General features: G+C 46.6%; 4 protein-coding genes and 2 pseudogenes across 11 annotated transcripts in view; 4 read left to right on the forward strand and 2 right to left on the reverse strand.

Annotated features, from left to right (window-relative positions):
* Positions 1-2680, forward strand: part of MSX1 (msh homeobox 1) — a 5212-nt gene extending 2532 nt beyond the window's left edge. The window contains exon 2 of the mRNA XM_088130515.1: positions 893-2680. Within this exon, the coding sequence (XP_087986641.1) occupies positions 893-1335 (443 nt within the window). The 3' untranslated portion in view covers positions 1336-2680. The remainder of the gene's footprint in view (positions 1-892) is intronic.
* Positions 2681-14314: 11634 nt separating this feature from the next.
* Positions 14315-19215, forward strand: LOC103066313 (85/88 kDa calcium-independent phospholipase A2 pseudogene; annotated as a pseudogene).
* Positions 19216-43492: 24277 nt separating this feature from the next.
* NECAP1 (NECAP endocytosis associated 1) lies at positions 43493-52235 on the reverse strand. 2 transcript variants are annotated; one of them, XM_088130536.1, is made up of 8 exons: positions 52072-52235; positions 50899-50999; positions 48275-48379; positions 47438-47519; positions 46164-46272; positions 45883-46069; positions 45187-45292; positions 43493-44782 (listed from the first exon to the last, which is right to left on the reverse strand). In XM_088130536.1, the coding sequence occupies exons 1-8, from the start codon at positions 52167-52169 to the stop codon at positions 44647-44649; spliced, it is 924 nt and encodes a 307-aa protein (XP_087986662.1). In that variant the 5' UTR covers positions 52170-52235; the 3' UTR covers positions 43493-44646. The 2 variants fall into 2 exon arrangements, with proteins under 2 accessions (XP_087986662.1, XP_087986663.1); XM_088130537.1 differs by having other exon boundaries at positions 43493-44787; positions 52072-52233.
* A 39-nt stretch (positions 52236-52274) lies between these two features.
* On the forward strand, positions 52275-56657 carry C3AR1 (complement C3a receptor 1). Of its 4 annotated transcripts, XR_015793904.1 has the most exons (3): positions 52275-55559; positions 55757-55891; positions 56063-56653. XR_015793904.1 is itself a non-coding variant. In XM_088130531.1 (2 exons), exons 1-2 carry the CDS (start codon positions 54498-54500, stop codon positions 55790-55792), a joined length of 1098 nt encoding a protein of 365 aa, XP_087986657.1. In that variant the 5' UTR covers positions 52275-54497; the 3' UTR covers positions 55793-56657. The 4 variants fall into 4 exon arrangements, 3 of the variants coding, with proteins under 3 accessions (XP_087986657.1, XP_007436373.1, XP_087986653.1); XM_088130531.1 differs by having other exon boundaries at positions 55757-56657; XM_007436311.3 differs by having other exon boundaries at positions 52277-52991; positions 54478-56652.
* Positions 56658-58085: 1428 nt separating this feature from the next.
* FOXJ2 (forkhead box J2) lies at positions 58086-99551 on the reverse strand. 4 transcript variants are annotated; one of them, XM_025171927.2, is made up of 11 exons: positions 99077-99551; positions 76626-76976; positions 71638-71712; positions 70893-70961; positions 69250-69390; positions 68863-69058; positions 67642-67932; positions 65734-65835; positions 65402-65602; positions 62416-62514; positions 58086-60393 (listed from the first exon to the last, which is right to left on the reverse strand). In XM_025171927.2, exons 1-11 carry the CDS (start codon positions 99371-99373, stop codon positions 60314-60316), a joined length of 1902 nt encoding a protein of 633 aa, XP_025027695.2. In that variant the 5' UTR covers positions 99374-99551; the 3' UTR covers positions 58086-60313. The 4 variants fall into 4 exon arrangements, with proteins under 4 accessions (XP_025027695.2, XP_007436374.2, XP_087986687.1 ...); XM_007436312.4 differs by having other exon boundaries at positions 68863-69061; positions 99077-99550; XM_088130561.1 differs by lacking the exon at positions 99077-99551 and adding an exon at positions 98186-98548 and having other exon boundaries at positions 68863-69061.
* A 6911-nt stretch (positions 99552-106462) lies between these two features.
* LOC148216826 (uncharacterized) lies at positions 106463-108471 on the forward strand (annotated as a pseudogene).
* Positions 108472-121524: the final 13053 nt, after the last annotated feature.

Consider the following 121524-nt stretch of genomic DNA (forward strand, 5'->3'; position numbering starts at 1 on the left):
CATTTCCCAAGGGGGTATTGGGGAAGGAGGGAGAGGGGCTTTCTTCATTTCTGAGAACTACCCTTTCTCCTTCCTCCTCTTCTGCCAGCTGCTCCCTTCCCACACAAGTGCAAAACTTCTTGGGTCTCCTGAGGCAAAGATGCTGAAAAGAGGCAGTGCAGTTTCAGCCTCGACAGTCTCAGGGCACTTCCCTTCTCTGGCAGATGGCAAAACTGAAAGCAAACCTGCTCTCTGATTTGGGCTGGACTTCCTTTTCAAGCCCATCCTGGATGCTGTAGGAAGAAGGGGATTGGGGGCTGTTGAGCCCTGCCACCTTCTCCCTCTAGGAATGAAACCTGGCAAAAAGCTGTCCTGCTACTCCGAAGAGCTTGAGCTGAAGCCGGCCCCTTCATCAATCTTTTTCCCTCTAGGAGTTTGAGGAGGGGAAATGGATCCCTCCCACCTTTTAACATCCTACCATCAGTCCTTAACCTATAAAACCATCCGGATGCTCTCTTCTCACCCACCCCCACCCCTGTCACAGGATAGACCCTAACGGCATTCAGTCTCAATGGAATTTCATTTGGATTGTGAGCCAAGGCAAGGACTGGAGAATGAACGTGGGAAGCCCCTCACCCCCCACCCCACCCCCAGAAAATGCTGCAACGTACAAGGGCAAGGCTCTGAGCCTTGGAATCGAGCTGGCCCCATTAAATTTGGAGGGATTACAATCCCTCCAACCCAAGGCCCTTTGCAGATAAACGAAGCCGGGACCAGAGCTGACCGGCGGGGGGACCTCGACATGCCGATCAGCTTCCCGGGGGGGGGGCAGGTAGAGGGGCGAGCCTTCGGAAAGGGCGGGCTGGGCTCCGGCTTAACGGCCGTGCTGTCTGTCTGCCTCCCTCCCTCGCAGGGCGCTCCAGCCCACCGGCCTGCACGCTCCGCAAGCATAAGACCAACCGCAAGCCCCGGACGCCCTTCACTACGGCACAGCTCCTGGCCCTGGAGCGCAAGTTCCGCCAGAAGCAGTACCTCTCCATCGCCGAGCGTGCCGAGTTCTCAAGCTCTCTCAGCCTCACCGAGACGCAGGTCAAGATCTGGTTCCAGAACCGGCGGGCCAAGGCCAAGCGGCTGCAGGAGGCCGAGCTGGAGAAGCTGAAGATGGCCGCGAAGCCGCTCCTGCCGCCTGCCGCCGCCGCCGCCTTCAGCCTCTCCTTCCCGCTGGGCAGCCCGGCCGTGGCCGGCGCCTCCCTCTACACCTCCGGTGGCCCCTTCCAGCGCGCCGCCTTGCCCATGACGCCCGTCGGCCTGTACGCGGCCGCGCACGTCGGGTACAGCATGTACCACCTGGCCTAGGCGCCCGCGGGAGCGGCCCGGTCCTTTTAGCTGCCCCGGCAGAGCCGGCCTGGACGGACAGCCCTTTGAAGGCGCTGCGGCTCTTGGCTGCCTCCCCGCGAGGAAGGACCGCCGCGCCCCGTGTAAAATACTGTACAGTCGAAAAAATTATTATCGTTTATATTAATAGCTATATTTGATAAATAAATTAATTTTAAACCACAGCGGGGTGACCAGGTTGGGCGCTGCCTTCCTCTCCGCGAGCCTCTGGGGTCTTCGTTTCTCTGTTGTCCCGCCGCGGTTTGGTTGCCATTCTCTCTTTGGCACGCTGGGTTAACCTCGGTCCTCTTCAGCCGGGCAGGCAAGTGGCAGGTCCGGAGTGTGTGGCCCTGCGGAGAGGAACCTTCCTTTCATGTTAGAGCAGATCCAAATGCGCCGAGCCAAATGCGCCGAGCGGGAAAGGGAAACAAGCCTGGCGCCCAAGTGGGGAACGTCGGAGCGAGTTTGCTGGTGGTGCTGCCTGGTGCCTCCCGCCTTTCTGTTTGGAAGAATTGGCAGCTCTGTTCAAAAGCGGCTTTCGCAATGTCTTCTCTGCTTTCCCTCAGATTTGAGAGCATTGGTCAAAATGGTCTCCCCTCTGGTTTAAAGAGTTGTACAAAGCCGCCTTTCCGTGCAGGATTTATACTGCACGCCCAATTGGGCAAAAGTTCATCTTTTGGGGTACAAGCTTGGAGGCAAATTCTATCGAATTCAGTAAGACCTACTCCCAAGTAAATGTACAATGTAATTTGTGCCATGTTTAATTTCCTGGGTAACATTTGCTAACAGCGACGGGGCTGACGGTTTTGTGTGATGGTGAGGTGTCAGGGGAACCCTGCAGTGGACCTAAATGTAACTGTCTCCTTCCTGTTGCTATTGACGCCGAACGACCGGTGGGGGCTTCTGACCGTGGAATCCACGGCCTGGCCCACGCAGAGAGGCAGAGTCTCTTGGCTGGTTTGGCCGCTGGAAGGAGAGGCAGGAAGCGGGGAGGAAAGAATCGCGCCGCACCCCTGAGAAAGGCCGGGTTTTGCCGCAGCGAGCCCATCCGCGCTCCCCACAGGTCAGTGCCACGGAACTCGGGGACGCGAGCGCGCGGCCGGCAGCTCTTCCCGTCTCCGTCGCTCCCGGAAAGTCGACTCACGGCCGGTCACACCTCGGGCTAACTGGCGCGTCCAACAGGCCACCGTGGGCGGGCGCGGCTCCGCGGCGCGCAGCCCTTCGAGCGCAAGGCTGGAGAGGGAAGAGGACGCCGCAGCCCCGGGCTCGGCTTCTCCGACGGCGCCCAGGCCCATTTCAGCGCCGCGGTTCCGGAGCGAGGGAGGCGCGGAAAAGCCGGAAGGGCGGATGAGTCCCGGTGCAGCTCCCGGAGAAGCCTGGCGGGCCAGAACAGGGCGGGGGGGGGGGGGGGAAGGCGCCGCTCGGGGGTGATGGGCGTTGTAGTCCTACAGCACTACGGGACGAGGGAGCTCCGAGCCAGTGGCGACACCAGACAGCCTGCGCAGGTCCGGCCGTGCACCGCACGACGGTGTTCCCAGCTGTCCTCTCACCGCCACTAGCACAGGAGTGGGAAGGGAAGGGGCGCGTCTCGTCCCGTCGCGTCGGGCTGCCTGGGCCCGGCCGGGGGCGGTCAGCCGGGCAGCGAAGTCAGGCCACGCGTTGGCCCGCGAGGCGCCGGGCTGCCTCCGAATCGCGACCAGGCGACAAAGCCCATCCCGCGTCTGCCGTAGCCTGCCTGACCCACGGCCGGCAAGGGAGCCGGGCGCCTGGGCCCGCCGGGGGAGTCTCTCTCGCCGCGGGCAAACGCTGCGCTTCGCTTCGCCCCGACTCCGGAGGCTTCCCCGCCCCAAGGAGCGGCTTTGGGAACCGGGCCGTGGCGGGGAGAAAGCCGAAGAGCCCGCTGGGCTGGTCTCGGCTCTCCTGGAGAGAGTCGGGCCAGAGCTAGTCCGGGCCCCGTTTAGAAGCAGGACCCGCCCTCGAGGGCCTGCTTTTGGGGCGACCCCCGCGGCTAGTTGTCGCCCCGCAAAGGAGGCCCTAGGAGGGACGAAGGGTTCGTTGGTAGCAGCTCTTCCGTTCCGCCGTGGAAGCGCCTCCCGAGGAGAAGGCGCCGTGCGTCCCGCGGGCGTTCCGCTTTTCCGATAGCGGGATCCAGCGCCGCCACGGCGCGCTTGAGCTTGAAGATGAGGCTCCGTCTCCTCCTCCTCCTCCTGTGCAAACGGAGAAGCGGATTTGCAGTTTCCTTGGGCTTTTTGAAAACAGCGATGTAGGTGCACCGCTGAACTGTTCAAAACCCGGCTTCTCTGCTGTTGGAAACGTGTGCTGGGTCTTTCCTCAAAGGGGGAAAAAAGATCATGCAATCTTAGATTTGTAAGGGTCTCCCAAGGGCATCCAGTCCACCCGCTGCTCAGCGCAGAGACCCAGATTCGGGCATCGTGGAGGGGAGGCTGCCTGGCTTCCACTTGAGCCCCATCCCATATCCGCGAGTGCTCCCACCCTCCCAACCCTCCGTCTGGATCCATAGCGCCCCTGTCCGACTGCTCTTACCTGTTTTAAAACGATCCCATTGGAATCTGCCTTCCCGGAGCTTAGATCCCCTGTTCCGTCTGTTGCAGTCTGGAACAAGGGCCTGACCTCCTCCTACAGGACATTCCGTCTGGTCTCTGACAAGTGCGATTCAGCTGCTTCTCTTTCAAGTCCCTGATCCTCTTCGTTGTCCAATTTCTCTGAATCCGCCTTAAAGTAGGGGGTCAAGAAGCGGACATAGGGCTCAGGCTGTGAGTCGGAAGAAAGCAGAATAAAGTGGGGTGATCATTTCCCATTTGTCGCTATAATCTAAAATTGCGGCCTTTTTGCAGCCCCAACACGGCCGGCTCATAAGCAGCTCCTACTGTGGTCAAGTCAGCTCTGCTGTTCTGCTCTCGGGACTGAGTATCAGAGGGAGTTATCCCACTTCAGTTCTGACTGGGAAGAAGCATTTCTGGCCTGGCAAGAATCTGGCCTTGCACGAACTCAGCCCCCAGGCACCAGGACTTGAGGGATGGGGCTACATCGCCATGATGACAAACAGCTCTGGCTGGCCAGTTGTCCATTGCAAATGGTCCTCGCTTAACCAGCACTCATTCAGTGACCAAACTTACAACCGTGCCTACATCCGTTGCAGAGGTCCCAGTGGTCATGTGATCTCAATCTGGGCACTCAGTGCCTGGCTCGCAATTATGGCATTGCAGCGTCCCACAGTCACGTGATCACCATTTGCAACCTTCTTTGCTGGCTTCCTACAAGCGAAGTCAGTAGGGAAGCCAGCAGGAGGTGGCAAATGGTGACCACGTGGCATTCTCACTTAATGACCGTGGTGATTTGCTTAACAACAACGGACTGCTGGAATTTCAATCACTAAGCAATGCTGTCACATGTTTACAACCATGTCTAGCTATAGAAATTTTAGTCCCAATTACCTGTAATTTGGCTACTCTCTTTTAAAGCCATCTAGTAGCCATCTCATGGCAGCAAATCCCACAGTTTAACTGTGCATCATATAATGGTTGTTCATTTGATTGGTTTTGAATCTTCCTGTATTTTGCTTTCATGGGTTCCCCAGACAAAGGTAGTAACCTTTTCCTGATCCTGTAGATTTTATATGGCCCACATGTCTCCCTTCCTCACCCTTGCTCCAAGGTTGCATGATGCTTCTGACACCAAAGGGGGGGTCAACCTCTAGGGTCGATTGTCCTGTCCCCTCATCAACTCCTATGACCCATCAGCACCAGTTGGGGCCCCAGGCAGGACTTGGTTTAGGAGAGGGCTCAGAAACACACTAGGGGTAGTGAAGATGGCACCATCATCTGAAACCATCTTGTCTGGAGTTTAACCTCACCTGGCACCACTGGTGGCAGGACCAAGTAATCTAAGACTATGATTACTAGTGCAAAAGTATTTTCCTGTTACCCAAGTTGGTCCACAGGTAGGCTGGTCAAAAAAGTCAAAATGGCAGTTTCACTTTATTCACTTTAAATTCACTTTTGAAAAGGGCTGGGCTTCAATCATGTCATGCTGACTTTTTTGACCTGCCCACCCATGGACACCCCTGCTGTTACTCCAAGCTCGATTATTTCCATTGCAGTTTGTTTCACTGATTTATTTGCCAAGGCTTTTATGCACCAAAAAATACTATATTTCAGCTGGAAACCACCAAGCCTCCCCCCACTCCTGTGCTAGGTAGCCTGGAGAGGTTACGGTTAAAGGAAAATGGGCTCCACAATCCAGCCTTCTGAGTGTCTGCTAGAGTCAGCAGCCCTCCAAAATGAGGCCGGGGCCCCTGTTTCCTCTGCCATGAGGCTGAGAGACACGAGGCATCACTCATGAGAATGGCCCTTGACTCCCAGGTCGAGATCTGGTTTGCACAGACGTTCCTGCACTCTTATGTTCAGTGAAGTAAGGTGACAATTTCGCTTGTTCTTTAACATTTAATGATGGTGTATTCAATCAGTTTCCCTGATGTGGACATTAAATTGCTGCTCTGACATTTTAATTCTACCTGAAGATATATAATCTGTGCTGGGGCTTTTCCTGTGGAGTCTGGCCTTGATGCCCAGAGCATCTCCGGCCTCCAACCTAAGCCATTGGTGACCCTCCTGGCTGCCCCAGGAGGTATGAGAGCCTGGCCAAAGGGCTCGCTGCTTTCCATCTTCCTGTTTCCACCATGGCCAGCTAAGTGCCCATTGGATGGCGACAGCCCTAACGCCCCCCTCCTCTGGCATCCAATAGTTTTGTTTAGGAATGCCATTTGGACACCCTTTCTGCCTTCCTTCCTGCCTTCCCCTGGCCACTCCCTGGCCATCTCCCAGTAGAGCTCTTAGGAACCTTGGGTTGCCTTTCAGAGCCTCTGGGGCTCCCGCCTCTTTTCTTCCCTCCTTGGCTCTGTGGGTGTTGCTCTGTGTAGGTATGCAGGTGCCCTGTCTTCTGGCTGGCAGAAGCAACCTTGGTGATGGTGGGGGGAGCAGTGGCCAGAGTCCCAGGCAGTCAGGCCTCCTCCTCTTGCATGCGCTACATTGGAATTGTTCTGAAGCCTTGGCCAATGGTTGCAGACAAAGAGGGTGGAGGGGAGTTCCTTGGAAGAGTCTTCTGGCCCTCCAAGTCAGGCCCACCAGAACGGCAGTAGCACCAGGTAACCATTTCTGCTCTCTCTTTGGGGAAAAGGCCACTTTGCCACACCGTTGGCTCCCCGCCTCAGCACAAGGCATCCTTGGCCCCTCCTTCCTCTCTTGGGCCTCTGGGGACTCCCCACTGTCTCCTGGTCTGTGAGCAGGCCAGTGGTGGTGCAGTGCGGCTGCCTCTCTTCAGGATCTTCTCCACCCTTCCTGTGGGATTCTGCTGATGCATCTGCTGAAGAGTGGAAGCTGATGTGCCCCTGAGGAACCACTTCTTGCGCTTCCTTAGGAAAGGGACTGAAACTGGCAAAGAATCAGAAAAAGCCCCATTTGGCATCACTTATCATTTTTTGGATGCTGTCGTGAGGAAAAGTAAGGCTGTTATCTCCCCGGATAGCCCTGCAGAAGTAGCCGTGCTGCCCTTGGCTGGAAGCATCGAGGGGAGCCGACTTCAAGACCCGGGAGAGGGCTAGGAAGGAACTTGGGCACCTGATGCGAATTGAGGGGAAAGGGGGTGGGGGGGAGGAGAGGGCAGCCGATCACCTGTCCTTGCCTCCAGGATCAGGGGTGGCCAGATGTGGAGGCTGGGGTGGGACAAGGTGGGATTTAGAGGGGAAGCGCGACTTTGGCTCTGGTCACCAAGGGAGACTGGGCGCCATTTAAATCCTGGGCGGAGGATAAGAGCAGAGCAAGGGGGAAGGCTGCAGTTCTCCAGGATTGAAGTAAAGAGCAGCTGAAGAGAGGAACTGGGAGAGGAAAGGAAGGGGAGGGGAGGGGAGGGAGGGAGGGAGGGAGATTGTGGCAAAAGGCAGGAGATGGATGGCCAGCTCACCACTGCTCCCAGATGGCCAGCTCACCTCTGCTCTCCTTTGCAGGTGCGAAGAAAAGAGAAACTTCAGCTTGTAGTTGCCAAGTGGGGGTGGGAAGGGCTTTATTCTTTCAAAATGCAGACATACGCGCACACACACCCCCCCCACACACACGCTAGAAGGTTCTGAAGGATGGATTTTCCCTCTGCTCTTCCCTCTTCCTCCCTTGCTCTTCACAAGTTAGCCGCCTGGGTTGCATCAGCAGGGGAGACCTGGGCGCAGGCAGAAGCATCTGGATCTGTAAAAGGGGCTGAGCGAGAAGCTCTCTTGGGCTTTTCCCTCTGGGAGAAAAACATTGAGGGGACAAAAGAAGTTCAAGCTTAGAGGCAACATTTCTCTTTCCTGTGCCTTATCAAAGAGAGATGGCTTTGATTCATGATTTATACTTGGGATTCTTTCTATATCATTGGGCAATATTCTTCTGCTGCTTTTTTGAAGAAATAAATGACTTCACGGCTTCCTTTGAAATAAGGTTCCTAAGACTTCCTTTGGTCACTTGTGGTTTCTTCTCCTCTCTGGCTGAGTCTCCAGCATCTTTCTCAGGCTACACGTGCAAATCAGCTAATCTGGGCAGGAAGTGGGTGTGATTTCTATGGCCGCTCAGAGGGGGGCCACTCAGACAAGTGCCCTCAAGACGGGCCCCCAAGCATCTCAGGACTCCTCGACTGCTGCTCGGTTTTGGCTCACCTCTTCCCACTGGAAAAATGGGCTTTTCGTTTGGGCCCGGCTGCTCTGGAATGGAGCTCCCTTCCTCCATGCGAGCAGAGCCTCATCCTCCAGTCCAAGGGCGTGCGGGGCTACACTCCTCCCCGCTCCCCTTCCCCTGCTTCCAAAAGGTAGATCATGCAAGAGACAAGCTCTTTTTGTGGCTATTTATCTGGGAAGGGCTTGGGGTTTGCACACAGCTTGGAGATCTGGGGCATGACCTGCAGATGGTCTGCCTGGCCCATTTGGGGACTCCAAAGTGCACCAAAAATCCAGACACAAGTGTACCCATTTTTAGCAGCACAATGTTTATGTTTATGTTAAAACCTGACTTTTAACATTTACATACTGCTTTTCAATCAAGGTTTCCCAGGAGGACAGCTTACCTTTTCTTACTCTTTACATAAGGGACTGGACAAACGATACCCATTTCACCCCAGCCTACCCTAAAACCCACCCAAATGGGCCAAGAGATTTGGCCCTTTCTCTCAGCTGACTCTCTTGGCAAGAGAAGAAAGGGGAGGGCCTGCCATACATTGACAGGGTGAGCTGATGCCAATAAGGTTAACGCCAAGGCTAATCAACAGCTTCGTGCGAAGGCTTCAGGTGGCAAGTGACGAGCACCCTCTGGGGTCTCTCCCACGGAGGAGATGCTCCCTCCCTCTTTGGCGTTGTGCGGCTCCATCTGCTGGCACACTGGAAGAAGAGACTCTGCGGACCTTCCTGTCTCCTGGAGCTTTCAGCGTGATTTCTGAAACAGTGGTTCAGACATTCTAAAGTCCGGTGGGGAGGGCACATTTGAAAAAAGCCACAACCTTTTCAAAGTCATTGGCAGCTTCTTGACCCAGGTTGCTTTCTAGCACTGTTCATTCGGCCAAAGAAGCCTTGCGGGTTTCTTGGCTCCTGCAGCACATCCATTTCTTGCAACCTTGATGTCATCGGAGGGCCAGCTGTGGCCCCTCAGGGCCATACATCGAAAGAAAAGGGGCGACTCAATGGCAGCGACACCCCCAATTCTCTTTAATTGAGAAAATGTGTCTGGGCAAGACTTGTTGAAAGTTGGGCTGTGAAAAGGGTTTCGGGACAAAGAGAGAAAGAGGAATGGCATCTATGAGCAGGCTCCGAGCCCCATCCAAGCTTCAGCAGGCTGCCATCCTCCAGATGATGATCTTGAGCCTCTTTCAGGGGTGTGAGGGGAGGGGGAGTCAAGATGGCAGCCACTACCCAGTGATCAAAGCCCCACTGTTTTTGCATGTGCTGCAATGCACAATGGATCATTTTTTACCTCTTCCCTGTGGACACCCGGCCTCTTTGAAAATAACAGTTTCAAGGCAATCTGTGGCTGAAGCTTTGCCAGCCTGGGACCCCAAATCTCAGGAAGCCTCACCTCTGTCCTCACCTCCTTTGGAGCCCTGGGTGGGGCTTGAAATAGTTCTAGCCAAAACTCAAGGACAAGATTTGATGCATTTTGGAATTCGGCATCCATTCAACATGGAGAAAATGGACAATTAAGGGGAGAAATGTTGCAAGTCATGCTTACTGGCTTTTATCTCCTTCCATAGCTGGATTCAGAGACAGGCAATGAAACGGTTTCAGAGCAGGCTTAGATTCCAAAAAGCCTCTCGGCAACACAGACATGGCAGGTGGGATGTGCTAAAACAGAGAAGGTGCAACTTTCAAATGAAACCTGGGATGGTCCATTCAGTGCTGTGTCTGCCTGTTCAGGAGTGTGTGTGTGTCCTGGGTTGCAAAGGGCCTGAGGGCCTAGGCTGCTACCTGGAGAGCAGGTCGAGGAGCATTATGTTCCTTGGCCAGGGTCTGTCCCATTTAGATCCTGCCTTTTCCTCCAAAATGGTGCTCGAGATCATTCCTGATCTGCATTTTGACTGACCGGAGACCCTTCTCCCTAGTCTGGAGTAAAACCTAATCTGCTTATCTTCATCTGCTCAGTGCCTGGGGTCAAGAACTATCTTAGAACTTGAAATCTCTCCTGAATTTCAGGTAGAAAGATGACCTCTGGAACGTAGAATTACCACTGAAAAGGAAGGAGAAATATGGCAGGGATTTGTAATATTGCCTGACCCCAAAATATTTTAAATGGTCCCAATCTTGTGAGGTCTGAGATGAGAGAGCCCAAGCTTTGTGAGATGTATATGAATGTTATACTCTCTTGCCCCTCGTGTCAAATTGTCTGGTGTGCCTGAAATAGTACAGTCACCAGCATTACCCAACATGTGATTTCAGACTATTTTTACAGGATTTAGTATTGGAAATTGAATTTGTATAGAATGTTGTTTCTGTAACAGATCAGTTCTATTTATCTGCATTAGAGCTATAAGTATCTATTCTATGAGTTGGATATGGATTATTTTTTCCAGTGAGTGAAGGTGGAGGACTTTTCACTTATTAGCACAATATTAGCATGGAACATTAGAAAAAAACTCACAATATTCAAGGTCTTTATATAAAAAGAGACTGTTTTTTAATAATTGATTTACAAATAACTGTCTTGGCCTCTCTGCGTGTATGGAGGGTAAATGTGCACCCAAAGAGCATCCTATATGTGTTTTTTTCTGTTTTCTTTTGATTTCAAAATCTCCCAGGGGAAGGCCTGCTTCAGAGGGATTAGTCCCCAGAGCCCCCAGCTGGCCTAACAGAGGAGGACCTCCTAGACAGTTCTGGGTCTGGGGAGGGGTCTGCCTTAACCCTTTGCTATCAGAGTCCCACAGCTGCTGACAGCAAGAGATGACTCCACACCTGCTTGTCCCAACATCTCTTTTCTTGGCAAGCTAGCCAGCCTTTAGCAATAGTGGAGGCCATTGTCTTTTACATGACCTCCTGACAAGGTAATTCATATTATTGAAATTCAAACAACATTCAGTGGAAACAAACTGAATTACCCCTGCATTCTCCATCTCTTAGGAAAATGTTATTCATCCCTGATACTCGGGCATTAATATGTTTTACAAATACATAGCTAAAAGATACCTTAAGAACATGGAAAAAGTGGGAACAACTTCTGGCCTTTGATATTACAACCTTCCTACTTATGTTTTAATACATCTAACAAATATGGTCAATAAAAAATGAGGCAATTGAAAACTTCAAGGATTTAACCTTGATGGAAACCCTGTCTTTCTTGAATATATTTTACAGAATAATCGGTTACAAATTCCAACATACTTTCAAATGAGGCATGCATAGTTACTTCCTTCTAAGCTCATGAAATTTTACTAATTATGAGCATTAACAATATTTGAACACTGGAAATATTCACATCATTGAAAAACAAGGGAACCCTCTGAATATTAGGCAGGAAACCCATGTGCAGGAACTCAGCTTGATATCTGAACTTGACAGACCAACTTGCAGCTAATTATCAGTTTTCTTTTATAGCTACTTCTGCCAGTCATTAAGAGTTGACCATATAAATAACATTATTTTACATCAGTCAATATTCTAGATGGGATTGGAGGGATTGAAATCATATTACCAGTTTTGGCAGCAGTATCCAATGAATTATGGAATCTTAACCTCATAATCTTAATGTTTCCTCTATTGTCTTTGCACCTTTTTTCTGTCTTTCTGATGGCTTCCTTTGTGTCTGTCACATTTTTTTATTATAAGATTCTTTGGCAGAAATCTCCCTGCTACTTTTTTATGGTTCCAAGATATGCACCAAGGGAGCAGCAGCAATAATAATAACAACAGCAGCAGCAACAGTAAAGGAGTTGTGGCTCGGAACAAGACTGCCTTATGGTCGTCTAATGACTTCAAGGGAGATTCACTCATATGCTGTAACTGAACAAATACCCCCTAATCGTTGCAAAGAGATAGCATATTCCAAGGCCCGTCAGAAAAGATTCTCCTGTAGAAAAGAGCCCTACCATTTCCCTTTCCTGCTCCCTCCTGTATACCATGGTTCCTGAGAGAGCAACTTGGGTCACTATTAACACACCTGATGTTAAAAAGGAAGCTTGTGCACTGGTCCCACCAAGCCAGGTTTCCCAGCTGCCTTCCTTCTCACATCACCTCCATCCTTCTAGGGATCCCAGCTAGTCGACAGGCTCAAAGACTGTGGGCTTTGCTGTGCCTGGAAAGGGACAGACCCCAACACAGGCAATTACAGTCAACTCCTGCTGCCTTCTGCTTCTGGGAATTAAGGACACTGAATATATGTGCGATCTGCATCACATACTGTATTGTTCATATACATACCTTTTTTTTTTTAAGTGGGGATATGATTTCTTTGCCTTTCACCAGAAGAGGACAGAATTTACAGGAAATTTAAATTGCTATTAAAGAGTGAAACGCACCAAACTGAATAAAAATCAACCAAGGGATATTCAAACTACTTTCCTTTAAATTCTGAATTTATAAAGCAAAAAAAAATTTTTTTCCATAAACTTCTTTTGAGAAAGAATACAGTGAACTCTGTGATGGGGGTTTTTGGCAGGGATATCTGTAACAAATTGCAAGCAGAAGGGTTTTTCTGAGCAATGGGAAGGGTTGGTGGCAAGAAATAATGGTGCCCCTTCATACTGGAATTGGAGCTGACTCCAGGGGCGGAGGCTGAAGAGAAGGGAAAGAGATTAACTCATTCATTTCCTCCGTAAAGAAAATACAGTCCATAATAAGCCCAACAGACACAGCCCCTGCGCTTTGAAGGTGGCACAGGGCCTTGAGCACAGCCTTATTCTCTCTGGGGTTCCCCCACCATCACCCCCCCTCGGAGACAACAGCCAGGGCCACCAACCGCCGCCTGCCAAGATCCATCTCAACCAAGGACAGATGAAGCAGCCTTTCTCCTCCCCCCAAGGCATTATTCTGGGCTAACCAATGGCACAGGTAATTTAAAACCTCTTCTCACCTTTCTGGATGGGCAGGGCACCCTTTCTGTCTACTTCCTGAATATCTGCCAAAAGCAAGGTTTGGGGAGGGCGCTGAATCCGGGAAAGGATGGGCTAGATCCTCAACCCATCTTGACTTTTCCTATTCAGTTCTGGGTTTTCAGCACAATCCGTGAAAAATCTGTGCTGCACATGTAGGATTACAGGCCTAATTTAAATGGTGTTTCCCATTTTTACCAGAGACTTCTTTCATGTAAACACATTGTGGGAGATTTTGTTTCCTGTGTAGCTTTAATTGCTAATAACTTGAGGTTACAAGTGAGATAATGTCCCTATTTCTCTTTTCAAATCCACCTCCTTCATCCTGAATTTGGTATCAGCTTTCATGTTTCCTCCTTCTAACAAAACTAGAGTAAAATGAACATGCACTCTGCCTATTGCACAATTCTCATCTTATAAAAAAGTGTTTTAAAAGGTATTCAAATAAACCTACTTGATCCACACATAATAAGGAAGTACATAATCATTGATGAAGATAGACCAGACCAGGAAATCAACTCCACAGGAAGACTAAAGCTATTTTTATTGAGATTGGCTAGAATAACAGAATCTTGCAAGTCTGATTGTGCTGAACTTCTTCCTCTTCCTGCTTATAGTTCAATGAGCTCTGTCTGAGCCACTTCTGAATGATATCTGGCTGTTGTGGACTTAAAATAGGTTTTATGCCTTGTCGCCTTGGCAATGATGCCGGCATAACTCCAACAAGGTCATCTTCCTGAATCTCTACACATCCAGACCCTGACAGGATCTGCATTCCATTTCCTGCCTGGCTCAGGGTAGAGTTACTTAACTGAGGATAATTCACATATTGAGGATACTTCACCCTGTATTGATGGGTCACCTCTCCCAGTGGCTTCATGTAGATGTTAAATGGTAGGGGGAGAGGACCTAGCCTTGAGGGCACCTCCCCACCCACCACCAGTGGCTGGAACTGTCCATTCAGGAAGCAGGAGGACCACTGTAGGACAGAGCCCTCCACTCCCAACTCTCAGTGGGGTCAGGAGAACCATGCTTCCTGTTAGCAAAGGCTCCTGATAGCAGCACTCCCTCCATCTCTGTCCTGCCAAAGGTCACTGACAAAATAGCCAATGTGCATACCATCCCACCCCAGACCTGAATATGACTAAGGAGGAGAGATTCTCCATTCATCCAGCGATTTCAAGGGAAGGTTGGAGACTGGTTAGTAATAGAGCTCCACTATTCCAAATCACATTCCAGATTGTAGGCCCAATTTTGGAATAACCTGGGAAGGACTAGAAATAATGATCTGGCTCTGTGTATCCCTAATAATGAAAACAAATACTTTGAAATAGCTTTTCAAATAACAGCTATGGACATCTCTCCAACGGTGAGAATTCATGTCGTTCTCCACTGCTGGGTTGAAGACTTCCCCACTCCCACCCCCAACAGAACAGCTCTCTTGGCCAATTTCAGCAGATGCTACGGCAGAGACGAAAAACTGCTTTTTATCTGCCTGAAAGGACACAACTTAGGTGTTCTCGTGGGCCCTAAGCAGGGCTCAATCGTGTCCATATTGGGATTTCCACCACCCAAGCTCTAGCCCTCTGCCAGCTGCTAAGGAATCCAAAGGGCCCTCTGAGGGCCCTCAGAGCCAAATGGTCAAGAGCCAATAACAGCTGGAGCTTCCAGTCTGCTGCCAAGTCTTTGATCAAAAGCTTATAGTGCCTGCCAGAGATGTCTGCCACATACCAGTTCTCTGTCGATATGTACAGCTTCATCTGGGGAATCTTCTGCTTGGATCTGTCACCCACAAAATGAAAAAAGGGCTTTCCTGTGTATCTGCAACACTCTGGATAAATGTGTTATCTTGTTGGGCTGAATCACGAAGATACACCTGTGAGTTAAGGGTCAGTATGTTACTAGCAATCATTTTTCTTTTCTTATTAAGATTCATTCTTTGCCATTATGATGGAAATAATGTGGCAATGCCCAGTGAAATCTCACAAATTAGAGGAATAGCGGAATAAATGATTCAGCAGTTGGGAACATGGTCTAGTACCACATACCTCCTTCTGCATGATTAGAAAAGGAACCCGTTAGGCAGAAGTAGGGGAAACAGAATTGAAAATTGTATAACTATCACAGATCCAAGGATTAAGCCATTTTTGGTACTGAAAGTTGATGGCCACTAGCAAAATCGAAAAGTAGCTTATTACTGATAAAGCTGACTTGACTTTACTGAATCCTCTGAGGGTGGCAGATCGTGATTGGCAGAGGGGCGATCATGTGAGGCAATTGGGACTTCGATGGCTGGTGTGGGTCTTCCAGGCTGTGTGGCCATGTTCTGGAAGTTTTGTTTCCTAACGTTTCACCAGCATCTGTGACCGGCATCTTCAGAGAGCAGGAGCACAGACAGGAGCAGTTCTCTCTGTGCCCAGGATGATATGACCCTGTATTTATAGAGATCTGAGGGGGGGGATTGGGCATGTGTGGTGGGGGGGTTAGGGGGGATGTGGGGGGGTGTGGGGTTTGGGTTAACGAGTGGCTGCTTGTTTTGGTGTCAGAATATGTGTGTATCTTCCTGGGGATTAGGCAGGGTTTTTTCTTCTATTGAGTTGTTAACGAGTGGCTGCTGGGGGTGATTAGTATGTTCATTGTGTGAACTGCTCACACGTCCTGGTGGTTGAGCTGAGTTCGTTGACCTTTTGCAGGCTGTATTTTTCAGGATTGGTAGCCTGGTTTTGTTGATTTTTAGACTCTCCTCTTTTTTATTGAAGCTGTGCTGGTGTTTCTGAATCTCAATGGCTTCCCGGTATAGCCTGGTATAGTGGCTGTTGGTGTTGTCCAGTATCTCTGTGTTTTCAAATAGGATTTTGTGTCCAGTGTGCTTGACAGCATGTTCAACTACTGCAGATTTTTCTGGTTGCTGTAGTCTGCAGTGTTTTTCATGTTCTTTTATCCTGGTCTGGATGCTGCGTTTTGTGGTCCCGATGTATACTTGCCCACAGCTGCATGGTATGCAGTATACTCCTGCGGCAGTGAGGGGATCCCTTTTGTCTTTTGCTGATTTTAGCACTTGTTGTATTTTTCTGGTGGGTCTGAAGATTGTTTGGAAATTGTGTTTTTCCATCAGTTTTCCCATGCGGTCTGTGACCCCTTTGATGTAGGGCAGAAATACTTTGTTGGTGGGTGGCTGTTTTTCTTCTTCAGTCGCATGTTGTTTTCTTGGTTTGATGGCTCTTTTTATTTCATTCTTGGAGTAGCCATTCGCTTGTAGGACCCAATTGAGGTGGTTAAGTTCAGAGTTTAGGAATTGGGTTTCACAGATCCGATTGGCCCGATCCATCAGGGTTTTGATGATGCCTCTTTTCTGGCGTGGGTGGTGGTTAGAGTTTTTGTGTAGGTACTGGTCTGTGTGGGTCGGTTTTCTGTAAACTTTGTGTCCTAATTTGAGGTCTGGATTGCGTATGACCAACGTGTCTAGAAATGGAAGCTATACCAGGAAGCCATTGAGATTCACAAACACCAGCACAGCTTCAATAAAAAAGAGGAGAGTCTAAAAATCAACAAAACCTGGCTACCAATCCTGAAAAATACAGCCTGCAAAAGGTCAATGAACTCAGCTCAACCACCAGGACGTGTGAGCAGTTCACACAATGAACATACTAATCACCCCCAGCAGCCACTCGTTAACAACTCAATAGAAGAAAAAACCCTGCCTAATCCCCAGGAAGATACACACATATTCTGACACCAAAACAAGCAGCCACTCGTTAACCCAACCCCCCCCCCCCACCCTAACTCCCCCCCCCCAGATCTCTATAAATACCCACAACAGGATCACATCATCCTGGGCACAGAGAGAACTGCTCCTGTCTATGCTCCTGCTCTCTGAAGATGCCAGTCACAGATGCTGGCGAAATGTTAGGAAACAAAACTTCCAGAACACGGCCACACAGCCCAGAAGACCCACACCAGCCATTGTATTCCGGCTGTGAAAGCCTTCGACAATACAATTGGGACTTCGTTGGCAGAACTAGTAGCTAGGTAGAAGACTGTTGAAAGAAAACTGTTTAAGACATATTTTAGAGGCATGCAGTTCCTTGAATGAGTTGTCCATACTCTGAACAATGTCACCCACTTTTCTCAAATCCTTCCCGGATAAAGGAGGTATCTCTAGAAGGGTAGAACCAGGTTAAACAAGGAGATAGGACAGTTCTGTAAGAAAACACTTCAGCTGAATCCTGGGACTGTCTGCTCATTAACCCTCCAAATCAAACTTCTGCCTTCTGGGTTTTTCAGGTTGATAGTGAAGCAAATGCAGCTGAATATTTTGACCTGTACAAAAAACAGCTGCATCTCTTCTATGGGAGCTATCATGATCCTTTGCCTCGGGAAACTTTGCAGCACCTGATGGGTTGTTTTGGAAGTCCCCCCCCCCCCTGTTGGCCATTAGCACACCAAGCTGTAGAGACTGGACTTCTGGGCAGCTTCTGGCACAATCTCATTCTGAGCTGCATAAATAGCAACAGTTCTGACAATGAATGCACCCCACTTCACTTAGCCTGCCAAAAAGGTGACCTTGAATGTCTGAAGGAGCTGAGGGAGGAGCGCCATGCCCATCTTGATCTTACAGACAAAAACAGAGAAACTGTCTTCCACTATGCTGTTCAAGGGAAAAACCCAAAGGTTATGGAGCTCCTGGGCAAGAAATCAACTGCTGCTTTGAACCATCTGAATAATGAAGGGCAGATCCCATTGCATCTGGCCGGCCAGCTGGGCAAAGAAGATGCAGTCTTCTCTCTTCTTAAGGTTCATGCCAAGTGCAGCAACTTGGGAGCACTGAGCTATTCCATCCACACTGCTATGAAGCATTCTCAGAAAAGGTGTGCAGAAACCCTTCTTGATAAAGAAATCAACCAGATTCAGTTTCTGGACCGGCAATATGGTGCTACACCCCACTGTTGGGCCAGAAGGGCAGAGATGACCCAGTTGCTTATTGAGTTTGGCTGTGAAGTGGACACCCTCAGGGCAACAGGAGAATCAGCCCTTCACATTGCTGTGTGGCGTGGGCATTTTGATTGCTCAATGGTTTTTGACACATGGAGCTATACCCAACACTAAAGGATGGCAATACACCACTTCCTCTCACCATGCAGCAAGACCACACAGAAATGATCAAGGCCCTTATTGTGTTTGGAGCAGATCTGGATATCCCGAATGATTTAGAGGAGACACCTGGGTTGGTGGCAACCAGGACAAGCAAAGGTGCCAACCGGAAGGTTCTTTTAGATCTGCTGAATGTTATAGGGATTGAACGCTGCCATCTACCTGGCATATCTACCTCATTGTTATCCATTTCCACCTTCCCAGAAAGACCACCCGCCCCACGGAGTTCTGGCCTAGAATTCCAAGACATCATCCATATTTCAACAACTCTTGGCAACTTGCTGAAGAAACCAGATGTGGTGGACTCTGCCCCTGAGAAGAGCGGAAACCAGGACTGCCTCCTGAGCTGGATGGTGGGGGTGTCCAGGGCATTGTGCTTATCCAGTTTCTCATTGCTACAGAGAAAGCTGCAGGGCATCCCTTCAGAGAATTCTTTGACTGGCTGACAGGGACAAGTAGAGGGGGAGTTCTGGCCCTGTCTATTGTACATGAGAAGCCCATGGACTACATGCACCGTACATATTTTCGCGTGAAAAGTGAGGTCTTTCGAGGGTCATGGCCCTATGAATCCAAGCGTCTTGAGAATTTCCGGAAGGAGTTTGGAGAGCATACCAAAATGACAGATATCAAGAATCCCAAAGTCATGTTCACAGCAACACTATGTGACCGACAACCTGTTGAGTTCCACTTGTTCAGGAATTACAGTCCGCCAGAAGGAAGAAACAAATCCCGTTTCAGGATAATAGGCTCATTTCAACCAATGACCAAGTCAGAAGATCAACTGGTATGGCTGCTTCAGTGGAGCTGCTCCAACGAATTTTCGGCCCATAGGTTGGCTGCTAGCCAACAACCCCACTTTGGATGCCATAACTGAGAACAATGAATACAATAAATCTTTAATCCAGAAAGGTCAAGGTGACAAGGTGGAGAAGTTGGGAGTTGTTGTCTCTCTTGGAACTGGCAGAGCACCAAAACTCCCTGTGAGTTCTGTGTCCCTCTAACTCTTGGGAATTGGCCAAAACTGTCTAAGAACTAGGTAAACTGGTGGTGGACTGTTGCACAGATGCAGATGGACCATGGTCATGCAGCAGCCTAGTGTGAATGCTGTGATGAGTTGTATGTATATACTCGCAGAAGTAGTACTTAAAAGTTTGGATTTATTAGCAGATTAATTATGAAGACCAACATAAGCCATATGTCTGTTACTTTATCTTAAGCCTCTCATTGTCAGGAAGCCAATGAAAAATCCTGGCAACTAATATATGTATTAATGAACAGTATATCTTCGTGAAATGCTGTTATTCCAAATTTTTATAGTTCCTTTTTCCATTCTGGATTTGGATACTCTGTTTGGAAAACCCTTATATAAGAGAGATGCTATCTGAGGATCTCCAACCACTAGGTAACACCATCCACATTGACTTCTACTGAAATAACACGTCAGCCAAAATTAATATCCAGTGTAATAATTTTAAAATGGCTGTATGCTAATTTCTGTTTGTTGCCTTCCTAAGAACTCTTGAGTTACACCGGAGGTTGAAGTTCCTTAGAGAGCATCCAGGTAAGAAGGGATTTTATGCTTTCAAAAACAGGAGATCAGCCATGACATGTTTGTTTGGTACAGCAGATCACACAAAATCTATGACAGCCTAACCCAGCCAGAATCTCGTCCTGCATTTCCTCTAATACTGTGACTTTGTGACATCAAGATAAGCCGTTGTTCCTCTTCTTTTCCCCACCTGCTTTCTGTAGCATATTTTCTGATGGAGAGATTTGAAAACTTTCCCAGAATTTCCACATGTTTCTGGTCTGACAAAGTCAGTGCTGGGTGCAGATTCCTTTCAAGCCACGTTCGTGTTCTCTTTCCAACATGTGTACCTCTTTTGCTCTCCCCATCATGTTCCTCACCGATGGAGTTGCTCAGCACTTGTCAGGATAAGACACTAATGATCCGGGCTGTCTCCTCTTCAGCAACGGAGCAGACCCTGGATGAGGATGAGATGCCCTCTCCAGGAGAGTGCTGAAGAGAACTCCAAACCCACAAGTCATCTCCAAAACACAGCCATCCATCTTACCTTCTCCCCTGCTATTCTTTGAACATTCAGCTTGAAGAGGAATGCATAATTTACCGATAAAAACCTTCATTATGTAACAATCTTTCCAACAAACGTAGCAGTATTGCATATTTTCATACATTAATGCCAGGCCCATCAGCATAATCCATAAATAGCTTCCACATGTTTTTGAAGAAATCTCCCCTGTTCTGTATTTTATTAATCACACTCCCAAGAGGTGAAATTTGAGTAAAGTGAGCTATCCATCCTGCCTCTGCTGAGAGAGTCCCATCTTCCCAGTCTGAAAAATTCCTCTTTCTACCATTCATCTGATCCACATCTCAGCTGCCTCCCTTGAAGATCAGATGGACTCGCAGCAACCAAAGGGTTTGGAGGGGACGTGAAGGCAGCATTCCTAGGCCACACATTTACGAACACCTTTCCATTTAAGACATGTGCAAACACAGCCATCCCAACTGTACATGGCTTCACCACGACAAATAGGCTGCTTTCAGACCTGACCCATGAATTTTCCATAGAACTCAACACAGGCTGTGTAAAATATTAAAACCTGCATTTTTCAGTCATGCCTTTACTGCATTATAAGAGGAAACCAGATCTTTTCTCACTGACTTTCAATGTAATTTCCCCCCAGTTTGCAATTCCCCTGTGGTCATTAAGTGTGAAAGGCATTAGTATCAACATTTATAAAAAGAACTTTATTTAGGTGAGGGTTGCATTTGATTTTTCCCACCAGTAATATGAAAAGAGAACTGTAAAATCATAATTCAGCACCAAGGGACAGAAAGCCCTGGTGTTTCGATTTTGACATAAAGCCAAGGGCTTGCTGGCCACTCTGGGAGGTCAGCCTCTTTCTTCTCCTCAGTCCCTTTGCCAGAACCCCGGGAAGCAGTAGCAGCCACAAGCGATGCAGGTCGGGAGGAAGACTTGCCTGTCCCATCCTCTCCTGGAGGGTCTCTGCCTTGATCTGACTGGGGGAAGGGGGCTTGCACAGCTGCTTTTCATGAAGAAGGAACCCTCCATCAAGGAGCCTCCACACCTCGGGTGGCTTTGTGCATGGGTCTGCTGCCTCTTATCCCCAAAACAGAATGGGCGAGAGCAAGAGGAGCACAATATGGATTGAGGAAATCAGTGAAACACATCCTGCTTCACTCATCTCACATTAAGCAGGATGTGCTCAGAAAAAACACACACAATCTAATGAAAACCTTCTCGATCTTTAAATAATCACTCACTTTGCTTTGAGTGTGATCTGGTCTGAAGCAGACCACCAAAATTTTTTAAAGACCTTTGAACAGAACACGTTCACATCTTCAAGCACAATAAAGCCAAAGACGCAGAGGTTTTCAGCTAGTAGCACCTAGGCAGTCTCAGAAGTTTCATTTGAAAGGGCTCTAGAAAATTGTGGGGAACTGAAGGCAATTTGCTGGCGCAGGGCCTTTTCACCCGGTGGAGACAGGGCCCTCTGCCCAGGGCCCTGCCAGAGCTGGCTTGAACTGGCTCACAAGAGCCAGCCGGGCAATGTTCTGGAATTTTGTGAGCTGGCTGAGAGCAGAGCTGAGCCACAACAGCTGGCGCACCAAGCAGCTGTTTGGCAGCTAGCAGCGTGGCGCAGCGGTGGCAATGGAGCTGGCAGTGTCGGTGAGGCCTGGAGGCACTGGAAAAGTATGTGGTTTTTCTTTTTGGAGAGCTGATTGTTTAACATTTACCAGCAGACCACTGCCTCCACCCATCCCTGAGTTGGCACAAAACTTTCTCTCCCATCTGCCTCTGGGGCACCTATTCCAAGCCACTCCTTCTAGGCCAGGGCTGGCTTTTCTCTCACTCTGCCATTGCCAGCACCACCACCCCCCGCCCACTGCAAGGGCTCCTCTCCTTCTCATGACCGTCCACTTGGGCACCTCCAGTGCAGGTAAGACCAAGAGCCCTGCATGGGGAGGGGGGGCAAGGGGGGCAACTAGCTAGCTGTTAACAGTACATTCTCATTCATGGTCCAAGAGACCACTTTAATGCCGTACTACAGAAACTAGGAGCTTATTGTGTGCCATGAAAAAGTGTAAGACATGAAAAATTTGTCTTCAGATCATACCTAGAATAGGAGACTGGGGCAACTGAAGAATTTGTAACAGATCCGAAACTAAGGAGCAGGTCTTGTGACTTAAATTTGTTGACTGAATCTTTGATCAAAGTTCAATTGTTCCAAGCATCAGAAACAGGAAAGACCTGCAATGTTGAGTAAGAGAGGTTGCCTCACCCCTAGAAAAAAAACCTGACCTCTGCTGAGCAGCTTAAGTTGCTCACCCACAAGTGAAAGTTATGGGACACACTCTTTGATCTTGGCCATCATCCCAATAAACACTGATGGAAAAGAAGGAGGCCAGAAATGTCTGTGGCCCTAACAAGGAAACCAGCAGCAGGCAAAACATTTGGAAACAGGACAGAGTATATGCAAAAGCAAAAGAAAGTAATTCCATTTTTTTCCCAGTTAGATGCCAGATTTGCTAGTACAAACAACTGGCAAACTAAAGGGCATCTTTCTGTGTTTCGGTGGGCATTGGCTGGAAACATCACACAACAGCAAAGAATCTTGAAGAAACATTCTGTCCAGGGCAACTCCTTCTCTGCCCTGCTGCTCGAGGGTGTTTGAGCCAACTCTAAAAGGTTGGGGCCTGATTGCCGTGTTTGGCAGCGGGGCTGGGTTGGGGCTCAGTCTGAGCCAGGGCCATCGCAGGCCTTGATGGGTCCTTTCCCTCCTTCTGGCCCTTCCCATCCAGGCAGGGAAGGTGAGCCCCCCAGGCTGGCTGCTCGGTGGATGGCTCCCCTAGGGCTGGCCTGCCCCTTTTCAGAACTGAATCCTCTTTGTTCATATCTGTTCTCTTCTTTGCTTGCCTAGATGCTTGCCCTCATACCCCCACCCCTGGCTCCTTCCTTTGACATGAAAGCAAACCCTTCCTTTCTTCTCCCCCCTGCCAACCTTTATCAAACCATCATCAATTTGATGCTTAAAGCAATGGGGGTAACTTGTTTCTTCATTCCTGTCTTCCACATGAAAACTTTGTAGCAAGGAAGGACTGATGGCTCAGCTCCACAAGAGCAAAATGTCATTCATGGAAGCATCCTGGTTTCATTCCAGTGTGCCTACATTACAAATGGAAGATTCAGAAAGAAGGAAGGGAAGCTTTGCAGTACAGTGGGCAGGTTTGGGAAGCCGAAACAGAGCAGGAGATGGGAAGGTTGAATGCAGGGATGGACTTCCAGAAGGGGTGGGAAAAAATGGGGCAAGGAACTTTCATGGACTTAACAGGCCATCCTTGGATCAACCATAAGATAATGTTTTTGGAAGGGCACCTACCACCAGTGGAGACAAAACATCCCAGGGCTACATAGCTGCCTGGGCCAGAACAGGGTCTCTCTCTGGGTCAAAGGGAGCCCTGCAGACCCTTCACTCAGAAGGGCTTCAGGCAGTCATCGGCCGAGGTTCAAAGCCAGAAGAGGGACCGCATTTGCAAGAGAGAGAAGCAAAGCGGCAAGTGGGGATCTGCTCCAAGGAATTTTTAAAATGTATAGTTACGATGAACATATTACACGGATCACTGTCTTTTATTGTTTTCGCATTTTGTCTCCCTCGCTCTCTGAATCTTGTTCCTCCCTGCCACACAGCCTGAGGCGGGCCAAGTCTTCCCCGCTGTTGGCGCTGCAGCTGAGGGGCCACTCTCGGGCCTCCTGGAAGGGCTCATTAAGAGCTGAAAAGGCTGCCTTTAAATCCTGTTCAAAAGGCAGAGAATTGGGACCAGACGCAATCCCAAGAGAATGCCTTATGGAGCCCGTCAGATTAATTTGGGCACAATGAGGGAATCATATCTTTCCAGTTAAATAGCATTTAAAAGGCCAGTAAGCCATTCACTAAATCATGATGCTTTATATTCAAAGCATGGAGTGTGTGTATGTCACAAAAGAGTATCCCAATTTTCTCAATCCAGTTGTCCAGTCTGGGTTTCTCTAGGATCCTTCATATCTTTGCAACTTCCTTTGCACACACTATTGTCAGATGGTTTGAAAGCTTTCCTACCCTTGTGTCATCTCCTGGGTTCACCTCATGCTGCTTTTGATGATGAACCATAGCGGGAGAAACCTGTGACACCCCAAAAACCTTCACTTTGCCAAAGTAGTCCTGTTCAAAACCCAAGCCTTTGTCTTGTTTTAGGGCAAAAGAACGTATAGGACTTTTCCCTTTGACCTCCTTTCCTTCCTTTTGCACCTTCCCCTTTCAATGTTACTGGAAAAGCAGGGCCAGACACTGGATTGTCAGGAGAAGTGAGAAGCAGATGCCAGATGCGGAACCAGGAAGCTGGTACCTGACTATAAGCAGATGCTTGCTTGTGCAAGCAAATATGTTAGAAAGACAAAAGAAAAGGCTAAGAGCTCATTCCATATATGGAAAAGAAAGGGGAAGATCTAACAAGAAGGGGAATTATGGCATTGTGACTCCCAAAGAAGCCTAAAAGAGGAAGATACCTGCAGAATGAGGAGGCAAACAAGCCATGCTTGGTCTCTCAGGACAGCCCTTCCACTCCACCTGCCCCTGCCCTCAAGAGACTGAGGAACTATGAAGGGACTTGGCAACAGATACTGGGATCTCCATCTCAGAATTCAGAAAGGAAACCACCCCACTGTTATAGATCTTTCACTCCCCTTTCTCCCTTCCTTCAATCAGAACACGGAGCTTTGTAATCATCTACCAAACTTCAAAGGCTCAATTTTGGAACTTCTTAACCAAGTACAGGTAGTTCTTGACTTACTTACTTCAACTTCTGGGAGTTGAAGTCCACACATCTTAAAGTTGCCAAGGTTGAGAAACAATGGAGTAGACAGTCATCCTTGAGGGCAGAAAACCAGTAGGAGGCTACCAGTCCCTTGGTACCAATAATAAATCCAGAGGACAGGAAACTGGGGTCCCCAGTCAGAAGATCATGGGGTATGGCAAAAAAAAAAAAAAGAAGTCAAGTTGGCAGCCACAGTTGTGCCATCAAAGCTGTACCTGTCTCAGAAGATAATCAATAGTTAGAGATTTGCTAAGGGGCAGAAAACTGATGGGTCCCAGTAGAGAGCAGAAAAGCCCAGGGAGGTGTTTGCGTACAGACAAAAGAAGGGTGACATATTTGCCTTAGCCCAGTTGGGCACAGCTCCTGCCATCCCAAGCACCTTTGGAACCTGAGAGCACAAGGAGCAGCAGCCATGATGGGCCCTGCCCCTACACCAGTGGCGACCCCCGTGGGTGCAGCTGGAGAGGACTTGCTCTGGCTGTTTGTTTCCTGTCTTGACTTTGGGTTCTATCTTTTAGATGAGTTTTTTTTTTCTGGCCAACCTTGTCTGGCTTCAGAAGCTTAAGCAGGCCTGGGCTTTAGATGGGAGAATTCCAGGACCGTAGGCGAAACTTTCATACTGTTGCCAAGCAAACTCTCTGGAGGTGTCCAGGAAATCACCAGGAGCCAGGCTTGATCTTAGAGAGATTTCAAATGACCTCACAGTTAGTCAACAACCCCTTCCAGAAGAGGCAGTGGAGGAGAGAACAGAAATTACACCCAACACGAGACAAGTGCTACTGGGAACACAGATGTTGAGGCAAGTGAAAAGGCTCAATGGAGTGAATCCAGTAATAAATATCTGCAAAGCTTTGGTGCTGCTAGGAAGTCTTTGGGAAGGGACAGAAAGAAAACTACAGTAAGATCTGCGTTGCTCGAGGCACATTGCAAAGCTAGAAAAGCGTCTTTATGAACAAAGTTCACATACAGCAACTGCTAAAACCTTTCCTGCTGGTCATAATATGATAAAGGCCCACATATGGACGGACTGGAACTCCAAAGGAAAAAGTATCCAGACTCATAATTGGAGGAGCTTATGAGATGTCCCAGGCAGAAAAGATGGGCAAATACTTTCCAAGAAGTGTATGATATTCCTGGTCAGGGCAAGTTCCAGACATTTCTAAGCCCCACCAGATAAATCCTAAATAAAGGGGGCAAAGAAAATGTAAATGGTATCAGGTGCTCAGCATGAGGAAAGTTTTATCACTAATGTAAAAAGAGAATCTATTTTCTGAAGTCTGGATAGCAAGGAATAAGAGGCTATGAAAGCCACGGAGATACAGGAGGAAGAGGAGAAAGGTGGCACCAGTTTATTGTTCATGCCATCTGTGGCAAGGGCAAACAAGAAACAAAAATAAATCACTGTGGATTTGAAAACAGACAAAATTAAGAAAATCATTCTGTTAAATATAGCCATAAGAGCTCTTAACAGAAATCCATTGTAGGAGGAGAACTGTGTTTAGTCTCTGGTGGCAAAAGACCAGGAGGAGCCCAGTAGCCCCAGCAGCCCACTAGCAAATTTTATTCAAAGGCAGAAGCTTTCATGACCTGCAGCTCCCTTCCTCAAATGCACGAAGGGGCTCCTTACACTAGTCTGGCCATTTAGGGTGCCTGTCAAGCAGCTGAAGCCCCAGGTGCATAAAAATCCCTTTGCACATACAGAGTTGATCCTGCTCCTAGAAAGGAAGAGGCTGTGTTTTGGGGGAGACCGCAGGTAGATCGCTGGGGGAACAGAGAGACACGAGAAGCAAGGAACTGTGTGCCACAAGAAGAAAAAGACAACAAAAACAATTCTCCTCCAGCCCATTTACAGTGGAATCTCTAGGAATAAGGTATTTCCAGATAGCCACTAGCAGTGTCTATTTTCAGAGTTGTTTTTCTCTCCAGGGAGAGGGAAATGCTTGAACTCACAGCTGCATTAGAATCCATGGACTTGATTTGTCTGTGCTGCTAAGTCTTTGTTTCAGGACCACACTGGAAAAGGCTGTTCAATGTCAGCTCATTTCATCCATGTATATTTTCAATATTTTGGTTTTACAATTTTTTGTGAGTTCCTATAGGTAACTGATTACTAAATTGGGGCATCTCCCATTTTACAAAGCCCCCAATAGCCCCTTGTGGTCTGTTGGAAGTCTTATATTTACTTTTATATATTCTGTTGGAACTTTCTTTGCAGTTGCTGGATCCCTAGATCAGAACAACTCTTTAATTTATTTGTTCCAACATTGATAATCTGAATTTTAATATTTATAGGTAAAAGATTATTTCTACAATTTTATTTTTAAATCATATTTAATTTTATTTATACCCTATGAGATTGATTCATCTCCATGGAGATTAAAAACTAATACTCATAGTCACACATCTTGATCCTATAGGCTGCACTATAGGAATTATCTTATTTTACTTTGGCTAGTAGCTGCCAGAAAGTTAACAATGCATTGTGGGAGAAGATGCCAAGTGAGGAGTTCTCTAGAAGATAAGTGGGAACTACCGAGCCCCTAATCCAAGGGGCAGTAGGCAGAGGTAGAGGCAGGGTGTGAAGACCAGAGGGTTCTGGAAGAGGAGATTTGAGACCTCCAGTGGGTTAGTTTTGCCATTTCAGTACTATTTAGGACTCTGGATTCTTTTGCTGTATGGGTCTTTACCTGTTCCAAGTGGACCCTAACACTGGACTAAAGCCCTTTGCCCTCAGGGCTTCTCTGATTGTTTGGTGCTGCTTCTCCCTTCAAAGCCTTCTGTTGACCTGGCTCTGAGCACTCAACTGTTGTGAAAGAAAATTCACATCCTCAGCTGCTGCCACCATGTGTTCAATTTTCAAACAGCTGTCAGCTTAATTGGCTTCTGGCTGAGCTGTTTCAATGGTCCTAAAGCCCATTAAGAAACCAAAACCAACACAGACTTATTTTCCAGAGCCTCCTCTCATTGGGTTTTCAATCCCCAGCAATTATATAAATGTGGGTGCAAAGCTTGTCTGCTAATACAACTTGCCCTTAATTGATTGACATGTGGACTGAGCATTTCATCCTCATTCCCAGCTGAAGCTGTCCTCGTCACAGAACTGCAGGGAAGGTCAGATGTGTCTCCAGAGATTTTAGTGGGGTGAACCAAGAGGATTTACTGGTGCCTGTTCTTTCATATTTATGATCTCATCCAAACATTAGCCCAAGTAAAACACCCTTCAGTGACTATTATTTGGATGTCTGCAGCTGATCTGACTGTTTCTTTCTCTCAGCTGGGACGTTCACATCTTCTGGACCCCTTCAGGCTTTATTATAGGCAAGACAGTAAGGACAGAAGGGCTACAAGTGGAGCCAAGACAGAAAAGAAAACCAGATCAAGATGGATACTCAGACAGATAGGTCCTGAACACCAGGAATTCCGGAGTCATCTGTTTTGGAAACAAGCAAAGCATAGATGAGAGATCTTCATATAAAACTTGCAGCAAAACAGGAAAAGGAATAGAACAAGCAGAAAGCACAACTGGAAGGAAAAATAAGAGAATTACAACAGATTCATAGGACCAATCTAAAGAGGCAAGTGATGAAAGAATTGCAAAAAACTAAACAACTACTACATCTACTTGAAACAGAAAAACTACAAAAGAAAATAGAATTTGCTAAACAAAATCATTCTGAGTATGTGAACACACCTGGGAAATTTTTGGCATACTAGTTTAGAAAAGAGAAAGACAGACAGGCAATATCGGCAATAAAGAATTGAAATAAATTGCTATACACGAGATTGAAAATTACAGAACTCGCAGAATTTTTTTATACTAAGGCTCATTTTGATAAAGCAGGCCTGAATAAGCATATTGAGGATCTTGCACTCAATGAATTTAATGAACAACATACACAAATATTAAGTGAGCCTATAACTATTCAAGAAATCAAAGAAGCAGTAAAACAAATTAAGCTTGGGAAGGTGCCAGGCCAAATGAACTTATAGATCATGAAGTGGAGGGTGAACTACTAGAACTACTAGAACCACTGACAATGAAATCACAAAGACAATACCACAAACATGGGAAGAAACCTATATAACTGATTCATAAAGAAGGGAACAATGTGGAGAAACCACAGTCATATAAACCAATCTCCTTATTGAATGTTGGTTACAAATTTTTTACTACATTAACTAAAGGTTTAAAGAAGCGTCTTCCAGATATAATACATTCAGATCAAGCAGGTTATATTCCCAAGAGGAACATTAAGGACAACATCAGATTTATAATAAATGCAATAGTATATATTAATTAATAGAGGGGGGAAAAAAGAGCAATTTTTTTTTAGACACAGAAAAAGCCTTTGACAATTTGGAATGGAATCCTGGAGAAGACTTTAAAACTTGGGTCAAAAGCATAAATCAATGGCAAATGGCAAAGATCATGGAATTTTTCAGTTTGTAAAGATACTAGACAAGGATGTCCACTTTTCACGTCCACTATTTGTGATTGCCTTAGAAGTATTAGCAAATAAGATTTGAAAAGATAAACAAATATCAGGCATCAAAATTCAAGGAGAGGAATATAAATTAAAATGCTATGCAGATTGTGTAGGATTAACCATTATGCAACCACAAAGTACAGTTTGACAGCTGATGAAAACAAAGGTTTAGTGAATTCTCAGAATATAAAATTAATATACAAAGATAATAGTGAGATACTAATCCCAAGAAAAAGAATGCTTTATGCAGGAAGTGTTGGGTTGCCAGACAAGAAAAGATCTAATGAAATGTTTAGGACTGTATTTTATAGGCAATAACAAAGATACTGTATATTTCAAAATAATTACACCAAATTATGGAGAGAAATTTTAAGAAAGATTTTGAAAGGTGGAAAAATTTTAAACTCCCCTGGTTAGGATCAGTTGTGACCATTAAAATGAATAAATTACCTAAGATAATTTGTTTTTTCATATGGTGCCAATTTCAATCCCAGAAAAAAGAATTGCAAGACTGGCAAAGAACAAGTAATATATTTATTTAGAAAGGAAAAAAAACTCAAAGTAAAATAAACATTTTTACAAAATTCAAGACTCAGAGGTGGACTTGCTCTTCCAAATTCTAAGTTATATTACCATGCAAGTTGTTTGTCGTGGATAATGATAAAATCCCTGAAAAGCAGAATGTCAGTATTAGAAGGTTTTGGCCTGGCTTATGGACTTCCCAGATATTTATGGTATAAGAAGACAAACATTTAAAAGGACATATTATAAGACAGAGGTTGATAAAAACATGGAAGTCCATAAAAACAATAATAAGTCCAGCCATGTTGCCTTTGGCCAAATTGCTTTTGAGATTGCCCTAAAATGCTTTTTATCCTGGAAACAATTACTGCAAGAAAGGTGTAACTTCGTGGGTGTCACGGTGCAGCTAGACTCTAGAAAGAGATGAAGGACACAGCAGGAATGATCTGGTGAAGGTCCAAATCTACCATGGTTTGAATTGAAATCTCAGGTTTTTTTCTACTAGGAATTGTTCCAGAACAATTCTACCAGGAAGAAATAAATGCATACAAATTATCATAATCAATTAAGATTACTGCTGACAGCTGCCAGGGCAAATTTGGCTCAGTGTGGGAAGAGAGAGATTGGGAAACCCAAACACAGCAATGACAAAATTAACAGTATAGCTTCAGAACAGAAGTTTGACTAAATTTAAGCAAGAATGTTTTCTCTATACTTCATATGTAACACAATAAGGGAAACTCAGACCCTCGGAGTACATTTTTTAAGGGGGAAATAATCAATGTGAAGAAAGTAATTGGAACATGTGGATGCAATCATCCGTTGCGTACAATGGGGGGGAATTTAAAACTATGTAGTTCCCTAATATTGTTTTTCCTATTGTTTATTTTATTATTTTCCTTGGCAGCACTGCTGCTTCTGGGGGTCTGGGCCAGCCCTCCTCTCTGGGGTCTCCCAAGCGGCCATCCTCCTGCAGGGGCTTCCTGCGGATGGTCCCCATGGCCAGGGCCAAGCTGGCTCTTTCTGCCTTGCAGCTGCTGCTCCCGGCCAGTGCACAGAAGCCCGGGGGGACCAGCGGAGGCTGCAGCTGCGGGCCCCCCCAGACCCCCCAAGTCCCCCCCAGCCCAGGCCAAAAAGGTAGTTAGTAGGCACAAAAGTTCCCTCAGACCTGGTTCTGGAAATATTGGGTTCATTTTCTCTGTTAAAAGATGAATACCGTTTGCTCATTGCCACCCACTTGCAGTTTTCACTGACATTTTAATTTGGATCAGCAGCATTTTCAGCTTCAAATTTACCTGATTTATTAGAATGGATCATTAAATCTTATGAGAGAAAAAAGCCCACGATAACATCTGTTATCAATAAATCAATTTAATAGGCAAATTTTAAAGAATGAATGGTATAAGAAATTGGAGGTTCCTCTTTTGTCTGAACTATGGGAATTTGTTTAATCTCAGTGTCAAAAATTTCAGTAGATCTTAGATTAGGGTTTATTCAACAAAAAATAATATTTCAAACTCACTGGATCCATTGTGTTTATATAGAAAAGAAATAAGTGAATTGCCATTTTTTTTGGAGATGCAATTAAAACATCATTTTGTTGGAGATTCATTAAAACATGTCCTAAAGTTATTATGCTCTGGGGAGAGTAATTACATCTATTAATTTGACTCTAAGACAACATTTAATATTTTTGGACATCCATAATCTTTTGAACCACATACCGATTACATGGAAATTGATGGCTGATCAACAGAATGGATTCTCTATGCCTCTCTTATTGCAAAAGACTAGCCCTTCAATGTGGGAAAGATAAATTTATAGCTCCAATTACTCAGTGGATTGAAGACTTGATGTTACTCACTGTTGCTCACAGACATAGGTTACATATGGATGATCACAATGAAATATGGTTGTCCTTCATTGAAACCATTGCATGAAACTTCATGCGTGCATGTATATGCATGAAAAGTCTTCGTATTGCTTTCTTTTTCTCTTTTTTATATTGTTTTTTTTTCTCTGTGTTTAGTTTTATTAAACAAATAAAGCAAAACATTAGAAAGTACTGGGTTCAAAATTATCAGTTTCAGATGATTCTTCATTTTATAGACTGGTTTGAATCTTCATAGCTTAAGGCTGGATGCAAACAGGACTTGAGCAAATGTTTGGGCTCCACCAGCACCGCCCGGGGCTCTCACTGCAGACCTTCCACAGTGGTTAAGGGCTGTGAGTTCTAGTCCATTAGAAAAAAGGGAGGGAATGTGAGAAATCAGTGTGACCAGTTTGCACGAAGTGTTGCAGATGACATCACTTGGACTGGTGACAACGTAAACACTATGATATAAGCTAAGTGGAAGTAATTTTGATTTCTAGTTACCCAGTTAAAATTTTAATGTTTAAAATAAACAGGTTTGGTTGAATAAAGAGTAGAAAACATTATTAAGGGTGCAAAAGATTTTCACTATGCATTAAAATGCATACATTTATACTGAATTATACTACATAGCTGTAGATGCTACTTGCCATCTGTACGCTGAATTTGTACTCCTTCCAGATCAACCCAAATCAGTCTAGCTCGCTTCTAGGACTGTAATATAGGCCTTGAGGAAGCAGATGGAAAACGTTTCCGTGCAAAGAAAGCCCCTGCTCTTTAGGCTGAGGATTTTAAAAAGGAGAGAGAGTGGAAAGGGGCTCTGCTAATCAAGAAGTACAGTTTGAATCAGCTGAAGGTGGTTATTCAAGTAATTTGGTCCATATTCATAAAAGGCAGGGATGAGATCGTATCAGATTGAAACACTGATCATCCCTTACCAGTGCGCTGAATAGCGAAGATATTTAGTTTAAAAATAATAAATGTGTTTTTAACAGGCAGTTTAAAACACCTGGAAGCCATACATATGCCTGCTCCAGATTCATGGTTTTAAAACCGAATTTGCACTTTAAATAGGCTTTAGAAATACATCAGTGTCCCAAAATCAGGGTTAAAGCAAAACTGGGAAAGGTCCAGATAGTATTATGCGGAAGTGCCTGGAGCTGTGCGCTGGCTTCAAGTAGTTCACTTAAACATTTTGTTTCCTCACCTATCTGGATGGACCTCATCTAACATGGATGTTGCTGATTGAGTTTCTCCAAGGAGAAACGTTCTGCCCACATCAGAAGGACCCTGTAAACCTGACCCTTAGCATGTCCCCTCTCCAGAGCCATTCCTACATTGACTCTGATGTAAAGAGCTTCCCAAGCTCATCTAAGGACAGGGGTGCAAGAAGAAACCTGGAGCACAGACAGCTTTTCCATGATTGAACAGGCATAAACAAGTCAAAGGAAGTCCCAGCAGGAGAACGGTAACAGCAGAATTGAGGCGGCCACCAAATGAAGAAAGACCCTGCATATTTCTGTGCCCTGATGTTCTCCACTGACATACAGGATGTCTTCATAGAAAATAGCAGTCAGCCCCATGAGGTAGACCAGACCAGGAAATCAGCTCCACAGGAAGAATAAAACTACTTTTATTGGCTAGAATAACAGAATTTTGCAAGTCTGCTTATGCTGGACTCTTCTTCCTCCTCATAGCTGAGTGAATCAGGTGCTGTTGCCTGAGCTGCTTCCGAATGTCATCTTGCTCTGGACTTAAAAGATGCTTCAGCCCCTTTGGCTAAGGAACGGTTCCTGCAGATCTCCAAGGTCCTCTTCCTGACTCTCTACAGTACCAAAATGTCTAGAAGCCTCCAAATGTGGAAAGCAGAGTCTTTCAGACATACAAAGAGAAAACGTATTCACAGAATAAAAGCTTGACCTTTGTGTTCATACTGCCAATGGTCAAAATAATCCACAGCAGCATGTGGCCAAATGATATCAAACAAAAATAAGAGAGACCACAAGATCGTAACTTAGGGCTAAGGTATCTGTAACAGCTCTAAATCCGCTACAAGCTCTTGGGGAGTTCAGCCCCCCAAAGTGACTCCCCGGAGCAGAGTCGGGCGATCAGCCAATGCCCCGCCACCAGGGATGGCTTGGGCTGGCACCTGCCCCTTCACATCATCCCAGAAGAGAGAGCCACCACGAGGTTATCCGGCAGCTGCGGGGTGGGCAGGGGGGAGCCCCTGGCTCCAGAAATGGACCTTGAGGAGCTGGGAGGCCTTGGCTGACCAAGGGCCTGCCCCTGGGTCTCTGGGGGCAGCAGCAACCAGAAGGCGGAGGTTTAAGATTCCCCTGGATCTCCACCTCCTCCCAGCTGCAACCTGATGTCATTTTTTACTTATTTGTGTTAGAATCCAAGGGCCTGCCCAATACAAAAATCAGAAAACAAGGTAAAGATAAGTAATGAACGGTGCTGAATTGATCACCCTTTGACCACGAAGACAAACTAAAAGGAGTTTCTGAAATGAGACGGGACTGAACATTGCCTTCCCAGCACCTGCCCCCCCCCCCACTCCCTAGCCCTTCTCCTTGCCTGCAGCTGAGCTCTGCCTCCCCTGGGTACCTGAGTGGGCACAGGCCCTCATGGTGTGGCATGGCCATGTTCTCCAACCCAATGGCTTTAAGTCACTGGAGCTTTAAGTCCTCCTCGGCAGCTTCAGCACCTAACAGGATAACCTGAAGTGCATTGCTGAGCCTTTTAAGGAGCCAAGAACAACACCCTCTTTGCTTTTAAGCTATAGAGTCTGCTGAGTCACAATGACAGGTAAGACAAGAAGACATTTCCAACCCTCCAGTGCCACATTCAGTCCAGAGGCTTCCTTGTCTTCCAGATCACCATCCTCAGCTTCAGATGCTCTTTACAGAACCGTGAGTCTTGGGAGGAACAATCGCCTTAGTTTAGGGCCTGGAAAATGCGGAGTCCATGTAAGCATTTTCAGAGCGCTTCGGCTGGGCCCTTTTCAGCTTCTGGACATGGCACACTTCAAACCCAGGAGCAGGTGTGACCTAGACCTAGGCCCTGGGGAGGGGGGTTGCCATCTGCAGGATATTACAGGCAGAACAAGGAGGACTTGCGAAGGGCTGCTGGGTCTGTTTCCCAAGGAGTCAAAGGCACCCCTGGACCAGAACGCAGGGAGCAATCTGGTTTTGTTTAAAGCGCAGCTCTGGGCTTGGGCCAATGGCATCAATGAAAGCCATTGTCTTGCGTGGTCCAAAGTTATTTGCCCCTAAGAAATAATTATCTATTTCTCTATCCACCCATGCACCCACCCATCTGTTCCCCAAGGGGCATCACTAAGCTGTACTGCGCACAAGGAGGCCTGGATCCTAGAAAGTTGTGGTCAGACAATGCAAATCTCATTTGATTAATACCCACTTTCTGTTTTCTTATTGTGTTATTAAATTTTACAACCTGCTTTTCATGGATAAAAAATCCCAAGAATTAGGAAACAAATATTTAATGCTGTTTAACTGAATCTGTCACTTCTCTCCCTCCTTAGCAACACAACAAGAATTACAAATGATTGCAAGATCTGTTCACATTTACTCAAGTTCTCACAAAGGTTGCTATCTTGCAAAAATGTTTCAGTGTCTTCTCCTGCCACACGTTTTCCCTCCAGCTCCTCGCCCACTTATGTTTGGCAAGAGTTGGGGTCCAGATATGGGGCTGAGTAGGAAAGGAATTATATGCCTGCCTGCAAAGGGGCTATGCCTCTTGGAGTCTCCTTCAAGGGCCTGGCAGGGGACAGTGGCCTCTGGGGAGGAGTCGAGAAAGTCAAGATGGCAGCCACAACCATGTGACCAAAGCCCCACATGGGTGGGGCTGCTGTCTTGACTTGACCTGTGCAGCCCCCTGGGCTGTCCTCTGGATCTGGGAGAAGCCCAGAAAGCCCCTGAATGTTGGAAGCCAACATGGAGCAAAATCCACCCCTCCTGCCCTGGTTCCTATTCCCGTCCCTACCAGGGACACTCAGAACACTTGATTAACCTTCCCCTTTGGTTCAACAGATCTACGGCTTTGAATGGGGGAATGTGGTCCTGAAAAGCAGCACAACCCTTCCCCAAAAATGCCTTTGCATTTTGCTTTTCTTTCTTCCTCCCCCCACCACCTCGTAAGAAATGGCAGCTTTTTTCTTCATAAATAGAAGTGCAGTGACATTGAGTCTTTTCAATGCTTAAAGATGTAAAAGTCTGCAATGTTTTTTCTTTCCTGAAAAGAAGTTTAAATGCAAGTGAGAAGACATCAGGGTAGGTGCGGTAGAAGCCACTTTGGGGGTGTTTTTAAGGGAAACAGGGAGGCCTAATTAATGAAAAATGGCATAACCTAGGGAGCGGTTGGGGTTTTGTAAGGAGATCAGTGAGTGCCTCAAGAAACCATGTTGCCCCTTAACCTACTGAAGTGTTGGGGCATGCAACCCATGGACAAAGCGGGGCTGTGTATTTGCACAATAAAAGCTTTGGCTGCAGGCTCTCTGACATCCCGGGAACAAAGCTACTAGAAGCTTTCAGGAGAATCTGCACTGAACTGTTCCACTCCTGAGCTCCTTCCTTGGACAGAAATCAAAACAGGAGAAAGAGCAAGGAGCCGGGAGGAAGCAGGGAAGACAGCAAGCTTAGATGGGAAGTAACTTCTTCATAGTTAAATTCTGTATTGGCTTATGGTTTAGGAACACCACCATTTGCAAAGTAAACCCTGTGCTATCGTAGGGTTAAGGCAGGAAGAAGGGAGCCTGCTGGTCCACCAACAGACTTCTGAGCCTCACTAAAGCAGCAGGCGCATTGAGTGGAGCCCTCCCAGGCTTCTATTAGACAATAAATAGAGCACCAGGATCCAGAGAGTGTACTTGTTGAGACTGAATTCCTTCAATTCCAGCTCCTCTGGAATTTCTTACACCAAGTCCACTGCTGTGTGGGGCCTGTTGCACTGCAGCGCCTTGCGCCCAAGGTCAGCCATTTGGGTTGCCAGCTTTGCTGGGCCAGAGGAACAACACAGGTCTCCTTGTTGACATGTGACTCCAATGGGAAAAGTTCAGGTGGGACTCACAACCATAACATCTATGTTATAGTAGATATATAATACCATCAGTCATCTTCAAAAAAACAGCAAGGAATCATGTGGGCTGTAGTCTACATTGCTCGAAGAAACGGACTACTGCCATAAAGTTGCAATACACATTTTAGCACTTAAGGGACGCAGTGGCGTAAGGGCTTAATGACGCGGGAGTTGCCAATCAGAAATGATTGGCTCCCCTGCGGTTCGAGCCCGGCTCCGCGGAACAGGATGAGCTCCTGTCCCTTGTCCTAGCTCTTGCTTACCCAGCAATTCGAAAGCTATTCCATCTGCGAGTAGATAAATGGGTACTCCCGTTTAGATGGGAGGAACCGGCGGTGCTGCGCAAGAGGCAAATACCGGTGCTGGTCGAACTCCGAATGCAGTCGGCATGAGCGGCAAGGAAGATCTACGGAGGAGGAAAAGCCCGGATGACCCCCTAGCGACCCCTGCCGGTCACATAACGTAATTAATTGTAGAATTGTAATTGTTGATATGTACTTTGTGAGCTGCCCAGAGTTCCCCATTGGGGGGAGATGGGCGGACAATGAATGAATGAATGAATAAATAAATAAATAAGTAAGTAAGTAAGTAAGAAAGACCAAAATACCCTCTAGAAACAACAGGAACCCAATCCAGTAGGGGGAGAAAGTGGACATGCCGAAGAAACAAGGTCAAAGCCAAGCAAAATCTGGAGAGTGGAAATCCTTCCAAATCATGGCGGGCTGGGGAAGAGAACCAGAGCTGCGTAATAAGAGTGCCTTGAGAGCACTCCAGAAGGAGCATTTCTGTCCTATGGAGCATCTCATCCCTCCCACTGTACAATGTGCAAAGAGGCACTTCATACAATTGGTCTGATGCAACCCCAGGAAGTTCTCTGATTCTGCAAAATCTATCGACCAAAAAAATAGGTTGACTATTTTTGATAGGTTGATAGGTTGATAGGTTGACCCCCACCCCCCCCCCGGAATAACACCTCTCGCCACACAGCAACAGCGTCTCTTTTTCATGGGATGAGTCCTCTGTCTTTCCCTGCAGCAGCTCGCCAAGCCCTTCTTGCTTTTCTAAGGATCACCCCTAAGTCTGTGCCAACCCAGGTCCGTCCCCAGCGTCTTTCCTACAGTCTCCCAACCTTTCCTGCAGTCACTCCAGCACCCTAAAAGGTCCGCTGCTAAACTGTCAGACCACCAGGGGGCACCATTTGACTGGTTCCAGGCAAAGAGTGCCTAGAACACACGGCGTTTCTGCTGCTGAAAGCTTCAAGCAAAATTGCGATGGGCTTTTCACACAATCGCACGCATTCCAAGCCCGCTGTTCAGCTTGCTAAATGATGAGTGCCTGGTACTAGAATGCTACACAATATCTCACTATTAAATGTATTCCTCAAATATTTCAGCACTATGAAAGGTTTAAAAAGAAACAAGTGATAAACTGGAGGAAGGTGCTGAGCTAGAAGTGAAGCTACCAAAATCACCCTCCATTAAAAGGGTGGCAAGAGATTTCACTCCTTCACAACACGTTGGGCTTTCTGCATGAAGAACAAAGAGAAGCCACATTACAAAATATGGAGGAATTAAAAAATGGCTTTCTGTACCCTAGAAGCCAAAATGGCCTGGAAACAGCCTGGCCTGTGTTCCCTGAAGTAAAAATGCCACCAGCTGGCCCCCCAGCCTTTATCTAGCATCACTAGATGCGTAGACTAAGCCAATCGGCATTATAAAATGCACTGAGCAATTTAAAAGTAGCCACAGAAAACATTATGGAGGCTCTGCCTATGACAAATGGTATTTTTTTGACAAGTTTCCCTTCTTCCCCACAGCCCATCACCTCTCTGCCACCCCTCTGCTCGGGGCGGACACCATGGCAGAACAGGGGCAGGCCAGGGCTCCTTTGATGGGAGCAGGACTTCAAGCCCAGGCGAATCCATTCAAGCTTGTTAAAGCGGCTAGCGAGGACGAGGCAGCGAGGCGGGCCTGGCGCATGCCCAGTGCCCTTCCTCCCACCTGGAGCGCTGCGAGTCCTGCTTTCTGGCGCAGGAGAAGGGGACCTCGATGGGAAGAAGGGGTCCGAAGCAGCGTATTAGAAGCTGAGCCAGTTCATAACACAATCAGCACAGGATGATGCTCGTTTAACTACAAAAAGCAAGCTCTGCTTTTTTAAAAAATGCAAATTCCTCAATTTTCTGGCTGGAAAAGAGAAGCAATTCTACAATTTTGCTGCCATTATGCAAAGCAAGCAAGATGTAATCTAGTCCATAGATGACGCTAAGACAGGTTACTTGCTTCACATTTCCTCTTTCCCTTTCCCAGCACAGATCATTTCTCAGGACAACTAAGACCAGCTTTCTGTTCCAAAACCAGGCCTAAAACTAGGCTGAAATGGATGAAGGAAGTCGTTTCTGCAAGGGGCCTTGATCACCCTTGCAAGGTCCTCTGTCAGATCTCAGATCCTGGCAATCGGCACACTTCATGGGCCAATTGGTCTGGTCAGCACACTTCGGTTGCAATTTCTGGGTAATGGTGAGTCACCAAACCCATGACTCTTTCCTCCGTCCTCCTACAGAGCACAGCTGCATCCTCTCTGCCCTTGAGGGGGCCTTCTACCACTCTTTCTTTTTTCCCCCTCAACATTCAGAGCCTGGTTTATTTGCAAGAGCCCAAAAACTGCAGAACTTTCCTACCGCTTTTGGTGCTGGCTGTTACTCTCATTCACTGTGTTTTTTCTTTCATCCGTCTTTCTTAGGAAGAGTGGCTTCCGCATCAGTTTCCATTCTAGTGTCTCCTTTCTTTGAAGTGAACCTTTCATCCTTTCCGATTTACTTAAGCATGGCCTTTCAATACGTTCTCTAAAAAATTATTTAAGGACTGGTAAAATAGCAGAGGCTCAGGGGAGGTCAAAATAAGCAACACAACAGTCATGGCTCACAATCAAAGCTCTGCCCCTTTTGACACATACATGGACATTGCACATGTTACAAAGGCTTCGGTCGTGACCCCGTAACCACCACTGATCTCCCCTGCAGATGCCACCGCACTACAAGCTTGCATTTGCTGTGAGGATATGCCCAGTTGTTTTGTTTATTAAATTTACATGCCCCCCATCTCCCCCAGAGGGTGGTTTTAAGACAGGAAGACAGGCCTGCCACAAGCACTGCAGCTCCTTCTTTCTCAACATCTATTTGCTTCTTAGAGCATCACCATCTCTTCCCGCTCCCTTTTCACGCTCTCAGGTTAGCCAGATATAAGCTCTTGATATATAGGAGAATTTGTAGCCTTACTTGGAAATTAAGCAATGTCCAGGTTGGTTAGTACTAGGCTGGGAAACTACCAGGGAATACCAGGACTACAACTAGTCAAGTAAAAAATTATCCTGGAGAAAGGCAATTGTCTATTATATACTCTTGCCAAAAATGCTGTATGGAGATTTCATCACCCTTGTTCAACCCCTTAAACCCTCCTACCAAATTCCTGTTAATGCTCCCTACAGTCCTGCATTTTTCCTCCAGGCACTGATCCGCTGATATGCTCTCCTAAGGCTTGGGAAAATCTCTCCCCCCACCCTAAAAGTGGACAGTAGTGCAGGGCATTGAGTGATAGTCACTAAATTCAGGTAGAGGCATCTTTTCCGACCATCAGGTTGGTGAAGGGGATTACATATAATGTGAACTCATTATTTTTCAATATATTTAAAACTCACTCTTCTTCCTCCAAATCACAGGATCAAAAGGAAAACCTGAGAAGAACTAATTCAGAGATGAGACCTAGGAAAATTTAGGTTTTGTCCTGGGTCATGAACCTGGGCAAAGTGTAGCTTTAATATAAATGTCATTTAAATTTAATTCAAATTATATTAAATTAATAAAAACACAGCTCATATTATTACCTTGCAAGTAACTAATATTTTTTTCCATCTAATACAGCCTGATGGCAACCTGTGGAGAGGACCTGGTCAGGGTTGCATCCAACTCTGTGGTCTCTAGGTTGAGCACCAAATAGAAAAAGTTTCGGTTTTGATTTTCAGACAAGCAGCCTTACATAGACTCTTTCAACATAATGGTCTGAGTTGCTTTATGTTTCAGTGGAACAATACATGAAATGCCTCAAATTGCCAAGAGTATGATTTAAAAAAAATCCAGGAGAAACAATGGAAGAGTAGTTTAAGCACACTTCCCCCACACCCCACTTGCCTACACAAAAGTGCTAGAGAAGCCCAATAAAAGTGCAAAATGTAGCATGTTTTATACTGATTACCTCAATAACTCCTGCCTTGATCACCACTAGACTAGACTACCGCAATGCACTCTATGTAGGGCTGCCTTTGAAACAACCTAGAAGCAGAAGCTGGTACAAAATACAGCCACCAGACATTGGGACTGCCCTACCAGCACAGTACAGAATTACAGTATACTGAAACTGCCGCATTAGCGGCTGGGGGCTTCTGGTCCCCATTCAAAGTGCTGATCATTCCGTCTCATGTCTCACCGGTGCAGTGTATCAAGCACTGCCTTGCCAGAACTGAATCTGCTCATCCAGCCTGGTCACTGAGGGGGTCTGGATGTTCCCTCTGCTGTGAGCAGGTCTGCAGTGTGTGGTGAGACGGCAGGCGTTGCCTGTCATGGCTGTCACTTATGGACTACTCCTCGCCCAGAAGACATGCAACTTCTACCTTGTTGCAGTTCCAGGAACAGGTTAAAACTGTTTTCTTTCAATGTGTTCCCAGGAGACCAGCTGTGGCGTGTTTAGGGGATTTATCTTTGCTTTTTGTGATTATTGTTTGGTTTAGAGATGACTCTGGCTTTCTTATTACGATTTTGGTTTTCGTTTTGTGGATGCCGTATGCCACCTAGAATCCCTTGGGATTGCAGTGGACTGTAGAACGAATGAAGGAATGAATGGGCTGAGCACAATTCATCAACAGTGGCAAAAAATGCCCACATGCAGCCTAGTAGATGGAAACTTCTCTCTCGCCCCTAATGGATAAACAGCCTCCAATTTGGCCTTTAGCAACCCACCAGCCGCAGCCAGCAATGCAGCAGCACGTTTGCAGGGTGATGTTGAGCTTTTGTGCTTGAGGAAGAATGCGCCAACAAAAGCTCAAACTAAGCCATGCACCTCTTGGGCTTTACCAACTTACAGCCTGAACAGTTCAGCAGCATTAACAGTCCTTCTGGAAAGCACCCTGGACGTAGCACTCACCCTTGCACCTGCCTGTACCAGCCTGCAAGAGACAAGACACAGGGACACTCACAAGGCACCAAATGGGAACTCCAGCTTCCCCAGAGCAAAGATTTTTTTAAAAAGTCTTAACTTTGCCTATCAGCCATCAAGCAACAGAGAGCAGCCTTTGAGGAATGCAGAAGCAAACCCTCCCGTCTCTGCTTCCTCACCCCCTTGCCTAGTTGGGTCTTGCTCCTGTCATTTTGCTGACTAGGCTGGAGAAAATAAAATAAAAACCAAGCCAGTCACAGGACTTATGGGCTTGGCTGGCTGCATTATGCTCTACCCTCCCTACTGCAAAGGGCAACTGCTTCTCCCTGTTCCGCAACTATACGGAGAAACTGCCAGGGGAGTCAAGGGAGACAAGCCAGGCAGCGTCCATGTGGTGTGTTGACTTGGCTGGCCAGCTGCCTGTTCCTACAGGCCTCTTTTATCTTCCTCAGTCGACCAACGCATTAACTGAAACCGCCTGGCCCAATTCTGGAACCTGCTGGATTCCGGTTCGCCCTGAGAAGACACTGCCATCACATCTCCCCCAGATGAAACAGGGAGGTTACAGACATGCACTAGCACTGCTTCATTTAATACACAGCTTTTCCCAATTTTAATTCTCGTTTTATTTGCTGTTATTGAACCAGTACATCTTATACTTTATATACATATAGATGAATATTACTTCTGTTCGTGACAATACATATTATTTAGATAATACTAGCTGTAAGAAAACACGCACACAGAGGGACAACCTCCTGATTAGTCAACTTGGGAGTTATGTAATTGTATGAGGTATGAACATGAGGTTATGGAAATGATTAGATACTGACAGAGAAGATTCAGCCAGATTCTGAAACTCTCAGCCAAACTTACAGGGCACTGCAGGGTGAAAGGAATGTGAAATGAGGGTGCCCAACCTGTCACCTTCCAGCTAAGCTGGGCTACAACTCCCAGTTGTAACTGGAATTGTGGCCTTCCAGGAGCTGCAGCCCAGCGTAACTAGCTGCTGGCTGTGGGTGACAGAGAAAAGTTCAGTAATTGGAGGGGTTACAAATAGCCTTACTAAGTAGGCACCCATTTTTATTTTTCAAAAGTGCATTTAATTCCGTACTGTTTCCTCTTGATAACTAATGGAGCAGTTATCTGCTCCCCTGCAAAGGAGATCAAGAGATGACTGGGACCTGAAAAGAGACAAAACATGAAGGGACTACCTGGATGTGCCTTACTCACTTAAAACTACCCACGGTAGAAGCACCAAACCACGGAGTCACTGAGGACACGTACAGGCTAGAGCCAATATTACAGCATATTTATTACTGCCCACGGGTGTCACGAGCCCACTGGGAAACATACGAATCTAGAGCGCAACAATAAAACAGTCTTGTGACTAGAGGGTCAAGCAAAGCAGGCATTTTAGAGCCATTCTAGCTCGCCTACGGCAAGGGAAACCCACACAAGTCCTAAAAAGAGAGATTGGAGGCAGACAAGGCAGGTGGGCGGACAGAAGAGACACTGTCAAAAATGACTTCACGATTCAGTAATATTTGCCAGGGACAGATTATCAGGCTCTAAATCATACTGGCCAGAAAGTTCTATTCAGAAGTCAAACCTTTCTTGGCAGGGGGCAGAGATGAAATGTCCTGCTCCTTCGATCAATGAGTGGACAGCACTCCTTCTCATGGGGATAAATCATCTGCTAAGTGCACGCAAGCCAACCTATCTCAAGTGCAGGAGTTACAACTAACTGGATTCAGAAGTGAGCACCCTGGTGGAGGCAGAAGAATCCTAGAAGATTTGCTGCTGCAATCTATAAAAGATGGGAGCAGGAGAGTCTCTTGCATGCTACCACTACTTCCAATTTTGGAGGTCTTACTAGAACTGAGCTGGGGAGAAGAGAGCCATGGAAATTGCAGGTGCTCACCAAATACAAAACAGAAATCAGATCCAGAGGTCCTGACTACTGATTTGGAGGAAGGGAGAAATAACATTTGAGGAAAAACTGGATTAGGACTACCATAAAGGCACTCCAACCAACAACCAGTCCCACAGAGAGCAGAGATCTCCAGGACTTCTACAGAAGCAGCTTTGGCCTTCCATCCACATGCAAAAATCTAGTGCCCTGCCAGGACACAGAGCTCCCTGGGCCACTAGACCAGCTGCCACAGCTAAGGCCAGGACTGCTCTCAGAGGTCCACAGAAGAGAAAGGAAACTAAGCCTGGCTGGAAAGCAGCGTCTGGCCACCCTCCCAATCCTTAGGGGCAAACCAGAAGCAGGAGCCTGGATTTGAGCTGTCCTTCCTCGCTAAAAAAAAGCTACCAGAGGGCAGAATTCTGAACCAGTTCCCAACAGGCTTTTGCCATTCTGCTGCATGAGATAAAATGCTATGGGTGTCAATGCAATGAGAACACCAACAATAACAGGAGGATTGTGTGGAAATTAGGATTTGACTAAAGAGCCAAGGATGTCAGGTAACTCCCATGCCAAGTGGGCCCATCAGCCTTGGTCACTGGTCCATTTCCATTTCCTCCATTCCACTTCTTCAGAACTGAACCCAGTTCGACGGCTGAGGAGACTGGCTGGGAACTGCGCTGGGGACAAAGTGGGAAAGGATTAGGATAAAGACAAGGTCAAGTCGCTGGCACAAATCTTTGATGCCCGAGGAGTTGCCCACCCCAAGAGAAACCTCTCCCATCTTTTCAACAAAATCGTCAAGCAAAAATCCCAGTGGTGAAATAGGGAAAGGAGAAACGGGCTGCTCCAAGGCTATGGGAAGGGCTTAGCAGAGAGCAGACAGCTGCACTCCTGACTCCTGCCTTTTAAGGAAGAAAGTCTGTTTACCTGGACAAATGAAACAGATTAATCTCAGTCAAGCTGCCTCTTAAGAGGCTGTGTAACTGAGCCAGGGCATCGATCACCCTTTGTTGTCTATTTATACATTATGTCTGTATGTTCCTTAGTAATGTATCCATCTAACAGCCTCCCCTTACCTGGGTGCAGTACTGAAGTCTCCCCAAAGGTCTGCAGTGGTTGGAACTATGGCAGGTGTGGGCCCCTTGGAAGCAGGAGATGGCAAATCAAAGTCTAGTAGGACATCTGGAGGTCAAAGGAGGCATTTCTTCATTAGGAATATTCAGAGAGGTTCTACTACAGCTTTCCCTCTGGATACCCATCAGGATGCACACCTGCTTTCCTTAACATTGACAGATGCATGCTACCAACCCAGAGTCCAAATTTAATCCTTGCCAAGAGCAACAGAGATGAGCAACGTGGGCACACCTGAAGCTCCCAGGCTGCACAGCCCCACCCAAACCTTGCCCATGGCTCCCCCAACTATGCCACCAAAGTACTTTGTTTGGACTGTGGCCTCCCACATGGACGCCTGGAAAAGAAGTCCTGGGAGGGGAAAGGCAGGTGCAGGCTTCCCTCCCTTCTGAGCCAATCAGCAAGGCAGCCTTTCCTCCTACTTGCCTCCCAGCAGCCCTGAAAGTTACATACAAACATCGTCCTCATCATGAGAGAGGAACGGGGGCTTCCTACCCCCATTTAGTAAGACTGTGGCAGGCATGAGATTCAAGCTCAAGGGCTTTTGATATGTCACTCAGGGTCTTTGTTGTAGCCTATACCAAACTTGGGTCATCCCAAGAACAGCCTGGAGCAATCCTCTTACGGGAAGTAGCCCTTACCTGTGTTGCCAGCACTGCCGGATTTCAGCACGGGGGGTGGAGTTACGTGGTTAGCGATGGCTGTTGACGGAAGAGGGGGAACAGGAGGAGAAGCCATTTTGCCCCCCGGCGGTGGCGGGAGGAGGCTGAGTCCACCTGATCCGGTGGGGCGGGGCTTGGCTGACCCACTTTTCTTGGTGGGCATATTCTGTAAAGGGGGAAGGCAGCCTTAAGAGGGGCCTCTCAGAAGCACTCCCCCAAGAACCCCAAGCAAGCCAGGAAAGGGGCCACGAGAGTCTCACCCCAATGTTCAGTTTAATGGTCTGTCCTTCCTTGAAACCAAGGTCGAGCTTGGGCCTGCTGTCCAACTCCTGGGACTCCTTGGAGATTTCTGTCTCTTGTTTCACCCACCTAGGTTCGAGAGGCGGTGAAGGAATTAAATGTTAGATGCAGAAACGGAGAAGAGTGAAAACCATGTACAGTAGAAAATAAACCAAAAATGCTGTAAAGGTAGTCGTCAACTTATAATGGCAATTGGGACTGGAATTTCCATCGCTAAGCAATGCGGTCATAAAGCGCCACAGCATCTCTTAATGACGGCAATCCCTGAAGTCCTGGTTGCTGTCATTAACTGAATTCCACGGTAAGGTGGGGCAAGTGAGGCAACTTCCTGCTGGCTTCCCACAACCAAAGTCAGTGGGGAAGCTGGCAGTAGTTGCAAGTCCCAGGCTAGCAGACAGGTAAGTGGCTGCTGCCAGGTGGGGGAGGAAGTGAGGGGCTGTGCAGGGGAGGTGTGGCAAGTCGGGGAGTGCGTGAGGGGGTGTGCAAGAGGCGCAGCACGGATTAGGGAGCGTGTGCGGTATAGGTTGGGTGTGTGAGGGTGCGCAAGAGGCATCCTCTCAGACTTACCAGAGCAACTTGCAATCTTCTCTGCTGGCTTCCCCACTGACTCTCTGGGGAAGCTGTCAAGGAAGGTTGCAAACGGTGATCATTTGATCACGGGGCACTGCAACCAGTTGTAAGCATGAATGGGTTGCCAAGCACCCAGATTGTGATCACATGACTGCGGGGATGCCGGCACTGCCAGAACTCTGAGGACTGGTCGTAACTACCATTCGTTCAGCGCTGTCGTAACTTTGAATGGTCGCTGACCAAATGGTCATAGGTTGAGGACTACCTATATATCTTATCCTCTGGCCAGTGAGAATGATTCAAAAACCTTTACCTTCTCTTTGGCCATGGGAACGTTTGGACTGTTGATGGGAGGCATGCTCACCAAAGGCTTGCTATGAGATCCTGCAATATTTACTAGTGCACCCATGCATACTTTTTTGTCTTTTAAGAAAACGAAGCTTGTGAGGCTAGAAAATGAACACCCCCATCTGGATTGAGTTGACCAGAACAAACAAAACACCCACTTCAAAGAAAGGCAAATCAATTTCTGCAGAGCTGAGAATGAACTTTCTCTCCACAGACATGTCCCTGGGTAGATGCTGCACATAAGAGCAGACCACTCTTCCCCCTCACTGATCCCTCTCCTCACCCACCAAGTGGTGGAGCAGCAAGGGAAACTCACTTGAAGTGGTCCTGCAGGGCCACGTTGAAGTCAAAGGCGTCTCCTCTGTCTCCAAAGCCAATGCCGATGAAGGCGCTGCGCCCTGGTCAAGAAAGCATGGCACAGTTAGCAGAGCCACTGGTGGGGAAAGATCCCAACTCGCCCCTGAAAACTCACTGCGACCTTTCACGAATGCAACGCAGCACCTTGTTTGTCTGGCCTTCCATCTACTCTTCAGAGGTTAAAATCTGTCTTAGGCCTCCTTATACAATAAGAGGAGGGCTAACCTCTGTCAGGGGTTACCCCAAGAAAAATAATTTCTTAGGCTCATGAGACATGGTGGTTACAACTAACCTGGTAATGGGTGGTGCCATTTTTTTGCTTTTCACATCCAATATCTGCACAATTGCCTCAAGGACCTCCTTAGCTACGCTACTGCTCTTTTAATGACTCTCTGCCTTCAGCCCTCAGAAAACTCATCAGATGCCACTGAGGCCCTCAACTGCCTTGAGCAGCCACCCCCCCCCCCCATTCCCTGCTAAGCTGGACAGAGAGGAGCTTTCACACATAATCGTTTTAAACATAAACATTTAATTCATAATTTTCCTCACCAGATTTTTGGCTCTGCCAAAGGCAAGGCAAATGTTAACATGCTTTGTTCAACTTGCTTCCAACAGGTATTTCTAGGCTACTCCTGATGGCTGAAAGCCAGTATGCTGGACCAGGCCCCTGAGGGGCAGCTGGAGGCGTGCTTGGGTCCCTGGCAACTTCCTCCTTTTCCTCCAGCAAGACCCCTGCCTTTTCTTGGGACCTCCATTCATTCACATCAGCTATGAAGAAACAATAAATTCTTCTCACCGTTTCCATCCTGAATCCGGATGACAAAATACCGGCTTGAATCATTCACTGTCTCCACTGCAATGCCAGGATATTGATCGATTGGAGCCTGGGCAAAAAGCTCCCCTAGGCAGAAACAGGAAGAGCATCACATTCAAGGCCCAAGCAGAGTCATCCCAGCAAGGAAAATGGAGTCAACACCCCAGAGCTCCTTCATACGTTTGGGAGTTTTCAGAACATGTTTGGGGGCTCTTAACAGAATGGCTGCCAGGAAGACCTGCCCATTCACAAAATGGCTGCTACGGGGAAGGTGGCCTGTGAACCGCCTGCTAACCTTTGTCCTTTTTATGGCTAGGTGAGCACAGATTGACTGGGGACACCCATTATCTTTATATCCCAAGAAAACTTCTGAGGCCTACTTTACTGACAACTTTCTTTCTTTCTTTCTTTCTTTCTTTCTTTCTTTCTTTCTTTCTTTCTTTCTTTCTTTCTCTTTCTCTCTCTCTCTCTCTCTCTCTCTCTCTCTTTCCTTTTTCTTTTCTTTTTTCTTTTCTTTTTGTTCAAAGAATTTGAAAGTAAAAAGTGAGGGAAGGTGGAGGGTCTGGTAATCACCAAGGGAAACACCTACAGGCGCCTAGTGGTGCCACACTGGGGACCCCAGTAATATATTTGTGTTTTTAAATCCAGCAGCAGTCAGCTTACTGTCAAGGATCATGAGCCATTGTGTGTGTAATACATATCCTATTTGTAAGCATGAACATATCAGTTTCAATAAAATATCAAGCACCTATTTCAGGTATAAATCATCATAATCCAACCAAATCACCATTACATCAATTTTCACTGCTACACTTTTGCTCACAAGATTTGGGTCACACATACATTCAGTTTTATGCAAGGTGTGTACATGCGAAATCTTGTATAGGGTCAGCCCACCAGCTCCCCCATTCTGCATCTTCCAATATATGCATCCAAAGAGAAGGCAACTGGCCTCTGGCACCCTATCCCTGAGCAAGCCAAGTTGGCCTGTTATTCTGAGAGACCAAGAAAAACAAGGAGCCTCTCCTACGTGCAATGGCACTGAATGTCACAGCAACCACAGGTCTGCCTCTGTTGGTAGCTGGCCTTGCTCGATCAGAGGAGCACACAGATTGGTGGGAGAAGCATGACATGGCTGTGGAGGTACTTTCTACAGTTCACCAAGAGGTGGATGGGCACTCCCCCCCCCCCCAAGAGGCAACCCTGTTGCAGCCCTGGTTGACCTCAGGAATGAGGAAACAGCTCAGGGAACTATAAGCCCTCTCTTCAGGAACTTTTCCCACAGAGTAGTGCCACATCAATTCCCTGGTTTCAAGGCTGCTAATAGTAATAGGAAATGATGGGGGCTGGAGTGACCTGGATAAACAACTTGGAGCAAGTCTAACTAAAGAGCAGCTAGAGCCCATTTGAATGCCAAGGTCACAGCAACCTCATCAGGAAAAACTGTTTTACTGTCACCTTTGCATCTGCACCATATTGCCCCAAAATCTCAAAAGCTAAGAGAATAATATGCGGTCCATCGGCATCTGCAGAAGCTTACTGTTTTTGTCAGAATGATAAAAGCAGTGTCATGGAGCAAGCTCCTGCATGTGACCTCATTGTGACATAATAAAAAGGTATGGCTTGCATCATCACCATCATCAGGCTGCTTTTCTCATTTTGCCCCCCCTCCTCCCACCATGGGTATGGTCTGTTCAATAATTCACTGTGACCAATCAGCACAACCCTGTAGATAACTCTCAGGCAGAATTTCCCCTTCACCAGGACAACCTCTTTGCAACAAGATGCCTTTGCTTCAAAGCGGCAATAGTGATGCATTAGAAAACCTTTGCGTTTAAGAAGTCTCAATGTACCATTCCTTGGAAAGGTGCTTGAGCACTTGGTGTGATTTGAAGGTTAGTTCCTTCTCCTTGTTCTGAGTGAAGAGCAGGTAAGTGGATAAGAATGAGATGGAAAGGGTGGGGGAACAAAAGCACACTTTGGCAAAAGGCCTGGGTAGAACACAAACCAGGAATAAGCCTGGATTCAGACATAAACCAAGACTAAACCAAACCAAACTTTCAAGCTGGGGCTTACTGCAAAGAATAAACCATGCCAAGGGTGAGGTCAGGAATCCAAGCCAATCTGCTTAAACAAATCCTGACTTGAGGTTATTCGCGAACCAAGCCAGGAAGTATTCTGTATTGCCAAAAATACACTTTTAAAGTCTGAAATAAAGCTTACCATAAAACTACTGGTTATTCTACACCAAATAGCACCTTATTTCTCAGGGATAATTGCACACAAGCTCGAATTGCTTTAGCATCACTTTCCATAAGTAGAGTGAAAAACAACAGAGGTATTATGTTAGCCATGTTCTATATTCACCTACAATTTAATGGAAATTGTGATCTAAAATATCGCCAAGTAGAATACATCTAAAACAGGCAAGTTCATATCACTCATACTCATGAAGAAACTACACTGGACTGTTAGGAGTAGTGACATATGATGGATGTCATTACAGGACTTTTGTAAAAGTCCCATCAATGCATCCTATCAGATGCCAATACCTGAATAATGGTTACCTTTGGACCTCAAAACCAGCAGTCCTCCAATTGCCTCACCTGAAACTTTGTCCTCTAGCTTTACATAGGCAATTTTCCCTTTAGAGGTAACGCGGAGGCGTCCAGTCCAATCTGGCTGGTCCAGCTTCCAGTCAGAGGCCCTGCAAGGCAAACACTGGCATATTCACCAGCAAGGAACCCTTTTCCAAAACATCCAATCAGTCTTGCTCTGCCAGATTTCGTTATAATCCTGCCCCGTTGATGCAGGGGGCACAGTAACACCCCCCCCCCGTTGTTCACTCAAATCTCTGGGCACCAGCACTGCTGAAGCTACCCAGGCACAGCAAACCTACTGAGCCTCTCCTTCTCTTCCTTCCACCTGCTGCTGAGCAAACACAGAGGAGGGCGTTGGCAGGACAGGCATATCTGATACTCCATCTATGGAGCAGCCCCCACAGGTGTTATTGGGGGGACCGGCTCTCCGCCATTATGTCTGCCCATCCTGCTGGGCGCGGCAGAAGAGGCTTGCTCCGGAGTGCCAGCTGGCAGGGTCCAGGAAGAGGGCCTTTCCTGTCGCGGCGCCTGCCTTTTGGAGCGCCATTCCCCGGGCCCGAGCAACGGTTGTGTTTTATCCCGGCTGTTCTTTAGTGTTTTAATTGCGGTTAGCGCCCGAAGTCATGAATTTGAGATGGGCGGCCGTAGACGATGAAACAATGAATACGCAAACTTGAAACGGGAACCAACCCGCTGGGAGAGGCGAAGGGCCCCGATGGGGAAAAAAGCCTTTTCCTGGGAAGATGAGGGAGACCAGCTGCCCTCCCCCGGCCTGGGCCCCCCTCGACCCCTCCCGCTAAAGCCTCAGAGGGCCCTTCTCATCTGGGAGCCCCTTTCCGACCCCCCTTTTATCCAAAGGCAGAATCTGCAGCCCCGAAAGCTTCGTCCTCCGCAAAGGGACCCCCAGGCGCCTCCCGGCTCGGGAGCCCCTAACACCGCCCCAAAGGGCTCCTGCTCCGGGAAGTTCTTCTCCCGGCGGCCCGCTCGTCGCAGGAGACCCGGAGGACCCCGGGACCCCCTTCGGGACCAGCCCCTCAAGCGGCCTTTCCCACGGGGGGGGGCTGCCGCCTCCTCCTCCCAGGCGCCCAGTGGGGACGCGGCCGATCTTCGCCCGTTTCGTCGGGGCTCGGCAGAGGAAGGCCGCGGAGGGACGAGGCGCCGCAGGGCTCGGCCTCCTACCGGTAGCCGCGGTTGGAGGCCCGCGGCGGGATGCGGAAGACGCTGACCTCGGGCTTCACGCAGAGCACCGACTCGTACTCCGCCTCGGCCGCCGCCATCGCCCCCACCAGCTGAACGCGAAAGGCCCCGCGGCCGGAAGAGGTGGTGCGTTTTGCCCGCCGCTTCCGCCCCAGCGCGCAGGCGCCCGCGCCCGCGCCCGCCCCCGCCCGCAGCCGCTCCTGCCCTCTGGCATCTGCGGCTCCCTGCGGAGGCCCTCCGGCGTGGCGCTGGGGGCCGGGCTCCCTCCCCTGGGCGCCTCCGAGCGCCGCCCCCTGGCCGGAATGCCCCGGGCCGGCCTGGCGGGGCGTTCCCCGAGGGCGGGGCCTCCGCACGTGCCGGGTCCCTCCCGGAGCTCCGCGCTTCGTCCTCGGGCAGGAGGGGGGAGGGGGATTTGTGGGGCGCTCGGTGGGCCGGGGGAGCGGAGAGGTCCCCTAGGCGCCCCGAGGGAGGGGAGACCCCCGTCCCAGGCGCCGCCTTCGGAGCAGGCCTCCCGCGCCTGGACAGCGGGACTCCCCGAGGGCAGCCGGGGGAGCTCGGCGCTTTTGCTCCGAGCAAGGGTCCGCGCGGGTTCCTGCCCCCAACCGCCGCGAAGGTGCGCTGCGGCTCGGGGCCAGCGCCCGGGAGCCTCTCTTGCCCGGGGCGCTGAACTGCCGCCTGCCGGGGGCTCTGCCTCTCCCGCTGCTCAGCCTTCGCGGTGCGGAAAAAGCAGAACTGGCAGATCGGCTCCTGCTTCAAAAGTGCTTTTGGAGGCAAGCCGCAATTTCCTCTTTGGGGCTGGTTTCCCCTCTTCTCTCGCTCCTTTCCTCCTTCGGACCAGAAGGGACGGAGCACCCGGCGGCGGCGGTCAGTGGCCACCGTGCAGCCCCATCCGCGGAGCAAAGGTAGGGCCCCGGACAGGGGTCTAAGTGGGCAAGGAGAGGGTGCTCGTGGGGCCAGAAAAGGGACCAGGAGGGGACGGGGGGCTGCTGCCCCGCCTTTCGCAGCAGGCAGGAATCCATTGGGAAGCTAGGCACAGGATAATGAAATCTCTCTCTAGGCCAGGTACACCACAGCAAGGTTCAGCTCTGCCTTTACTTTCAAGCGGCAGCTAAGTTAAGCTGCTCTTCCCGTTCGGACCAAAGAGTTGCCTACGACCTGCAAGACAGGCAGGGCCCGGCTGAGAAGAGCCGGAACAAAAGGCGGGCCTGCTCCACTGACCAGCCTTGGTCACTTGCTTGCCTCCCCGCAGACCCGGAGAGGGAACCAACCCCTCCCTTCCGCTTTTGCTTTAACATTCGGAAGCCAGTGCTCCCTCTTGGCCTCTTCCACCCTTTGTCTCCAGACCACCCAGGCACAGAAGCAAAAATGGAAGAGCTCTGTAGAGCCTTAAAGGAAGGACGAGGAATGCTTTTGCAGAAAGAAAGGGCACATTTGAAGCAGGCCATTATGTCGACTAATTTGAAGTGTTTTCACTATCACACTTCCAACAAAAGATGCCACTTTAATCCAAGGGCAAGCAGCTGCTTGTGGCTGGGAGATGCCTTTTCTTGTCTTTTAACTGTCTGAGATGATCAGCAATGACACTGCGCCAAGTTACAGCTGAGCTCCCTCTCCCCCTGCCGCCACCCCCTCCCCTTTCTCAAGTTGGAGGATGGTTGTTTTAGGCACTTATCAGAGCAGTCTGGTTAATCCTCCTGATTTATATGGCCAGATCCTGGAAAATAGCATGCTGTCCATATTCAGGGATTTTCCACAGTCCAATCTTGCAGCCTTAGGCTACAAAAGGAGGTTTGGGAGCCATCAGGTCCAGAGAGCCTGGTTGGTGGCAAAAAGTTGTGGGATTTACAGACTGGAACATTAAGGAAGCTTCTGCAGTTGCAGACTGTGCAGGAGAACCTCCCAATAGTTCGGTCTCTGCCACCTTGAAATATATCTCACCACTGCTGGGTATAGAGCCATAGGTTTTTACAGTTAAAAAATAATTGAATATTCTAGTTCTAATCAGGACCAACATAGAGTTTCTTGATTAATTAAAACAATCTCCTGCAGAGGTTGATAAAACCTGTTCTAATATTCTTGGCACTTACAAATGGAGCCACCTAGCTAATGGCGTAAATCTTCTGGTTGGAAAACAAAGTAAAAATCCCCTCAGCCAGTTGCCATCGTCTGGACTGATGGGCAAGGGCATCTCTCTCTGATGGACAAGAGGAGCTGCAGGAGCCTCGTCCTCAAAGGACGGACTTGTCCAGAACCAGCCCAAGAGCATCTCCCCCATGTAATGTAGCTTGCCAAAGGCCCATCTGAGAACTGGGGAAGGCAGCATCTGTAATATCCCACATTTACCTGCAGTCCAAGAAACTTTGGAATAATAATTCAAATTTTTTTTAGGTTTCTTTTTTAAAAAGAAGATGGCTCCATTGCCAGGGAATGAGAGTTTAAATGAAAACAGTGACCCTTTCCTGTTACCTTCCACTTCTGTCAGCTCTCTGATCATCTTCTCCATCACCTTCCTCTTGGGCTTTTCTGGAAACAGCCTGGTCATTTGGGTTATTGTCCTGAAGATGACGCAAACGGTGAACACAGTTTGGTTCCTCCACCTGGCAATTGCTGACCTTGTCTGTTGCCTCTCTCTGCCTTTCTCCATTGCTCATCTGGCCCTCCATGAGTATTGGCCTTTTGGCTGGTTTTTCTGTAAGATTATCCCCTCAGCCATTATTCTGAACATGTTTGCCAGTGTCTTCCTCCTCACCGCCATCAGTATTGACAGGTGTCTCCTGGTGATGAAACCCGTCTGGTGTCAGAATCACCGCACAGTAAGGTTTGCAACCATGATCTGCAGTGGCATCTGGATCCTCGCCTTCATTATGTGTTGTCCTGCCTTCTTCTACCGGGAGACGTTGGAAGATGAATTTGGCAATATCAAGTGTGTCAACAATTGGAATATGGGGAAACATGATGAGTATGAGTGGTTGGATGATCTGTTGACCATAGAGATGATGCCCACTGAACATCCCACCCTGGCAGCTGAAGGCATCTATGAGGGTATTTTCACCAGTGGGATTCTGGATCCACGCCCTGCCTATGCCATTGTAAATTCAACCAAAAGAAATACAGCTTTGCCTTTGGGCGTATCACATCATTATGGAATCGAGAGAGAGAGAGATTTATTGATGACGGTTGTTACCCACCCTCCTTCTGGTCTCTACAAGTTTCCCAGAATCCGTCTGAGTACACCTACAGCCAGTATTTTTCAATTAGATGATCAATCTGCTAGTAATCATACAATGGAAATGAACTTCCATGATGATTTCCCTAAAACCCAACTCCCCAGTGTCCTTGTATCCATCACCATCACCAGAACTCTGTTTGGTTTTCTGCTTCCTTTTGCAGTCATGACCACTTGCTATACTCTGATTGGGCAGATGATGTTCAAAAAACGCCTTGTGGGGCCTCGCAGGAAAGCTATGCAGGTGATTCTGCTGGTGGTTGCCACTTTCTTTCTCTGTTGGGCTCCCTACCACCTCAGTGGGGTGCTGTTCCTCCTGGCTCCCCCTCAAACACCATTTCACCAGGCCCTGCTTTTGTGGGACAGCGTGTTCATCGCGCTTGCATATGCCAACAGCTGCATTAATCCTCTTCTTTATGTCTTTGTGGGACAAAATTTCAGGGAAAAGGTCCGCCAGACGGTACAAGAGATTTTTGAGGGGGCTTTTAGTGAACCCTCCTCACCAGTCTGTTCCCAGGACAGAAGCAAGACAACTACAGTTGACCATGATATGGAGACTTCAGTCGTCTAATGCAGGTCTGGGCAACCCAAACATTGTGTGAATTCTACAGTTGGGTAAGAGAGGGGATAGTAGTTTGGATTACAATCTGCACTTCTTCCAGTAACCTTTTGCATGTGTTTTAACTGGGTTATTTTAAATGGCTTATACCTCTAGTGATGAGAGAGTATTTTTCAAATATCTTTTAGATGTTTAAAAAAAGATGAGTGAACACTCACCAAGAAGATATATTTCTTCAATTGCCGATGGTCCTGCAAGAGTCCCGCCAGCTGCCTTGGAAAGAAATCCAGCTCTTATTTTTAAGCAAGCCCAGGCAACATTCAGCACAGAGGAAGATGCCTGTTCGCTTTATTCAGCTGGGAATTCAGACCCAGGACGCGAGGGTGTGCGGGAGCCAAAAGCTGTAGGAGTGAGGCCTCTACTTTTGCCCTGGGGCGCGAGAGGCCAAACGCCAACCTACAGTGCTGCAGCAATTGGACTGGACGGCCACCAACATGGAAGTTCACCTTGACCACTTCTGATGGCTCCATGCACTTCCTGCAAGATGCACTTTCCATTGAAACGCCTCAAAATCTGAGCACTTGCAGAGGAGTTACAAGAACCCGTGTTAGTATTGGCTTCAGGATTTAATATTAGGATGTGGATGGGGCAGGGAGAATAGTTTAATACTTTAGGGGTAGTTTCTTTTTGTGTACTTTTGGGACAGGCAAAGTATGCATGAAAAATAAACAACATTGAGCTCTCAAACACCGGCCTTACTTTTTTCCGTCCATTTCCTCGCAATGCCCAATCTGGCTGGAAGCCCGGTTCCCCTTCCTGCTGAGCAGGAGCAGCCATAGGATGGCGAGGGAGCTGGGGGGGCAGCCTTCCGTAACGATCCTTGGGGGGGGCAGCATTGTTGAGGAAAGAGGCGAGGGCTGAACTCTGCACGAGCTCTTTCCCCCCAAAGCAACGACCGCCAGGATGCCCTGAGACCGGCAGGGAATGGGATTTCGCTCCACTCGCCCGAGGGGCTGGTTCAGCTCGCCTTGCCTCCCTCCCGGCTATGTAGCGGGGATGCCTCTGAGGGAAGACCTCCTACCCTGGCCATCCCTGAAGGAGGTCAGACTGAGCTGAAGCCCTGAGGGGCGTGCAGAAGACTTTGCTCCCCGCAGGACTTGCGTCCCTGGGAAGTTGGCGAGGCAGAATCTGGTGCCAGAGGGGCTGACAACCCGGCGGGCCGGGGAGAAAACCCGGTGGGTGTCCCACTGAGAACCCGCCGCCCCTCCCCAACCTGTCTCGGAAGAAAACTTCCTTTTCAAGTCAGATGCGGCAAGCTGTCTGGGTTTCTTTTGCTGATGCTGACGCTTCCCTCCCCATGGAGCTTTTCCCCGAGTCCTCCGCAGCAAAACTGTCAGCTCCTCGGATTGATTCAAAGGACCTTCAGGTCTGGAGCCCCCCTGCCCAGGACATTAACAGGTGGAAGGTTGTTGTGCAGCCGGCTTGTCAGACTCCCCACTCCGGCCCTCTCCTGTTCCCCCCAAACCAAGAGCCGACCCTTCTCGGCGCTTGGAGGGAGGTGGCCTGGCCACCCCAGGGCTGCAGATATCTGGGAGGGGAACCGCTTCCAAACCATTGCTGTAAAAACGGGAGGGCCACGCGTGTGAGATGGGCAGCTACGCCCACTGAATGGTCTGCAGGGCCATCAGGAGGGGCGGAAACAGGGAGCTCCCCCAACAAAGACCCTCAGTATCCTTTGGGGCGGCTCTTAACCCAAAACGGGGAACTCCAAGCACGCCAGCTTGAATGCTTGGGAGAGAAATGAAGGGAAAGGAGAAAACTGTTCATCTCCGGGGCTGCCAACCTGATGCCCATCTTCAGGGGCACAGCGCGTCCCTCTCCAGTAACCCTCCAAGCAGCCAGCAAAGGGGATTCTGGTCCCCAAAAGCTTTAAGGGGCAATAAGATAGAAGCTTTGTAAGAAAAGGCAGCCAATTTCTCATTAAGTTCAATTCTTTCCGTGTTCTTGCCAAATGCCACAGGCTGTGCACAACCCTTCCTTTGAGCCACGACTATGACACAGAGCAGGGCGACACATTCAAAGACTGATCTGGATTCCAAGTTATATCTAAACTGTAGGCCACCTTTCAATGGAAACTAAGGTTTCTCCAGAATCTAAGGCCAATACATCTTTCCTGAAATCTGCCACAAATTAAAACGGGCACCAAAACAGTTAAACCATAAACATTCACTTTTTTAATTAAGAAAGCATGCACAAAAATAATTTTGTGAGGCCACTCCCCTCTCCTCGACATAAAGCATTGTGGACCGCACAGAGCAATGGGCAGGGGAGGGAACCTTCTCCTTGGCAGGCAGGCAGGCCGGCCGGCCAGTCGTCCATGCTGACCCCTTTCCCAGGCAGGTGGGGTCCCCCGTTTGCAGGGCACCTCTGTGGATTGAATCCTCACTCCAGGATGAGACCGTTTATTTACTCAGAGAAAAAGGGAGGATGAGACCGATTTGCACACTGACTGGCATATATTTACATATGCAAAAAGGCGCAACTGTGTGAATGAAGAGCCTAATGGATGATCTCTTGCCTCCCTGAGTGACCCTTTGCTGGACTCCTTCTCAGAAACCGCCCTGCCCGAAACCTGGAGGGGAAGTCATCCCTGCATCCTGCTCCTGGCAGCGTTCTCGTGACAGGAGGCAGAGTCAGAGCTTCCTGCAAATCCGGCTCAGGGTCTTCATTTCTGAGACCACTGGACGATGCCCCCATCCCAAATTCCCTCCCGCTCTCCCTCTGCGCTCCAATGCAACAGTGAGTTCCAAGCAATGCCACAAGAACCTTCCCACCCATCACAGCACATTCCCATGATGGTTTTGCTTCCGGCTTGGTTCTCCCCCCCACCCCCCCCCCACAAAGCAGGCTTGCAGTTGGAAGGGCATGCAGGGTAACAAGAGGTCTGGCAACAGAGAAACACTAAGAAACGGAAAACCAAGCAGTGCATTGGGGCCACCCAGCCAGAGCCAGCTCAAAATTGAATCCCAGGTGGGCACACTTCACCGCCCCCTTGCTTGGAAGGGCCTCCATACAAACGAGCATCTGCCATTCCTGATCCTCCATGAAGCAGAAGGGGGCTTCCAACTCCCTTCCCAATTACGGACTTTCGTGTCTCCTCCAGAGATGGGCACCTTGTTGCAGGCCTTCTCGCAATAGGAGAGGTTCAAATCTGCATCCCCCAAGTCCTGCCCAGCATCACGTTCCTCTTTCTTACTTTATCCATCACACAGGAAGCATCACTTGCTTAGCTATACAAGGCAGAGGAAAAAAAACCTCAGCTTCCATTTTTGCATCACAAGTCACAACATTTTTCGGCGAAATGAGGAGGAAGTAAAATTCAGAAGTTAAAAAAAAAACCTTGAAGGGGAGAAGAATACTTCTTGATTTGTCTGTCTTATCTGCATATTCAAATAAGAGCCTTGCTGCCTTCAGAGAGATGAGAAAAAAAGGGTGTGGCATAAGTCCTGAGGAATCTGGTCCAGCACTGGTATGTGGAGCAGGGGCAGACCCATTCAGCTCTTCTGATCTGCCAAGGGCTGAAGGGCAAAACGGCAGTGAGTCAAAACAAAGGAACAGCCACCACCGCCCTTCTCTCTCAGTGGTGGCAGCAGCACTCCTGCAGCCTTCGAGCTGTAAGTTGAACGAAGTCCTTGCTTTCCGTTCTGGCCTCTCTTAGTCTCTCCAAGCCCAATCCTTCCATTCTTGCCTCTGCCCCGGCCTTCCTTCGCTCACTGCTGCTCACTGGTGCAAGAAAGCGGGCAGATTTCTCCTTCACATCAGTCTAACTCCCCTCCCCCCCACGACATTTAGGAAGAACATAATTCTTACAGACTCTCAAGATCCACAGGCGCACTCACTTCAGCAGCCATCAACAGAGTCCCTGGCTACCTCAAAGGGAAAGAGAGATTGTACAATGCAAGGGATGATGAGAAAGATGCCCTCAAGAGGAAATTCTTTGGAGGTCTCCTCCAGCACCAGAAGAGTCTTCCGACTTTCATCCGCGCAAGGTGCCCAGTAAACGTGTAAAATCCGAAGCTGGCAGATGGAGCAGAAAGGGCTGTGTACAACAATTAATGATGATGATGATGATGATGATAACAATAATAATAATAATAATAATAATAATATAATAATGAAGAAGGAGAAGGAGAAGGAGAAGGAGAAGGAGAAGGAGAAGGAGAAGGAGAAGGAGAAGGAGAAAAGAAGGTAAAAACAAGGAGCGCAAGGAAGATTATCTTCGGCAGCATCTTGTGGCAGCTTCTCTGGCTGAAGTAGAGAATATATATCTATATACAGGCAAGGAAGGAGGCCGAGTGCTGGCCTGGGACCGGCATGCACAGCTTCCTTCCCCTGCAGGAAACCCTCCAGGAGGGACGGGCTACCAAGTCTTTCACTTGCTAGGTGATCAAATCCCAATTGAAATCATCAGGGATCTCCTCAGGGGCACCTTGAGGTGGCCGTGAAACCAAATGATGACCTGAATAAATTGCACAAAGAAAGAAAACAAGAAGGAAGTGGTTTATTAAGTTGATTTTTCCCTAAAAGTATATAATTATATGTCCTTGAATTATAGGTTCCCTAAATGTTTTTTTCTCTATTCCAGAATCTGGGGCAGGAAGAACATACTTTTCAGTATTAGCACTCTGAAGATTTTATTATTTTTTCTAGCTGCAAAGTTTGAAAATTTGTTCACCATTTAAAAATTGCATGTTTCTCTTTAGCACTTTCAAAGTGTTGGAGAGAATTTGCAAATCGTGAGAGGTTGGTACTGAATAATGTGTTTTCTAATGCAGGATGGATAAGGCTGCTTCCCTTGTCACTCCCTGCCTGGAGCATCCTGGGGCACACTGGTTGCCCTCTCAGCTGCACTACACTCCATTCCCTTCCTTTAAAATACCCAGCTACCCTTGCTACTGCAAAGGAATCACAACCCTGTTTCAGGAAGGGCCTGCTTCTGACCCAGCTGGCCTCCTGCATTTCTGCACTGCCCTCATACCCCTTTTTGTTCATCAGTTTTAAAAACTTCCCTCATTTTATTTTTAATATTAAACAGTGCAATTTCTCAGAATGTATTTTCCCTGCGCTTGCTTCTTTCAGTTCAATTGTACTGCTGAGTTTTAGTATTTCTCTCAGCAACACTGAGTAGCCAAAAAGATACTAACTACCCAAAGTTCAGGCATGAGCCGAAGAGACACGAAGGGACTCTGGACTGCTCTGAGTCCAGGCTCTGCTTGGGAAGAAGTGGGAAGAGAGCTCTCTCATTTCCCCAGCATAGAACTGCTGAGCCCCAAAGCAATTCAGGACATACAGCTTGGGTGGGTGGATAATAATAGTTAATAATAATGCTTGCAGATTCCTGCTTCTCTTGCACAACACCAAAAAAGAAATCACAATTTAAAAAAACAGAATTAGTGCAGCCCCTAATAAAGGAGACCTATGCCTTTCCATTTGTTGCTGCCCCACATAGGCTAAACTTGCCAACAATCAGCTGCGCTGCCAAAGACAGAACAATAGCAGGCAGGGAGTTGTATTCAGGGTGGCCAGTCCAATTCCTCTGGATGTGGCCTCATTTGAGACACACCTTCTCACCTGTCGTCTTTTCTCAATATGCTCTGAATACTTTCTGCACCCTTTAAGGCCACTGGGAATCTTGGATTTTGGGCACAAGATGCCCATGAAGGAAGGCCTCTCTTAATAGGCCACCCTTCCCCTCTCACTTACATTTGGGTCTCCTCTGGACAAGAGAGCTGGCTGGGCTGCAACTGCCCACCCTTCCCTTTCCAGAGAAGACAGCAGGCAAGGTCCCCCACTTTAAAAATGAACCTGGCTGGGGCTAAGCAAGTCATGACTTCTCCTCCACTGAATCTGATGCCAAGGGTGATGGCACCTTCTAGATATAGGGCATTTACAGCCAGAAACCCTTTACAGATCCCTTCCTTAGGCCAGAAACCCACCTCAAATACCCCTGACTGATCCTTCTCCCTTGAGCCTTGGTGAAAGCAAACAACTGAAGGAAAAAGTAAAACTGGTGCCTTAAGCTTCTGCATGAATTAAAACACCCATTTCTGCTTTAAAACTGACCCAAATGCACACAAAAAAGGGATAGCAGCTTTGGCCCCATCCACTTCAGAAGCGGCACATGGGTGTCCATCCCATTTTGATGACCTGCATGCTACAGATGAGGAGCTGAGTGCCTAACGCTGTGCCAGGAAGTATGCAACAATACAGAGAGCAGGACCTTTGTAGACATATCCCCCACAACTATAGCCAGGAGTGGCAAACACATGCCTCCCCTTCCCCCGCCATCTCTTATGGCATTTGATAGAGCCCTACATTAAATAAAAACTAATTTAATTTAAAGAATTAACATGGCTAAAAGTTCATGAGATTTGCCAATTCAAGACTGGGAATTAAGTGGAAACACCAATCTCTTGAGATTCTGCCATGGAAATTATGTACCACCTTCCCTGCTTGGGGTGCTACCGGGCTGTTCCCTTACCTGGACGATTATACCCTGGCGAGTCCTGGGTGGAAATCGGGTACATCGGAGAAGGCCCAGAGTACAGGTGGGGAGGTGCTGGCTGACCATATGAGTTCACTGGGGAGAAAAGGGAGACAGGGAGGGTCAGATCTGAAAATTGTACAAATCTTTATTAGACCCCCTTGGATTCAGATCACTGGGGTGGTTTCTATTGTGTCTCCTTACTTCTTTCCATAATGAATATCCAGTTCAGAGCAACTTTTGTAATTAGAAAAGAAAAAAAACCCATAAAAGATAAATAGATTCCATCTTTGGCAGAACGCAGCTCCAGTTCTGAACATTCTCTGGGTTGCTTGCCTCCCCCTCGGTCACTATAAGCTGGAGAGTTCCAAGGGGGAGCTCAAAAAAGGGAGCAAGGCTTTGATCACACAGCTACCATCTTGATTTTTTGAGCTCCCTCTGCAGACTCCCCTGATTGGATACTATAGCTATGGAATCAGCATACCTTTGCTATATGCCTCTTAATTTTCTCTTTTCAAATGTATACAGATGCTTTCTTCCAAGGAAGTCCACAAAAGTCACTATACTCAAACTATTTGAATTCTGTCCCCATCTTTCTCACACACCTTTCCTGCCACCTCCACACTCTGGAAGCCACCTGCCTTCAAGCAAACAATGCAGCCCTCACCTGGATGCTAGGAAAGAGGCAAAGACATAGAACAAGACCAGGAAAAAAAGGAATTAAAAAAGTGGCTTACCCCCATTTTTCTCCCATAGCCTTTATTTATTTTATTTTTTTTGTCTTTTCAACAGCTTGGAAAAATTAAAAAATACACCATGAAATATTTCTGTCTGTCTGCCTGTCATATTTATATGGCTCTCCAACTTAATCAAATTGACTCTGGGTGGCTTACAAAAAAAAATTCAACAAACAAAACCACAATATATAAACCAATAAACAATAGTACAGTAATGAAATGCAATCCAAACAGCTACCACCCCATCATCCAATCAGGGCTCCAGTATATCATGACCCAAAGGCCTGGGGAAAAGCCAGGTGCTGACAGGCCTTCTAAAGACCAGCAGGGTCAGGGCCAACTGTATCTCACCAAGAAGGTCCTTCCTTAAGCAGGAGCCGCCACCAATGCACTCCAGGTCCCCCAAGATGGCATTATTTCAGTGAAGGGACCCGGAGTGCATCCTCCCTGAGCATGTGGAGCAGAAGGTGGTCCATCAAGTAACCTATGCCATGTAGGGCTTTCAAGGTGATAAATGACACCTTGAATTACACCAGATGTCAACCGGGAGCCAGTGGAGCTCACAGAGTAGTGGTGTCACATGGTCACAGCAAGAAGGGCCTTAACTAATCATGCCACAGCATTCTGGAGGTAAGGCATGAGTGACTCTGAGCAGGGTCTCCCAATCTAGGGAGAGGTACAACTGGTGCACAAGATAAAATTGTGCAAAGGCCCACCTGGCCCCAGCTGCCAAGTGCTCCTCAAGCAGGAGCTGTGAATCCAGAAGGACCCCCAAACTGCACACTGAGTCTGAGCGGAGCAGAGCCACCCTGCTCAGAGTCAAAGATGCGAACTCTCAAATTCTGAGGGTCTGAGGGACCCAAAACCAGAGTCACTCAGTCTTGCAAAGGTTGTTCTTCCCCATTTAGGCCCCTACAGCCTCCAGGCTCTGGGACAGAACTTTGACAGCTTCATTTGGACAGCTGAGGGCAGAGATGTATAAATGGGTATCCTGATTATACTGCACCACATGCTATCAGATGACCTTCCCTGCAGCTTCATGTAAAGTACTATGACCAGGCCTGACACCCAACAGAAAGGGGTCTAAATAATCATTTTTAAATGAGATGGGGAGAGAGGGGAGAGAGGGGAGAGCCATGAAGCAAAGCAGAGGTCTGGGGCTAGACTCTTCCACCCTCCCCGAAGGAAAGAGGAGAACCACTGTAAAACAGTGGCCCCTGCCCCCAGTCACCGGAGCCACTCCAGAAGACACGCTCAATGGTACCAAAGGCAGCTGAGAGGTCAAGGAGGGCCAGGCTGGACGCATCACCCCTATCCTGAGTTTGCCAGAGGTCATCCCCCAGGGCAGCCCAAGTACCACAGCCAGGCCCAACCCCTGGCTGAAAGGGGTCAAGATGATCATTTTTAAATTTGTCAAGACCATTATTCATAGACTTGATTATTCATATAGTCAAGCTTTCTCTCCCAAACAGTTCCCAATAACTATCTCAGATGGTTGACCTCTCCCAGTTAATCCAATTCCTTGAGGAAAGGGGCAAGCTCTCCCAGGACTCTGCCTTTCTTGCTGACCTGAGCCAGACCTAGCATATCGCTTCCGATCTCCTGGAAGAACATCCCTCTCTTTTTATTTATTAAGGGTGCTAGCAAAGAACAAGTAAGATTTTTTTCCGAGGTTTCTGCAATGTGCTATCAAAGTTCTACTACTGCCACTGACAGAGTGAGGTGTGTTAAATAAGTTGCATTGAATTAACTCTGTGGATTTTCCTGCTCCTTCTTAGCAAAGCCCACTGAAGAACCTGAAATCCTCCAACACAAGCTCTGTTGCTGGCATACTCCTCCACCTGCAGAGCCAGGGGTGCCCCCAGGGCTTGGTCAAAAAAGATGGAACAGAAACAGGTGGAGCACCAATCACAGCATGGCAGCTGCCACCTTGACTTTTTTGAGCATACCCTGGGCATACCATTCTGCTGAAACCTGAAGTAGCACCCGGCACTGCTGCATCAGTTTTGGCGTGTTCAAAGAGATGGTCTGGCTACCGAGCAGGCCCAGGAAGTCCAAGAAAGCCGTGGCTTCTCTGCTCTTCCCTACAAAGGGATCAGGCCCAAGAGCTCAAGATTCGGTTCCGCTTTGCCTCGGAGGGAGAAAGAACAACTGGGCAGGCTCTGCCCCTCACTCAGCAGCAGACAGAACAGCCCCTCCTCCTTTGTTCCCTTCCATTCCTTTCCCAGAATGCCCTGCTTCAGTACCTTGGCTCATAGGCTGGTCTTGCTTGTTGCTATTCATGGCACAGGACTCAGAGATGCGGGGGGGCTGCGGGGGGCCTCCCAGGTGAGGGAGCTGCCCAGTCTGGGTGAGAAAGTGATTCAGGGAGTCACAGAGGTTGGCGATGTGGTGCTGGTCTAAGGACCAGTTCTTGCGCTCAGCCTGGCGGAGGCTCTCCATTAACTCTGCAGGGGAGAAACCAGGAATCACTGCTCCACATGCCTGCTCAAGGGCATCTCTTCTCCCCCTCTCAAGCCTGCAGAGGGCCTCTTCTTCCCCTCCAGGAGGGAGCCACCCTAAGGGGAAGACCACCCACCTGAGAGCTGGGAGTGTTCAATGCTGGACCAGTTGAGTCGATTGACCATCTTGAAACTTTCTTTCAGAGAATCAATGTTGGAGCACCAGTCAGAGGGAAATGCTAGGAAATGGAGGACACAAAACAGTGCAAATGATGTGCCACTGCCCCTTCGTTCCCAAGATCTTCTATCTGATCACTGGGCAACTTCTGGACTGTTGAGATGTGCTCCAATGTTATGGAGTGGAACCAGGGTAAAAACATAATTCAATATAACATTCCCATTTATTTTACACTAAATATAGGTAATATGATTTCTCTCCACTCATGTAGTCATTTTCCTTTCTGTCATGCTAAAAATAACAATTAGGCAGCAAATTTTGGGTGCTTCCCTCAAATCTTCAGGAGCTAGAGGAGCACCCCTGTTCTAGCCCAAGATGATGTGCTTCTCCTGGAGAACAGCCCCTCTCCTTCTTTGGGGCCAAGAGTATCTCAAAGGGTGGAAAGGCACTGGCTGGAACATAACAGCCATGAGGCTGGAAGATTTGTTCAGATAAAAACAGCTTTCTTCAAATGCGGTCTGCAGTTTTGGCCCATATTAATGAAAATGGCCTAGACTTCAAGTGACAGTATGGTTAATGTCAGGCATATTCTTTGAGAAAGGCTGAAAAATCTTTCCCTCTGGAGAAGGGCCTCTTGAGAGAAGTCCATTGCATGAACAACCACCTTACAATGCAGCCAGTAGTAGTGGAAAGAGACAGTCCTTCCAGGAGCTTGGACCCAAAGCCCTGAGAACAGAACTCAGGATCAAGGGGCTTTCCAGATGTTGTTTGAGGACACCTCCCAGCATCCCTCATCACTGACAACTCTAGTATCTCCAGCCACCGTGGCTGTTCTACAGCACCTGGAGGGCCCTGATTTAGGCTTTTATGCAAACATCAGCACTTTGAATAGAAAGCTAGCAGAGACCCAATGCAAAACTTAGAAGAATGAAGATCAGAAGGTCAAAAAAGCCCATCTAGTCCACTGGCCAACTGGAAGGGCTTGAGAAGCCCACAAGCCTGGGCTGGAGGGCACCAGCCACCTCCCAGAAGCCACTATTTCAGCCCCTCTGCTGAAGATGCAGAAGGAAGTAGAGAGGCATGACTGTTAGCAGCCACCAAAAGCCTGATCCCCCTGAACTCCTCCAGTCTCCTCACAAAATCAGGCCAGTCTGCAGCTGGGCGAAAAGGTATTTCCTTCTTACTGCTGAAGTGGGATCAGGATCACACAAGTAAACACTCTGCAGTTATTGAAGCTTCTGGACTGCTCTCAGAACAGCTATAATCCAGATCAGTAATATAGATTAATAATCATCATCTCAATTTGTCTTTATGTGAGTAGCACATCCTAGCACATCTCTGCCTAGACTGTCTGTCACAGACCTCAGTTTAATTCCCCTCTGTATTGCACTTAATTCCAATCTATATAATAGTTACACAGATGAGACAGAGATAACTGCATGTGGACAGGCACCTTTATTTTTTCCACTGCTCAGAAAACAGGACAACGCTCAAAGTAAGGGCAGATTCTAACAGGGTCCTGCAGGATGTGGTAAAAATGCCACACATTGATTGCACTATGGGGCCGCCATCTTGACTTTTTTTTACCCAGCCCTGTGGACAACCCTGGACTCTAGATTACTTCTCTGGGTTCTACAAAGAAAAATCAGGTTTGTTATCAAGTGCACACTGAGCAAGGTGCAACTGTTCTGGCTCCAGACTGTTCATCTTTTTGCCTGTATCTTTTTCACCTGTGCACGTTACATTCTTAAAGTCGCACCATAAAATGAAACTCATGAAATTATCCCTTAGCCTGGAATTGTCCTTGCCCCCCAGGAGCACAGTGGCCGAAAGGACACCCGCGTCCTTTCTCTGGGCTGGAACTCACCAAAGCTGGCATTATTGAGGGAAGCCTGCGTCTGTTGCTGCTGCTGCTGGGGGTGGGGGTGGGGGTGCTGGTGATATCCTCCATGCTGCATTGCAGAGGGGTGCAGAGACATCACGGGAGGGGGGCCATAGCCATCCCCTCCTTGCTGCTTGCTGCCCTGGGACTGGCAGCCCTCTGAGGTGGGAGTGTGGAGGGGCTGCGCAGCTCCGACGGAGGGAGGCCCCTGTGGCTGCTGGTACATGTAGTAGCCATGGTTGGAGGGCTGCATTTCCCCCAGGAGGGAGGAGAAATCTGAAGGGGAGATCAAGAGGAAAACATTCAGTACAGAAATATTCCTGTTCTCCCCACCCCTGCAATCAGCAGTCACATTTTCTTCAGACTATTTTTCTCTGCTGAAACAAAAGTTACCCTTTACAAGAGGGTACCTCTGGGGGGTGTTGGGAAAGAGACCCATTTCCTGTCTCCAACTGGTTCCGGGTCAGGGGTGTCTGCAGGGTGTGGTCAAGAGTCAAGATGGTGGCCACAATGGCGTGATCAAAGCTCTGCCTCTTTTTTATGCACGTCACACCACTAGGGCTGACATCTTGACTTTTTTGACCATACTGTGCAGTAACTCCTGTTTCTGATGCTCCATCCAACCCGGCTGTGGTGCAGCTCCTTTTTTCTCCAGGCAGCCTCTGAGGCAAGCTCTGCTTTCTGGTGAGAAAAGCAGGCGGACACTCTCAGGCTTCAGCATGAGCCTGCTCAATATGGCGCCCTGAGGGGTGTGCCCCTTTGGGCGGGGGAGCAATTTTGGAATGGGACATGTGGCTGCTGGGGGCAGAAGGGTTTGCCCTTGCCCGGAATGGGGAAGGTTCATCCATAAAAGAGCAAGGTCCCCTCCCACCCCGCCCCACCCCAGAAAGTGCTCCCTCACTGACCTTTCCCCATGGACACACTTCCCAGGAGAGTCCTGGGCAGCTGCTGCCCTTCGTCTTTATTTCCTAAAACAGCAGGTGAGGCAAAGGGGTGGCGAGAGGCACACAGAGTCCTCCTCCAAATTGCCACTTCATGCTAGCAGTCCATTTTCGTGAAAGGGGTCTGAAAGCCCCCTCCCCCATCCTGAAGTAACAGGTAACAGCAACTCAGCATTTACAGCTGGGATCAGAGTTGCTGATCATTGGTCTCAGGTGCAACTAACCCTCCTCTCTCCCTTCAGATCATACCTGCCCCACTACTCACCATGCTGGGAGGAAGAGGACTTCTCTAGCATGGATTTGTAGAGATTTCGGAAGGACCAGCTCAGATCCTGGAAGTTGATTTCAGAATAGGAGAACTTCAAGTCATTGCTGGTACTGTAGTGTGGAGGTGGAACATCGGTCCCTTCACGGCCTTGTCCGCCTGCCACGGTTGCGGCCACCTCCACTGGCCCTGTGCTCTGCTGCGGAGGGCAATCGGAGCATGAAACAGAAGGAGAGCACCCAGGGATATCCCACCATCCCACTCTAGGCACTTGACTGGGCCAAAGCTCACTTGCCCACCCACCCACATGCTTTTCGCACCACCTTCTTCCTCCTGCCTTTGACCATTCTTCGCTTCCCTTTTCCTGTCCAGCCCACCTTCACACACCTGGCCGTAATTGCCGAGAGGAGGTGTGCTTTGCAACGAGAGCTGTGGGTTGGACTCAGGGGAAAGCGATGCTTCTGGACCCAGAGAGACGGACCCCCGTGGGCTTTTGCTTGCCTCCTGGTCCGGGGAATCTTGTGACAACTAGAAAATCAAAGCAGGCGGTTAAGCCATGAGCCGGCAGAGAAGCAACATCACAACAAAACCAGATGCTTCATCTATTCAAAACCCAGGGCCAGGGGTAAGGAAGGGCACAGGCAGCCTCCAAAGGAAAGGACCTTTCCATTGCATGTGCAGCTGAGAGAAGCATTCAGGCTCCCTCCATGGTACTCAACATAATGTGCAGTTGCAGGGTACTTATTTAAAACTGCCAGCTCCAATACTGAAAGAACCTTCAAAAAGCGGCTGGTCCAATATTTAATAAATATATTTTGATTAGGGCTGCAAGTTTAAGAAAACTTAATAGATTAATCAACTAAACAAGATGACCAATCAAAGAAATCTCTTGCATTTCTTTAGCAAGAAATTGGTTTTGAAGATGCACAACTGCGTTCCGAATATACATGAAAGAAATGGGGCCCTCTACAATTTTAAAAGCACTTGTATTGAATTTATTATTTTACAGTATACAACTATATATGACTATGTGCATATGCATGCACTGACCTGACTCAACATTTACTTGCTCAAATGTTTTAAGTGATTTATCTAACAGAAAAGTTATATGAATATTCATTCATAAATTAATCTTGCTGTATTTAACTGGGTTGCAAGCCTGCTTTCCATGAGAGCCCTTTGACATGGTGAATGATTTAAAACTGTTAAAATCTAAGAGTTATTGCTATTGTAAATGCAAAAATAATAATTATACCCTCCCCCCCCAAAAAACCATAGACTTTCATGTGAAGGAAGTTGTGTCTGTTTTCCTTTGTTTCTAAAACTGTTGGATTAAGCAGCTTTCTCCAAACTGGGGATCTTTCAGATGTGGGTGGATTCCCAGAATTTCCCAGCCTGGATTCCTGAGAATTCTCTTGAACTGAATTGAGTAATAGATAAAGGTAATTGTGTAAAAGAAAATTATCTTGATGCTGTAAATGAAGCAAGTTTTCCTGCTTTCTTCTTCCACAAGGAACTCAGAACCATATGTGACTCTCAGCCATTCTCACTGCGGGTTCAAGCTCCTCCTCTCTTCCCTGCTTCATGGCTGACAAATGGAGGGAAGAAGCAATAACCATTAAGGCTGACAAGGAGAGGATCATTCTTTGAGGAAGAGGGGCTGTAATCTTGCTCCTTTCCCAAAGGAATGATGATAATGACTGAGGTTATGCCTTTTCTTGGGGAGGGGGGAGAGCACTTACATTTTACCTCTGTAATATGAGACCCACCTTCCTGGTGGTCCCCAATGAGTTCTATAAGTATCAGTAAGGTCCTTCTTCCAAGAAAGGTGGGTCCACCAATACAGCAAGACATTTTAAAAACCAAATCAGAAGGAAACATGAAAGTGAAGATCCCCAGGCTGAATTCTACTCCAAAAGCATTTTTTCCTGTCCCCTGGAGGAGCTTGGGGCACAAGCCACCCTTAGAAAAAAGGGATCCGCTTCCTCCCACATAAATGCTTTGAATCTTGGCTGAAGAGCCAAACTCACATCATCATCCGGTGCATGGCGCCTCTTCCGGGAAAGATCAGGACAGGTGTCAATTGTCCAGTAAGAACCCTAAAAAGAAAATTGGGAATGGGAATGTGCTAGCAATGTTCACACTGCAATCCGACAGCAGATCTCTTTCCTCCTACTGCAACTAGACCCTCATGCAATGTTTGCCTTTCAATGTCATAATCCTAAGCAAGTTTCAGTCTCTTGTAAACCCTCTTGGGAAGAACAAGTTGGACAGGAACAGCCGTTGTCATCAAAACTTGAAAGAGCACGACCGCCACAGAAATGCAAAGAAGGCTTGCGAGACAAAGCTCATGATCTTTCCTCCATTTGGTGCCTCTGAAGGCTATTAGCAGCAATACCGAGCTGGGGATATTAAGTCCCACTGCTTTCAATTAACTTTTCAAAATGTGCACAGGAGGAAGAGGGCAGAGCTATCTACCACAGAGGCCACTCTCACTACTACCACACTGATGAACAACCCAGCACCCAAAGCGGTGCTCCGCTCTTCCCTTCCTTGAGCCTAGCAGCCATGATTTCGCATTGCTTTGCCAGAAGCCTCTTCCACAGGCAGGACTGTCTTCTAATCAGGCCAAGAGGACAACTTCAGGCTTGTTTTCTTCTCTCAGTTGATCTACTTTTGCCTTATTTTGTCAAAAGAAGGCAAAATGCTTGAAGAATACTTCAACATTAACATTTTCAAAGAGAAAACCTGGCTTAGCCTCTTTAAAATGCTCACCTTTCCAGGGTCATCCCGGGGGCGAGGCACTTTTCGAAAGCATTTGTTCAGTGAAAGGTTGTGCCGGATGGAGTTCTAGGAAGAGACCAGGAGAAAACACTGTAGTAGCCGAGCAGCTGCTTACTGCTGCCTCAAGAGGAGTTAAGAATTATTTGATCTATCTATCTATCTATCTATCTATCTATCTATCTATCTATCTATCTATCTATCTATCTATCTATCTATCTTGTAACCACCTTGAATCATTAGAGTGGGCAATACAGGAACACTTGACAAAAGAATGAAAGAATGAACGAATGAACATACGTTGCTAAGGGTCCAGCTCAAGGCCATTTTTACAGATTCCTGCCCTGCTGGTGTTCTTCAGGACAGTCCAAGCTGAGGAATCAAGAGGATCCCAACTGCCACTAGACAGTTTCACTCTGAGAGGAAGCAAGACCTTTCCCACAATCTTTTGCCTCTCGTTTTGGATTGCCCAACCAAGTTCCAGACCCCGGTTCGTGAGATTTCCAGCTCTGACCCGTAAATTCCCATATTTCCAGTCCCCAATCAACCTGTCTTTTGACAATATTTTCTGCTCCAGACTTGCTTAATCCTCAAAATATGGTTGTGTCTGCCAGAAAACCAGGCTCCAGTTCTGACCAGCTGCTGACACTTCCATTCTGCATCAACACCCACTTAGTTCTACTGCTACAGTTCTCTAAGCCATTTGGAATTAATGCACACATCTGCCCCAGAGAGCTTCAGACTATATTAATTTTTTTCTGCTGCAGGTATTAAATGTGCTTTCAGTTAAATCAGAAATTAATGAGCTGGTGCTGGTATCCTAAACAGAGATGTAGAAATGGACTAGTTCATTTCTGAAACACACCGTTTTTCTCCCCAAATGGCCCAATCTGAGTATTTTGATTCATGCATTTTTGGAAGTGTTTTATCCAGATTTTGGAATTGGCCCAGTGTGTTCCAGATGGACTCCATTTTATATGAGCTTATATGCCACAGAGTTTCTTTGCAGGTACAGCCAATTCCTACACAGGGAGGGTAATATGAGCGTTGGGGTTCTACAAAGAATCTACTATTACTCAAACAGCAATGTTTGAGTAAGCTAGTAATGAAATAGTTATATATTCATAGGGGCCCTGGCCTTCGGCTGCTGCTGCTTAATGCCAGGTCGGTTAACAACAAGGCCCCCCTCATATGTGACTTGATCACCGAGGAGGGGGCAGACCTGGCATGCATTACTGAGACCTGGCTGGTGCCCGAGGGGGGGGTGCCCCTCTCGGAAATGTGCCCAGCTGGGTTCTTGGTGTGACACCAACCAAGATGCCAGGGCAGGGGAGGAGGGGTGGCTGTTGTGATCCGGGAATCTCTAGCGGCCTTCAGGGGCATTGCTCCACAAGTTTCTGGCTGTGAGACACTGTTTATTAGGTTGGGCGCCCATGAACAGTTGGGAGTTCTGCTATTGTACCAGCCTCCCTGCTACGTGGCAGCCTCCCTGCCTGAGCTGCTGGAGGCCATCTTGGGGCTGGTGGTGAGTTCCCCAGGCTTATGGTTCTGGGGGACTTCAATGTACCGTCCCTGGGGTGGTCCTTGGAGGCAGCTCGGGAGTTCATGGCTACCATAGCAGCCATGGGCCTGTCTCAAATTGTGCGGGACCCAACTTGAGACAGTGGTCACATGGCGGATTTGGTTTTCTTGTCGGAGCAATGGCAAAGTGATCAGAGGGGAGATCTACAGCTTTCCCCGTTGTCATGGTCAGATCACGTCCTTCTGACCCTGAGTTTCTCCTATACCACCCTCCTCTGCAGGGAGGCCAGACCTATGCGACTGGTCCGCCCCCGGCACCTGATGAACCTGTCAAGGTTTCAGAAGGAGCTGGGGGATATACCCACGGATCTGCTGCACAGTCCAGCAGAGGCCTTGGCTGCTGCCTGGAATAGGGAGGCAGCCGGGGCCTTGGACAGGATTGTGCCTATGAGACCTCTCTTGCCACATCGGCCCCAACACTCCCCGTGGTTCACGGAGGAGTTGAGGGTGCTGAAGAGGGTTAAGAGACGTCTAGAGCGCCGCTGGAGGAAAACAAAAACCGAATCCGACCGAACACAGGTTAGAGCCGCTATCAAGGCCTACCTTGTGGCAATAAGAGCGGCGAAGCGCCACTATTTTTCTGCCCTTATCACGTCCGTAGAATGCCGCCCGGCGGCCCTGTTTAGGATCACTAGGTCCCTCCTTGGTAAGGGGGATGTGGGGGTTCATTTGCAGGGCCATGCAGAGGAATTTTCAGAGCATCTGGAGGACAAAGTCACTTGGATTCGTTCCAAGTTAGACTCCGAGCGTGGGGCAGGGTCTGGGGAGATACCGGGGGACTCTTCTTACCCAGTTATCTGGGAACGGTTTGATCCTGTTGCTCCTGAGGAAGTGGACAGGATCCTGGGGACTGTGAAGGCCACCACTTGCCATCTTGACCCATGCCCCTCCTGGCTGGTGAAAGCAGCTCGGGAGGTGACATGTGGTTGGATCCAGGCGATGGTTACTACATCCTTGCAGGAGGGAGTGTTTCCAGCTGCTTTTAAGGCAGCATTGGTGCACCCACTCCTCAAGAAACCCTCCCTGGATCCTACTGTGCTGGACAATTTTCGTCCAGTCTCCCACCTCCCCTTTTTGGGGAAGGTAGCTGAGAAAGTAGTGGCATCACAACTCCAAAGGGTTCTGGAGGAAATGGATTATCTGGATCCCTTCCAGTCAGGTTTCAGGCCTGGATATGGGACAGAAACGGCATTGGTCCCATTTATGGATGTCCTCTGGCGGGAGCGGGATGGTGGAAGTGCGACCATCCTTGTTCTCCTTGATCTCTCAGTGGCTTTTGATACCGTCGACCACAGTATCCTGTTGGGACGGCTCAGGGAATTGGGGGTGGGCAGCATGGTCTCGTGCTGGTTCGCCTCCTCTCTTCAGGGCCGATCCCAATCGGTGGTGATACAGAGCGAGAGGTCCCATCCTTGGCCCCTTTGTGGGGTGCCGCAGGGCTCGGTTCTCTCTCCGCTCCTTTTCAACATCTACATGAAACCGCTGGGCGAGATCATCCGTCATCATGGGATGAGGTATCATCAGTATGCTGATGATACGCAGCTATATATCTCCATCCCTGGTGAAGTAAGTGATGCCGTGGCCACCCTTTCGCGGTGCCTGGAGGCTGTAAGGGTCTGGATGGGGAATAACAGGCTTCAGCTGAACCCTGATAAGACGGAGTGGCTGTGGGTTAATGGCTCCTCTGTATCCGGGATTTTGTCATCTTTGGTGCTGGATGGGGTGGCACTGCCCCAGACAGACCCAGTGCGTAATCTGGGGGTCCTCCTAGACTCACGGCTCCTGCTTGAAGAGCAGGTGGCAGCCGTGGCAAGGAGGGCCTTTGCACAACTTCGGGTTGTGCATCAGTTACACCCTTTCCTGGATCAGGATGCCCTTCGAACAGTCACTCACACCCTTGTTATCTCCCAGATAGACTACTGCAATGCGTTCTACATGGGGCTACCCTTGAAGAGTATCCGGAAGTTACAGCTGGTCCAGAATGCAGCCACGCGGGCTATTGTTGGAGCCCCAAGGAGGGCCCATGTAACGTCTCTGCTCCACGAGCTGCATTGGGTGCCAGTTTGCTTCCAGGTCCAATTCAAGGTGTTGGTTATCACCTTTAAAGCCCTACATGGTATGGGACCAGGTTATCTAAGGGACTGCCTCTCCCCTATGACTTCAACCCATCCCACCCGATCACACAGAGAAGGCATGCTTCGGACCCCTTCAGTGAAAGAACTTCGACTGGCGGGGTCCAGAAGGCGGGCCTTCTCTGCGGTAGCCCCTGATCTTTGGAACATTCTGCCCCCAGAGGTGTGATTGGCCCCCACACTCCTGGCCTTCCGTAAGGCTTTGAAGACCTGGTTCTGCCACCTGGCCTGGGGTGGGGAGGAATACCTCAAGCATGGGGATGGCTAGCCCCATAGAGGCCTTCTGCCTTCAGCCTCAGATTTTTCATCCTCTTGGACTCTCCTTCTCCTTTTTAGTAATGTCTTTAATTAATGTTTTATGTATTTATATATATTTATGTTTTTAATGTTTGTGAATCGCCCAGAGTTCCCCCATTGGGGGGAGATGGGCGGTTGAAAAATTTAATAAATAAATAAAATAAAATAAATATTCATGCAACAAAGTATGTTGGTAAAGAAATACATTTGGGAACACACCTGAGATAAAGGAATTCCACAACTTTCTTCAGAAGTCAATGTAAGAAACTTTTGCAGGATTAAAATAGTATTTGTGTCATTTCTGCACACCGCTGCCTCTGGGATGGGAAACTCTGCATCTGTTATGGCAGGCATTAGTCTCACTATCTCATATTTTTTGTTTGGCTTATGGCAAATTACTCCAAAGACTGGACTTCCCCAGCACAGAAATCTTTGGATCTTTGAGTGAAGACATTAATCTTCAGTTCCTGTGGAGTCAGCCCTGAACCCGTGGGACTTCAGAAAGGTGGCTAGGTCCTGGCTCTTTCCCCAGGCACTTGGGTCAGAGCGTCCCCAGTCGGTAAGACAGAGTGTGCGTTACTTCTGATCACCCCTTCATTGTTTTAGTTGGTTTTAATGCTGTGTGTTACTTTTCCTGTATGCTCATTTGACCATTTTTTGTATGCAACCCAAAGTCACATTACGGTCATACAAATGTTCTAAATAAATGTAACCCACCCACATACCCAAGAAGGACTTCAAGCATATAAAAAAGTTTTCTGGACTATTACATTCTGAAATAAAACAACTTATATGAAAAATGCTTCATATCCACCTCATACACACCCATAAGCACAATCTAAGCCATAAGCTCCTCGTGGCAGAAATCTGCCTCCTGTTACTTTGGCTCAATCAAGCATTATACATACTGGTGGCAAGTCAGAGTAATCAGGACAGGCACAGCAATGAGATCTCTACACTCAGGGTCCTCACCTTCCACCCAATGCCAGCGTTCTTGTAATAGGGAAAGTTGTCGCAAATCCAGCGGTAGATTTCGCTGAGTGTCATCTTCTTGGCAGGAGAAGAGTTGATGGCATAAGTGATCAGGGTGGCATAGCTGTACCGGGGCTTTCCATCCTGATGGACTGCGGCCTCGTCCTTGCTCAAAGTGGCATTGGGGTCCGTTGGAGAGCCAGGTGGGCACTTCCGACCAGCTCCTGGGGGGCCTGACTGAGAGGCCCCCCCTAATTTCTCAATGGTGGCTCGAAGAGTGAGCTGTGGGAGCCAATCAATGGACGTGAGACTGCTTTCCAGATCAGAAGCCATGGCGCTGGAGGACAAGATCTGTGGTGCAGACAGAAGCAGACAAAGACTGGCAGGTTGAGCTAGATGGCTCTTCAATCCTCCAAAGAGGAGGCAGGACAAAGTCAAAACAAAGGACGGTCCTGCAGCTCCAGGTCAGAAACCATTTCCAGAGCCACCAAGGATCCTGCATTTCCTTACTTACATCCAGAATCTGGAGGGGAGGGCACAAGGCACTGAGAACTTAGCCCACACTTGCCTCCTCCTTCTTCTCAATGAGGAGAGGAAGAATCCCTTCCAAAAAGGGAAACTGGACAAGAGTTGTTTCATCCATGCAACTGCCCTCAGTTTATATTGAATATATTAATATATTTTGGTGTGCCTGCCTTTTTATCCATAGAAATAACTTCTTTAAAATATACAGTGGGGCAAAAAAGTATTTAGTCAGCCACCAATTGTGCAGGTTCTCCCACTTAAAAAGATGAGAGAGGCCCGTAATTTTCATCATAGGTATACCTCAACTATGAGAGACAAAATGGGGGAAAAAATCCAGAAAATCACATTGTCTGATTTTTAAAGAATTTATTTGCAAATCATGGTGGAAAATAAGTATTTGGTCACCTACAAACAAGCAAGATGTCTGGCTCTCACAGACCTGTAACTACTTCTTTAAGAGGCTCCTCTGTCCTCCACTCGTTACCTGTAGTAATGGCACCTGTTTGACCTTGTTATCAGTATAAAAGACACCTGTCCACAACCTCAAACAGTCACACTCCAAACTCCACTATGGTCAAGACCAAAGAGCTGTTGAAGGACACCAGAAACAAAATTGTAGACCTGCACCAGGCTGGGAAGACTGAATCTGCAATAGGCAAGCAGCTTGGTGTGAAGAAATCAACTGTGGGAGCAGTAATTAGAAAATGGAAGACATACAAGACCACTGATAATCTCCCTCGATCTGGGGCTCCACACAAGATCTCACCCTGTGGGGTCAAAATGATCACAAGAACAGTGAGCAAAAATCCCAGAACCACATGGGGGGACCTAGTGAATGACCTGCAGAGAGCTGGGACCAAAGTAACAAAGGCTACCATCAGTAACACACTACGCCGCCAGGGACTCAAATCCTGCAGTGCCAGATGTGTCCCCCTGCTTAAGCCAGTACATGTCCGGGCCCGTCTGAAGTTTGCTAGAGAGCATTTGGATGATCCAGAAGAGGATTGGGAGAATGTTGTATGGTCAGATGAAACCAAAGTAGAACCTTTTGGTCTAAACTCAACTCATCGTGTTTGGAAGAGAGAGAATGCTGAGTTGCATCCAAAGAACACCATACCTGCTGTGAAGCATGGGGGTGGAAACATCATGCTTTGGGGCTGTTTTTCTGCAAAGGGACCAGGACGACTGATCCGTGTAAAGGAAAGAATGAATGGGGCCATGTATCATGAGATTTTGAGTGAACACCTCCTTCCATCAGCAAGGGCATTGAAGATGAAACGTGGCTGGGTCTTTCAGCATGACAACCATCCCAAACACACCGCTCAGGCAACGAAGGAGTGGCTTCGTAAGAAGCATTTCAAGGTCCTGGAGTGGCCTAGCCAGTCTCCAGATCTCAACCCCATGGAAAACCTTTGGAGGGAGTTGAAAGTCTGTGTTGCCCAGCAACAGCCCCAAAACATCACTCCTCTAGAGGAGATGTGCATGGAGGAATGGGCCAAAATACCAGCAACAGTGTGTGAAAACTTTGTGAAGACTTACAGAAAGCGTTTGACCTCTGTCATTGCCAACAAAGGATATATAACTAAGTATTGAGATGAACTTTTGATATTGACCAAATACTTATTTTCCACCATGATTTGCAAATAAATTCTCTAAAAATCAGACAATGTGATTTTCTGGATTTTTTCCCCCATTTTGTCTCTCATAGTTGAGGTATACCTATGATGAAAATTACAGGCCTCTCTCATCTTTTTAAGTGGGAGAACTTGCACAATTGGTGGCTGACTAAATACTTTTTTGCCCCACTATACCTGCCATGAGAACTGTGGGGACCAGTGTAGCCTTGCTCTCTTTAGAGAGGCTTTCTGCTTTATTTTGTCTTGGCCCAGCTCCACCCTTGGACATGCACAAGGTAAGTTTATTTTCCTGAAGTGAACATCAAATACCCCTGTCTTAACAGGTACCCTGGACACGCACACCCTACCCTCTGTTCCCTTTTTGGGTAAGTACAGAAACAGGGTAAGAAACAGTCAGTCAAGGGGGGACTTCGCGACTATGGCGAGAAAGGAAGGAGCCATGCTGGGGAGGAACGGGGGAGGCTCAGTTATTCCTGCCACAAGCCACCTTTTCCCCACCATGAAAGTTTCCTCTGAAGCAAGAGAGCAGCAGCCGGGCAGGGGAGCAGCTGGCAGCCCCCCGCTTGGGCCCGCAGACATGTGTTCAGCCAACACCCACAACAGACACTGGTGTCCCTTCTAGGGCTGCTGACTGAGCGCCTGAAAAGGAGGCCACGGTTTGTGGCTTCATAAACACTCATCCAGCACGCAACGTGTCAGTGCGACAAAGTAATTGGTCTAACCTGGTTCAGTGGGGTCAAAGGAGTCCCGAGAGCCACTTAAATGATGCCCAGGAGGCCAGCCTACCAAACTGGGGCTGAAGGCTTCTGTAACAATGTCAGTGTGAAAAGGTTAATACTCCATTTCCAGAGCCCTGAGGCTCCGGATGCCCACAATCTGAAACAGCCTGGAAGCAGAGAAGACTGGGGCCATTTTCCAAAACGTATATATTTTAGAAACCATTCCTTTTATGAACAAGGGTCAGGAAAACAAGCCCTTGGATGAAGGAAGGGTTCAAAGCACAGCAACAGGACACCTTCCCTGCGTCTCGGCAAGGCAGCCCTGGGCAAGCGCAGGAAGTGGCATGGTTCCCTTACAGGTGAGGGAAGGGTCCCAGCCAAAATCCCAATGCTGCACTGCAACCACAGCAGCCTTTAAGCCTGAAAAGGGGGTGCAGAGGCAGCTCTTAAAGAGGCAGGAGTGCCCAGACCTCTCTCAGAGGCTGTAAAACCAGTAGAGGCCAGAGGAGAGCCAGTCTTCCACTGCTGGGGCACCACACAGAGGTATCAATACAGGATATTTTCACGTTTTCCAGGTGCCAAAATGATTCTGAGGGGCCATCACCCTAATTTTCCAAAAGAGATTCTGTGGCTTCCGCTCCACTTCCTTCAGTGAGGTCACACCACAGGGCTTAAGTCCATTTTTACAGTTTTTCAGAACACTCATGCTTTACAATAACACGCAAAGAGAAGGAGAACAAGAATGGGCCCTTTTCCTCTGCTCTCTCTTTATCAAGGAAGACTGAGTGAAATGAGCCATCAGAAAGAGTTTGAAACTATCCAAATTGAACCTGACAATGATCTCACTTATGCTAGCATCCATCAAACATGAACATACAACAATGCTTCACACGCACACAGGCCTCTCACATGACAATATATTATAATACAGGTAAACATCACACCAAGGCATTTTTCTCCAAATGACTGATAGCAGTCATTCACCACAGATCAGCACTGCTGCTTTCCAACTCTGACTCTTCCCCAATCCATGCATTGGCACACCTTTTCCAATGTTTAACACATACGCCAGTATTATCTTTCCTGGCACACTAAAATTTACTCAGTGGTGTTCCATTATCTCTAAAAGATCAGCATCCCATCACTTCCTCTACGTGACCAGCATCTCCTCAACAAGAGAAAGAAACGAGAACAAAACCTTTCTACTGGGGGTGTCGCATAAAAACCGTAAGAGATGTACGTTATTTTGCAGTCATGACATGCAATGACACATCAGTGTTCTTGCCTGAAAATAATCTTGCAATTGTGCCTGAATAAAAAGTAAGAAGACTGGAACAGTGTGGGGCTATACTTCCACTTCTATTTCTTACACAGCAGCAGGGATTGTCAGATGAAGAATCTTTCCCTGGACAGAGGAGCAAGCACGTGAGTGGAATGAGTGGATTTGGAAACAAAAGAGACAGGTCTCTGGAACTTAGAAAATGTTTGGAGGCCCTCACAGAAGAAAAAAGACTCAGAGCCTTGAAGAAGCCTTCTTTGAATAAAGAAGATGAGAATGGAGAGGATTCAGTTGCTCCTGCAAAGAGATGAAAGGAAGCCATGGTAATTAGCCACTCTCATCCTTAGAAACAGAAACAAGTATGTGCCAGCTTGACCCACGGGTACCTCCAGGATGCTTCCTGCCAGAAGGAATTAGGGATATCACAGAACAATTTATCCAATACATCAAGTATACTTGATAGGTTCCCTTCCTCACAATATTTACACAACTTGCCCAGAGTACATCATATTCACAGTGTGCTAGCTCTCATCCACACTCAAATGATACTGCCAACAGTAGCCACATCTGGATCATTGCACTCTTTGTAGTTAGAGGGAGGGAGGATCAAGAACTTGGAGACTGAGGTGTGTCCTTCCAGGCCATGGAAAGGGAAAGGGCAATACTGCAGAGGAACAACTGCCTGTGGAAATGGTATAAGAATTCTGGTCTCTGGGACCACCATCTTCACTTCTGGATGAAGCGTTGTGCCTCATAAGGGCTAAGAAGAATTTGTTTGGCCAGAGCACATTGACTTGTTCAGGAGGGCTTTCAACTGAATCCTATGAAGGGTGGAAATGAAAATCTTAAAGAAAGGAGCTCAAGACAGATATTATGGAACAACATTGTGAGAATGTTGCTATAATGGATCTATCAAACTCCTCAGTGAAAAATCAGAAGGAACTTTGCTGCAGATGCCTTGAAATAACTCCTGCCCATTGTAATCTAAGAGCTTTTTCACTGATTTGAGAGGATTTAGAAACAGAGAAAAGAGCTTTAGAAAAATACCACAGAATTCTGGCTTAGCATATTAATTTCATCATTTATGTTTTTACTCAGAACTAAGCCTCCTTGATTACAATGAAGCATTCTCAAGAAACCCATGTCCTGTGCGAGACAGCAGAATGCATTATATTCCTTCGGATTTCAGAGAAACTTATTTTGGAATGCACCTCAGGATTTAAAAAAAAGATCTGTTAGGCCTCTCTTCCCAATGTAACTTGTTTAAAGCATGAATGCAATCTTCAATTAATTTGTTAAATAATATATTTTAACAATGCTGAGACATTTAATTAATGCAGGAGCTAAATCATAAAACCTGTAGAGTCACAGATTTGGGAAGGACCCTCCCAGCCATGGAACTCAAGTCTATGGCTCAGTGCAGGATTCGAGATTCAAGCATCCCAAATAAAGGGATCTGGCCTATGCTTGAACACATCTAGAGAAGGGGAGCCCACCACCTTTCTGGGGCTTTGGTTCCACTGTCCAGCTGCTCCTACAGTCAGGAAGTCTTTCTAACATTCAATCAGAATCTGTCTTCTTGTAACTCAAATGCATTATTCCATCTCTTGCACTCTAGAACAAGAGAATCTTCTTCTGGGTGACATCCTTTTAGGTCTCTGAAGAGCACTACCCTTCATTCTACTCTTAAGGCTAAACAGATGCAGCTTCTTGGTATCTCTTCACAGGACTTCACTTCCAGTCCCCTATCATCCTGATTGCCCTCCTCTGAATTGGTTCCAATCTTTCAAGTGTGATGACCAAAGGAGGGATCTGACCAAAGCAGAGTGAAGTGGAACAGTGATTTGTTGTGAGTTGGATACCAGACCTCTCTCAACAGTTTCTACATCAGGACCTTTTCAGGTACCCTTACCAAAGTAGAGCAAATGGTCCCAAGAGAAATAGCCTTTTCATGGGAAAGGGGTGGCACGTGTAGAACCTCCACAGGTGCCTACAACCAGGTTCTCTCAAGGTTCAGTGAAGAGCTTTTTCTTTTCCCAGGCATATTTTAACAAATATTTTATAGGTTCTACAACTTCACTGTCTGTGCTGCTTTTATTTTGGGGATCTTTATGTACTATGACTAGTCCTGATATTTCATGTTATTGTGCCATTTTCTATTATTGTTTTCATATTGTTTTATTTCTGAAACAATGTTTTCATAGATTTATATATTACCCATTCCTGGGTAATCTAGAAATACAACTAGATACATAAAATACTGTAGTCTGTTCCTACCTGCTTGAAACTAAGATCACACTTTCCTGGAACAGATGCCAAATCCTTTGCACAAATGAGCCACCCTGGTAAGGGGGAGGCAGTAGTTCAACTATTTTGAATCCCCTCTCAGTCCTCTCAAGATGAAACATATCCAATTCCTCCAACTGTTCTTCATGCAATTTAGTTTCTGGCTCCCAGATCAACCTTGTTGGACCTGTCTTGAATGTGTCCCAATTTCCCTGAAACCCTCTTAAAGTCAAGCCCAGAACTGATCAAGATGGGATCTGGCCAGAGCAGAATTACTTCCTGTCATTTGGAAATGTCATTTCTGCTGATGCTGCCTAAACTGCAATTGCCCCTTTTGCAGATATAACACACTGCTCACAATCAAGTACAGCTCTGAGGTCTTTTTCACATTTACTACTGCCAAGTCAGGCATGCCTCCATTTTATATCTGTAAATTTGACCTCTATGTCTTAAGTGAAGTAGTTTGCACTTGTCTCTGTGAGATTTTATTCTGTTGTTTTCAGCCCATATTTTCTTTTCTTTTAACGAGGCTATTGCTAATGTATCATCTATAATTTTGATAAGCGTTTCCTCCACCTCCTCACCCAAAACAAATGTTGGAAGAGTCTCTGGCCCAGGGCTGAACCTTGTGGCAGCTCACTGGAAATCCCTCTCCAGCATGAGGAGGAACCATTGATAGGAAAAAAGAGATCTATAAACTAACAGTAAACGTCACCCTGCCCTATTCTATAGAATACTGTTTAAAAGTTTTGGTCAGGAAAAAGCAACAGCACTGCTGACTAGCTGATAGCTTTATCTTTTAAATTAAGCTTACAGCTAAGTTTATACAAGCTAAATTTCTTATTTTTACAAATAAGGTCTCTTTGAAATATATTATTCCAGGATAATTATGCACACAAAAGCCCTTTTGTGACAAATTATTTCAGCATTTAACACCATATGCCCTAATGAAATGTTAGATTTGTTAATAGACCAAATTGAGGAAATAAAAGTTTCTCTCCCCATACCTCCAAAGCTAAAGAGGCTCTGACATCAACAACATGCTCCTTTGCTATGTTCTGCCTGCTTGGCTCCCTTCACAAGCCCTCCAATCATTGATGAGGAACCAAAGATTGGGGGTGGGTACAATGCAGTTCAAATCACTTCTAGTCATGCTATCTGGAGAGGCTTTTAAATGGATGGGGCAGTTTCCATCCTGCTCTGCAGAAAGCCCCTCCTCCCCCCTACTGTGCAATATGCAGTTGGTTCCTCAGGGTCAGGTAGAAACCCTCCTGAGAAGAACAAGGCCCGAGACTCATGAAAGACTTGACAGCCTCCTCCTGTCCCATCCTGTGCAGTAGCAGCGAGAGCTGAGAGGGGAGGACTGGAAGGAGGCTCAGGTCCAGACACTTGCACTGAAACCACACTGTCCAAAAGAGCCAACTGATGCCAGAATCAATTTCTGTGAGCACTCCTTCTCTGAGGCAGCCAGGAGCAAGGATGAATGGCCATGGAGCCAGCCTCAAGGGGACCTTCCTTTTGTGCCTGGCAGAACGCCGCAGGACTTGGACTGCAGGTGGGCCAACCACAAGAGTATCCCTACTGGGTGCTGAGAAACTGCTGCAACTTCTTCCTGAGACTCCTTTCATTTCCTCAGAACTGAAGATGGGGGTTGAGTGCTTAGTGGTTACCAAACCAAATGAAGCTAGACAGAAACAAGGTTGCAGTTTCTGCATACTTTGCATGCAGAAGAATTGTTCAATTAACAAGGTACATTAATTTTGCTGCACTGAATTAGACAAAATTCACATTTTTACACCTCAAAGATCCAGGGAGCTGGACAGCCCTCTGTCTGGGACACTTTCATTAGGATTCCTGCAGCTGGTGGGAGACCACAGTCTAAAAGGCTGCTTCCAAGCTTCTCAAATGGCAGAGGAAGACCAGCAGCTTCTGATCTCAGGATGAATTGTAGTAGAGAATGCTAATGCTAATTAAAAAGCTAAACAAAGAAAGAAACTGCTTTGTGGAAGTGGGCAGTCTGTAAATAATTGTATAATTAGTTAAGTGCTAACATGGACCATTATATCACAGCAGACCACCTTTAGAGGCTAGGAGCACATTTGCAACATTGAGAGCATGTATTCATTCATACGGTATCCCCATAATCATTTAATAGACTTCTGACAGAGAACAATCTAAACATAACAACACAATAAATCAGACCAATAAACAACATCAGACCAATGTAGCAGGAACACTCTCAAATGGGTGGCCATGGTGGACCTACTATGGATTGGGAGACACTCATTTCCCAGAATGCCACAACCCTCCTGTGGGACGAAGCTGGCAATCAGGGATTCCCAGGCAGGAAGACCCCAGTGGTTCAGATCCAAGCTAAAGAGGCCCTTTGGAGCAGGCATGCCACACCTGTCAGCAGCTCCTTCAAGAAGCTGCATCTCTTTCTGGGGTTACCGATAGCTCTGTAAAAGAAGCCGCTTCTTTTCCTGGGACCGCAGGGTAGCTGTGCCATCCCAAGAAAGCAGAGTGAAGGAGGCATCAACAGCACACCCACACCTACCCCTAAGCACCCCTAAGCACCACGCTGCACCATCAGCACCTCCTTAACTCAAACGTGTAGTTTTCCGGGGATCACGCAACTACCACACAATCAATCCCAGGAAAGGGATTGATCCTCTTGGTGCAGCATGTGCCCCAGCCACCTCAGAAACACCTTTCTAGCTTTGGATCTGAGCTGATGCAATCCTGGAAGACCATGGCCAAATTTCCATTGATTCAAAGAGGGGAGAAGAAAAGGCCTAGAACCGACTATGTATGTATGCACACTACTGTGCAAAAGTTTTAGGCAGGTGTGAAAAAATACTGTAAAGTAAGAATGCTTTCAAAAATATATATTGTAATTGTTTATGTTTATCAATTTACAAAATGCAAAGTGAGCAAACAGAAGAAAAACCCAAATCAGTATTTGGTGTGACTACCCTTTCCTTCAAAACAGCATCAATTCTTCTAGGTACACTTGCACACAGTTTTTGAAGGAACATGGCTGGAAGGTTGTTCCAAACATCTTGGAAAACTAACCACAGATTTCCTGTGGATGTAGGCTGCCTCAAATCCATCTGTCTCTTCATGTAATCCCAGACAGACTTGATGATATTGAGATCAGGGCTCTGTGGGGGCCTAACCATCACTTCCAGGACTCCTTGTTCTTCATGATGCTGAAGTTAGTTCTTAATGACACTGGCTGTATGTTTGGGGTTGTTGTCCTGCTGCAGAATAAATTTGGGGCCAATCACACGTCTCCCTGATGGTATGGCATGATGGATAAGTATCTGCCTGTATTTCTCAGCATTGAGGACACCATTGATCCTGACCAAATCCCCAACTCCATTTGCAGAAATGCAGCCCCAAACTTGCAAGGAACCTCAACCATGCTTCACTGTTGCCAGCAGACACTCATTATTGTATCGCTCTCCAGCCCTTCAGTGAACAAACTGCCTCCTATTACAGCCAAATATTTCAAATTTTTACTCATTAGTCCAGAGCACCTGCTGCCATTTTTCTGCACCCCAGTTCCTATGTTTTCGTGCATAGTTGAGTCGTTTAGCCTTGTTTCCACGTCGGAGGTATGGCTTTTTGGCCACAATTCTTCCATGAAGACCACTTCTGGCCAGACGTCTCCGGACAGTAGATGGGTATACCTCCATCCCACTGGTTTCCACCAGTTATGTGCTGATGGTGCTGCTGGACATCTTCCAGTGTCGAAGGGAAGTAAGCATAATATGACTTCCATCTGCTGCATTAAGTTTCCTTGGCCGACCACTGCGTCTGCAGTCCTCAACCTTGCCTGTTTCTTTGTGCTTCTTCAAAAGAGCTTGAAACCCCAGTCTGCTTTGAAATGTTTGCCTGGAAGAGACCTTGTTGATGCAGTATAACTACCTTGTGTCTTGTTGCTGTGCTCAGTCTTGCCATGATGCATGACCTGTGACATGAAACTGTCTTTCACCACCTCACCTTAGTAGAAGAGTTTGGCTGTTTCTCACCCACTTTTAAGCCTCCTACACAGCTGATCTGTTTTAGTTAATGACTGTGTTTCAACCTACATATGAAATTGATGATCATTAGCACCTGCTTGGTATAATTGGTTAATCATACACCTGACTCTAATCCTAGAGTCCCTGACTTTGTGCAAGTGTACAGATGCTGGTTTGAAGGCAAAGGGTGGTCACCAAATATTGATTTGATTTAGATTTTTCTTCTGTTTGCTCACTTTGCATTTTGTAAATTGATAAACATAAACAATTACAATATATATTTTTGAAAGCATTCTTACTTTACAGCATTTTTTTACACTTGCCTAAAACTTTTGTACAGCACTGTATGTATGTATGTATGCCTCCAATAAAGCAATCTTTCTAGCCTGGTTGGGTCTGTATGTTAATGATTTGCTTCTTATTTGCTAGTTAAAAGAATCCTTAAAAAAAGTCAGGTGGAGAAGTAACTGGGGGGACTCTGAGGGATCAGTACATTGTCTACCCTGCCTTACACTACTGGTGCCCAATGACACAGGAATGCCACCTATCCAATCTTTTTGGTGCTGCAGAAGCTTGGGGAGGTAGCTATGAGGACTCCAAGCAGTGGTCCACCATGTCCCCCTCACGTGGAGCACTCCAGCATCAATATGTTGAGCCTCAGCTTTCCTCCCAATCTTGGAATGGCAAAGATGTGTAAAGACTGTCCTCATGCTGGCAGAACTTTTGACCTGCCATGGTTTCTAATAAAACACAATTAAAACATATACAGTAAAACTGCATAAATACAAAATAAAAGCACCATATAAACTAGGTTGGTCATCAAAATCTAAAACAATACAAATTAAAATACAATTAAATATTATTAAAAAGCTTGGAAAAATAGAAAGGTCTTTACCTGGCACTGAAATTATGCTAACATGGGCACCAGTTGAGCCTCTCTGTGGAAGGTATTCCATCAATGGGGTGCCACCACAGAAAAAGCTCTCTCCCTTGTAGATACCCCTTACTCAAAGGAAGTAAGGACTTAGAGGAGGGCCTGATTCAAGATGCCAGACTTAGAAGAGGATTTCTAAGAGGACTTTAGTATCTGACTCTTTCTAAAGATGCCAATCTTAGACAAAACAGTGGGGCAAAAAAGTATTTAGTCAGCCACCAATTGTGCAAGTTCTCCCACTTAAAAAGATGAGAGAGGCCTGTAATTTTCATCATACAGTGGGGCAAAAAAGTATTTAGTCAGCCACCAATTGTGCAAGTTCTCCCACTTAAAAAGATGAGAGAGGCCTGTAATTTTCATCATAGCTATACCTCAACTATGAGAGACAAAATGGGGAAAAAAATCCAGAAAATCACATTGTCTGATTTGTAAAGAATTTATTTGCAAATCATGGTGGAAAATAAGTATTTGGTCAATATCAAAAGTTCATCTCAATACTTTGTTATATATCCTTTGTTGGCAATGACAGAGGTCAAACGTTTTCTGTAAGTCTTCACAAGGTTTTCACACATTGTTGCTGGTATTTTGGCCCATTCCTCCATTCAGATCTCCTCTAGAGCAGTGATGTTTTGGGGCTGTCGCTGGGCAACATGGACTTTCAACTCCCTCCAAAGGTTTTCCATGGGGTTGAGATCTGGAGACTGGCTAGGCCACTCCAGGACCTTGAAATGCTTCTTATGAAGCCACTCCTTCGTTGCCCGGGCGGTGTGTTTGGGATCATTGTCTTGCTGAAAGACCCAGCCACGTTTCATCTTCAATGCCCTTGCTGATGGAAGGAGGTGTTCACTCAAAATCTCACGATACATGGCCCCATTCATTCTTTCCTTTACACGGATCAGTCGTCCTGGTCCCTTTGCAGAAAAACAGCCCCAAAGCATGATGTTTCCACCCCCATGCTTCACAGTAGGTATGGTGTTCTTTGGATGCAACTCAGCATTCTCTCTCCTCCAAACACAACGAGTTGAGTTTAGACCAAAACGTTCTACTTCGGTTTCATCTGACCACATGACATTCTCCCAATCCTCTTCTGGATCATCCAGATGCTCTCTAGCAAACTTCAGACGGGCCTGGACGTGCACTGGCTTAAGCAGGGGGACACGTCTGGCACTGCAGGATTTGAGTCCCTGGCGGCGTAGTGTGATACTGATGGTAGCCTTTGTTACTTTGGTCCCAGCTCTCTGCAGGTCATTCACTAGGTCCCCCCGTGTGGTTCTGGGATTTTTGCTCACCATTCTTGTGATCATTTTGACCTCACGGGGTGAGATTTTACGTGGAGCCCGAGGTCAAGGGAGATTATCAGTGGTCTTGTATGTCTTCCATTTTCTAATTATTGCTCCCACAGTTGATTTCTTCACACCAAGCTGCTTGCCTATTGCAGATTCAGTCTTCCCAGCCTGGTGCAGGTCTACAATTTTGTTTCTGGTATCTTTCAACAGCTCTTTGGTCTTGGCCATAGTGGAGTTTGGAGTGTGACTGTTTGAGGTTGTGGACAGGTGTCTTTTATACTGATAACAAGGTCAAACAGGTGCCATTACTACAGGTAACGAGTGAAGGACAGAGGAGCCTCTTAAAGAAGTAGTTACAGGTCTGTGAGAGCCAGGCATCTTGCTTGTTTGTAGGTGACCAAATACTTATTTTCCACCATGATTTGCAAATAAATTCTTTAAAAATCAGACAATGTGATTTTCTGGATTTTTTTTTCTCATTTTGTCTCTCATAGTTGAGGTATACCTATGATGAAAATTACAGGCCTCTCTCATCTTTTTAAGTGGGAGAACTTGCACAATTGGTGGCTGACTAAATACTTTTTTGCCCCACTGTATATGTTAGAATCAGTTGGGAACAGCATGATGATAATGACTATTTTATTACTCTACAAGTATTGTGAAATAAGTATCATTACCAAACAAAGAACTGAATGTTCCCCAGAGTTACGGTTATTACATTTATTATAAGATGAAACCTTAAGCTTAAAAATAAGGAACTTCAATTGCCATATTAGAGAAGTTAATGTTACAGGTAAAGTTAAAATAATGCAACATCAGAGGGAGGAACTACAGTACTACCAAATGTAGGCAAACTTTATGTATAATCTTAATTGCAGCAGATGTACAATGCCTATAATTATACAGCAAATATGAAGATGTTTATTACCTGTTTCTCTCAACTTATTTATTTTTTAGTTGATCTTTTTTCCATATGCATTATGGATTTATGTCATTTACTTGATAATGTTAATTACTTTTCAAAATTAAAAATTACTCTGCATGGCTAATGGGAAGTGAGATTTCTTCAACGGGGAAAAAAAGGATGAGCTTCTAGCTGTACAGCCTTCTGACTCAAAGGAAGTCTAGAAGTGAGTGTTTTACAGCATGTAACTAACAGCAAATATTCTCTGAGGTTCAGTAAACATCTCCCAAGCATTTTATGTTTTTTTTAGACATTAAGGATAGCATGTTGTAGCTCTACTAACTTTTATTCTTTTAACCACAGGCCACATCTTTCTTCATTTCTCAGCCTTTTAGATAAGATCAAATATAAAAAGGGAATAAATTCAATTATTTGTCTTTTTCCCATTTAATCACAACTTTGAGGACAAAAACAAAGCAGGAAAAGGATAAAATCTAACCATATAAACTACTACTCAGTACTGGGTTAATTTTTCTAGAACAGCAATCACTCTGCAGTTTCACACTCATACATTCTGAATGCACTTCAGTCATAACTAGGTACAAGAGTGGGAAAAAAACACAAACTTTCAGTGCACTTCATTTACTCTACTATGAAGGCAAAACCGGGTTAGTATAAATGTGGATTAAATGGCTTTAAATTATGCATTCTCTTGTGTCAGTAAACTTGAGGAACTGGCTACTAGCATTTATGGATTTTTCAACATGGTCTTAATTCAAAGACAATTAGCCACCCATAAGAATGAACTCAAATTAAGTTGATTTTATTTTAGTCCTATTGACTTATGAATATCATTGCTAATTTGTTTCGTTTATTTCACTTAAAAATGACTAGCCCAAAATATCCTTCAAATTAAGAGTGGGCTAATGGGCTCCAAGCAGCCCCTCTCAGTCCTTTTTCTGTAGCCCTAGATCTTCTCTCTGCAGGATTTTATTACAGAGAGAAGCAGCACAATGTTCAGTGGGTTTGAGGCAGAACAAGTAAAACAGATGTGTTAAGCCTCTAATAAGTTTTTGTTAATACTCCCTCCTCCCATTTTTTAAGGGCCAAATAACTCTGGCCACATTACCACTCCTTACTCCAGCAATCAATGCCCTTCCTTTTGTGCCTCTGGCTGAAGAAAATGGATTAAAAAACTGCAACCTGTGACCCCCAAAAGCTTCCCTGTTCCTATTTTAAATATTAACCCAAGGAAAGCCATATTTAACTGGTGTTAACTCTGGAGTAACTAGTCATCTCTGGATTTAGTTAGACTTCCTTTAAAGCAGGATGGAGACCCTCTTTATTTTTACACGCACACACACCCATACAACAATGGAAACTGTTAGGAAGATAAAGACACTTGATAAACAACACGGGATGGATGGTCCTTCTCCCAGATGGATCCACAGTTGGTTGAACAACCACACCCAGTCTCTGGTCCCCAAGGTTCTGCCCTGGGCCTAATACTCTTCAACATCTTCATAAATGACTTAAACAAAGGAATGTGGGGACGTTCAACAAATCTGCAGGTAAAACAAACCTGGGAGGGAGGATTGCTAATACCACAGAAGAGAGGGCCAAGGCTCAAAAGGATCTTGATAGTCTTGAACACTCGACCTTTTCCAACCAAATGCAGTTCAATGACAAGGAAAGTAGGGTTCTGCATAGGAAAAACCTGATATACAGAGACAAGATAGGTGATACCTGCTTCAGTGGTCATATTTGTGAAAAGGATCTGAGTGTTGTGGTAGACCACACATTAAGCATGAGCCAGCAGTGTCCTACAGCTACCAAAAGGGTAGATCCAATCTTGGGCTGCATCAACAGAGGTATAACGTTCCATTCTATGTCACACTGATCAGACCACACCTGGAATACTATGTTCAGTTCAAGGAGAACGCTAAAGAAGTGAAAAGAGTATCAGGCTCAGCCCAAGAACAATGGTGAAACAATCCAGTTGTTCCTTTATTTGCTTACACCTTATAGACAGAATCTTGCCAGACTAAATGTATACTACAGCAACTAGTGGATATACCCTGGAAGATTCTAAGGAGTGGCTATCCTGAGCCTCTTTCACTTCTCATACTCCCCTTGTGGACTGTGTTGTCTTTTGTCTCTTTTTCCCTGCTGGAATGCACCCCTTCCTTCCTGATAGCCTTGATCTCCCACATCACTCTCCTTATTAGATACATTCCATCACAAAGAGTGAGGGAAGTATAACAAAGATTATGAGGGGCTTCATAGGCTAAATTTTATGAAGAACGGTTAAAAGAACAGTTATGTTTAGCTTAAAGAAGATAAGGTTAAGGGAGACATGATAGCAATCTTCCAATACTTGAAGGGATGTCACAGTGGAGAGGGTGGAGCAACAACCAATGGATGGAAGTCTTACAGAGTGAGATCCAAACTCAAAGTAAGGATGAAGTTCCTGAGCTACTAAGCAGTGGAACAGCCAATCTCCTGGAATTGTTGGGGTTTTCAAACAAAGGTTGGACAGCCCATTTGTCTGGCACTGTGTACAGATTCCTTCCTTGGGCAGGGGGTTGGACTGGAAGATCTCCAAGGTCCCATCCAACCTTCTAATACCATAAGTACTTTGCTATGCACTGGGCTCAGGCAGCCTGTCTGATGCAGAAAGATAGCTGTCTTCCAGATATCAGATGAGCATAGAAACAACCTTGTTATTTGTCAGATGCATGGCAGAAATTCTCAGAATTCAGGGGCTGATGTCACTGGGCCTGTTGGATGAGAGGACAGGTTTCAGGGTCTTGGCCCTGCTTAGGACCACCAGGGTCCGTCTGTCCGTCCTTCCTCCTGATCAGGACATCAGGGAAAGCTCTGAAGCCTCTGATAAAACTTTAGTTCTAGCTATAAAGAGTATTCTGTGGCATCTTGATGATTAATCAATTTATTCCTGCATCAGCTTTCCTGGAGTAGAAGCTATGCCATCATGAAGTACCATTCTGAGTTTGCTATAGGAGATCAGCATTGCTATTATTATGAAACATGTTGCCCTGTCTATTCTTAGTGACTGAACTATTTATTGAGCCCCCTCAGTATTAGCTTTCCAGGTCTGAAGCAACAGGGTGTGGAATGCAGAGAAGATGACTACGCTAACCCTTTCAAGATCAGTTATTCTGTTTTCAGCACTCCTTGTGAACTGGACACTTGCTAAGTCTACAAGACTAGAAGTAAACATAAAACAGAACTGGACTTTCAATACTTGAAAACAGTATTGATAAACTATTGGGGGGAAAGTGACAGTAGGAAGAAATGCCCATTAAGAAGTTAATGGAATCAGAAAGACAGTTCCAGCTCCACGAGGGCATACCAAGAACCACTGGATAAAAATGGGCTGGGAGGAATAAAAGAGCATAGGAAGAAAGGAGGCACAAGACTCAAGATAGTAACATAAAGAATTTGATTCATGCAATAAACAGATAAAAAGCCACTGAATTTGGGGAGGTGAAGGGAAGTGTCCTGACATCTCATCTGAGATACTAGAAGAGAACTATACTTCCTTGTTTGGAGAATCCTGATGGTAGGAAAGCATTGAAACACAATTGAATCTGAGGAAACCCACAAATACACAATTATTTGGGTCTACTGCACAGCATTTATATTTTGAAAAATCATGGCTGTTCTGATAAGTTGTATCTATAAACTGTTTAAAAACAGTGTACTTTAGTGATGAAGATATTAACATAAGGAGCATAACTTATATTATCCTTATACATCTCAAGACTGTGGACCAAAATAAATCCTCTATATGATGGATGCAGTTTTCTCCTTAAACAAAACAAAATTCTAAGACGACACATTCATAGCAGGGACAGGCAACTTGATGCTAACTAGTGTTCTAAAGTACATTTCCCAAAAGCATTTGCCCTTTGCTAGATGGCTGAAGCTGCCCAAGTTGGAAGTCAAAAGAATCTGAAGTCACCATATTGCCTGCTCCTGGTTCAAATAAATTAACAGCAGGGATGTTGTTTTCTCATTTTTTATATAAACCAATATAAGCTGTCTTACATTGGAATGGCTTCTTATACGTCTTTTAAAGTTATTATTCTTTTACTGTTTTTTATATTTATTAGCTTTCTCTGCCCAGAGACCTTTGATTTTAGACTGGATAATAACGAGAAAACAACATTCAAGCCTGATTATGATTCTCTATCTTTTATCACTAAAGAGAAGCTGTAGAGATGCAACATAAACTGATTCACATTATAACTATCTGATTTCAACACAGGACCGTTGCAAGTAACTGTTAGATAGCTAAATTGCAACAGTAAAGCATTAACTTCAAAACCTGTTCATATTTTGATTAGTTTGAAATCTAACATAACAGTTTGAATGTGGATTCCTGCTCAGAAACTATTGTTACAGAACAATGCTGAGCACAAATGCTACTGTCAATTTGCCATCATATCTACAACTATAATGAAATTTGCAGTGAAACCTCCACTGGGTGCTACCTGGCAATTCCATAGAACAGAAAGCCCTGCTTAAAAGTCTGTGGGACTGAATCCTTAACCAGCTCACAATAGGCAGCCAGCCACCAATATTCTATCAAATTAATCAGTACAAATATCAAAGGTATTACAACAGAGACCAAGAAAACAGAAACCTCATACCTCTATGTATTTCCAGCCATGAAACTATAACACCAATGCCGCTCTTCCTCCTGGAGGCCAATCACATTTGTAGCCAGCTCCTTAATGCTTCATTGCCAATGCCAAGTATAAAGATCCTGGCAAATCCACATGCAGAAAGACAAGAGATCCCTCCCTGCCAAGCTCTCTATTCTGTTCTCCAGACAGACTGAGGCTGGATCCCATCAGCATTTCTCCCACAGCCTATGCCTCTAAAGCTGTCTTGCTATATCTTGATCTCCAAAACTATTGCTCTTATGTTATTACTTTTATTTAAAAGCTTGTTTAGGATATATATCCTACACAGATTAAGAACTTCATGTTAATTTGAAAAGAGTTACCATATTTTTGAATGATATTCGAAAAGTGGGATATAAATCATGCATACTTTATGAGGCCCCAAGCCAAAGGTGCAGGCTTCACCCCAAACCAGAAGCAGCTGTTAAGTTCTGGAATGAGAACTCCAGCCTGCTTGGAAGTAGTGGAATTCTTGGTATGTAGAAACAAGCTTAGTGACTGAGGAACGACACTCTGCACATGCCCCTAGCCCTGTCCTTCACCATTCATTCCCAGTGAACTGAGAAATTGTTATCAACCCTTCTTAGCAGAATATTACTTTGCAAACCCCTAAAACAATAACTTTTTTTCTTAAATAGCCTTTCAGGTTCTATGGAATTGAACTGGCCCCTCCACTGCAGATAAAAAGATAAATACTTCCTTGAATTGAAATTGAAATGAAATCTAAAAATAAGTATTTAAGTACTCATCTTTTAAAATCCAACATAATCTTAGTGATCTTTTGTTGTTACTACAGCAATTTCTTCTATTGCCATAATTTAATAATAAACCATTTGCAGGAGTCCTAACAGACTGTATGCACAGAACTTGCTTCTGAATCAATGTAAGAATTGTACAGTTAAGACTGAAAACTGTGGGTAATTAGCACTAAGAGCTAAGGCAGATTAGTCCGGAGAACAAACATCAAACTACTAGACAAAACAATTATGAAGAATTGCATTCTGTTGCATTCACACACTGCATTAACCCATGATGTGGTTTGTTTGCTTTTGGCTTCAGGTAATATGAGAACAGAGTCCATGAATAACCCATGGTTGTAGGGCAGTCTGAATGCATGGCATGTTGTTAAAACCAGAGTTTAGACTGAGATGTGAATGGGGACTGATGGAGAGATTCATAGCCCTAATCCACATAGTGGTCTGTTTTGTTTTGGCTTAATGTTGGGGTCCCCAACATTTTGGGCTGGTGGGCACACTGTAAGGATCCCACAGAGTGCAAGGCAGGACAGGGAAAACTCTGTGCTTCTCTATCAAACCGACTTTAGCTTGTACAATGAACTATGACTAAAACCAACCATGGCCAATGGTGGGAGCAGTTTGCAAGGTGGTGAGAGCTGCTTCTTCTATCCATTCCTATTCCAGCTTTTGCCAAAGATCATTTCAAAAAGGAAAGCAATTATAAATGTTATACATATGATAAAAAAATATAACCATTTTATTAATATTCTTGTGTTTGACCCCTCCTTTATTAATACAGGGTTTCTCTTCTGCCACTTAAAGTCTTTCAACCCTGAGACCATAATGCCAGAATTTTATGAATGCTGTGCATGTCCCAGTTTCTAACAGAACAGATACAAGGATCAAACTGTTCAGTTCACAACACAGCTCCAAGCCTTACTACCGGTTCAAGCAACTAAATTCACTTACATTTCAGGTGGGTAAGGGAGGCCGGGAAGAAGAATGATACAGGAATTATACTCTGCTAGGAGCAAAATACACCCCATCACTTGTAATCAGCTTTCTGTGGCCAATTAGTCCTTCCTATTATTCTTAGCCACTTTATTTCCATTAAGAAAGGCAAAATTCATTGCTGACAGTGGCCTATAGGATGGCAAGTCATTCACAGAGATGGCATAAAGGACCTAGCTTTTCATAAGTTTACACTGACAAACATTTTCTAACTCTACCCAGAGAAACATTTACAAAAGGCGTAGGCAGAAGGGAGATTGAGATGTACTGATAAATCTTTCGGGATCCCCAAAGTTGATGAGTTAATTATGTAACAGCAGCAGCAACAAGAGTTTCTGCCATAGGCTGCTGAAATGGAAGAAAGTTGGGAAACCAGGAATAACAGGCCTGAGAAATCAGTTGGCCTCCTAAAAGAAACTCCAGATACTCTTAAGTATGGACTATACTAAACCAAAGTCAAATCACATTATGTCTTAGCACCATCTGCCTACGTTTTCTGGCCACCAACATTCCAAGGCTACAATTCTGGATATAACTCCAGCTGCAGAAAAAAACATGGCTGATTATGCCAAAAAATCCATATATTGCAAGTCTGAGTTCTCAAATAATTTTTTTAAAAAAACCCTTTCTGCCTGAATTTTCATGTGGAACCATTACCCAGTTAATGAAACGTTGTTTAGCTAAAATTGTTCCACACCAGATCTTGGTTTTCTGAAACCAGAAACAGGGTCCAATCTTGGTGGGAACATCTGGAAAGCCCCAGGGAGGCATGACCGGAGAGGGGCAGGAGGGACCTTGGATCCAAAGCCGGCTCTGCCATCATCAACATCCCCACGAGGAGGGAGACTAAGGCATAATGAGGCACACCTTTTTCCCTTCCTATGGCTTGCCCCAAGAGAAGATCTCTTCCAAAAGGAAGCAGGACAGCGAGGGGTTCCGCTGGCTGAAACACGTCCCGGGAGGGCTTCTGCCTTAGAGTATTAAGGGTGCACTTTACTAGAGCTTTACTCAGAAACAGGCGCAATTGAGGCTAAGAGGAACCCCCCCCAAATTTGCATCCGGGGCAGCAGCTCCACCCGTCGCTCGGGCATCACCCAGATCCCGCCAACCAGCCCCGAATCTGGGGCTGCCGAGGGTCGCCTGGTTCAGGCGTGTTCTCGATCCAGGGCGCCTTCGGGGTCCCTCAGCGGTCCCGCGCCGAGCAACCCTCCTTTCCGCGCCCCGGGCAGCCTCCGCGGCGCCGCCTCTTCCCCGGCCGCCGGCACCGCTCCCGCTCGAGGCGGAAGGACCGAGCCGGGTGCCGCATCTCCCGCCGAGCCCCTATCTCCCGCCGGGCCCCTCAACGGGCGGGCGCCGCTCAAGGGCATCTCGGCCGGGCAGAGCCAGGGGCACCAACGGCCCGGCAGCAGGCCCGGCCCGCGCGGGAGAGGCCGCGGGCGGCCACAGGAACCCTCCCCGGACGCAGAACCCGCCGACGGGACGGAGAGGCCCGCCCGACTCACCGGCCGCTCAGGGGGACGCCACCGCCGCTGCCCTGCGCCCGGGCCTCATGCTCCGCCCGACCGCCCGGCCTTCAGCGCACGCCGCTCCCGCCGAGCGGCCCCGCATCTCCCGCGGGCGGAGCGGCGCCGGGCCTCGCCTGGCCGGACCAGGAAGGGCGCGGCGGAGGCCTCGCGCGGGCCCCCTCCGGGCAGTCCCGCCGGCGCTCGCCAGGAAAGGCCGGCCCGCCTCGGCTCCGGGGCCTCGCAGCGGCGGGTCGCACCCTCGCAGCAGGCCCGGCCCGGCCTCGCCGCCGCCGCCGCCGCTCGGTGCGCGTTGGGCCGCGGCTCCACTGCAGGCCGCGGCTCCTCCCCGGCCGCTGCTCCGCCTCCCCGCGGGCCGCGTCACCCGCCGCCCTCCCCGCCTTAAGGAGGCTCCCTCGGCGGGCGGCATCTCCGCGGGAAGCCCGCCGTGGCCGCGGCGCCAGACGGCCCCAAGCAGGGGCTGCTCTTCCGGGGCGCCCCAGCGGCTCGTCAGGCCCTCAGGGACGAGGGCGGAGACCGTCGCGGGCCCACGTAGCGCCCGGAGGGCTGCGGGACGCCTCGGAGGCGGCCCGGAGCCCGGCGACGGCTTCGCACTGCCCGCGGGGGGACGGGAAGGAGGGGCGGGCCACGCGAAGCCCCCCACGCCCTTTGCAGCCTTTCGGACAGGCCGTGCGGGCAGGCTGAGTTTGGGGCGAGGGTCCCCGCTCTGCCCGCCGCCGAGAGACCGGCCGCCCAGGCCGCAGCGTCCCCCCAAGGCTCGGGCGGGGGCCCGACAGACCGTCGACCTCAGTGGCCGGACAGGCCGCATCCTGCCGCGCCTCCTCTCCTCCGCGATCAGCGCTGCGCGCATCCCACGCCTCGCCCGCTCACCTGCTCAGCAAACAGAAGTGACGGGTCATGCTCGCCCGTGGGGACGTGCGTCAAGCAGCCGGGAGGCATCGGCGTCTGGTCGGGACGGTGGCTGCGAGGACGTCTGTCGGAAGAAGGCTGGGGCAGCGCGGGGCGGCGTCCGGGGCTCCTCGCCCCTCGCCCTCCCTCGAACCCTGGGAGCCTTCGCAGCAGCCTTCCTCGCCGCGGGGGGCGAGTATTCCGGGCGCGCCGGCTCGGGAAGGTTAGGGCAGCTTCGCCCGCAGGTCGCCGCCGTCGCCTTGGCCTTCCAGACAGCATGAGCCCGCGCTCAGACCTCGAGGAACCCCGCCGTTGAAGAGGGTCATCTTCTCCCGCAGCAACGGCCCGCGGGGCGAGGGGCTGCCGGCGCCAAAGGCCGCTCCGCAAGGTCCACGCCTGGCTCCGGCCGAAGCGCCGACGCGTCCTTAAGCGCCGCCGCCGCCGTCTAGGGGCCGCGCGCGGGCGCTCCTCCCAGCCCCGTGTCGCGGGCAACCCGGGAACGTGTGCCGCGACGCGTCGGGCGGAGAGAGGCAGGGGAGCCCGCGCCGGCCACGCTGCCCCCTCCAGGCAGCCTCCAGGCGCGGGCCAGGAGCGTACGTGGAGGGGCCAAGCAGCCGCGCTGCAGTTGGCGTGGCGGGAGCAGAGAAGGGCGCTCCTTCCGCGGGGCTTCGGTGCCCGGGAAAAGCAGGGGGTTGACGGCAGCCGGAGACCGTGCGCTGGGCCCGAGCAGGGGAAGAAGAGCGGAGCGTCCGGCCTGGCCTCGCCCCGCGACGCGCCTCTGCGCCTCCCCCCATCGCTCCGAGGCCTCGGCGGCGAGGCTTGGTGGGGCTTGAGCCGTGGTGCCTGGCTTGGAGGGGGGCCGGGTCCCTTCGCCCGGCCCTCCTAGGAGCCGTTCCCAACCATGGCAGGGCGGACGATCCCCGGAAGGGCCTGGGCTGGCAGTTAATCTTTCAGAGGGGGGCATTAAGGATAATAAAATGGCAGAACAGCAAGAGCAGCAACTTCCAAGCGATGCCTAGGACCCGGGTTTTCATTTGTGAGAATGCTAAGACGGAAGCGTGGTTTTCCAATAATGTTTATATTTCACTGTCAGGTCCACAGCAGGGGAAGCGCATTCAGACTGGCAAGACCGGTGTCAGCCCTCCAAGGTAGACCGAACTTGGAAACCAAAGACGCACAAGCCAGTGCTACTTTTATGAGATTACCGAACAGAATCTTGCAAGTCTGAATGCCCCTACCCGCTTCTCCCCTCTGTTTCTGTGAGAACCAGGGAGGGTCTTCTTTGAGAGGCTTTCTCGCCTCACGGTTCTGCCCCTATGTCTTTACCTGACAGTTGTCTTGGTCATAGCTCTTCCTCTTGTTCCTCAAGGTCATTCCTTTTGTCTGTTACCGGCTACGAATATTTTGTTTTTTTGCTACTCCCCCACCCTGGCCTCTCAGCTGAGGAAGGGATAAGTCCCACAAAACGAGTGGTTGGTACCAGGGGTAGTGGCATAGCTCCCCCCCACCCCCGTGAGCCAGCTCTCCCTCGGCCCAAACCAAGAAACATTCCGGCCATGAGTACTGAAGGTTGGTGCATCCAAGCCTTTAAGAATTTCGTCGCTTGCCTCCATATCTGTGTACGGGTGGCAGATTTTGCTTTGTGGAATAGATTAGGGGCTGGTGACTATTCAGTGCTCCTGCAGTTTCTTGGGAATATATTGATCTTAGATATCGTACCATCACCAGCAAGGGATGTTTCTAATAAGTATATCTTCTGCAGATGCTCTGCTTGCAGTTGCTTCCATAAGGAGCTTTAAAGCCTGGTTCTGCCTTTCCTAGTTATCCTCAAAATCCTTCATAAAAAAATCCAGTGTGTCTAAATACACTGCCTACCCCTTCTGGTTGGTGCCATGTGGGCAACACCCTATTGGTTTGCAAGGTAATCTCAGGTAGATTGGAGATCTGAGCTTGCATAGGATCATGTGAGGGTAAAACGTGGCTTCGGTGATACTTGTGGCAAACAGGCCAACATGTGGAACCGCTGACTGATCCAGTCTTGACCATTGGTAGGGAATACTATATTTGGTGCAGGCATGACTGAGATGGGTCATCAGTACTAATAGTGTATACTAAATTCAACAGGAGTGTATCTGTTTGTTTAATTAGTGACGCCATCAGATTGTTCTGGATTTGACGTCCCCACGTGATGCAGCACTCACAAGGTCATAACCCTAACCAGACATGATGTGTTGAACTTAACCCTATCACCGAGAAAGGTGTGATGGTCAACCCTAGGGTATCTGATTAGCTTAACCCTAAACCTAATTCTATGGGGGCATTCAAATCAAAACTAAGTAAAGTGAATAATTAACAGAACCCTAGGCTGCGCTGTATTTGGGAAGCAAACCCTATTTGAGCCTTGTGAAATAAATAATAGCCTAATGGTGCTTTTAATTTTGTGGAGTTTTAAAGTCAGCACCTGAATGCAGGAAAAAGAACTTTTTAAACCACAGCCGCTCCAGAGGGTTTAACCTAATCCTAACCCCCAACCCATATCCTAAGGGAACTGAATATCACAGACAGCTTTATCTTTTGTAAAAGCTAAAGAAATATTGCTTGCAAATTTGAATCTAAAAATACACGTGCACAGGACATGCTGTGTTGAACCTAATCCCAGCATCAAGAAAGGTGTGACAGTCAACCCTAGGGTGTCTGATTAGCTTAACCCCAAACCTAATTCTATGGGGGCATTCAAATCAAAACTAAGTAAAGTGAATAATTAACAGAACCCTAGGCTGCGCTGTATTTGGGAAGCAAACCCTATTTGTGCCTTGTGAAATAAATAATAGCCTAATTATGCTTTTAATTTTGTGGAGTTTTAAAGTCAGTGCCTGAATGCAGGAAAAGGAGATCCTAAAAAGGCTTTATTTCTATGCAGTTTTAAAATCACCCCTCGAACACAGGAAAAAGAACTTTTTAAACCACACAGCCCCAGAATGATTAACCCAACCCTAACCCCAACCCATATCCTAAGGGAAGTCAAAGTCACAGATGGCTTTACCTTTTGTAAAAACTAAAGATACATAGCTTGCAAATTTTAACCTGAAGTAAACATGCACGTGCGTGCGCGCACACGCACACACATTTGCAAATTTAACCGATAACACAAATACACACAGACATGTAAACATTTTGAAGCATGACCTTAATAAAATTTTATTTCCACCCCCCTCCCTCCAGCAAAGCCAGGAACATTTAACGGAGGAGCCAAATACTCACACAAGCAGCAGCCAACCAAGCAGCAAGTATTCCACAGTGACACTCATTATTGATACGTCTAGACATGTCAGAGCCATGATTCTGGGCATGCACAGGCGTGCTTGCGATGGATGGGAGGGGATGTATGCATGTCGAGACATGTTCTGACCACATGACTCAATGATGTGACATTATCCATCTGCGCAGGCGTGTTTGGAATGGATGGGAGGGGACGTATGCACGTCCGGGCTTGTTAGAGCCCGTGATTCTGTGCGCATGCTGAGTTGCTGACATGTCAGCTACAGGCTGCTGTGAAGTTCAACGGTGTAAGCTCTGGCTTGCATTTGGAAATATGGCAGACCCTGATAGTGATTGATGTAAAATTGACCCCCAAACCGTGGACGTAGAATCAGAAAAAAAACTCATCCATGCTGCTGCTTTGATGAGAATGCTCAGGATAAACTTATACCTCCTTGTTATTGCAGGTTCTGTAAATCAACCAATGGTAAGTAAAAATAAGCATTAAGAAAAATAGTATTTTATTAGTTGAACTGGTCGCTTAATTCTATCTTATTTCCTATTTAGAAATGAAACTGCCTCAAGATGCAGGATTGACCCAGATTCTGAAAGGTTCTGTTATCAGGAACTTACATCATTGTTTAATGGGATGTGTACAAGAAGATGAAGACTGAGTCGATGGAGCCAATGAAACATAGTTTATTCAAAGTTTATGCAGTATACTTTCCAAGCCCGAAGTCCTCTGGATCATCACAATCATTTCCAACAAACTGGATAAATTAGATTTCACAGGAAACACACTGTGTGAACTCTGGGCATTCATACAATATATCGAGAAGAACCCTAATCCACTTTCAGTAATGTCAAACATTGAGGCTGAGTTACCTGCATCTCTCAAGAATGTAACAATCAGAATGTAACAAATTAATTAAACTGTTAACCACCCAGTGATTTTTATAATAAATATATATTTACAGCCCATGTGAAATCTGCTTTATTTCTTTTGCTAACCCTTGTTTAACCATGTCAGATGGTAAACACAGAAATGCAATTTAATCACAACACATGTGATATTATTCAAACAGGCCTTCCTGGGGGTTATGGTCAGGGTTTTGATTGGTTTTGCAAAAGGTGTTAAGAATTCAATGTCTCTGGTGCAGTTACAATGGGGCAAAAAAGTATTTAGTCAGCCACCAATTGTGCAAGTTCTCCCACTTAAAAAGATGAGAGAGGCCTGTAATTTTCATCATAGCTATACCTCAACTATGAGAGACAAAATGGGGAAAAAAATCCAGAAAATCACATTGTCTGATTTTTAAAGAATTTATTTGCAAATCATGGTGGAAAATAAGTATTTGGTCAATATCAAAAGTTCATCTCAATACTTTGTTATATATCCTTTGTTGGCAATGACAGAGGTCAAACGTTTTCTGTAAGTCTTCACAAGGTTTTCACACACTGTTGCTGGTATTTTGGCCCATTCCTCCATGCAGATCTCCTCTAGGCCAGTGATGTTTTGGGGCTGTCGCTGGGCAACATGGACTTTCAACTCCCTCCAAAGGTTTTCCATGGGGTTGAGATCTGGAGACTGGCTAGGCCACTCCAGGACCTTGAAATGCTTCTTTACAAAGCCACTCCTTCGTTGCCCGGGCGGTGTGTTTGGGATCATTGTCATGCTGAAAGACCCAGCCACGTTTCATCTTCAGTGCCCTTGCTGATGGAAGGAGGTGTTCACTCAAAATCTCATGATACATGGCCCCATTCATTCTTTCCTTTACACAGATCAGTCGTCCTGGTCCCTTTGCAGAAAAACAGCCCCAAAGCATGATGTTTCCACCCCCATGCTTCACAGTAGGTACGGTGTTTTCTGGATGCAACTCAGCATTCTCTCTCCTCCAAACACGACGAGTTGAGTTCAGACCAAAACGTTCTACTTTGGTTTCATCTGACCATATGACATTCTCCCAGTCCTCTTCTGGATCAATCAAATGCTCTCTAGCAAACTTCAGACGTTGCCCGGACATGTACTGGCTTAAGCAGGGGGACACGTCTGGCACTGCAGGATTTGAGTCCCTGGCGGCATAGTGTGTTACTGATGGTAGCCTTTGTTACTTTGGTCCCAGCTCTCTGCAGGTCATTCACTAGGTCCCCCCATGTGGTTCTGGGATTTTTGCTCACCATTCTTGTGATCATTTTGACCCCACGGGGTGAGATCTTGCGTGGAGCCCCAGATCGAGGGAGATTATCAGTGGTCTTGTATGTCTTCCATCTTCTAATTATTGCTCCCACAGCTGATTTCTTCACACCAAGCTGCTTGCCTATTGCAGATTCAGTCTTCCCAGCCTGGTGCAGGTCTACAATTTTGTTTCTGGTGTCCTTCGACAGCTCTTTGGTCTTGGCCATAGTGGAGTTTGGAGTGTGACTGTTTGAGGTTGTGGACAGGTGTCTTATACTGATAACTAGGTCAAACAGGTGCCATTACTACAGGTAATGAGTGGAGGACAGAGGAGCCTCTTAAAGAAGTAGTTACAGGTCTGTGAGAGCCAGACATCTTGCTTGTTTGTAGGTGACCAAATACTTATTTTCCACCATGATTTGCAAATAAATTCTTTAAAAATCAGACAATGTGATTTTCTGGATTTTTTTCCCCATTTTGTCTCTCATAGTTGAGGTATAGCTATGATGAAAATTACAGGCCTCTCTCATCTTTTTAAGTGGGAGAACTTGCACAATTGGTGGCTGACTAAATACATTTTTGCCCCACTGTAGTTTGTGATGTCAACAACATGTATAAAGTACTACAGGAGGCCCATAGTGAAACAGGAACACAGGAGTCTGAGTTATCCAGCTGTCCATCTTGCACCATTTGCCAGCAAAGCAGACCCATTTCAGAATTGATGCGACTAACATAAGTAATTTATGGCTAATTTTAAGATATAGGACCTGTTAGATGCAATACTGTATTTATAACTTTTTGTTAGTGGTGGTTTCTTTCATTAGAATGAAGTCTCAGACTCACAATGCCTGAAAGCCTACAAAGGCTTTCCTATTATTTTTCCTTTCACACAAATTTTAGTAGACTCATAAAATTTCTGCAGCAAAATTGATCTCTGCTTGTCTCTATGCTTTCCTTCAGAATGGGAGGAAGATCAGATCTTTGCCAATTTTCTAATGCCCACAGATTCACAATGGGCTCTACAGATTATGGACCCCCAGCCTTCTACATCCCATGGAGCACAGGGTCACTTAGAAGGTAAAAATAATCCACATTGTTTTATCCAAAACGCAAGCAGGTTTCAGAAAACCATGAAGGGCCATTGTACGTTTATGAATGCTGCCAGTATTATTTATTTATTCATTGGGGTTACTATTGTTTTATCCAGAGCCATCCTGCAAAAAAGCAGAAATGCATGGTGGTGGATTTCCTACAGACTCCCCAGATAGTATCAGCACAGAATGGTCTATACCAGAACCCCTGCCAGCAGAGGAGATGCAACAGTCAGCAGGGCCAAGTGTCATAAATACCCAGAATTCAGATGTGTACCTGGAGAGTATTCAAACGTGGGAATGATTTCTTAATAATTTCAGTGCCGTGGAACATTACGTTCGTTATAGATTCATAAACCTTCATCGTGTTTGCTTATTCACACAGGCTATAGATGTTATTCATAATGAGATACAGATTCTTTTGAACAATATTTCTAGGGAGATAAGACCCAATAATTTTATTCAGCTCCAGGTGGATGCAGAGGGTCTAAATCAACCTCTTTTTTGTTAGGAGACATAGAGGTGATTTAAATGCTGATGTGTTCCTGAGCCATGTTGAAAGTATGCTACACAGCAATGTTGAAGTGTTGTGGGGTGGTGATTTACAACTAGTGGTTACCATCGTGAAGAACAGAGAGTGGGAGGACTTAGGAAGTTAAGCACAGTACTATTCATCAGGTTCCTGGAGCAAAAAAGACACCATCTGATTGATTTCAATGTGGAGGGGGAATTTCTGTGTTTTGCTGGCTGTTGTATTTGTTAGACACCGGATCATTTACAAAGCAAGAAATCATTACTAGAGCCAAGGATCTCCACAGCAGATTGGGCATTTCCACAGAAAACATGGTCAACTTTTCACAGGTACACCTATTTGAAGAATATCTAGGTACAACCATAAAGATTTTGGTTTATAATCAAGGAGGGTGGCATTTTTTGTCACAGGCAGACCCCAACAAGAAAAAACAGTGTTTATATTGTTACGCAACAAACATTACTATGGAATTAAAAACATCAAGGGTTTCCTGGGTGAACGTTATTTCTGTGAATTCTGCCACACAGGATACCACCACAAATTTACCCATGATTGTCAATATTTCTGTCATGCATGTCTGAAGCATGCATATCATGAGGTGGATGTGGAGAAGACAAGATGCTGTAAGTGCAAACTGTCTTATCGCTCTAAGGCATGCCTTGAAAGACACATACAACTGGCAAAGGAAGGAAAAATTGTAAGAATAAGGTGTTTTGTGGCTTGTGTGGTGTTTATGTCTTTACCCCTCACAAAAAATGTAAGAAAAGCAAGTGCGGGCAATGCTACGAGAAGGTAGATAGCATAGAAGGGCATTTATCTTTTCTGAAACCACTGCGACCAGAAACAGGCACAAGATACATTATTGATGATGTTGAACGTTGTCAAGAAACAGGTACACGTACCAAATTATGTCTATGCCATGGACATGCTGGAGGAAGAGGATATGATGAGGTGGGAATGTTATGGCAATAAGTGCCTGGATCAATTTGTGAAGAAATTTATAAATCAGGAGTTTATAGACTGTACTTTTATTGCTCACAATTCCAAAGCATATGACGGTTATCTAGTTCTGAGACAGCTGATCCGTGAAAAGTCCAGGTTGAACTTTTAAGTCAGGATGGTAAATTGCTATGTATTACCCTGCCATACTTTAAAATTCAGTTTATAGATAGTCTCTCCTTCTTACTCTTTAAATTAACCAAACTACCCAAAGCTATGGGATTTCAGGGGAGCAAGGGGCATTTCCCCCATTTGTTCAATACAATGGACAATCAAGATTATATAGGGCCGCTCCCCGATGCCAAGTATTACAGCCCTCAAACCATGACGCCTGGGGGGAGAGGAGAATTTCTAAAATGGCATGCTGCTAATACAGGTACCGTGTTTAAACTAAAAGCCCTGGCTTACTCCTGCAGACAAGATATGGAGATATTGAGGGAGGCTTGTAACTGGTTTAGGGGACAAGTGATGAAAATGACAGAGCGCAAGTTTCTCACAGGGTGTGGGGGAGATGTTGCTGCGGAGATTGAGACTCAGTGCATTGACCCCTTCCAGTATGCCACACTGGCCTCAGTCTGCATGGCTCACTACCGTTTCATGTATTTGGAGAATAACACCATTGCATTAGCTCCTTTGGACAGTTACCAGCACACCCAGAAAAGGTATTCTGCACCAGCCATACAATGGCTGATGTATACAGCATACACTGAGAAACTCAATATTCAGCATGCTCTGGAAGGAGGTGAAAAAGTGGGTGGGTAATTATTTTTTGGATGGATTTGCTATCATAAATGGGACCCTCACAGCTTTTGAATTTAATGGTTGTTTCTTTCATGGCTGCCCTCTCTGCTACTCAGCAAACACTTTCAACAGTTTACATGATTCAACCTATGGGGCTCTGCACTACTGTACTAGGGTTAAAGAAGAGTACCTCAGAGATCTCGGTTATGCTGTGCATAGCATCTGGGAACATGAATGGGTTGCCTTGCAGGAGACTGACACATCTTTGAAGCAGTTTCTAGTTGAGAATAAGTTCCCAACTCCTTTGAATCCATGAGGTGCATTTTTTGGTGGTAGAACAAATGCTGTACTACAAACCCAAACTTAGAGAACAAATCTTGTATTACAATTTCACCAGTTTGTACCCCTTCATGAACAAGAACAAGGAGTACCCGATTGGCCGTCCACAAATCATCTATCAAAACTTTGGGGACGTAAAACAGTATTTTGGACTTGCTAATGTTAAACTATTTTTCTTAATGCTTATTTTTACTTACCATTGGTTGATTTACAGAACCTGCAATAACAAGGAGGTATAAGTTCATCCTGAGCATTCTCATCAAAGCAGCAGCATGGATCAGTTTTTTTTCTGATTCTACGTCCACGGTTTGGGGGTCAATTTTACATCAATCACTATCAGGGTCTGCCATATTATTTCCAAATGCAAGCCAGAGCTTACACCGTTGAACTTCACAGCAGCCTGTAGCTGACATGTCAGCAACTCAGCATGCGCACAGAATCACGGGCTCTAACAAGCCCGGACGTGCATACGTCCCCTCCCATCCATTCCAAACACGCCTGCGCAGATGGATAATGTCACATCATTGAGTCATGTGGTCAGAACATGTCTCGACATGCATACATCCCCTCCCATCCATCGCAAGCACGCCTGTGCATGCCCAGAATCATGGCTCTGACATGTCTAGACGTATCAATAATGAGTGTCACTGTGGAATACTTGCTGCTTGGTTGGCTGCTGCTTGTGTGAGTATTTGGCTCCTCCGTTAAATGTTCCTGGCTTTGCTGGAGGGAGGGGGGTGGAAATAAAATTTTATTAAGGTCATGCTTCAAAATGTTTACATGTCTGTGTGTATTTGTGTTATCGGTTAAATTTGCAAACGTGTGTGCGTGTGCGCGCACGCACGTGCATGTTTACTTCAGGTTAAAATTTGCAAGCTATGTATCTTTAGTTTTTACAAAAGGTAAAGCCATCTGTGACTTTGACTTCCCTTAGGATATGGGTTGGGGTTAGGGTTGGGTTAATCATTCTGGGGCTGTGTGGTTTAAAAAGTTCTTTTTCCTGTGTTCGAGGGGTGATTTTAAAACTGCATAGAAATAAAGCCTTTTTAGGATCTCCTTTTCCTGTATTCAGGCACTGACTTTAAAACTCCACAAAATTGTTATAAAATGATTGATTGAATCCACTCCAAATAGAGGTTAAAAATTAGTTCTTTTATTCTTCTGTTATTTGGACAGAAAGCAAAGCAAGTGTTTAATCAGTGTTTAACCAAAGTTGATTAATACATACAATTTCTCTAGTTTCCTGTAGTATTTATTACAATAAAATATATGCCCATTAAGGCTGTCAATAAATGTAAGTGCCCACCTAGGCTAACAACAGTATATCAATAAACAATTCTGCTCTACTAGGCTACCCAAGTTGCTATAAATATTCCTGCCCAACAAGGCTACTCATTCACACAAAATACTTACATATACTCTCAACACAGTTGATCAGGCTGTGCTAGAGTGGGCTGGGAATCAGACTCAGGGCATTCCCTGCTCCAACAAGAGTCGTCTCACACTTCCAAATGGGCATGGTTTCCATCCTTTCTTTTATACTCAACTTGTTTACTTAGAATTCATCCAAGTCATCATCCAGGTACGTTACATGCTAGGAACGTTTCGTGTCTGTTCAGTTAGGTAAGGCAATGAAGGGCATTGTTTTGATACACAATTTTACTCTCTCTCATAATGTGTGGGCATGCATGTGATAGTGCACTCTATCTTATTTACAAAGGATTAACTTGCTTTGTAAAGAGCACAGCGTTTCTTTCCCCCACCTTATCTCTTTGTTGAATGCCTGATTGCCTTCTAAGAGAGCACAGCAGTCCCCCACCCCATTTCCTTAGAAGCAATTAGCCATATGCCTGAAGCCATAAATTAGATAGGTACCAGGCAAAGAAGTTGCAAGGAGAGAGGCCAAAGAAGTTAGGTATTTAAACTTAGATTCACCTCTTTAGGCCCACCTTTACTTTTCCCTGGGTCATCCCAAAATTCCCTTGTATGGATATAAGGGGATATACTATCTGAAATATCTGAATATGCCTATAAAATCTTTGTTGCTTGCTTTGCAAGGTGTGGTTCTGGGCAACACTCCTTGAGCCATCCAGATGGTTTCCTTGGCCAATAAAACCTCTGTTAAAAGCCTCATCTCAAGTCTTCTTATTTGGCTTTACTGAAACTTGGGAAATAAAAGGTGCCATACATTTTTGGCGAGCCAGCCAGGAGTCCCGAAGGCAGGGATTCCTTGGGGAGGCTGCTTTTAGCCCCTCTCTAAATTGCCTTCACTACAGCGGACGGAGGAAATCGACGGGGACCTTTAACAACGTCAAGTGCGCGCCTGGAAAGTTTTCCAGTGACCTTGTGCTGGGCACCGTCAACAGACTCCGCTCCAGCTGAACCTGAACGCTCAAAATTGAGGCTTTTTCTTTTATATTTGTTGTATAAAGTGGATTTGGGGAAACTGGAAAAGGGTATGTTTTTATTAGGTGGGGAGAGCTGCCTTGAGAGTGCGTGAGTGAGACGTGGGAAATTCCACTAGGGGCTTGCCTACGAAGTGAGTGCAGTATGTGTGCTTGTTGGAATATATTGTCCTAGAGGAGGATTCTAGGTTAGGAGGACTCACCGTTACATGGAGAAGGATTTCACATTAGGGAGGGTACACTGGCCAGACCCCGAGCTGATGAAAGGAAAAATCGGGCTGAGAAATCCCTAGAAATTCCGAGCTGAACCCCTGCGTCGAGGGAAAGACGGACAGGGAGGGAAAATAAAGAGCCCGAGAAATTCTCCAGGTGAAGTTCACAGAAATCCCGAGTTGAAGGAAAGACCAGAGAAATCCTCTAGTTAACAGAAGGCTTAGAAAAAGGTGGGGGGGGAAGGAAAAAGAGGAAAAAGAAGAAAATCCACTAGGTGGCACTATGGGAAATGACAACAGCCATCTGAGTGAAACAGCAACGAAGGAATCCATAGCAAAAAGAAGTTTTACCCCATTGCAATGCGTTATCAGGCACTGGGAGATTTTAAAACCCAGAGTAGCAATGGAGATGAATTTTAAAAAGAATAAACTAAAAACTCTCTGTGAATTCGTTTGGCCACATTATCATATTGGTCCAAATGTAGGATCTTGGCCACCAGAGGGTACTGCTGATGGAGAGTTTATAAATATCTTTGCCAGTTTTTTGGCTTCAAGCGGTAGGCTTGAGGAAGAGGTTTATGCCAAATTTTTCTTTAACCTCTATTTTCGCCCAGACATTCAAGATCTATGTGGGCTGAAAACCAATCCTGCAAAACTTTTTTCCCTGCGGCCAAGAGCTGAGCAGGACACAGAAACAAAGCTAAAGCACAAAACAGAAGAGGAGGAGGAATTCCCCCCCCCCTTATTGTACTCTAACAGCTCCTCCTCCGCCCCCTGCATCAGCTCCTCAGGCAACTCCATCGCTAGCCCCCACGGGCTCTGCTGTTGCAGCAACCCCCGCAGCTGGGACTGCCTCCCCACTGCCTTTAACCTCTGCAGCTGCTTTTCAGCCAGCTTCTCAAGAATCTTTAGTGGCAGCTTTGCAATTGCCAGCGGCTGTGAGTAGCCCTTCACATACCAGGACGGGACTTGTTACAACACTGACTGTCCTGATATTTTTGTTGCTTCACTATGGGGGCAGGACCCTAATCTCCTTGCCCCTCTTAGAAAAGTACCAATGGGCAACCAATTGGCTTTTATTCACACCCCTTTCACCACTAGTGATTTATTTAACTGGAGAGAAGGACTGCCTCCTTATCGTGAGTCTCCCCAGCAATATGTGGATCTTGTTCAATGCATCGTTTTTACTCACAAGCCTACTATCCCAGATCTTTTTACTTTGCTATCAATCTTCTTATCATCAGAAGAAAAATGCCAAGTGCTTAAAGCAGCTACTGAAGCATACACAGCTGCAAGGGATTTGGATGTGCAGGCTGGTCACCCACTCGGTGCGTGGCCAGCTGCTGAAGATGTTCTGGTGCCAAGTTATGAGGCTAATCCCAATACCCCAGATGGGGCACTAGTTTTGGAAAGGGTTAGAACTGCTTTCCTTCAGGGACTGCGATTGGGTGTGCTAAAGACAGTGAATTTTCATTGTGTCCATCAAATTGTTCAGGAATCTAAAGAATCCCCTATGGAATTCCTGACACGCCTTAAAGATGGCCACCGCTGCTTCACTGATCTTGACCCAGAAGCCCCTGCCAATGAAGTTATGATCAAAGCTGCTTTTGTTGGCCAAAGTGCTCCAGATATTAGGAAAAAGCTCCAGAAGTTACCTGCCCCATCAACCCAAAATTTTGAAACTCCTATCTAGATGGCTTTCACTGTTTATTCTCAGAGAGAGCTCGAAGAAAAAGAAAAAAGATGAAAAGAAAGAAGATAAGAGAATGCATAAACAAGCATCTCTTCTTGCACTGGCCATTTGCCCACAAAGCAAAGGGAGGCAGGAATCCTCCCCCTCAGAGACTCATATAGAAGGATCAATGTGCAAAATGTGAGCAAATTGGCCACTGGAGAAATTAATGTTTGTGGAATGCCAAGCCTGATGCCCAACCTTCAAGGGCCAACAGAGGCTGAAAAAGACCAACACTGCAAGACCAAAAACCACAGAGAAGCAGACCTCAAAACTCCCAGCAGAGGTCTGGACTCCTTTTCCTTTTTAAGTGCTCAAGCCTCTGAATTTTACCCTGAGAACAGTTCATATTGAAGGGACTCCAGATGACTTTTGTTTTCCCCCGATCCTCTGGCTGAGTTAAATGTCAACCCTATCATTTTCTCATTGATACGGGTGCAGCTTATATTGTTTTAAATGACAAAAATATTCCTAGCATTTCCTCTGCTTCTGTAATTGGTGCAACAGGAGTTATGGAAATGGCACCAATCAGCTAACTTTTTTCAGTTGTTGCTCCCAGGGACCTCAACTGGATCATTCTTTTTTTGTTTATGCCACATTGCCCCATCAATCTTCTTGGTTGGGACCTTTTAGGAAAATTAAGAGCTACCATTTAATTCAATGATCAAGGCTTGAGTCTTCACATTCCCCCAGAAGAGGCTTATTTTTGTTTTTATCCAAGCCAACTGAAGCCAGCCCACTTGATAACACCCAGATTGACCCACGGGTGTGGTATCAAGGGAAACCAGGGTTTGCTCAATTTGTCAAGCCCCACATGGCTCAGTTGTTCCCTGAGGCACAACCCATCTCAATCAAGCAATGTCCTATCAGATGGGAAGCATGCCTGGGAATTAAAATATTAATTGACTACCTTGTCTAGTGACTAAGTATGGTATACAGTTATTGAAAAACATGGATGCATATTAGGAGTCCTTACCCGGAAATTAAGACCTGAAAAGGATTCCTATTGCTTATCTATCCAAAAGTCATGGATGCTGTGGTAAAAGGCTGCCTTCGTTCAATTGCAGCTACCGCGCTTTTAATTCAAAAGATGTCTGCACCCCCCACTCTGTTCAAACATTGCTGGAACAAAAACTTCCTGCATGGGCTACTTCAGCCTGATTGACTAAATATGCCAGCTTAATTTTGGAAAATGATTCAGTTAAACTGTTTCGCTGTGAACAGCTCAACCCAGCCACCCTCCTGCTTCGACCATCACAGGAGGCTAGCTCATCAGAAGGCCTCCATGACTGCCATCAGGTTTTAGAGATTATTGTTAGAATTCGCCCTGACCTCCAAGTTGAACCTTTTAACTTGGCAGAATGTCAGTTTTGGACTGATGGTTCTTCTTTTGTTGAAAATGGGGTCCGCCAGACAGGTTTGGCTGTGGTCACCACTGATGGACCTATTTTACTACGTAAGCTGCCCTCTCACTGGTCAGCCCAAGCAGCTGGACTGTTAGCCCTCATAGAAGCTTGTTATCTTGCCAACATTTTTACTGACAGCCGCTCACACACGTGCTGCTTTTTGGAAGGCCCGAGGATATGTGAAATGGAAAAGCCCTGAAGATGAAACCACTGCTTGAAGAACTAGCTATTGCTGTGCGTTTGCCTATCCAATTAGCAATAGTTTATTGCAGAGGCCACCAGACTGATCGAGGTGAAATCTCCCAAGACAATTGTGCTGCTGATTATTGGGCAAAACAAGCTGCTTGTGGGGGTGATGTCATGCCTGCAGAACCTCACCAACTTTTGCCCCTCATTCCTGTAGAGCGTGATCGCCCATTTCCCCTCTCTATGATTAGAGAGATCATCTTGATCCACGTGGAAAGATGGGTGGTGGATTGTTAACAATCGTGTTCAACTACCTCTTCAAATCCTGTGAAAGTGGCTTTCTCAAAGATACAGCAACAAGAAGCTGAGGCACCTTTGCCAATCAGCTGCAGCTCAATATGCTATCTGCCACAGAAATAATCCAAAGAGTGATAAATTTACCCCTCCAGGCCACCTCCGTACTGGTCAATACCCAGGAGAAGCCTGGCAAGTGGACTTTACTGAACTTCCCAAAAAGGGACCCAAAAATCATCTTTTAATCTTTGTGGATTTGTTCTCCGGATGGCCTGAAGCCTTCCCTGCTTCATTTCAGCTTGCGGGGAAAAATGGTTAGGGCCTACTGGAGCACATCATCCCAAGATTTTCGGTCCCTAAAAGGTTAAATCAGATAACAGCCGGCACTTCACCTTTGAAGTCATTCAGCAAGTCAGTAAATTCCTGGACATTCCTTGGTATTCACATTCTAATTACAAGCCTCAGGTTTCAGCCAGGGCTGAAGACATGAAAGGGGGCTGAAAATCATACTTTAAAAGCTCAGCTTGCAAAGCGACTCAGTTGCCCTGGCCCAAAAATACTGCCCCTTGCTTTAATACGTATCAGGGCTATGCCCAGGGGGCCACTATTGCTGTCCCCCTTCGAAATGCTTTAGGGGAGACCGTTGTACCCCATGAAGTGCAAACTGTATGGACGGGAAGCTGGCGCATGTTCCATATTTCCCTGCAGGTCCGAGATGCCTTGCCAGTCGCTCCTGACGTACCACCCATCGCCCAGCCAGGCCAGTGGGTCAGAGTGAAGGAGCTATTCCCATCCTGCACTGATCTGAAGTGGTCCGAGTCGAAGCAAGTCCTACTGAACATGCCAACTGCTGTAAAAATTGAGGGCATCAAGGCTTGGGTGCACGGATCCAGGATCAAGCAGGTGAAGGAACCCCCAGACATTTGGTAAGTTTCCTTGGTCGATAGACTCAAATTAAAATTGCAGTGCTCTCTAGCTTCTCCAACAGATCTTTTCAAAGACTGATTAGGTCCACCGGTAGCGACCTAATTCAAGAACAACCAGAAGATTTGGCATCATAGATTCTACCAGCCACACGACCCCTAGACATTCTGGCTTTGTCACAAACTAAGTTGTGAAACTGATATTGTTTTTATTGTGTTGATTATTTGTTCTGAAATACTTTTCCTTTGTTGTTGGTTTCCCTATGCCTTTTGGGGAAAAGAATTACTATTTACTGAAGGGAAGATGTCTTAATGCCCTGGATGCGCAGGGACAGATCAAAGAGTGTTTGTTTGAAAATTTGATCATAAGCCTATTGATAATTGAAATGTTCCTTTTGGTTGACAATATTGATGCTTATATCCAAAGGCATGGAGTTTGGAAATCACCCCGCCTGCACTGACTTATAAGGTAATACGTAGAAAAGATAAAGAGGAGTTTGTATCCCGTTTATGGCTTAATAAGACATATAATGCATACTGTGATTTTGTCCCAAACTCTGCTGCAGGAATGCAACCCCAAAATAGTAAAGGATTGTTGGATATGTTTACCTATAGCCCCAGGGGTTCACTAAGCCCTTCCTGTCCCAGCAGAATGTTGGTACAGAATCAGGACTAAGTTAGTTTTCACTAGGGAAAAAATCCAGAGTGGAATTGCTCAAGCTTATTTTGATACACTTAAGAGGATGATATTGGGAATGGGGCTGAAACAGGGCCCCCCATAGATGGGCCTGTTGTTATTGGAGTAGAAATGTTGGATAAAACCACCAATATGTGTTCAGCAACATGATCCTCATGAACTTAAGAAAGGAGTAGAAGTGGGAAGAATTGATGTGAATGCTTGTTCTATGGTGATTTCAATGGTTTGTAATCATACCCTCACGATGATGAAAGCTATGTAGGCACCTACAAAACAGAACAAAAATGTGTATTTAACCAAAGGATCCAGAATAACTATTCTGCAAGGAAAAGTAAGCAAGCTGGTACGGGCAACAGGATGTGTGATGACCAATGGCTGTGGACTGCTAACTGCCATAGAGTGTGTATCTGTGTGTGAAAAAAGGAAAGGAAGGAAAGGAAAGGAAAGGAAAGGAAATGTTGTTGTTTCCACAATTGATGGTTTAACTGTAATTGCAGCCCCCAGAAATCAAGGCCAAACATTTGCCAAACTTATGATCCTTCGCTTTCTTCTGAAAACGTATAAGTGGAATCACATACATAAGAAGCATCTTATGTTCAAAAGCAAAGGGAGGAAATGAAGGGCATTGTTTTGATACACAATTTTACTCTCTCTCATAATGTGTGGGCATGCATGTGATAGTGCACTCTATCTTATTTACAAAGGATTAACTTGCTTTGTAAAGAGCACAGCGTTTCTTTCCCCCACCTTATCTCTTTGTTGAATGCCTGATTGCCTTCTAAGAGAGCACAGCAGTCCCCCACCCCATTTCCTTAGAAGCAATTAGCCATATGCCTGAAGCCATAAATTAGATAGGTACCAGGCAAAGAAGTTGCAAGGAGAGAGGCCAAAGAAGTTAGGTATTTAAACTTAGATTCACCTCTTTAGGCCCACCTTTACTTTTCCCTGGGTCATCCCAAAATTCCCTTGTATGGATATAAGGGGATATACTATCTGAAATATCTGAATATGCCTATAAAATCTTTGTTGCTTGCTTTGCAAGGTGTGGTTCTGGGCAACACTCCTTGAGCCATCCAGATGGTTTCCTTGGCCAATAAAACCTCTGTTAAAAGCCTCATCTCAAGTCTTCTTATTTGGCTTTACTGAAACTTGGGAAATAAAAGGTGCCATACAGCAACTTGTAGAATGGTACCTCTCATCCCGTTATCTCAGAAATTCATGATGTGTCAGTTTATTCCTTACACCCACCAGCGTTCCAGCCCTATCAGTGTTGAGAACTCATTCGTACCAGGTCTGGCATACATTCCAACATTCTTACATACCAGCAACGTGGGTTTCCTAGTAAAGTTCATGAATAGGATAAACATGGCTGTTCTATGGCTATATGATTATATAGATTTATATATATATATATAAGGCTTAAATTCATTACAAAATTAAAAGCATAATTAGGCTATTATTTATTTCACAAGGCTCAAATAGGGTTTGCTTCCCAAATACAGCGCAGCCCAGGGTTCTGTTAATTATTCACTTTACTTAGTTTTGATTTGAATGCCCCCATAGAATTAGGTTTAGGGTTAAGCTAATCAGATACCCTAGGGTTGACCATCACACCTTTCTTGGTGATAGGGTTAGGTTCAACACATCATGTCTGGTTAGGGTTATGACCTTGTGAGTGCTGCATCACGTGGGGAGGAGAGTTATGCACATCATATCTGGAACAACCTGATGGTGTCACTTCCGGAGTGACCTGATGACATTACTGATTAAACAAACAGATAAACTCCTGTTGAATTCAGTATACACTATTACTACTGTCATCTAATCTGTGCATAAGCATCCATGGGGTTGTGCAAGAGGGGATAAAGATGGCAGCAGCATCACCCCCGCATAACCCAAGTTCTGCCCCCTTTCTTTGTGCATCAAGTGGAGGCACTGGAGAGGAGGGAAAGCACACTGTCAAAGCCCTCAATGTCCACCTGCCAACATTTTGTAGGAATGGGCCAATTTTTAAAATTAATTGCTTTGTTGCCTCAATAAAGGGATATTCATGGTATTGTTGTTGGTACCTAATTCTATGGGGGCATAATTTATATGTGGAGGTTTTGAAGACATTTTTTTTTAGCAGATAATTCATAATTATGTGATTTTATTTTATTTTATTTTATTTTATTTTATTTTACTTTACTTTACTTTACTTTTTGTGCCTTCAAATAATTGTTGACTCTTGGCAACTGCCTGGACAAGTTCCTGCAGTTTCCTTGGCAAGGTTTTTCAGAAGGGGTTTGCCATTGCCTCCCTTCTAGGGCTGAGAGGGAGTGACTGGCCCAGGGTCACCCAGCTGGCTTTGTGCCTAAAGCAGGACTAGAACTCACGGTTTCCCAGTTTCCAGCCTGGTGCCGTAACCACAACACCAAAATAACTCTATATGTGATGTTACATCACATAATTATTGTAGTGTTGATATTATCCTCAAGGACATTGACAGAAGTAAACTGCCTTCCTTTTTAAAAAATGAAACAAGAATCAAGCAGCCCTTTAATCCATCAATACTGGGCACCCAGTTCCATATCAGCAGCTTACAAAGATGGAGAGGGGGTGATTCCTCCCTTCTGCTGTGGCTGAAAATTCTAGTTAAGTTTGCTGAGGGCAGCAAATTCTAGGTAAATTCAGCATTGTGTAAAGAAATCCTGAATTTGTAGTTTTAATGGAGGATCACCATGCCTGACCGTATATTACATCTCCCCTTCCTGCTTTTTCCTTTAGAAGTTCTGTGATTTTTCCTCTTGGGGGACAGTTCTAGCCTCCTTCCCATTTTGGTTTTCTGCACCTTTTCCAGCTCTACAACCTTCTTTTTCAGGTGTGTTGACTAGAGTTTCGTACAGCGTCCCCATAGCTTTATATAAGAGCATTACTGAAATCGGCTATTTGATTTGTAATTCAATTCTTAATGACTCAATTTGCCTTTTTTTTTAGTGCAGCCATATTTAGTGCAGACTGATGTTGGCACTGAGTTACTCATTGCTGACTTACCAATCTAGCATCCCTCTCCTGCTTCATTACTGCTAGCTCAGTTGACTTTTAGCAGCTGGTATTTTTGTGCACTCACTTACACTGAATTGCCATTTTGTGGCCCCTTCATCAAGGAGGGGAGCACTTCATTTTTACCACCCATCAGCAGACTTGGCAATCCTGCCCTCTCTACAAACAAAAAGGACCAGTGACAATTCCTGGGGGACCCCCCCACACTGCACATCTCACCAGTGTGAGATGCCCATTTATTCCTACTGGAAGTTTCCTGTTCTTTAACTGGTTGCCAATCCACAGGGGCACCAGTCCTCTTGTCTCCTGCCACTGAGTTTGCTCAGGAGCCTTTGCTGAGAGGTGTTGTCAGGTAGAGGCATTGTTACCGTATCTATCAGATCCCACCCCTGCCTACTTTCATGTAGGTGCCCTCCAAAAAGAACTCTTGCCTGTTGGTCTTGCTTTTCAGCAAGGCTCATTCTTGTGTATGTTTGTTTTCTTTTTAATAAAAAAAAAATCCACCATTTTTGGTAGAGCAGACATTAAGCAAATTGCCCTATAACTAACCTTGATCCCTTTTTAAAAACTAGTGTCTCATTAATCATGTTTTCTGTTCTTGGGAACACATGCTGCTCTTGAAGAGACTGTATGATTTTTAGAAGATCAGCAATTTCATGTGTGACTTTTGAAAGAGTGCTCTGATTGATACTATCTAGACCCAGGGATTTATTTATATATAATGTGTCAATGAGGCTAATAACTTAATTTCTTAATTTCAAAGCTCACAAGCCAGCCCAACTTGGTAAAGCTTGGGAGTGACAAGGTACCCCCAAACAGCCAACTTTGTTTTTTCAACACAGTATGACCATGTTCCCACTGACTGGGCACTCAAGAGTCCTGACCGTGTCTGAGCTTGCAGGTGCAAATTCAGGAGCAACGGGCCATGATTTTGCCTTGCTTCTGCTTCTGTTGCTAAGATTCAGTTCCTCAAACAGGTATCTGCATTGTCTCTCCTCTATTTCTGACAGGGATTCAGATAATAGGAGGCAGACAGCCCTTCAGGGAGGTCACAATCCAATATTATTTAAATATTAGTTATTTTCCTGGGACTGCCAAAGCAGTAGTCAAAATAATTGCAGTGTCGCCTTGAGACCTTTCTTCTCCTTCTCCTTCCACCTCCTCCTTTTGAGTCAGTGTTGACTCCTAGTGACTACCTAGGTTATCCCTGAAGTCTTCTTGGCAAGTTTTTTGTAAGTGGTTTGCCTTAGTTCTCCAGAATTGAGACATCTCTTCACTCTTGGACTTCCACAAAAGCTGCAGCTTTTTGATCTGAACTTTGCTTTTCCATTTTCCTCATCGCACTCCTATTCTTGTCAAGCTTGTTCTGGTCTTGGCCTAAATTCACATTTCTTCCAGCTAGCTACTGCAAATGGGACTGGGATACCAGCCAAGACAGCTGCTCCCCAGCCTGTGGTTTGTTTCACTCTCTTAGCCACATTTTGTGTGGCTCAGAGACATGGCTCAGCATGTCAAAGAAACATGCTCATTGCCTCATGTCTTCCTAAAAACCTTCAGAGCAAACTTTTTAAAAATGTTAGTCTTGAACTCTATTCAGCAAAGAACGCACAGAAGTTGGACTGATGAAGGGGTTTGTTTTAATTCCTAATAGAGAAAACAAAAGATCTAGGATTTTAGCATGGTTTTCACCTGATAGAGACCTCTCTTCCCCATCCCAACAACAGGTAGCAGCAAACACAGGATTCTACCTCTGGACAAGAAAGGTATTACTTAGCTATGGAGTTTGGATTCTACCCATGGGAAACGTGGCTATGATTGTTCCCCTTGAACAATCATAGCCTTGAAATTAAACGGGAATTATTCACACTCACATGCTCTGGCAAGAGTTGATCATAAACAAAGATAACAGGATGAGCAGTGCAATCAAACTGATCAGAATAATGAACAATTTGGATTGGGCAACCTCTCTCAGGAACACTGCACCTTAGGCCTGGGGAGGGTTCACTACGTGCCACTTTTAAGAAAGGCCTGTTTCCTTGTGTTAACTATGTCATGTTGGTTACCTTATAAATTGATACCTACATCATACAATAATAGACAAAATATGGTGACCTAGAAGTGATTCAGACTGGCTACCTTTTTCTCAATCAAGGCTTCAGGTGCACTGGAGCTCATGTAAAATAACGTTAGCAGCACCATCCTATGCAGTAAAGAAATGTTTACAGCATTCTCAGTGAGGCTTGCTTTTAATGACATATATGTTCTGACTGCAACCATATGCACCTATGTATTTTGAGAAGATTGTTGTGGTTTTAAATGATGAGCTGTCCAGAGTCACTTTGGAGTTGGTGGTATCTAAATCTAATGATATATACATATAAATAGAATATAATCCTT

The sequence above is a fragment of the Python bivittatus genome, unplaced genomic scaffold (genome assembly GCF_059951505.1).
Source record: "Python bivittatus isolate LINGU-HERP-01145 unplaced genomic scaffold, Pbiv_v1 ctg000070_np1212, whole genome shotgun sequence".
NCBI lineage: Eukaryota > Metazoa > Chordata > Lepidosauria > Squamata > Pythonidae > Python > Python bivittatus.

Bases quoted from the DNA above. Each gene is read 5' to 3' on its own strand.
- FOXJ2 (XM_007436312.4), bottom strand. From the start codon at position 99,373: ATGCTGTCTGGAAGGCCAAGGCGACGGCGGCGACCTGCGGGCGAAGCT. The intron at 70,962-71,637 runs GTGAGCATTTTA...TTTTCTTTTTAG, and splicing joins CCCGGGATGACCCTGGAAAG to GGTTCTTACTGGACAATTGA. The intron at 65,836-67,641 runs GTGAGTTCCAGC...TCCATTTCCTAG, and splicing joins CCTCAATAATGCCAGCTTTG to CATTTCCCTCTGACTGGTGC.
- NECAP1 (XM_088130536.1), bottom strand. From the start codon at position 52,169: ATGGCGGCGGCCGAGGCGGAGTACGAGTCGGTGCTCTGCGTGAAGCCC. The intron at 48,380-50,898 runs GTGAGGCAATTG...GTTTCTGCCTAG, and splicing joins GCTAGAGGACAAAGTTTCAG to GGGAGCTTTTTGCCCAGGCT. The intron at 45,293-45,882 runs GTAAGGGCTACT...TTTGACCTCCAG, and splicing joins CGGCAGTGCTGGCAACACAG to ATGTCCTACTAGACTTTGAT.
- C3AR1 (XM_007436311.3), top strand. From the start codon at position 54,498: ATGGCTCCATTGCCAGGGAATGAGAGTTTAAATGAAAACAGTGACCCT.